The sequence below is a fragment of the Micropterus dolomieu genome, unplaced genomic scaffold (assembly GCF_021292245.1).
Source record: "Micropterus dolomieu isolate WLL.071019.BEF.003 ecotype Adirondacks unplaced genomic scaffold, ASM2129224v1 scaffold_340, whole genome shotgun sequence".
NCBI lineage: Eukaryota > Metazoa > Chordata > Actinopteri > Centrarchiformes > Centrarchidae > Micropterus > Micropterus dolomieu.
The window spans coordinates 1-118,122 of NW_025744327.1; the positions used below are offsets into that span (position 1 = coordinate 1).

Sequence of the window (118,122 nt, forward strand, 5' to 3'; positions counted from 1 at the left end):
CCAACATGGAGCAAATCAATGATGAGTAATCAGACTTGGGGAAGAAAACAAGGATGTGTACGTGTGTGTGTGTGTGTGTGTGTGTGTGTGTGTGTGTGCAAGTCTGTGTGTGTGAGAGAGAAAGTGACAGCGAGACACTGGCGGGTGGTTTTGGGGCGATACAACTGTGAAATCCACCCCTGAATTGATTCAAGGGGAGCTGACTGTTAATTCATAGGGTTAGACTCAGCTCTAGGCTTCCTCACGGACACAAGTTTTACTTCACTGTGAATGATATAGTTGCACAAAAACTGGCTAAGAGCTCTTTCACGTATTTTGCTTGTGATCTCGGTGCTACAGCGGACAAAAACGACTATGAAAATGGATCGAAAAAAGCTTTACCTTGCATTGAAACATATCAATAGTCCCTGACAGCGCTGAGCATATTATCTATGCAATATTATCTAGCTGCAATGTACTATCTCCAAATGAGTGGTTGAGGCTCAAACTGTAGTTGTGTTTTTTTTTTTATAATAAGCTGCTAAAGCTGCAGAAGTCTGAGTAGTGCAGTGGTGCTGGATGTGGAGTGGTATGGGCTTGGATAAAGTATCCACGGCATGCAGTTGTATTTGCCAGCTAATATTTCACAGTTGCCTACCAAAGTGTTTAAGCTCACCAAGACTTGTTATTCTTTGTAAGATGAATAATCATAGATTAAAGAATGTACAAGGATACCTTTCATGGGAACCTACCAGTGATTGTGCTAAATCAATAGTGGGGATATTGCTCTTTTGTTTTAGCAAAAAACTAATCGGAAATGGCGACTTTTCAGCCATTAACAGCAACAGAAAAAGACTTGCTGTTTGCTCTCAACAATGGGTTTTTACATGACAAGAAGGGGAGCTGGTGTGCTCGACTAAAGCAACTCTCGGACTTAGAGAGAAAGAAACCCATCGCAGCAGGCGAAAAGAGTGTGGCATGATTTGTGTGGTTGTGTCCAGTTCTCCAGACTAGAGAAGCTATTTTTGGGCTGATTGAACACCTCTGTAACAGGGACGATCACCAAATTTACGCAACATGCGGCACCACAGAGCTGGTCACTGTGGACTCGGGTACCGTGGGCTATGGATGCAACAGAAAATAAAAGGTGCAGGGATAAAAGAGAAAAAAATGCAAAATATATCTTCGTGGTGACACCTTCTTAACTGTCCCATGAAATCATTGCCAGGGTTCATGCATTAGAGCTATTTATTTTGTTTGGGTGTAGGTTAAATAAATTGTTATTTTATTTATTCACTTATTTATTCAGTATTTATTGTTTATTTATGTACTGATTCTAATTATTTTACTTTACTGGTTTTATTCCATTAGGGTGTATTTTTACTTTCCTACAGTTTATTATTTTATCCAATTGTGATTAGAATTAACATTATTACAGAAATGATGGCCATTTCCATGGTTTCCTGCTCCTGTTGTAGTGTGGTTTCATATGCATATGAAATAAACAAAGTACTTTACCATCCCTGCCATGCTGTGGTGTGTTTTTGTGCACCTTGCACACAGGTTTTAACCTCATCTCTCTTCCATTCACCTATCTGAGCATCTCCCACTTTCAGTCTTCCGCAGGCCTTTTCTCTGCCGCCCCCCACGCCCTGCTCCATCCCTCTCTTTATCTCTGTCCCTCTATAGTGAGGCACTGACCCTGGGTGTGCACTGTTTGGGATGACCTCATCTTCAGCCCTCCCTCCCTCTCTGTGTCTCTCGCTCTCTCTCTCTGGCCTGTATAATAGGAGCAGGATTAGGGCTATAATAGCGCCCTGGCTGCTCACTGCCGGAGTCTATTGTGGCTTTGTGTAGGAGGGACGCACCACCGCTCATGGCCACACTCACATTTTGACAGAAAACATGTCCAAACAGGCTACACTCCTTGGATCGGGGGACTAGAAATGACTTGATTTCATAAAATGGAAATGAGCCGGTCAGTGAAAAGGTCATGCGTGTCTCCAACGGACACAAGGCGGAAAGAGGCAGGTAGGTAGGTTGTCATGCCTCTTTCTATGAAAGGAATCCCCAGATGATACATTATAAACATATATCCCACCCAAGGACACACACACACGCACACACACACACACGCGCAGGCACGCACGCACACACACTCAAATAAACAAAGCCAATTAGTGAGGGAGATGACTGATGTTATGATGCCCCCTAGCGGCCAGTTTCCACATCGCCTCCATCTTCCAGAGGTCAATGTGAGCTTCGTGAGCATCTTTTTACAGTGCGGCTCCCTGCCCGCCTCCCAGCATCACTGCTCCACTTTCATCACTGAGCTGCACGCACCTGCAGCAAACACTCACAGCGCGTCTTGTCGGTAGCTATAGCTCTACCTCTCCCCTGCAGAAAGCCCAAACCTTCTGCGTGTCAAGTCAGTGAGTCATAGTCAGCCCGGTGATGTGTGACGGTGCTGGCTGCAGAACTGGACCTGGGCCCTAACCTGAGGAGAAAGAGTGATAGTGGAGAGAGAGAGAGAGAGAGAGAGAGAGAGAGAGAGAGAGAGAGAGGAGCAGAGAGCGCGCGATCAAGGCAAGAAAGAGAAAGAGACCGTGCTTACTTTGGAGTTGCCGAGAACCGCGTGACAGTGCTGCTTGGGCCGGGCTTCATAAAGTGTGTGGGGTGTGTGCGCGCGCGCGTGTGTGAGGGTGTTCCGTGTCTTTTGGAGTCCTTATTCCCGGTCGCTTGATTTCAGTTTGCAGATGCCGACAGATGTGCCCGAAGACAGGCTCAACATCGAGGAGAAAGCGACGAAGGTAGGATGCACTGGGCTACCCGAGCTCGGAGCACGGCTCCAACATCCAGTAATTAATCAGCCAATCAGGTTAGGGGCAAAGTGGTGGGATGTGGTGTTTGATATTCTGGGGTGTGGGGGTGTTATTGAGCAGTCAGTGTGTGGATGTGTTTTAGAGGTGGTGCAGAGAGGAGGTATCCTGCATTCCATCAACTTCCTCATTTTAATCACCAAATCCAACTTTTGGCTAATTGGGGATTCTTTTTGTTTCTTGTGCGTCATTAAAACGGCCATTGTCATAGTCAATGATTTTGCAGTGACAATTTACCAGTGTCACTATGACACTGTGTCATAGTGACAACCCACAGAGAATTATCACTTGACTCCATAGGCTATACTTTCCCCTTCAAGGTGCCTTTTAACAATTTATTTTGGGGGGGAGGGGGGTTCGACCTAAAACTTTAATGTTTGTGTTAATGGTGGCAGCTGTCTTCTGAGGAAAAGCTCTCAAAACCCACTCAGAACCAAATGGCAGACAAAGTTAGCGACCAACTTGTGAACATAGTGGCGCATTTAGGAGCTCAGATATTTGTCTCTGAAGTTTGTGGAGACCAAAAGCAGAGCTAAAAGGAGAGGGAGTGAGGAGAATGAGATGATTGTCTCATTGAAAGTCCATCAAGTGGACTCCACATGAATAATAATGTTACTCTGTATGTAAAAACCCAATGTTGCTCACAAGTGAGCTTAAAAGGTACATGTTTACTGCTGCCCCCAAGTGGAAAAAATCCCTTATTGGAGGTTTAAAGTGGCAGTCTTGTGAAGAATACTACTTAGCCTGTGTAAAAAAAAAAGTAGCATTATGTATTCTGTGTCTTTGTAGGCACTTTGTCAATTTAATTTGAAAATTACCCTGATGATGTCACATGAGTTATTTTAAATTGGGCTTGAGACATAAGTATTTGACATAAATCCTGTGTTAGAGCCAAACTGGAGGCGTGACGTTTGAAAGGTGGGGGCATTTAAGAGGCAGGGAAAGTAATGAAAGATGAGTTGTGCTATGGGAATTGTAGGAGCCAGTGTTAGTGAAGCTCGACTCATACAAGGGACTAAAAGGCAGATATCTCCGCCGCAGTCCCCTGCCTGACTTTATGGAGGTGCTATAGCAATACTAAATGACTCGATTCTCACACAATTGTGCAAATAGGCTTTGGTTCTGGCTGTTATATGAGAAAGTCCATATCTGAATACAGACTAGCTTTAAGTGTTATGAAATGAAGAGCGTGCCCCTCCATGTTCCTCTCTTCTCCAGTGCGACAGTATGACTCTGTCCAGCACCCCAACTGTGCGCAGAGGAAGCACTCCTCTGCCAATTAAGCACCAGCTGAGACGAGAAGAAGCTGTCCACGATGACTGCGATTGGACATCAGGTGCAGCTGGACCTTCTGCTTCCCCAATCACCTTCAGCCCAGCCTTGGATGACACTCTGACCGTGGCTGTGGAGGGCAGACCTGATGGGCCTTTAAGAATTGCCTTGCTGGGGCAGAACGGTGTGGGGAAGTCTTCTCTGGCCATCGCCCTTGCTGGGGACATGGACAGGACTGCGTCTGTGGACTCTGAAGGTACAAAGCTTTGTGTGTGTGACAGGACTAATGCACAGCAGCATAATGCAGTGGAGAGGCACCTGCAGCACTGTGAGCAGCAGGTAAATAAATCACAGCACCCATCTCCCATCTGAGACCTAACTGCTGCTCTCTCTGTCGATAGGGGAGGGTTATGTGCGCACAGTCACCGTGGATGAAGAGGAGAGCACCATCATTATCTATGACAACTGGAGACAGGTGAGCCAAACAACACTTCCCCGTTCCCACACTCCCTGCTCTCTGCTCCCTCATTAGGCCACTGAGCCCTCTCTGCAGCTGTACACGCTGGGCTCAGCTGGTTTTTGTTATTTCACTGTGGTATATATATATATAAACCCTGTACTCAGGATAAGCGGTTGATATATATATATATATTTACTTTTCCTACAGCCTCATTTTATTTTCTTAATTTGAAGCCCTTTTGTGCTACACATGATAATACAGTGCTTTATCAGGAGATAAGCTGGAAAAATAGTACCTGGCCAAGTGCGTGGAGAGAACTCTTAAAACCTAAACAACATCCATGAAGCCATCCATTCATACATCAATTACAACTTAGCATATCCCAGGGTACAACTTGTGCAGTACAGCTCTGTTAGTACTGGCATGATGAATGGAAATATAAAGTTAAATGACAGAGGTAGAACACCAATAAGGTAAACACTCAAGAAAATGAAATGAACTACAATACACAAATAGCTGCCTACGGCATATGTAGCATATTTTAGATGTGTTCACATATATATATGTATATATATATATATACATATATATATGTATATCTGGAACACGTTGCATTGTACTTGACATTAATATAAGAAACAACATTATGCCATGCTCAGAGAAACACTGTGGCAAAAAGAGGACAATAAATCTGCTGCATCTGCATCTGGTTCACCGAGGAAAGCTTATTATCATGTTGTTTTGCACCCATTTCCCTCTTTTCCCAGGAGTGCTGTTCAGATGCATCTGTGTGTGGATGGGAGAGAGGGGGGGGGGGGGGGGCTGCCCACAGTGCAGATGTGCCAAATGACTGCATGTGATTCTAATGCGTTACTCTTTGTATAAGGAGTAATATTTGTTGTGAGAGACTTTAATGTTCGCCTGATATGGATCCTCCTTATATAATTGTAATATAACCTCTATTTTGGTGCAAAAGTTGCCTTTGGTCTGTGCTCAGTTCTCGACTTAATCAAAATCAAATGTCAATGGACCATGGCAGCTCTAACTAAAGAGGTTTAGTGAGTTTTCTACAGTGTGAAGGATTCCACTAAGGGATATTTTATTCTTTGGGATTTGTGTCTTTCTCTAGCTTGGAGAGGATGAGTGTGTGTCAGCGAGAATTTGAGGTGCACTACAGTTGGTGTTATCTAGTAATTTCTCACTAAACCACAGAGGATTTTAAATAGAGCATTCATTTGTCTGCTGTTTCTCCAATAAGGAGAATAACAGTGGAGAGTCAGGAAAGTCAGACTTTTGTGTTTAATCTCTGTTACTCAGATTTCCTGATTGGTTTTGGTTTGATAGTCAGTCTTCGTGATTCCTGGCAATACTCATGTGTAGTACTTTGTTTCAGTATGTGTTTTAGTCATTAGTTTTCTTAAGAACAATTATCATACTAGTTTCCTGACATTTAAGTGGCAGCTACAGTATTCGGAGCGTCTGTCTGTCCCTCAGGACCTGTCGGCTCTGCTGTGTGAGGTGTGTGTCCTGGTGTTTTCCGTGACTGACAGGCGTAGTTTCCACCGCACTGCTCAACTCCGACTTCTCCTGAGGGAGACTCAGCCCCAAACTCCCATCATCCTCGTCGGTAATAAGAGTGACCTCGTTCGCACACGTGAGGTCACCTGTCAAGGTAAGATGAACCTCCATTTGCATCTTTACTGTGTTGCCCTTTTTCTCACCTGCCTTATTGTTTCCTTCCGTTGTGGCTTTCATCTTCACAGTTGGTGTTGACATTTTCAGCTCTATATTTCTGTCAGCAAACACTAACATAGGGTGAAATATGTGAAAATTTAAATGTCAGTGTCTCAGCTTCATCGTGTGGGAGTACGAAGGGAGTCACAATCACAGTTAAAACAGGAGAGCATTTGTCACACAGGCTGTGCAACACTATACCCTGTGCAGCTTGTATGTGGCGCTCCTCCCAACTTAAAGCCCCTGAAAACTCAGTTTCAAACCTTAAGTATTTAACACAATCAAACAACAATCAAAGATACACTTAAACAGTTTAATGTCCATAGTTGTTCTTTATTAAGATTAGAGAGTTGTGTAATGGAAGGAGTTATTTTGGGTGCCCATGATCTTTCATAAAAGGCCAAATGTACAAGAATGTGAACATAAAAACTTAAGGGAGAAGAAGTTAAGTACGACTCCCAAGGTGCACTTAGGTCAATTCACGATGTCTGGATCAGTTTTGGATGAATTCACCAACTAGGGTGCCACATTTGTTCACAAAGTCTCTTTCCCTAGAGACTCATTTAAGTAAAACTAAGATATCTACCGTTTGTCATAGTGTTTTTGTAGATAAAACCTTCTCTACTAACTTGCTTCAAATGAGGCGTTCTAGTTTAAAGGGTGTATCAGATGGTGTTTTGAAATAATGCATGGAAACTGACTAGTGATTCAGTGAAACTAACATTGCTGCTGTTAACACTGGTCCCATCTCCTCCCAATCTCTCTCCTCAGAGGCCATGTCCAGCGCTGCCCTCTTCAACTGTCTTTATCTGGAGATCTCTGCCTCTCTGGACCACCGCACTCCAGAGCTCCTAGAGTGCGCTGTGCGGCTAGCCCGGGGCCAGCCCCCCTGGCCCCCGGGAACCAGTATGGAGGACATGAGCGGCGGAGGCCAACGTGAGAGCATCACCTCCCGTGCCAAACGTTTCCTCTCCAGCCTGGTGCCCCGGTACCCACGAGAGCGAGAGGTGGGCAAGTTCCTGAGGCAGAAGTCCCGCTCGTGCCACGACCTGGGGGCGCTGTGATCGGGCGCCACAGGAAGTTTAAGGGTTAGATTGTTAACAGAGGTAGCTGGAAGGGATGTAGTGTACCAACAAAGAGAGGAAGAGGGAGTGATACAGCAAAAATGAGGGGAGCAACAGAGGTGGTGTGAAGGTGCCAGAGTGCTGGCAGGACAATGTTGTGAGTGATCATCATGTGCATCCAGCAGAGGAAAACAGGGAGGATGATGTTGATAGGCTGATGGAGAAATGTTGTACACCAGACCAAGAAGCGATGAGAAGGTGGAGGATAAAATGCTGTTGTAGAGCACATGTAAATAAACTATCGTAGTGATACATAACTGCCACCCTCATAGCTTTGACAACTAAATAAATTGTTTTTTTGAGTCTTGAGAAAGTCACTGTATGTTTGCCTTCTTATTAAAACTATTTGTCGCCTTCTGCTGATTACAATGAATAGGGAAGCAGTAATCACATAACATTTCAAGCCCCGGATAAAGTCATGACCACACACATTCAGAACTCATTAGTGACTTTGGTGATGATTCATGTTGTGCTCATTTACTCTCAGCTACTGCCGTATCCATGGGGATGGAAAGCAGTAAAATAGTGAAATGCCAGCAAGGATGGAAGGAAATTAAAGATATAAAAACTGGACCTGGCAGTAAGAGACAGAAAGCCGGATTATTGTATATAGACCGATTGTTGCCATGTTACAGTTGTCAGGGAGACCTTGAATCACAGACATACACATATATCCACGTCAGCACTGCGGCTATACGTCTACTCTTTATGCTGCATATAGATTTCGAGATGGGAAGGCTCATTCCCATGCAGTAAATAGTATTTTTAAACAAATTTAAATGCAGAGGATTTTTGTCAGGTATCTGCTTCTCTGCACTCATCTGTATCACTATCCACCCTCGGCACTTCCATCCTCCCACTCCCCACCCACACGTGAACAAAGATTTACCACATCACAGGTCATTATAACCATCATTTCATATCAAAGGGAGAGAGCTGTGCTATAATAGAAGTAAAAAATAAAATGGTGGCATGATATTCTGACTCATTCCCTTGGCTGCAAACTACTGGAACAGATTGAAAGGTTAAGATTTTGGATCGTACATGAGATACAGGCTCCCTCTTGTGGCTGAGTTGAGGTCCCACAACTGAGCAGATAATGCAGATATGGTTGAAATGGCAAATATAAAAGGAAAAGGAGCTCTGATAGTAGTCCAAATTTCTGAAACAGTGCAGTTGGTGAAGTGTGCGTTGAGAGTATGCATGTAAAATTAAATAGGATGCTATGAATGACATTCCAGCAATAAACATGGGTGCATCAACCCTATAGATGGTAAACACGGTATGCACCAGAGTTTTTAACTTTCTAAAAAAAAACCCTTTGGACCGAGGCAGGCTAGGCTTTTCTTCAGGTCTTTGTGGTAAGCTAATCTAACCAGCAGTAGCTTCAGCTTTTACAGACAAGAAAGAGAGCAGCACAATCTTCTCATCTAACACTCCATCTGAAAGAGAATAAGTATAAATCCCAGTTTCTTTGAAAATGATTTGACTAAAAGCAATAGTTAAAGTTGGTGTGTGGAAACAAACCTCTGTCACATGTCTCATTTTGACTTGCCACAGGAGAAAAAGCAAACGTGAACATTAGCCAAGTTCCATTAAATACAGCCATTTATGTTATTACACCTGTGCTTTTCTTGCTATGACATGTTCAAATGTCTGCTGTGAAGAAGAAGATCTAAAAATGGGATTAAACAACCACAGGCCTTTAATAAAGAATTCTAATGGTTATTTTTAATGGAATGATTTATGTGTGTTAGAAAATACATTGTTATTGGGTTTTCATGGTAAACAAAGACATGGCATTGACAGAGGAGCTCTAAAAGAGCACACTAGGCTCACAGGGGTCTTGAGCCACTTCAGAGGCTGCAGGCCTGTAACTTCTTGTCAGCCAGCTTGAGAGACACCCAGGTGTTGAGCATGGAGGCCCTCAGTTTGCACCACACCAGGTGATCGGTCAACCCAAAGATCTGCGCAGCAAACTGAGCAGAGGCTTCGGGGGAGAGGATTGTGGAGCAGCCAAGACCTGCAGGGAGGAAAACAACAAGCAAGACTAAGTTACTATGATGCATAAACACACACACAATTTCAGACATAATATAGGACGTGTTGGGCTCACCGCTTGGCATACGGAGGGATGACCAGACATCTTGTGCACCCCAGTCTGGAGTGAGAGGTGGGCAGTTGATGACGGGATATGCCGTGTTTCCAGACATCACCGGACCAAGGCCGTTACTTCTGCCAGCTACAGCCACAAACACAGTGGGTACGCCGTCACCTGAGAAGAAGCATTTACATACTTTATGATAGATGACAAAATTCTCGCGGCAAATCAGCTCATGTAAAAAACTAAAACACACCTTCACATTCTGCTTTGATGCGCAACGTCTCATCTGGACCTTTGTGTGCCGAGGTGACTCTCAGGGTGCAGGGAATCCCGTACGAGGCACAGGCCTTCTTGATTTTTTCACAGTGAGCCATGTCCGAGATGGAGCCCATCAAAACCACAACCCTGCCGCTGGCCTTGGGCTCCAGCAGCAGCTTGACACACAACACAGCACTCATTAGGCTCCATGCAAGTCCCAGTTTGGATGTCCACTTAAAGTAACTTTAGCAGTGGCCACGGTGGCTACAAACACTGGATAATGAGAAATGCTAAAACACAACTAAAGAATCTTCAACACAGGGAAATGGCTCAGTAATGTCTGTAACACAGAAAACTTTCACTCAATATTGAGGCTGCAGCAGTAAAACCACTGAGTGTACTGAATTGAGAAAATTGTGTTTAATTGCCCATGAATTCAACTTTCCATTTTGTGAGGGAAAGAATGTCTCATTTCTTCGGTCATGACTTACATAGTCACTTTAAGGTATGTTTGTAGAACCAATCTTTAATGTAAAATTAATTCATAAAAAAATACAAAAGAAAAAAGGCACCTTTTAAACACCTCTTGATTTGAAAGCTCAGATAACTGCTTTATAATAAACTATTGTTTGTCACAGCATGTTGATTAAAAGCAAATGAAAGCCTGTCCTGATAAAGTGCAGACCGAGACGATAGGTTCAGCGTACCTTGACCCTTTCAGAGACCCACTCAAAGTTTCTCTTCACCATCTGCATTGCCTCAGGGGTAACTTCTTTAAGGTCTCGGTACACCTAGAAAGAGAGGAAAACGAGTTATTTCCGCTTTTATCTAAAATCTTAAAAAGCGTCAAAATGAAACAGCACGACCAAAAGAGAAGTCCTGACCTGCTTATCTTTCTGCTGGCTGCGATCTCCCGCCGGCCACAGCCTCCATGAGTCGTTGTCGATCACATCAGCAAGGACGATCTCTTGAGTCTTCACATTCACGCCAAACTCGATCTATAAGCAAAAGGAAGAATAATCCTCCTAAATTGCGAAGCAGCTTCAAGAGTTCAGTGGTCACGCGAGGACAACAGAACATCCAGCAGAGGGCAGCGCTGCGCTGCGTACCTTCATATCCACCAGTGTGCAGTTCTGAGTGGCCCAAGCCTTCTCCAGAATCTCAAAGATGGCAACGGTGCTTCGATTCATGATGTCCACCTCGCACTGGCCGATGGTGAGCCCAGCCAGAGAGAATTTGGCCTCCAGCAGCTGCTCCTCTGACCACTGGGGGTCATTGTTGGCATCATCCTACATCAGAAAGCAACCGATTACATAAAGATGGAGGTGATTTGACATTGGGCTACTTTGAGTCAAGTTACAGCACTTTAAAAAAAAAAGGACTGAAAGGTCTCAGGCTCACTTTAAAGAACATCTCCATCTTCAGGGGGGAGAAGCGGTAGCCTTCTTTAACTCCTGGATTCCTCTTGAGGAATGATCCAGTTGCCACTCTCCGACACACCCACTCAATGGGAATCATCTCACAGTGGGCTGCGATGAACGCTGTGTCAGAGTGCTGCTTCACAAAGGCAGTCTTAATGCCTGGAAGAAAGGGTAGATATTAAAATGACACAGCCCTTTGCGGCTCCAAAACCCCAGACCTCTAGACTCTAAGAAGAGCTGTGAACAAAGTAGAGGAACATCTGAAACTCAGCATTAAAGTTTTATCTGCCCGTGTTCATTTGGATCACAGAAAGAGGATGAAACACACCAGCAGCCGGTTGCGTACATAGCAGTCATAGTTATGACGTAAATTATTACTAAGTTGTGTGTTGTGCACCACGGAGATAAGTTACAACATAACTTCAATTAACAACTAAAAAGTTACACATCCCCCCCCATTTTAAATCATAAAATGTCACAGAATTATACTCACCAATGGTAAAACTGCAGATTTCTGCCCCACAGCATCATTGTAATCACAGTAATCCAGCAGAGAACTAATTTATTGATACGATATTTCAATATCGATCCCGCTTACTATGACAAGTAGCTCATGCCAGCCAGAAAGCTAACCATGTTAGCTTATGGTAACCATGATGATGGAACTCCCATCTTTGATTGTTGATTGGCCCCTTGCCTTAGTTATGACTTAAACTAGTTAACTCCTGCCCCAAGTAATCGTGGCAGGACCAATTTTAGCAGCTTATTTAGTCACAAACTAACTCTAGTGTCTACTTTACATAGCTGGTGCAACCCAGTGTCATACTTTGAATGTGTTCACCTATTTTAAAGATCATACCCCTTAACTGAAGGTTAAGTGAGGGGGATGTGGTGGGTCACGTTCTGGTGAATTATACGCCTCAACATTTCAAGTCACAAGACAGCCATTACCACAGCTCGGCTGACGACGTGCACCACACTCATGAGTGGCGCATGGTTTACAGTTACCCAAATACTTTAAAATTAAAGCAAGGCGGAGAGTCATTTTGGTAATCTGGGCTTCTTTGGACCTAGTGTCAAACATGCATGTGTCATCCCCCTTCACATGTCAACATTACTGGATGCTCTGTCAGTTCTGGACATGCATGCAGGAGATCAGTTCAGAAGTGCTGATATGTGTTCTTTGGGCGGAAGCTGAAATAAAAATAAATTAACAGAAAATTAAATGCCAATGATTTTTATAATCAACTGTTTCAGACGAATTAAAATCACAATTAACCCCAAAATTTCTGCTCCCATTTTTGACTTTGATGTTACTGCTAAATAATGTTTGGGTTTTTAGTTGTTTAACAAAACATGCCATTTGAATGATTCAATTTGGCCTTTAAAGAATTGTGAATTGCATTTTTCTTTTTCACCATTTTCGAATCATGTAAATAAGTGACAAGATGGCTGAGAACTACATCTACAAACCATGTTTTAAAATGCTGAAACTGGTAGGACAATTTCCCAGTAGCTAACAGAGAACGTACAGGTTGTCTTTCTTTTTGACTCCAGTGATCTACCTCACTCACTAAAGCCCACAAATAAACCTAGTGGGGTTCATTTATTCAAAGAAAGTTGTGTGTGAGGGAGTGCTAATAAAAATATACCTTCATTCAACAGTAATTACACCCTTCTTCAGGCTTGAATCAGCTCAAAAACAATATTTCTCAACATGTGGGAAAGTTGCCTCAGAGGGTGTATGACACACATAACCTGGCACCCTTTTTAATCGATCTACTTACTATAACAACTTCACTGGGTCCTCACCTGATTCCTGGAGCAGCTTGAACACACAGCTCGTTGTTTTGTTGGCGATGGCAGCCTTGCCCTCCATCTGGTCCTTCCTCACCGCATTCCCGGCGGTGATCTGGTCTTTGGACTGGACCAGAACCAGTCCGGGCTGGTCCACGAGCTCGAAAATCTGCTTCGTCTTTCCCTCACTTAACTTTTGGCCGATCTTCAACTCTAAAACACGCGCACACAAAAAGGAAAAGCCCCAATGAAACACTGCACATTTAACATTTATAATGCGCTCAAACATGCACTTGTTGCACTGTACCTGGTGGGGAGGCCATGTTGGTGTTCTTAAGCAGCCTGCAGTCCTGAAAGACAAAACACAAAATGGACTAATGTGCTACTCAACTCGGCTAAGTTAGAGGGTAAAGGAGCAGCAGTAGGCGTGCAGGGCAGCAGAAGAGGGAAGTGGAGTCTGTCTTTCGTGCTCCGATAACCAATCACATCTCATAGCTCATTCCCTCAACCAATCACAGCAGCGCATTTGTCACCACCTGATGTTTGCAAGACGACGAACTTTTTGGTGTTTATCCACAAAACTACCTCCATTTTCTCTCTGGCAAGAAGATTGATTTACCTAAACTTTATCAAGAAAAACAACTGGCCGTTTGACCTTGTCGATTCATCTGATTGAGATTAGTTGTTGTCTTCTTTGCACAATACCACGTGTTTTATCAGGATGTTTGATTCCTGTGTCAAAGCTGTGCTCATGTGATAATGTTTTTCTTGTCACAAAGGTGCCTTACTTTTCGTGATTTCACTGCCACTTCATCGATGTCAGCTGAGTTTATGTGTTAAGGAGCCACGTTGTGTGCTGTTAGTCGGCCCTGGCTGCACGTGTTTGGTGAAACTATCAGAGCGCGCACGAGGCACGCGCGCACCTATTGCTCGGGCAACCAGGCACGAGACCTCTAGTCAGGTTACCGGAGGACCGGGACAGACTGCGGAGAGATGGAGTTTGAGGAGTCCGGTATCGGGGAGGAGTGCGGGGTTTTCGGGTGTGTGGCTGCCGGAGAGTGGCCCACACAGCTGGAGGTGGCGCAGGTCTTGAGTCTGGGACTTGTGGCGTTGCAGCACAGGTGAGTAACAAAAAAAGTGTGTGTACACCTGAAACGTGAGTGTAAAAAATCTAAATAACAGATAAAGTTAAACAGAAGCCATGTCTAGAGCTATATTAGGGACAAACTGTGCAACCTAAACCTCCTTTTGGTAAATCACATGGGCTAAAATAGCTTAGCTTAACTCCTGAGTCAAGTTGAAGAGGAAATAGGGGTTTTTAACTCTTCTGCTGAGTATTGCCTGAATTAACGTTAATCAATTAATCGCATTGCCTATGAAATGTCAGAAAATAGAAGGGAATAAAACTCTGATAATTTCCCACAAACCAAGAATATATATATTAACTTGCTTGTTAAATTCAACCAATAGTCCAAAAGATTTTTAACTTATCATAAATGAGTCACATTTAAGATGTTGATTAAAATGATGACTCAGTTAGCAAATGTTCTGTTGATCAACTAACTAATCATTGATCAACTTCTTCATGGACTAGTTGTTGCAGCTTTGACAGTCTCTTCAAAAAGGCAGAAAGAAGCTGTATAGTTTTTGAGTTCACAGCAGCATCATGTCTTTTCTGGACCCTGTGGAAGAATAATTTCTTCCATTTACCTTGGTTGCCTAGTGTTTTGTACAATTTATCACACGGGATTAGTAGATATTACCTGTCTGTCTGGAGATGGACTGGGGGAGGCCATTGACCGGACTGAATTGATCTTTATTATCGGGATGTGTTCCTGCTCTTCTTTATACCGTGCCTTCATGTTATTGGCAAAGGTAGAGCCAGTGTCCAGTTTTTTTACCGGTATCTGGAGTGTGGGGTCTGGAAAAAGGAACAAAGGCAAATTCAGATTATTATGCTTGCATTACCCGAATGCTGTTACTTATAAAAAGTAATGCTAATACAACATTTCATATGAGCAAAGTTTCTTTTTCTCTTGGCCTGATAGTGGACTTCATCATGAGTCGTGCCTTTGGTCAGCAGTTCCAGCCGTACCCTAATCCATAATGTCATTATGAGGCTCCACGGCAGATCATGGGACTGAGTCCGAAATTGCAAAATGCTTCAGTCAATTAATGTGACATACAAAGTGATTACAAAGGAAGACACATTTCAGACCTTGATCTACGGCTTTCCTCTTCATTCTTCTGTTTGCTGAATAGTTTTCTTCTCTTTCTGCCCTAGTTTCTGAGGAGCCTGCAAACAACATAAAACAGTTACAAGACAGCAGGCCTTTCTTTAAATAGCATGTTTTCACATGTTTAAATTGAGTTGGACGGACAGACTTGTGACTCCCTCAAACTAAACAAGAGCTGCCTCGCCGCCAAGGGATAACTTACAGACCTAGAGGCTGTGGCACCGACCAGTTTTTTTTGGGGGGGGTGATAAATCTTAAAAGTTTACCATCAGTGGTTACACTGTTACTTCACTGAATGGAAATGCATCCAAAAATATTTATTATTTTTGAGTATTTTCTTTAATTAAGATTTAAAGGGTCAGTTTGTCCAAATTACAACATATTTGACAGAGATTTCTATTTTCCTCCCAACACAATGGAAGCGAATGGGATTCTCTTTGTGGCTCTCCCTGCATTGGAGAGAAGAAGAAACATTAAATGTTGTCTTTGTGACTCAGGATAATCCACATTGGAACTACTTTCCACTGGAAAAAGTAGTCCCTATAAAAACATTTTCACAGTGGGGAGAACTGACTGACCCTTTTATATGCCCTTATTGGTTGATGTTTGGGAGATCATAAGTTCAATCTAAGTGATGGAACATTTGAATTTTGCATGTGAGTTGATGACAGTCCTTCTGAAGACGTAAGAGATGTTAAGTCAAAACAAAGCTGGGCTGTTTCTGGCTGCTGTGTCTCTGCTTCTGTAGGTTTTCTTAATGCATTTTGTTAATTGATGGTACTGAATTGTTTTCATCAAACACCTGCCCACCAGACATGAATAAATGAAGGCTCACTCGTTAATCTGTGCTGTTGATCCAAGCGAAGCTCCTGGACTATGCGCATTCTCGGTTCTTCTTCATTTGGCATAACATCGAGGCTTATAGACGAGACAGAATCAGGGCTACAAGTTCTTTCCTCCATCGCTCCCGCCATTGTGGTCGCAGTGTTCATCTTTGCCAAATAGACATCTACGCGATCGTTCTCACAGTCCTCCGATGTCCCAAGCCTGCCCGAATTGGCTTGATAGTCTAAAGCTCCTGTGTCATGCGGTGAGCCGTTAGTTGTGCGATTCATAATGGCATCCACCTCATCGTAGAACCTCATCAGGCGTCTTGGGTCGGCTTCATCAGTCTTCCCTCTTTGTAGTGAACGGTAAAGGTACTTAAGGTTTTTGTACTTGGTGTGGCACTGTTTCCAGTCGCGTTCAATGCCTTGCTGCATTAACCTGTTGGAGATCTGGACAAAGATGTCCCTCTTTCTCGTCGAGCTCTCCAACTGTCTGCACACGCGCTCATCGGACCAGACCTGGACCAGCGCTCGCACCTCCTGGTCGCTCCAGTTTCGACCTGTGTCCGACACTGTGACCACGTGGAACTGGTCAGAGCTGGATGGATCTGTGAGTGTTAGATGGGCATCTGGAGGGAATAAAAATAGATTGAGGAAAGAGAAGACGCATACTGTACGCTGCACATGTTATTGATGTGGCTTACCTGTTCCTCTCCATTTTACTTCCATGTCTCCGTCCATATCGTAGTCATCACTGTTGTCATCTGAAAATAAAAAAGGTAGTAGAAAAATGTAGCGTTCTTTAAGCCTTGTACACAAAACTACTAAATGCAATGCAGACTGACAACATACCGTCATCGATTTCAATGACAACCTCGCTTTCTGAGGCTGTTGTCTGTGCTGGGGTTTGTATTCTCCCTGCTCCTATTTCTCCATCATACAGCTTCTTCTGCATCTCCACGGTCCCGTTTTCCAGTCCCCGGTCCAGCAGAATGGCCTCCACCTCATCGAAGAACTTCATGTACTTGCCCGGACCCCCTGCGCTGCTGCCTCCAGCAGCATGAGCACTCTTAGCGGTCTTGTAGTCATATTTCAAGTTCTTGTATTTTGTCCGACATTGTTTCCAGTTGCGTACCACCCCAAAGTTTCTCTGCATCTGACGGGCCATCTCTTGGAAGATGGATTTGTTGCGTAGCGTGCACTTCAAGCGCTCTCGAATCCGCCGGTCAGCCCAGACGCACAACAGTGCTCGCACCTCATCATCTGTCCAGTGGCGGCCCCCCTCTTCAGCCACAGTTGGAGCGTAAGGAAGAGCCCGGTGGATTCGACTCCTGATACCTGCGCACACACAAACACACACTGGGTTTTCTTTGGCTCAGTTTTGATTTAAATAAAATAAGATGGAGCTTGTATCAAAATGCTTTTATCTAATCTGACTTTAGACTGCATTTAAATTGTTTTGAGCAGGCAAAAGTCTTAATTTCTACTCAACTTTGAGGATAAAATTAGTTTGACTGACATGCATGTTTATCTTCTGTCTGTTGAGGAATTACAAAAATGTGCTGAGCGTTGTGATACGTCGTGATCATCAGCACTACATTTGGAGTCGAACCTACATTTACCTTCCTGCATTGGGATAGTGACTGAGGAAGGGTAGATCCCTCTTTGATTACCCACATCTTCCACCTCTTCCTCCCAGCCCTCCACTGGCCTTCCATCCATTCCTGGGCTGTAGTTTGCTGAAGTGCCTGCTGCTGCGTCAGGCTTCCTGCTCTGAAGTCCCAGGCTCCTGCACTTGGCCTGACACTCCCACCAGCTGCGCACAACACTAAGCCTCCTCAGACGCTCTGAGATCAACTCAAATGTGGTTCTGCTCTCAGCTACGTGCTGAGCTCCCACCTCGTCCCACACTGACATGAGAGCCAGCACCTCTGCCTCCCCCCACTGCCTCTCCACCGAGCCTTTTCCCTCTACAACCTCCCTATCACCTCCTCTTTGTCTCTCTGCTCCTCTCTCCATGTTTGAGCTGACCTGGAAACGCTTTCTTTTCCCCAATCCGTCTGTCTGCTGCCCGGTTCCCTAGGCAACCAGGCGGTTAAGCCTGAAAGCAACGCCTCCGTGCAGAAAAGCAGCCTCACCACTGGCTTAAGCTGTGTGCTGAGGGGGCGGGACCAACTGTAATCCGAGAAGCAGCTTGGTAAATAGGCTGAAACTGCAGCAAGACGACTCTCCATATATGGCAGCCGAGAGGCAGACGTTTCTTTCTTTTTCTCCTGCTTTATTTTCCCCGAATCAAACCAGTTTGATTTGCCTCAAGGCTCACATCAAGCTTTTAGGCATTGAACAAGTTTATTCATGTTTAGTCCTGAAGAGACTTGAGAGATCACTCACTCTAAAACTCACCTCCCACTGATTTATTTATACAACTTACGTGTGGTGGTTGTTGTTTGTGTCTACTCAGGGGTCAGGAAAGTGCCGGGATTGTCACAAGTAATGGAGCCAGTCCGCCCACATACACAGCCCACAAGGTAACATCGATCATGACTAGAAGCCACTTGTATAATTATAGAAAGAAGAATAGTTTCACTGATACAGTCAAAACACATTATTCAAATACAGGAAACATTTCAGCTGCTTTTCATTAAAGGTGCACCATAAATAAAAGGTCATCATTAGAGCTACACATATTTACACACAGACCGTTACATTGAGCATTACTATAATTGTTGTTTAGGGCTCTTAGGACTATTTACTTTTATTTTTTGTGCAGACTGAAAACACCCAACTGATTCCTTTTGCCATTTGCTGTCTTTCTTTTTTTAAGGGAATGGGATTAGTGAACACTGCTTTCCCAGCCGAGGCTCTTCTGAAGCTGCGCTATGGTAACCTCGGTATTTGTCACACACGCTATTCAACTACTGGGAACTCTGAGTTGCAGAACTGCCAGCCATTTGTGGTGGATACACTGCATGGCAAGATTGCTGTAGCACACAATGGAGAGCTGGTTAATGCTCATGCCCTACGGAAAAAGGTGAGGATGGCCCCTTAACTCGTTCTCACCGAACTTGTTGCATGTCAGTGGCTCTTCCCAGATAATCTCTGTACAACCACAAAATAAACATAAGACAAACCAGGCCTCTATATCCAGTGTGTATAACAGCTATTTAATTGGGGTGGGTGTGTGTGAGAGAGAGAGAGAGAGAGAGAGAGAGAGAGAGTGATAATCTTTTAAAGTATTCAAGTAAACATGCAAAAACAATGGACATTAACCTGCATGACTGACATTTCTGTGTATTTACTGAATCAATGATTGTGTATGTGCCGTGCAGGTAATGCGCCATGGTGTAGGCCTCTCCACCAGCTCAGACAGCGAGCTCATCACCCAACTGCTGGCATTTACTCCACCTATGGAGGAGCTGGATGCACCAGACTGGGTTGCCAGGTCAGTGTTTGGGCTTGATGCTGTATAAAAATTAATTATTTTCTCTAGACTATTTAAATACCCACTTTTTTTGTTATGCAGAATAAAAAATCTGATGACTGAGACCCCTACATCATACTCATTGTTGGTGATGTTCAAAGATGTTATCTATGCGGTGCGTGATCCATACGGAAATCGTCCCCTCTGCATAGGGCGGCTTGTTCCAATCTCTAAACTGCACAGTTCAGGTATTTTATTTGGCTGAATTGATTTGCCAGCCTTTGATTTGGTCAGAGGTCAGATGTGTAAGCTGGTGGATGATTAACGTCATTCTTTGTCCCTTTGGACAGGAGCTGGAGAGGAGGACACCGAGGGGTGGGTTGTGTCATCAGAGTCCTGCAGTTTCCAGTCAATTGGTGCCAGGTCAGATTTTTACAACATATGTAATGCTTTGGCATTATAATGGAAGTGTGGGTAATGACCATTTCGATGTCTGTCCTGGTTCTCAGGTATTACAGAGAGGTCTTACCAGGAGAGATAGTCCAGATATCCAAGCACGGGGTCAAGTCTCTAAGTGTTGTCCCTCGCCCTGAGGGAGACCTCCCAGCCTTCTGCATATTTGAATATGTTTACTTTGCCAGACCAGACTCAATTTTTGAAGGTTTGAATATTTATTCTGGGTCATCGTTTTACACCATGTTGCATGTTCAGTATTATATTACCTCCTCACTGCAGGGCAGATGGTCTATACTGTCAGGCAGCGCTGTGGTCGGCAATTAGCCATCGAGGCTCCAACAGACGCAGACGTGGTCAGCACTGTGCCTGAGTCTGCAACTCCTGCTGCACTGGGCTACGCTCAGCAGGTCTGTCTACAAACTGTTTGCTCTAAGAAATGCTGTAAAACCTCCTCACCTCCTGATGGACCCGTCCTCACAAGATTTGCTCTTCTGGTTGTTATCTCACAGTCTGGGCTGCCATATATAGAGGTTCTGTGTAAGAACCGCTACGTTGGGAGAACATTTATTCAACCAAATACCCGCTTGAGGCAGTTAGGAGTTGCCAAGAAGTTTGGAGCTTTGACAGACAACTTTGCTGGGAAACGAGTGGTGCTAGTTGATGACTCCATCGTCAGAGGCAACACCATTGCCCCCATTATAAAACTGCTGAAGGAAGCTGGTGCAACTGAGGTTTGTTGACTAAAGATGTTACATACTCTGAAGTATTTGATGACAATGTCTGAATAGTGGTCCCTAATCTGGGGATTGGGACACTCACAAAGGATTGCAAGATCCTTTTCAGGGGTCCCGAGATGGTGAAAAGGACAGGAAAGCAGAAAGTAAAAATGTTTTATTTTTTGAAACTGTGTCTTTGCCGTTTGTTCTCATACAATTTCCCACGTGGACAATAAAGTTCCTAACTAGGTAAAATACTATATTTTGGTTTAGGTCCATATCAGGGTAGCCTCTCCACCAATCAGGTTCCCTTGCTACATGGGGATCAATATTCCAACCAAGGAGGAGCTCATCGCCAACAAGCCAGAGTTTCAGAACATTGCTAGATACATTGGTAAGTACTAATCAACGTATACACTCACCGGCCACTTCCATTTGGTACACTTGTACAATCCATGTGATCCAATACAACACCTCTGCCGTACATTCTGCTATTTAATAATCGGCTTTGATCGATGCTGTCAGAGAATTAATTTAACTATGGTTATTATTGAGGTTGCAGAATGCAGCGGTGTTGAACTGGACTGTATTATTTTGATTGGTGTTTCTAATATTTTGGCTATGCTATTTACATATATGAAAAGAGCCATAATATTAGAAACACCTGTCAATATAATGCACTCCAGTGGACCACCACCACCACCCACTATGACATGGTATATCTCACTGACAATGTTCAAAGTAGTGTCGTTGACAAAACCTATATATCAGAACACAATCGTGTGTCTACTCTTCTCACTCGTTTACTTCATCGTCCATTTGGTGTATCTCAATTGACTTTTGAACTGTCATACAGGTGCAGACAGTGTTCAGTATCTGACTGTGGAGGGCCTGTTATCAGCTGTCCAGGAGGGAATCCCCTCCCTCCAGGACAAGGACAAGATGATCAGCTCCAGTAACAAGTCCAGCAAGAGAGTGGGTCACTGCACAGCCTGTCTGACTGGGAAATATCCAGTAGAGCTGGAGTGGTAACTGGTGTACCAACGCCATGACCAAGCAGCAGAACTGTGGATTTACCGCAAGCTCCCACAGCTGATCCATGTGAATGAAATAGACTGGAAAAGTGGTCGGGGTTCTAAATACTACTAGGTGGGACACTAAGAGACCAATTAAATACACAATGTATGCTTTCTCTTCCGAGGGTCATTATGAAAGTCTGTTTACTATATCCTGATACCACTAAAGTGGGATTACAGGTGCACATGTCTGACCACACAACACTCTACATTTTTATGGTAAAAGAATTTTTTCACAAGTCTTAATTTGTTTTAGTTTTTTTTTTTTCCCATTCCAAGCCTTAACAGGAGCATTAGATATTAACTAGTGACCAAAAAGTGAAACTGTCCTTATTTTCCGTATCAAGTTTACTTTTCTACTTTTACCCTAAATCACTATGCTCTTTTGTCTGGCTGTTGGATATATTTTGGCTTTACTTTGAACATTACATGAATATAATGTAGAAGTTAAATAATAAACTGCAATGAGAACATGCATGTCATCTTTTTCTTCCACCAGAAATATCATTTTCACATTTACACAATTTTATTTTAATAATGAACAGATCGTAAAAATTAAAACATCCAAACAGGAACACAAACTAGGATGGAACACAACTGGACATATAAACACTTGGAGCTTAAACATGTCACAACAGTTCAGTAATAAATTTTCCTGAGCTCACACTGTGCCAGCCAAATGTTTCCAGTGTCGCTGTTTGGTTATCGGGTACTGTACTATCCACTTTTCACCAATATTTGTATGGGAAACCTCACTGCTACACAATACATTCACAGTGACGTTTGTTACATGATAAAAGCACAGCGATACTTGTTAGAGGATTCTTGTGGGCAGGCCTTGCTCACCATTTTCTGTACATGCTGAGGAAGAAGAGAGGGTGATAATGAGAACACAGGAATGCTGGGAGCCAGAAAACAATCTACAACAGGAATTATAGTTACCTGGGGGAGTAACCATTGGCCATTTTGCTCTTGAGTGAACCTCCTGTTGAATGAAACATGATAATGAAAGGAGGAATCAGTCATAACAGGAATGAACACCTACACAAACTGCTTAATTTAACACCAGACAGGACATGAATAAGAACTTCTGGAGCATAATCCAGTGTTTTCAAGAAGAGGCTCACCGAGCGCAGAAAATTCAGCTGCTGATACGTGGCGGCCCTGGCTCATCCAGGTTTCCTGATGTGCACCTGCTGAGCAGTTGTGTGTGCTTTGAAATGTCTCGTGTTTACTGGGGCTGTAGGAGCGGTCATCATGTGACTGCTCGTATTCAGACGGACAGATCCTGCGCCTCAGCATCTCGTTTCCATGGCGTTTGGATCCTGGGGAGGATGTGCTGTACTCGTCCCTGAAGCGTTTGGACTGGGGGTGGCTCTCCCAGCATAACTCCCTGTGGCGTTTCCTGAGGACAGAGCGGTGGGGTGACAAGGCAAGAGCCGCCAGGGCTGAGGAAGAGTGGCCTCTGCTGGCCTCAGAGCTTCTGGCACAGAAACGGCAGGGATGCCCATTAAAAAAAGATGATTTGTTCTGGCAGACAAACTTGTGGTAGAGTTTTATAAAGTCCTCGTCAAGCTTCTTTGGTGAGTAAGAGACACGGATCGATGGCAGGGACGAGTCAAAGGAAAGGTGCCGCCGGAGCCTGTGGCGACCTTCTGCTGCTGCGGCTGACTGAGGTGAATGCAGCTGTGACTGGAAGGAATGATGGGAGTCTCGATGAGGGTTAAGCATCCTCAGCGGCACAGGTCGCTTTTGCAGAGGGGAGGACAGAGAAGTGGACGTTAATCTGGGCCTCATAGGCTCGCTGGAAAAGCTTTCCACAGAATTTGCTTTGGGGCTTCTGGAAAAGGCAAGAGGTGATCTACTGAGGCTGGTCATCATCCTCGCTTTTAAGGGACTCTGCCTGAGTGGGGAGCCGTAGATGTCTGGCATGTCTTTGACGGCAGTGGTTTCCGATGCATACATGGAGCACCCATCACTCTGCGGTGAGCGTACAGCGAGAGAGAACCTTTTAGACCTGAGAGACAGGTCCAAGGATGCCTTCGCAGAGGGATAGCAAGGTCGTGAAGGACTGACAGCGTAAGTGGAGGTCTGTTCTCCCAGCTGGGATACTTCGGGAGGAGACAGTTGAGACACAGTGAAGGTCTCATTCAGTGAGATCTCTTTTTGTTTAGAGGTTTCAGAGAGGTCCATCACAAGGATAGGCTGGTGCTGCTCTCTTCTCACCGAGCCTATTACCCTCCCAGGAGACTGTGGCTGTGCTTGCCAATCCTGCAGATTGTTTACTATCTGCAAGGGAGACCGAGCTGTAGTTTCAGTTCTCATGAAAGGGCTTTTCACGCGGCTGTCGGAGTTCTCCTTGAGCAGCGTCTTGCTGGTCATTTTTCTGGAGTTGCTGCTGGCCTGTCTCGGCATAACAATGAAGGTGTTGTTGAGATAGCTTTTGTTTGACTGCTGTCGCCACCTGCGATACCTCCTCAGCACCGAGTCAGCGGCCTCGGAGACATGCTGCCGATGCCAGGCCCTCCCTATTCGACTGATCATGCTTGGGTAGAGCTCCACCAAAGAGCTGCCGTGACTTCTCAGAGACATTTCCAGCTCCTCGTCTTGGTCCTCGGGCTGGAACTCCGTCTCAGAAAGGCTTCTCTGACTCTGATCCAATGAGCTCACAGTCAGCTGAGTTGTGTCACTTCTAGCCATCCCTGCGGGACACAAGAGTAGAGAAACGTCACTTCAAATTACACCACAGCAGCTTGTCCTGCCATGTTCTGCTTAAAAAAGTGTGCCTGTTGCTTTCTTGCTCTTACCGTCATCCTCCACAGACAACTGGGTAGTGGAAACACTAGAAATACTAGAAACACAAGTCTCATCAGCTCCACTATCTTGATGTGTGATGTCCAACTGTTGAAAATAAACCATAATAAATTTAAGGTATGCTAGATATTTAAGACGGAACTATCTAAACAAATAAAGTACATTTACCTGAGAGTCTCTTGTAATGTCCTGGGCTGTGGTGGAAGAAAAGTAGTCAGATAAAACAAATATGCAATTTATCTCTGTAAATTGATATTCTCGTTTTCTGTTATGGATACTTGCCTCTTAATGAGTCATCTCTCAAGTCTGTCAGGCTCTGAGGAGATGAGAAGTTTTTGATTATACTAGCTGTACATACATTTCATATCTGAATTCAGTTTGGACTGGCAGACCATAAAACAGCTCCCTAAATCAGGTCATATGTGACTGCAGAACATGCTCATAACAAGCCTAACCTTTGATTCCAGCTTGTTGAGCTCCGTTTTTGATAGCTTCATGTAGTGTTCAAGTGCTTCATTGTGCAAGGAGTCAAGAGAGAAAAGACACACAATGAGATTAGGCTGCGCATCTTAAAACCAGTGGCACGACGCTAGGAAATGTCGTTTATCGTTAACTTATATGCAAACAAATTGAGTGATAACGATAACCTGGTTTTAACGTTATTCATCATCAAGTGACCTGTCCACACGGTTTATTTTCTGTATACTATAATGTTACATCTGCATGACTTATTGTAATGTTACAGCGAGTCTCTTGCATTGAACCATCGGCAAAAGCAATGTCTTCATAGCTTTTTAACGTTACTTCACTAACTTACTTTGTGGTTTCATATCGTCGAGGTCCACCTCTATCCCCCCGTCTTGGTATTGAAGCTTTGAATACTGTTGAAAACAATTACATAGTTAAGCAAACTCGTTTTTTCACATCACCATACTTCATCTTTAAAGTTAAGTTAGCTAACGTTACTTCACTTCATGCTAACGGTAACGTTACCGCCGCCCGATAGCGTCATCAACACACCTTGTCTATGATTCGAGCCAGTGACCTTTTGTAGGTCAGGCTGTTGTCACACAGTTGTTTCTTCAAAAACTCGTCCATATTGTATTTAAAAGTAAGTATTGTTGATATTTCTAGGTGGTGAAAGTAGAAGCGCTAACTGAACCAACACAAAAGGCGCTCTTGGGTTCAAAATGTTTCGCCACAAAATAGAGACGGGTGATTGGACAGGGTTGCGCGCGGTGCCTTCACCGCTGCTAGGAAATCGTGGTTTGCAAAGTAGCCCTCTTGAATATTTAAGTAAAAATAGGTCAAAACGTCTTAAAAATACAAATACCAGCGTTACAATTTAGATGGCAAGGTTACACATGCGTGCCAATAAAATTGTGGAGAGAATGTGTCAGCATGGTGTGGTGATGGGAAACATATAGTTGACAGCATTTAGTTGACACAAAATCAGACACATGCCGAAAACACACGACGTCTTCCGGCCAGTATATGTCAACAAATTACCGAAACAAAATAGCCCCAAAAGTCTGTTTTTGGTTGTATACTGATGTTATGACCTGCCACGGTGTCCTGAACTCGGGCTGGAAGAGTATTGACAGAAGCAGTTGAAATGGCCATTGTGTTTTCTGAAACGTCATCTGAATGCGACAAACAGAACCAACTTTCCAACGTGAGTCTACCTCATACATCCATGGTCTGAGCCTCCTTCGTCTGTATTGCACAACAACTTATATGACTTAAAATATGATTTGCACGTTTCTTTCCCAAATCGGCACCCACGGAGAATAAGCCGGCGGTCTGTGAACGGCTCATCAGCATGGATGCTCGGACTCTGCAGGAGCTCGTAGCCGCCGCTGCCTGTCTGTACTCTGACAGGGCAGCTGTGACATATGACGGCGGGTCAGGGAGCCCCGTGTCCCTGCTGTACAGGGATTTGGTTGAACTGGCCGGAGAACTCTCTCATATTATACGAGAGAACTGCTCTCCTAATAACGGCGCGATTGGCTTGTATTGCTGTGATGATTTGTTCATTCCTGTCTGGATCCTGGGGTGAGTTCTCTCAGTCAAAGTTTACTACTCTATGTCAAAACACAGCATCTGACCTGTGTGTGAGCGTGCTGCCTAAACAATTTCTGTGCCATATCAAATGAGTAATGTAGGTGAGTAGCTGATTTTTAACAAATGATAAATAAATCTACCTTGTACCTTGTACTGGAGGATAATAAACTGTCTTGTCTGCCAGGATCCTGCAATCATCTGCTGCCTATGTCCCACTGGACCCAGAAGCTCCAGGACTCCTCTCTGCCAGGGTCATGAACCAGTGTGGCCTCAAGTACTGTGCAGTGAAGACAGACATCCTGCAGGTTGACTATTTCATACTTTATGAATATAAATACAACAATAATTGTGAGGACTAATTGCGCAAAATTTGACAATAATCTTCTCAAGTTTAAACCTGCATTAAAATACAACTAAATGACATATTGTTTCTCTTACGATCAGGGTATAAAACCAACAAATCATCAGACAAAATAATGGGCATATTAACCTGTTGGGGCCCCTGTTGACACCCAATCCACATCCATTATGTCCAGAGCGCACAACAGTCTTATGAACTTTGTCACAGCCCAGATACACAGAGCCTGACCCCTGCTATGCTGGAATATACATGTGTGGTTATTTGAACTTTACTTCAGAATATGCACAATGTGAGCACAACACAAACCCAAATAATAAACATCTTCAAAACAGATTTTTACATAATAAAGCAGGGCCCCAAAATTAGCTAATAATCCAGGAAACACTATAGCTGTTATTACGCTTTAGTCATGCATATTCCCTCACATATATGCAAATGATCAAACTGATATGGGGGTCTTGGACAAAAGATAAAAACCTCTAAAGGGTATGGGTGCAAATCAAAAATCAGTTTGTTCAAAGGAAGTGGAGACAGGAGGAGAATAAACAAGTTAAACTGTTACGCTGTCATATGCAGTTTATTTATCCTTGCATTTGTATTTATGTATCCGCCAAAACAGATACACAGTAGATATAGATACATATACACTACAGTTGACTCTGTTGTATATTAAAATTAATTTGTGATCTGTTGAAGTCTTCCCTCTTTGTCGTTGGTTTGTATGAAGATTTTCATTGATTTATTTCCTCCTCCCATCAAGCGATTGCAGGCAGCTCTTGTCAAACAGACATCCATTGAGGTGTGTGTGGTGCTGCCCAAGTTCAAACTAACCCTGATACGAATCAAGCTGCTGCCGGTTACTGAGCCCAAACAAGGACCAGATCACACCAGAGCTCGGACAGCAGATGGCGCTGGGCTCTGTGAGGCAGCTGCACACAGAGACTTGGCGTATGTGCTCCACACATCTGGTACAACTGGCCTTCCAAAGATAGTGAGGGTTCCACACAAGTGTATTCTGCCTAATATACTGCATCTGAGGTGAGCGTTTATACCTTTAATCGTTATGGATCTCTAAAACTGTGTTATTTGCTGATACATTTTCAGAAGTGCACCTCTCTCGGTTCAGATCTTCGTTTCAGATGAGTGCAGACGATGTGGTTTTCCTTGCCTCGCCCTTAACCTTTGACCCCTCTGTGGTGGATATTTTCCTGGCCTTATCATCTGGGGCTCAGCTCCTCATTATCCCTTCTGTGATCAAGAAAATGCCCAGTCGACTGGCTCGACTGCTGTTCAAGGATCACAAGACGACTGTCCTACAGGCAAGTGTTAAGAAACTGTCGTTTAGTCTGAAGACCTTTTTTTGTCACTACGACGTGGTGTTTTTTTGTTCTCTGCAGGTCACACCGACGCTGCTGGTCCGCTTCGGGCACCGTATCCTAATGCAGGAGGTGCTGTCTTCTGGCTCCTCATTGCGGGTGTTGGCTCTGGGCGGAGAGGCCTGCCCCTCGCCAGCTCTGCTGAGGAGCTGGAGACACCAGAACAACAAAACACACATGTACAATATCTACGGCATCACTGAGGTGTCCTGCTGGGCCTGCTTGTACAAAATACCAGAGTCTCTACTGCAGTCTAGCAACCCGTGAGTGTACTCTGTTAATTAAATCTACATCTTAAACAAGCTGCCGTCAGTACAACTTTATTTAACATGCTTTCAGCACGGTGTCCTTTGTGCCTCTCGGGACTCCTCTTATGGACACGTTGGTGGAAGTGAGAGATGAACACGGCGTCATTGTGACAGAGGGTGAAGGGCAGGTGTTCATTGGTGAGAGAGATCTCATTGACATGCACATACACGCAAAAGTTATTTCGGTGATAAACCATATGATCCTTGGTGCAGGTGGAGAGGACAGAGTTTGTCTCCTGGATGATGAGGAGACTGCAGTCCCTGGGACGATGAGAGCTACTGGAGACTGGGTGACTGTTAAAGACACACAGCTGTGCTACCTGGGACGGAAAGACAGGCTGATTAAACGCCACGGAAAACGGGTGAACTTGGACAGCTTGCAGCACGTAAGATGTTTTTAAGTACTTTGCCAAAAATAAAAGGGTATAGATATATAATTCATGGACAGTGTCATATAATCTTTTGTTAAATAAAGTTGAATAAATCCAACATCACAAATATAGATATCAAAGGCAATAAAAAGTGGTACATCATGACCTACTGAAGGTAGTGCTACTTAAATTTTAGGTATCGCAACACTATGAGTGATGCCTTTCATATTAACCATAGTCCTTTGATCCATTGTTAATATACAAAAATTGATAGCTGCAATGTTTTTCTTTCCAAGAAGTAGATAGTTCTTTTAATATCTGGCTAAGAAATAGTTGTTGTGGGTTGAAGTTAAGAGGTTTTAACTGACAGTGAACATAGCAAGCTTTACATGGCAAAGTATTAATGTTTCAACTCTTCTCCTCCAGCTCATCTTGAGTCTGCCTCAGGTGGAGGCCTGTGCCGTGGGTCTGTATGAAGGCCTTCGGCTGCTCGCCTACGTCGTGGCGACCACATCTGGAGACCAGAAATCAGCTTCCCCGCTTGCGTCTGTGGAACAGACACCGTCAGCCTCGGCTGAGCATCGGGAACACCTCCCCTCTTCTGTAAAGCCCCACCGGGGGGCGACGCACGGTGCAGATGAGAATCTGAGCAGACTCATCCTGAACCAGCTGTCTCTGCTGCTGCCCTCTCACAGCGTTCCTGACACGCTGGTGCTGGTGCCAGCCTTGTGTCTGACTCCTCACGGTGAGCATCGGACACACTCGGTCACCTCTGTGGAGAGATGCATTCATCAAAGGTTTCTGTTATCCTCATGTTTGTTTTATTATAGGCAAAGTAGACATGGAGGCACTTATGAAAATATACCAAAGACAGAGACAGTGCTCTGATTCTTCACGGGGAGACATCACAAAACTAAAGCAAACTCTTATATCCTTGTGGCAGGTATTTGCTTCTTTTGACAACATAACTCCACATTTATAACTTCCTGGTTTAATTTGTTGCCTGAATATGTTTATGCTCAACTACCTATCGACAGGAAACTCTAGGTCTTCCCGAAGATGCGACCATTGACGAAAAATCGAACTTCCTGTTGAGCGGAGGAGATTCCCTGAAGGCACTACACCTCTGTGAGGACATCCTCGCTGGTGTGGGAGTGACCTCACCAGAGCTTTTGGAAGTTATACTTGACGGAACCTTCTCTGACATCCTGTGCCATGTTGCGAGAGTAACACTGATGGTGCCGTCATCGCAGTCTGAGGCCGAGAAACGGAACGCCGATGCTCCCGCTGCAGTGCCAGCGAAGAGAGAACGCAAAGAGGCCACAGCAGCAGAGAGGCTGCAGGGGGAGAAATGGGCTGTTAAAGTTATAAGACGAGCAGGTGAAGTGATAGAAATGAAAATCAGAAATCCAGAGACCAGTACAAACTTCCGGGCTGATGCAAAAGAAAAGGGTTGTAGTAAGAAATGTGCGCAAGATGTTCTGGGCCTCAGTCTGAGCTGGTCCTCAGACACAGGCAGATGTGTGGACGCCTCCCCGGTGCTTCTAGTACAAGATAGAACAGATCCGAGTTCCCACGAAGGTGAAACAGCAGTGTTCATCGGCTCCCACTCTCACAGAATCCAGGCTTTAGAACTGATCACTGGGAGCCTTCTGTGGGAGCGAGTTCTCGGGGACAGAATCGAAGCCTCTGCCGCAGTGTCTCGCTGCGGGAGCCTCGTCGTGATAGGTCAGTACCAACTCCCTGAATGCTGCTTTAAAATATTTGACTCTATGTTGTTGGCCTTTAGGATTTATTTCTGGACTGTCCCAGGTTGCTACGACGGCTGTGTGTATTTCTTATGCACTGCCTCTGGAGAGACACGGTGGATATTTCAGACGGGAGACGCTGTGAAGAGCTGCCCTGCTGTGGATCCCCTCACAGGTCTGGTGATAGTGGGCTCACACGACGGGTATGTTTACGGCCTGAACCCAGAGGTGAGTGCGTTTGATATGAGGCGATTCTACGGCTCTAATGATACAGAAAACTCACAGATGTGTGCATCTGTTGTCACATTCAGTACTGCCAAAACAACAACAAGGTCCTGTTTTCAGTCATGGTCAGCCTTTTATTTAGTCATTGATTGATACTACTACTACTACTGAGCTACACAAATGTCCTCCAGGAATATGAATATGTTTTGCAGTATGTTTTTTTTATGTGTTGCCTGCTGCGACCTGTTTAATCAAGTGAAAGTTACCTAAACTGGTAAACGTGGTAGAGATAAATCAAGAGATATTTATCTGTTTTATGTTTTTAGGTTCAGCAGTGTGTTTGGAGGCGTCAGTGTCGGGGTGGAGCTGTGTTTTCCTCCCCATACCTCCACACCTCACTCAGGCAGCTGTATGTGGCTTCTCTGGGAGGTCACCTACTCTGTCTCAACCCTGTGAGTAAAGAAAAAACAAAACCTCAGTAAACAACTTTGCCATTTTTTTCACAGTGGGACATTTGGACACATTGTGCCCTTTGCTGTGTGATAAGTGTTATTTTTTTCTGTCCCAGGACAGTGGAGAGGTCCTGTGGTCCTACTGTAGAGACATCCCGTTCTTCTCATCACCCAATGGCTCCTCTGGTCACATGGTGATTGGCTCTGTGGATGGAAACATCTGCTGCTTCAGCAACACAGGGAAACTGGTGAGAGGCAGAACTCTGGGGTTTTTCTCCACAGTGTACCGTGTAACTGTTTTACACATGCTTTTGCTCAGTTTTCACAACTGCTTCATAAAGCGAAGAACCAAACTGATGCTATCTTTACTTAAAAAGCATTAATGTTTTATTCTGAGCTTACTGTGTTTCAGATAATACAAATTACATGTGATGAAAATATATTGGTGTATATTGTTGCAGATCCATAACAGAAACTAGTGCAGACACCGTCATCTATTTGCCTTGTAGGAATATAGGATTTACTTTCAAATCAGACTCCTGACCGCACTGTAAATTTGCAATATTATTCAATATTATATATACGATAGAAAATTAAATTTTCCAAAAGCCGCTCAATTTACAATTTTATTAAATTTTTTATGACAACATGAAACATAAGACATAAGGACGATATAAAATAGATAAATAAATAACATTAAAAAACAAAAAAAAAATTTATTTCAAGGATTTTTTTATTTATTTACATTGATTTCAAGATAAATTGGGGAATAGGACAACGGCCCTGATATAGGAAGCAATCAAACCAACAAAAGAAAATAAAAATAACATAGAAACTACAACAAAATAATAATAAAAATAAATATATTATACAAATAAATACATACATACACATATAGTACAAAACTAGACAACAGTAAGGAAAGGATGATGCTGAGTGCTTGGGGGGAGTGAGGAGAAAAAGAGTTGTCTACTCATAATTGTGATGGGAAACGTGGGTAGGAGGGAGAGGAATCCCCAAGCAGGATAAAGATGTAAAAGATTCCAGCTGTCTTGATAATATATAAGTTGTCCTTTCCTTGTTGCTGTGAGTTTTCCAGGGATCAATGTTTGGTGAGAAGGTTGAGCCAGAGTGTTGTTGATATTTTTGTTCTATCTTTCCAGCTAAGAAGAATTACCTTTTTTTTGCAAGTGCTATGGATGTGAGTAGAAAGGGTTTGTGTGTCAAAGATATTTGGATTGTGGTAAGATCTCCTAGCAATGCAATGTGGAGGGGCTATAAGGGATGGTGAGGCCAAGCATTTAAGACAGTGCCCAGGACCACCAACCAGAAGGACTGAATCAGTGGGCATGACCAAATTGAGTGGATGTTATTGTCTGTGGAACAGTGTCTGCATGGGTTGTTGTTTTCGAAGCCCATTTAGAAGAGTTTTTGTGTAGTGATATGTGATCTACGTAGAATCTTGTATCATTGAGAATGTGTTGTTGCCAGTCTATTGTGTCCTGTAGTTTGAGATTGGAGGTCCACTGTCTGTTGGGACTGATCATGAGCTAATAGGATCTTATATACTGAACAAAATTATAAACGCAACACTTTTGTTTTTGCTCCCATTCATCATGAGCTGACCTCAAAGATCTAAGACTTTCTCTATGTACACAAAAAGCCTATTTCTCTCAAATATTGTTCACAAATCTGCCACTGGAAAAATGTATGTAAACTAATATGTCATCGGCATAGAGACTAATTTTGTGGTGGAGTGACTGACTTATGAATCCATCTGTGTTGTTACTTTGTCTGATAGATGCAGCAAGTGCTTCTATGAATAATGCAAATAACAGTGGTGATAATGGCCATCGTGTAGTGCCTCTCTGCAAGTGAAATGATTTAGAGATGTGTCCGTTGATTGCAACTGAGGCAGAGGGTGACTTAGATAATATCCTGACAAAGTTAATGAAGTTTAGACAGAAACCAAAGTGAGAGTGAAGAAAAGAAAGCCCAGTATGCTCTAACAAAGGCCTTTTAGGCATCTGAAGGGTTAAAGTTGTTAGTTGAAAGATAAATAACATTAAATTGTTTAGGTATGTCTCCTTTTAATGAAGCCTGTCTGATCTGTGTGTACTATTGATGAAATTGCTGATTCTTGTCTGATAACTTATGCTTTACCTATAATTTTTACATTGGTTTTAATGAGTGATAATGGTCAATAACTGGAGCATTTTGTAGTGTCTTTGGTTTTAAGAGAAGTGTTATGAAAGCAGTGTTCATATATGCTGGGGTATTACTGAGTCAGAGTTGGAGAGAGAAGATTGTTGTGTTGGTGTAACGATGGGAAATAAAATCTTGCTATTGCTTCCTATTCGTACACAACACACTTCTCTACCTTGTTTTCACCACGTTTCCTGCAACAACTCGCCTCACCAGATCTCAGAGCGAGAATTGTGCTTGAGCGAGACACACTATTGCCCCAAAGGAATATGTAGCAGCCACTGCTGCTGGTTCATGGCGGCTAGCTAAAGCCATCTACTGCACGTTTTGCACCTACTAGTCATATAGCAAATTGAATCTCTTGTGAAAACTGAGCCAAAGTTATTTTAAAACACTGTAATACTTTAGTGTGTGACTCTTGTGTTTCTCTGCAGGTTTGGCAGTTTTTAACAAAAGGACCCGTCTTCTCCTCTCCGTGCGTCACACCAGACCATCAGAGGGTTCTGTGCGGGTCACATGACGGTTGCCTGTACTGTTTAAACTGCGCTGACGGCTCTTTAGTTTGGACTTTCCAGACCACAGGGAAGGTGTACTCCAGTCCTTGTGTGTTTGATGGCTCTGGTATGGGCAAGAGGAGGATTCTGGTGGCCCTGGCCTCCACAGACGGTACAGTGTGGATCCTAGATGGACAAGATGGACAAATGCTGGCCTCATTCACTCTACCTGGGGAGCTGTTTTCTTCCCCAGTGGTGTGGGAAAAGTCTCTCGTAGTTGGGTGCCGCAATGACTTTGTGTATTGTTTAAAGCTGACTGTCAAAGAAGAAACATAGAAGCATAAGACGCATTGCTGCACTTTATATAAACACTGATTGCTTTTTGTCAATGTCAGAGCAGAGAGTGTGCTTTGGGAAATAAACTTTAATTAAAGTTCAGGGAAATAATGAGTCTACGGTCTTTCAGTTCAGACATCAGTATTTAATTTACATTATTCATAACATTTTGTATCTCTTTAAGAATTTTCTCATGAATATCTCTTAAGTGAGACAAAAAAGTGCAAATAATACCAAACATTTTTCTTGTTACATATAACACTGCGTACACTACACTATTGTGCACGACTGACATGAAAAACAAAATGACAAAGTGATTCTTTTTGACCGAAGCTCTGGTAACTTCTATGCAGTACAGTGTATTTCCATACATACTGCTCAGTAAGTGAGTGGCGGGTAATGAGAATGCTGGAGGGGCTTTTTTTTTTCATCGAGGAAATGCTTACATCATTATGTAAGATCATATCACATTGACGAGGAAGTGATGGCGTATGCCCACAAACACAAGTGTGTAACAGGAGGACAGCTACAAAAAAAAAAAATGTATGTTACAGCAAGCAGGCGCTGTGTCGGTCTCCATAGCTCTGAGGATAATGTGCAGTAAATTCCCAGTAACACGTGGTCTTCAGTGCTGTGTTTAGGTGCACCCACTGTGTGATTATTCCGGTTACCTTATAATGGCAAAATTGTACAATAGCCTCTTTGACAGCTATCACAGTCATCACACAGTGAGAATTGTTATGCTAAGAGTATGAGTTAAAAAAAAAAGAGAGAAAAGACTTCTTTTGTACATGACTAACAAGGCTCAGAGAGGAGATACAGTATTGTTTCAACATAGATAAATCCTCTGCTTTACATAAATAATACTAACGAGGGCAGAGAAGACACCTGCACCGCTTCCATCAGCCGTCCAGAAGCAGATTCAACAGGTTGTTACTGGTAGCCCTTAAAACACGATTCAGACAGTTACCCTCTGTTTATTAAACACTGTCAGTCAGACCTTCACCTCTCTAATACAGAAGTGTTTCTCCTATTATTGTGTTGAGCAAATTATTTATTTACAACCACGGTGACACAGTTGGCTACAAAATAAAAAAAGATATTGAGGTTGGCTATTGCAATGGCCAGCCTTGGTTGTGATTGGCTGCTGAGGACTCCCTCGGACTGCGACATGTTTGTTCTGTGTCTTTTTGGGACATATACTTTGTGTGTTCGTATACAGTATGTGCATGCGCGCAACAATTGTTTTATATATATCTCTGTGACTGTATTGGAATATTTGAATGTGAAGCGCACTTTAACATTATAATAGTACCAGCCAGTGTGTGGGGTTACGAGGTGATGGAGGGTTTTACTTGTTTCACAGTCAGAAGGTTTCATGGTGAGTTTTGGGAGCGAAGGAAAAGGTGGTGGTGATTCTCGAGGTGCTTCAGAGTCCATGGGCAGTGTGCAATCCCAAATGCGGGCCAGAGCCCAGTGTGAAGCGAGGGTGAAGTGTTATTTGATGATCTGAGGACAGTCGCTCCAGGCTTTGGCCTTTCGCTTGGCCAGAGCCAACCAGGCTGGCTCTGTGGACACCTGCGGAGAGTCACTGGAGGGGAAGCGCTTTGACACCTCCTTGACAGAAGGTGGCGACGGTGTAGAGTCTGCAATCTCAACTGAAACAACAAATCAAGAACAAAAGCTTGTTACACACACTAGTTTTTAGATTTTTGTTTTTTTTAATATTTATGATCTAAAACTGATGTTTTAGATCATAAATATTAAAGCAGTGAATAATGCCCTTCACAATTTCCTAAAGCCCAAGGTGATGTCATCATATGTCTGTTTTGTCTGACCAACAGTCCTGAACCCCAAAATAATAAATTTACTGTAATGTAAAACAAGGAAAAGCAGCGAATCTCACATTTGAGAACCTGGAATTTTTGTGTTTCTGGTCGAAAAATTGCGTATTAATTATCAAAATAGTAATTAAGTTTCCGTCAGCTGACCAAATGTTTATCAAGTATTTGTTGCAGCTCTATTGTAATTTGAAATGTATTCAAAAAAATAGTTTTAGTTAAAGGCAAATTATTGTGTTTCAACATTAAATTATTTAAATAGGGCTGCAACTGAGTATATCCAATATTTATTAATCTAACTATTTACAATTTATTAAATTACGAGAGAGAGAGAGAAGGAAAAGCAGCTCATCCTCACATTTTAGAAGCTGGAACCAGCAATTTGGGGCATTTTTACTTTGAGTTGTTAAAATCACTCAATCGAACAATCATTTCAGTGATATGTGGCTTTATTATTTGTGCACTCAACGTTGAGGTTCTTACCAGTGACAGAGCTGGGTAAAGTGTTAGCTTTTTTCAGGTGTTCTCGGCGCTCAAATCGTCCCAGGAGGCTTTCGGGTCTCTTGGGCTCCTCTGGTGTCTGAGGTTTAGAAGAAGGACTGGTGCTCCCGCTGCCTTTGCACTCTGTGGGACTCACCAGTGTAACCTGCAGCAGAGAGTTGTGATTGTAAGTGAGGAGGAATACTGGCTGATGAGGTGAATGTCAGAAGAAATAGTAGAAAGAGTGTAAAGAGGCAATCTGGGGCACATACGCTGTCTCTATCTCTAGCTTGTTTTTCTGCCAGTTTGGCCTCTCTCTGGCTCCGTCGATCCTCTCGATTCTGCTGCTGCTCCCTGAAGCCCTTTTGCTTCTGCAAAGCCAGTGTGATCCATAAGGGCCCAGCCTCCTTCTCTTGGACCCTCGCACTGTCCAGGGAGTGCCTGCTCTGTAGTGATGGTTTTTCTGTAGCAGAAGATATCCATAGTGGCATATTACTAGGCCAATATATTCTTCTAAATGTTTGGGTGCTAGTTCCAATAGAATAGATGAAAGTTTCAAAAAGTCTTTCTACAAAACCCTAACAAAAGCCAAAATTAAAGTTTGTAGACGCAAGCCGTTGAACAAGAACTTTACCTTTTTAAGTAAAATAAGGGTATGACAATTTGATTTAAATAGGGAGTTATCAGATCAGCCAGTTTCGGAACTCTGTGCAGATACGGACACATTTTGGTTGGTACCAAAAAAGTATTGTGGTTTGATACCCATCCCAACATAATTCACTCATTGCACTCAAGGCCACATTAAAATAATTTTTAACATTTTGGGAAATATGCTTATTTGCTTTCTTGCCAAAAGTTATATGAGAACCTCTCTCAAGCCTCTCTAAGAAAAGGAACAAGCAGATTGCCCAAAATGACAAACTAATCCTTTAAGCCATGTAGAGGCACCATAGGTTGGAGGAAAGTCAAGATTTTAAAATCCTGATTAGCATTAACAGCATAGTGCTTGATCAAAGTAACACTGACCTCTCCTGATGAGCTCCGTCTTTCTATCTGCCTTCTCTCTCCAGGGGATGTTAATGGAAGGGAAGAAGGATCTCCTCTCCTTCGGCTCCTCTTCCCCTTGGACCAGGCCTTGGCTACTCTGGTGCAACTGGGCCACCGCAGAAGGTTCCTCGTTCCTGCTCTGCAGCTCCTTGCTGGATGACTCTGCGGCCCCTGTCCTCTGGATCATGGCATCACTAGGAGGCCCATGGGCCACTTTAGGTAGAGGAGATGGGGGAGGTGTGGAGACTGCTCCAGTGGGTTTGGGCGACGTTGTTGGTCTGCGGTAGAGCGGTGGCTTGGAAAACACTTTCTCACCATCGCTGTGTGCGGCGGGGCTGGTAGACTTACCTGGTTTAGACCTAGGGACAGCAGGGGAGGCAGATGCATGTAAGTACTTGCCGACCGCGCCTTCTTTCTGAGGCGATTTGGGACTTGATTTGTCGGAAAAGACCGGAGAGGCATCAGAGTCTGGCTCAATGGGGGTTAGAGGTGAAGGGACTCCATCAAAGCTGTCCCCAGCACTGTATCGTTTCTTCCTTTTCTCAGTGGACTCTCCACTGTGGAAGCGGAGGGAGTAGTTGGTCCTCCTCAGCTTTATGCCAAAAGGTGAGGGCTTGTCCTCACTGTCCTGACCTCGGCCTTCTCCCTCCTCTCTACTTTCAGACACCTCCGTCTCACTCTGAGCCCTGCTCTTCAACTCTGGCCCCTCGGGTTTCGCTCCAGGGCTGGGAACCAGGAAAGAGGGGAGGTCTTTGGCAAACATACATTCCTCTGACCCTCTTTCTACGATGCGGACCGTTTTACTCGTCCTGCTCTGAGGTTTACTGGTTGGAGCTGGGGAGACTGCAGTGGGGCTATCATACCGAGTAGCTTCCTCTCCTGCTTCATCTACACCGAACACCTCAGAGTTCCTGTTTGAATCTCCAAACTTCTTCTTCGCAGGGGTGATGGAGAACTTGGCGCTGGCAGACATGGTCTTCCTGAGGTTCGTGTGGGAGAATGCAGGCTGGTCTTCACTGCTGGGTTGAGGCTGGTTCCTGCTTGGCTCTGGGTAGTCTTCGTATTTCCCCTCCTCTACCCCCTTGAATATCTTTGATCTGATGCTAGCCCATTCTGCCAGGATGGCTGCACCGGGCTGGTCTACAGAGGACTCGTTAAGTGATTTCGTCTTGCCAGACTTGCGGTCTGGTGAAGTCTTGCTCTTGGTCGGCGGTGTTCCCTGGGCCTTTTTATCCTCTCCCAAACCCAGCAGAGACTTACAGGCGGTGTCTTTGATCTGGTCTAAATTGACGGCTGTCCCACAGAGCTGGGCGCCTGTCACTAAGATGGCTGTGTGGGGGACATATGGAGACGTTGGCAGGTTTGGGGAGTCTGGTCCTTCAGAAGAGGCCTTGGCGCTCTCTCTTTGTTCGGCTACAGCACCGCTCTGGTGGCTGGAGGCTGGCGTAACAGGCGTCAGGTGGACCTTCTGGAACAAAATCTGTTTTTCACCGGAGGAAACTTTGAAAGAGAAAGGCCTCTGTCTCTCCTCCATCTCCCTCCAGCGCAGCTCCTCAGCCCTCCTCTTCCTCTCCTGTGGATCTGAGAAGCCATCAGCCTCCTCTAATGACAGCCTCCTCTGCTCCTCCTCCTCCTTTCTCATCCTCTCCTCCTCCGCTTCCAATTTTTTCTTTTCTTCAATCTCCTGCAACCTCAGCTTTTCCTCTTCCTCCCTTTTCTTTCTTTCCTCTTCTTCCTCTCTTAGTTTCCTCTTCTTCTCGGCCTCAAGCTCCTGCTGCCTCCTCGCTTCTTCCTGCTCCTCTTCTCGCCTCTTCCTTTCTTCCTCTTCTTTCCTCCTCTGCTCTTCCAGCTGTCTTCTCTCCTCCCGCTGTTGGCGCTCCTGCTCCTCTTGCAACCTCCTTTCCTCCTCCTCCCTCCGCATCCGCTCTTCCTCCTCTCGCCACCTCTTTTCTTCTTCCTCTCTGATCCTTCTCTCCTCTTCCTCCCTCCTCCTTCTCTCTTCCTCCTCTCTAAGCCATCGCTCTTCCTCCTCCTGCTGTTTGCGACACCTCTCCTCCTCTAGTTCACGCAGCCTCAGCTCCTCTGCTGCTCTCTTCCTCTTCTCCTCTTCCTCCTGTTTGACCCTTTGTTCCTCCAGCTCCCTCTTCCTCCTTGTCTCCTGTCTTTCCTCTTCATACAGTCTCTGTTTCTTGAAGCTTTCTAGGGAATCAACAGATGCCCTGCGCTGGTCATCCGTGGAGACACCTGCTACCTCGAGGTCCTCTTGCACCGCACCAGGAATAGATACCTCTAGGAGGTCCTGAGAATGTAGAAATTTGATTAGTCCTATTTTCTTCACCACAACAAAGTTTGAGAAATGTCTCAAAAATAAATCAACAACATGCTAAGACCCATTTGAGGCAACTCATAGCTTGACTTTAGCTCTGGCTCACCTGTGTAAATCGCCGGTGCTTGCGGGAAACCCTCTGGTTTTTCGGTTTGACGGACAGTTTATGCTTGGCAGCGGTGTTGTCTAAGCGAGGAACAGACTGTGGAACAGCATCCAGATTGATGGACTCAATAGTACCAGTGGGTGGAAGAACTCGTCTGGACCTTGGGGACTTCACTGGGGTGCTGTGTTGGGTTTCTGCTTGTTGGGCCCCCTGGACCTGTTTAGTCACAATAACAGAACATTTTTTGATAAACTGAAACACATCTGATCTTAGTCCTAATACCTTAAAAACCTTCTTATTCCTCATCAAAAACAGGGCGCCATTACATTACCCTTAGTCTTGAGAGCCCAGTGTTTTATGTTAGTAGCGGCTAATAGCCTATAATAGTAGCCTCAAGCAGAGATGAGGAGCAGGCTACAGACGTCTGGTAGGCTCACCTTGTAACTCCACAACCCCAGATTTTTCAAACAGACCCGACCAAACACTGACTTAAGTGACATCACTTGAGGTAATTTACCAGACTTTGCCTAGCTCTTCTTTAAAAATAGAACTGTCATCAGAATAAGTTAATAAGTGGTTACCTTTGGCTCTGTGTTTGCTGGTTCAGCTTCTACCTGGGCCAAAACCTTCAGAGGACTCCGGGGAACCTCTTCCTCATCTGAGCTTCCCTCATCTCCTTCACTTTTCCTCAGAGAAGGAGGCCTCTGGCCAAACTTTATACCTTGTGCTATCTGCCTCTGTTTGATAAAATAAAAAGGAAAAAGGTTACACATTATGTATGTAGACAGAAGATAACTGTTCAGCAACTGAGTGTGCATAGCTACAAGGCCCACCTGCAGATTCCTAACTTTATCCGAGACGTTTTCCTGGGACATGCTGTGATCTAGACCGGGCTCAGTCACCGGCTCCTCTGGGATAAAGATGCTGTCGTGTGAGAGAGCTCGAGATCCGATGGGATTCAACTCCCTGCAGGAAAATAAGAGTGTCTTCAGAGTTGCAGCGTGTCATTACTGTCAGTCATTCATTCATTTATCATGAGCAGGATCCAGCGTCGCTCCATAAATCATTTTACACAAAGAAACAAATGACCTCTTAACACACCAGTAGTTTCAGCACATCAATTAAAGGCTTAAATCGTGTTGAGCCTTTCATAAGCTGTTTTTGTGCAGAACCTCACCCTTCTCGCTAGAGATTGCGTAACCACAACTTGCAGTGTTTGTGAGAGTCATTTTTCTGGAAGTGAAAACAAATCTGGCAAGACATTTGCAAACGTCCTTTGAAAACCTCTGATATAGGGTCTATAAAGTGGGTAGTGGGCCTCCAACTTATTCATGGGAGCTCAGCGAAAAAAATTGACACTAGTTATTAATTATCAAAATGGGATATAGAATACCCTAAATGCGTGTGATTTGATAAAGAGATAGTTCAGAGATACAGCAGTTTGGGGGAAATTTACAGTTTTCCCCACATTCCCAGAGATTAATAAATGCCACAGGACAGACCTTTGTTATGCATTTGGTGTAGTCTGTGCTGTTAAACAGTAATATTAGGCTGTCTTGGCTTAATTTTGTCTGTCTATGTGATCATAGAACATAATCACGACTTTAGCAAAATTAACCAAGTAAACTAAGAGGGGTGCACCATTTTCCAAGCTTTGTCTGAGGGGAGGCCCACAGTCTGTCTTTGCAAACCCCTAAATTATTGGTTAGATCTTGGTTATAGCTTTTATCAGCAGTAACATAATGCTAAGCGGAAAAACTCATTATCTCATACAAATGTGAGTAAAAAGGAAACTTTATTACCTCAGATTTTGATTGGACTCCTCATCGTCAGATACAACTCCATTGCACACTTCCCCAGTAGAAAAACTCGCTTTTAGCTCTGCTCCATCAAAGCCCCGCTTCGCCTCCCTCTTCTTCTTCTTCTTCCCAAAGAGTCGTCTAAAGGGCTGGAATTTGCCCTGTCGCCTTCTCTCTGTTGTCAAATGAAAACAAATGACAACCACAGCTATATGCAATCATCAATCTTTATATCTCGCCCTCGGGCTAGATAACGAGCAGGACGGTGCCTATGGGCGGGTTTTTGTACGCATGTATGTATGTGTAGATAGTGAAATGCAATTGACTGAATAAAAAGAAAAAAAATCAAAATAGCACATGGAATGAGAAGAAAACCTTGGCTCTTTGGTTCATACTTAACTTGTATTTACAGGAAGTGGAGAAGATAAACAACACGCATAAAACGGGAGCAACCACTTCCCCATGGCAGCTTTAGAAAAATTTACAAATCCCTGATTTATTGTTTAAAACAGGCAAACGCAAATCCATGGTCCCTGAGAGAAAGGAAAGGAGTGAAAACACACAACGACATCCTGGCTATCCTCAAGAGTTAATGTCAAATGAATGACTCATAACACCCTTGACCTGCATCACTCTCCAAGATTTACATGTGTGCTATCTTATCTTAATGAGACAAATCACAGATAATCACTTTGGATTACCTAATCCATCGGCCAGTGAGGCAATCCCTTAAACCACATTAAAATCAGTATGGAACAATAAAAGGAGCAATGTGCTGCCAAAAAATAAAAATGTGTCGGCAACTGACCTACGTAATAAAACACAGCAGTTAGTACTGGTAAGATCAGTGCTGGTTCATGACTTCCTCAAGTGATGAAACTAATTTTGGATCTTTATGCTCATCATCTTTCATGTCAGGAAGTTACACACTCTTGTGCACAAGATAAACTTTCCCATGTGTAAAGGGAAAAACATCGCTAGGTTCTCTCCTCAGGATCCCAAAGATGAGATGTTGACATTATGTCATTGGAAAATGTAAACAGATATTGTTTAGCATAATTTAAAAATGTAATAAAGAGTGTTTCCGATGGTGTGTTTAGTCTTTGTCTGTGTATCCGTGTGTGTGTGTACTTGTAGAGGTTCACTGGATTAACTAAGTGGGTGAGATTACAGAGCTACTCTACACCACTGTGTAGACAGGCGTTCCCAGGGCTCTGAGGGTATCTCTTTCAGAGCTATAAGTAGCAACTGGTGTGGGATTACACTTCACATGCTGCGCACTATACCAGGCATCATGGGAAATGATGCCTGGTATAGAAAATAGTAAAAACTAGTTTCACCAATTAGATCCTCGACTCAGAAGTGTGTCTTTATTTTTGTGTGGGACAGTTTAAGTGTATGTACAGTATCTTACAAGTCAGTACACCCCTCACATTTTTTATTATTATTATTATTATTTCTTTTCATTTGACAATACTGAAGAAATTAAACTTTGCTACAATGAGTGTACAGCTTGTATAACTCAAAATAACATATCACGCAGCCATTAATGTCTAAACCACTGGCAACAAAAGTGAGTACACCCCTAAGTGAAAATGTCCAAATTGGGCCCAAAGTGTCAATATTGTGTGTAGCCAGCATTATTTTCCAGCACTGCCTTAACCCTCTTGGGCATGGAGCTCACCAGAGCTTCACAGGTTGCCACTGGAGTCCTCTTCATATCACGGAGCCGGTGGATGTTAGAGACCTTGCGTTCCTCCACCTTCCGTTTGAAGATGCCCCACAGATGCTGGTTTAGGTCTGGAGACATGCTTGGCCAGTCCATCACCTTTACCCTCAGCTTCTTTAGCGAGGCAGTGGTCGTCTTGGAGGTGTGTTTGGGGTCGTTATCATGTTGGAATACTGCCCTGTGGCCCAGTCTCTGAAGGGAGGATCACGCTCTGCTTCAGTATGACACAGTACATGTTGACATTCATGGTTCCCTCAATGAACTGTAGCTCCCCAGTGCCGGCTGCACTCATGCAGCCCCAGAACATGACATTCCCACCACCATGCTTATAGGCAAGACATGCTTGTCTTTGGACTGCTCACCTGGTTGCCACCACAGACACTTTGTTCACTTTGTTTATCTTGGTCTCTTCAGACCACAGGACATGGTTCCAGTAATCCATGTCCTTAGTCTGCTTGTCTTCAGCACACTGCGGGCTTTCTTGTGCATCATCTTTAGAAGCAGCTTCCTTCTGGGCCAACAGCCATGCAGACCAATTTGATGCAGTGTGCAGTGTATAGTCTGAACACTGACAGGCTGACCCCCCACCCCTTCAACCTCTGCAGCAATGCTGGCAGCACTCATACATCTATATCCCAAAGACAACCTCTGGATATGACGCTGAGCACGCGCACTCAACTTCTTTGGTCGACCAGGGCGAGGCCTGTTCTGAGAGGAACCTGTCCTGTTGAACCGCTGTATGGTCTTGGCCACCGTGCTGCAGCTCAGGTTTGGCAATCTTCTAGGCCATCTTTATGTAGAGCAACAATTCTTTCTTTCAGATCATCAGACAGTTCTTTGCCATGAGGTGCCGTGTTAAACATCCAGTGACCAGTATGAGGGATTGTGAGAGCGATAACACCAAATTAAACACACCTGCTCTCCACTCACACCTGAGACCTTGTAACGACGAGGTCACGTGACACCAGGGAGGGAAAATGGCTAATTGGGTCCAATTTGGACATTTTCACCTAGTGGCGTACTTAATTTTGTTGACAGCAAATTTACACTGTTATACAAGCTGTACACTCACTCCTTTACCAAAGTATTAACCAAATCTGTGGTATGTGGATTTTGTTAGCTTTGGAGAGAGCCAGGCTTGCTGTTTCCCCGTGTCTAGTCTTTGTGTTTAGCTAAACTAACAAGCTGCTGGTTGTAGCTTCACATTGGACTGAACAGATTTGAGAGTGGTTATTAATCTTCACATCTAGCTCTTGACATGGAAGCGAATAAGTGTATTTTCCAAAATGTGAGAATAGTAGATTGATTTTCTGTCGATTGACTAATCATCTCTACTCCAAGTTCTATCTCCCTTGATTTAATATGTGGTAATAGTGACATATACTACAGAGCGATTATGAGACGACACTTATGCATTTAATCATTGCTTTGTTTGTATTTCTTCCTTTTTTTCCCTCTTGTGTTCTTGTCCCCTTTTCCTTCTTTTTCTTGAATGTCAACTGATATTTAGAACCTTGATGTTTACATCAGGACAGAGATCTTGGTGGGACTGCTCTAAATGTTTTGGGTGGGAAGGACCTGAGACTGAGAAAAATGGGAAAGAAGCGGGGGGGGGGGGGGGGGGGGGGGGGGGGGGGGTGGGTTCTTCTTAAAGTAATATCTATTTATGTAGTTAACTCTATCTCAATAAAAATAAAGTATCAAGGACAGTAGAGTCCTACTGATGAAATTGATTGCTTAATACTCTGTCAGACCCACTCTCTCCTTCTTTGTCTAAGTGCAGCGAGTGATATTATGGTGGTGACACTGATGCTCTGCTTCCCTGCAGCATGCTCTTCCAGCATCAGGGCCAGTCCAGTGTTTCTACTCTGGTTCAAAGCCCATAATGCAGTGCCACAGGCATGCTCACACACTCACGCGTGAAATGAGAATGGACACGTTTTTCTGCACTGTAGACGACTCAGTAGCACTCCATAGAGCAGCATCCAATCTAACTGGAGTTAACTCTTGCTTCCTGTGTCCTTATGATGTGGTGTGTTTTGACCCTGGTCCTCCGAACCTGGACCCCTGCTGGTTTTTCAATCCAGCCATCTGATCAGGGAATATTTCCCATCTGGTGAAGGCAAATTTACTAGTGGGCAGAAGGATAAAAAGCAGCAGAAGGCTATTCCATCTTCTGCAGCCTTATATTTGCAGATATGGGAGCTGTATCAATCTTTGCATCTAACTCCTAGCAAGAAAGAAAATAAGCTTGATCTACTGTACTCTGTCTAATATTTGCTACATGGATTCATGATCTGATTATGTATTAAAACTGCTGGAAGGGATCAAACAAAAGCTAGTAAAAAGGTGATCAAAGAAGTCAGATATGTGGACACAGCACAGCCTCTGTAAAGGCTCAAGTCAAACCATCACCACGCCACACTCTTCTTAAAGAGACAGTGAAAAAAACCCCATTAAACTGCTGCCAACAGAGGTCATTTCATCCTCGTAGTGTGATAACTGAATGGGCTTTAAAACACTGTCTCTTTAAGATGTCGCTAAAAGCACTCATTTTTTTCCTATTTACCTGGGCCTTTGGATTCGGTTACCTCTAAAAGCATGTCATGCTTAGTTTCCGTGGCGTCCGTTGCCATGATCACTGCACACCTTGGCTGTGTTGAGAAAGGAGGGAAGTAAGATGGGGATGCTGTTATCATCTTTACTGCCGGGGAGGGGTAAAAGGAGCAAGTGTGAGCTTTTAAATTGAGGAGAGACACATGAGAGATCAGGAAAGGGGCACTGAACACTTATAGCGCTTGAGCAGAGCTGCAGTTGGACTCTCACTTTTTATTTTGCTCTCTATCGCCTCTAGCGTTATCATCAAAAAGCTCCGCTTTGTTAGCTCTGGCAGAATGGCTCTTGGTGTTTTGCCTGTCTGGGGCTGTTTTAAAAACAAAATAAGCCCTCTGAGGCCTCTCTGTTGGGATTTGTTGGCATAGACATGGTACTAAAACGTCAGCTGTACATCTGAAATGAAAACACACCGCTAAGTGGTTGGGGGCTAAATAGATAGTGCAAAACTACAAATAAAAAAAAATTACTCTTAGAGCAGCTGAACTGAACATGCTCACTTTCAGCAGGATGATCCTTTGCTACGTCTGATTATTAGAGATCCAGAGCAGAAATTATCACACAAACCACAAGAACCACCTCTTATTTGCATCTCATAAACTGACAGGACCTAACTACACACTGAACTCTGAGCCCGGCGTCCTCCAACATCTGTCTGCAGCACGTCGGCTGAGCCAGAGGTTTTCTGATGTACTGCGGAAATGTGTGTTGTGCAAAACCACAAGCACCCTGGTCGGCTGTATAACACGAGAGTGTGAGACAGTACTGAGAGAGCCAGAGTGTGGCATCAGCATACCGTGGGCTTCCTTCCTGAGGGTGACAGAGACGGACAGACTCTCTCAGAAATGTCTTGCCCCAGAAAGGCTCTTTGTCCAGCGCAGAACAAGAAGCGAACAAGCATGTTCGGTAGTGTGAGTGTGTGAGCACAGACACAGACAGAGACAGAGACAGAGAGAGACAGAGAGTGTGTGTATGTGTGTGTGTGTGTGTGTGTGTGTGTGTGTGGTGAGGAGAGAGACTGTACGTGATTGTGTCTGCTGGTGTAAAGAGAGATATTGTGGATTTTTGTTTGTCTGTTTATTTACATGTGTTGACTGGGCTTGGCTGGAAGCCCTAATGTTGAGCAAGTGTCTGTGTGCTAAGTGTTTGTTTGTTGTTGTTTTTTTGTCCCATCACTGCAGAGGACAAACTTGGGAAGCAGCTAGAGATGGGATGAGAGAAGCACGAGGAGCAGCCATGTGCTCTACAGAAGCAGAGAAATGATACACTGCATCATAGTATGGCGTAGGCATAACACGATGCTGCATCTTAGGGATCTCGAACGACCCAAAAGCTCAACACCATTTGATGGTGACACCAGCTCTGCACCAGAGTGGGCTAGACAACTACCCAAGTCCAATAGCATGGCTTAGAGTTGTAGCGGCTAAGTGCCATAACCTTACAGCACAAGTAGCTTGCTGACAAAGCAGACAGACGAACGTGGTGGAGCCGTGTAGCGGTTTACCTATTTCAGCTGCACAGCTCGAGATGGCTGCGCACCACTGCAGTAAAACCTTAGGGAACATCGATCTTCCCTTTTGCACAAAGCTCGTTTTACCCAGATGAACGTCACTGCTGCCTCCGCTGTAGCTTTGGGAGAAAACGATGGAATAAATACAGAACAGAGACAAAACAGCAGGAATCGGTATGTTAGGTCTGTTAGCATCAGGTGCAGTAGGTGAGTGGGTGGGGAAATATGAGCGTTGCATGAAGGGTGACATGGGACGGGGGTGGATGATCGATAAGGATATATGGAGGTGACGATGACAAATCCGATGAATCTATACTGCAAAAAGTACGCTTTCACTATCACTGTTATCACCTTAGGGTCTGGACTTTCACAGCATCTCATCAATGCCAACTCTTTGTACCAATCTCATTCTCTAAACTTTGAGCAGTCTCTGGTTTCCACAGCAACGTGTTAGCAGCAGCACCCAGGGCCCGATGAGACAGACGCAAAACAGAATCAACTCCCACCACAAATCCTTATCAATGCAAACAGACGGAAATAGTTCACTTGCCACAAACACTGCATGTGTTACTCCTGATGTGGCTGTTTCGACAGACTGCCAGGTCATGTGCACAAGGACAATAAGGGAGTGTCCTAGTGCAATTGTTATTTAGCACAAGGGTTGAGTAATTAGAAATGAGGAAAATAAATATCAGAGGTGTGTGGTGATTAATCATTATCTTGCAATTGCAAATGCAATTCTACTTCCTCCGACAATTTGGCAAGAAGGCCTTGATGCCGGCAGCTGCCCCTGTTGAGCCATCATTTTTGGATGAGAATATAAAAACAGCATCTTCTGGAAAGGTTGGTCCTGATGATGTTTACCGGTGTTAAAAGGAGAAAACATTTCTTTATATATGGACACTGTGAATTGTGTGCGTCCATGGCATCTCCAGGAAGTCTCCATCACAACGGAAGATTTAAAATGCCTAAATAAAAACAAATCAAACAGAGAACTATGTGTTGAACAACACTGATATGCAATACACCTCTGCACTAGGGCTGTCCCCGACTAAGGATTTACAGAGTTTCGAATCAGAATTGTCAATGATTGCCTGATGACAGATTGTCAAATCTATGTGTTGGGGGGGGCACATTGCAGCTTTGCTTGAGAAGCTGCAGAGCTTTAGTCTCTATTCATTAGTGACTGTATCTTACACTCTACATATACAGCTAAACTGAGGCTTACTGTTGATCCTTTTCTCTCTGCTCGCCTGCCATTCACTGGTCTTGCGCAGAGTTTTGATGTCCGCCGACTTGCTGACAATTGCATGCAGTTCGCAGTTCCACGCGGTTCTATTCCAAGTACCAATATTCTTTTTGGGGTTTATTAATGGTGATAAATGATCAAAAAATTCACGCACAACTATGTAGATCACAGCTGCAACTGGTGCACCCTACCTTTAGGGTTAGGGTTACAATTTTGGATTTAATCATGCACTTTTAAAAAATTATTTGAAAAATTATTAGCTTCTTATCTTCACATGTTTATTTACAGTGTTATATGTTGACATATCATAATAGTCTGTATAATTACTTATTGGGAGACAACCGGTGGTACCATGTAAAATCAGACGTTAAACACCCCCCTTTTGGCCTAAATGGTATGATCCTTGTTTCCCAAGATTCTGCAAAGATTCGTGAGATTGGGATTCGAATCAATCTCTGTCTATCAAATCACTGACAATTCGGGGACACCCCTACTCTACACTTTCCCTCTTGTGTTGTGATTTCTAATGCAGCATGGAGAATTCATTTCACAGTAAAAAAAAAAGTTAAGTTATTAAAGACAAAAAGCCAAATAATTATCCGTTAACATGTGTTTTTCATTTAATTATAACAGTAAACACATAAAACAAAGGATATACATATACAGTAAGATGTATTGCATTTCACTTTATTTCTGATGGATTAGTTTTTCATTTTTGCATTTAAATCTTCCATATATCAGGTTGATGAGGGCAGAAACATGTATGTTTGTGTGGTAATTTTGCAGCAGCCTGGTGTTCTTGCTATAGTCGCAATAAACCTGTAGTTTGGATACTGACCTAAATGTATTAACTGGTTGCAAAGTATCCAACCGGTGTTCATTCACATTATTTAGCATTATAATATAATGCATTTCACTTGCAGATGGAATCACTAAATATCAACTGAGTGATGTTAAGCTGACAAACAACTTGGTCATTAGATATGTACTTTAAGCCATTTGTCACCATATATCTGCACTTTCTAACCTAATTTTCATGCAACTTCCAACTCCTCCCACATTTGTGCCACACAGACTGAATAGGACACAAATGGGCAAAGCACTATTTTGTGGTGACACTGTTCGTGCTAATGTTCACGCTGCCATGAAAACAGTACGTGTTTGTGAACAAGTACAGTTTTGCATGACAGACCCAAACCCAAGTAAATAGCATATTAACAAGATTAAAGCTGTCAGCATGCTTCTTCAGAGCTTAAATAGCCCTCCCCTACACCTTTCTGATGTCGGAATCGAGAGGGATATGTCCGACCATTTCTGTAACTTTCCAAAAGTGACGAACCGACATTCACACCCACTTTGAGTCGTGAATGGCCTGCTGTGCAAAGGTGAGAGAGCTAAATGCTAACGCCAGCAAGCTAACATTTTTACAATGACCTGCTGGTGGTGCTACATAAAAAGACAGGGGATCACCAAAGTCCCTAGGATTCACCACCTGGGGACCATGATTGTCTGTACAAAATGTGACGGCAATCCATCCAACAGCTGTTGAGATATTTAAGTGTGGACCAAAGTAGTGGGCCAACCCACTGATAGACAAATATATCCCCAGGGCCACATGCTAGCATGGCTAAAAATCTAGTTACAGGTACTATACCAACACTAGTAGTAGCTATTAGTGGACAAAATACAAGCCAGGCCTGCAACAAACACTCGCTTTATGATTTATATATTGTTCAGTTATGTTAAGACATTGTGCTGTAAGGTGTCCTTGGCATTTGTCTACTCCCTAGATATCCACAGGGTGCATGTGGAAAAACAATGGATTTTAGAGTGACACGCACCACGTATCACATGACCATGGTTATGTTTTCCACATTAGCCATCGGTTAACTGACAATTCTCAAGAGTGTGAACACAAAACAACTGAAATGCCTTCTCCTCCTGCCTCAGCATCTCAAGCACAAACACTGTGACTTGTGATATTCACAGTTGACATACACCAAAAAATTCAGTACAGTACTATACACTTCACTCTCTTCGCTGTCCAACATGAGCTGTTCACAATGGTTTTGCACACAGAGAGCCAAAAAACACACAGAAAGAATAAATGGCGTGTTAAAGTTCTACAAACTTTAGCTAACATTTCATCAACTGCTTTTAACTTTCTGCATAAGAACGCCTTCTTACCGTCCTGCAGTCGCTCTGTGTGCGAGGGTATCTATGAGTGTGTGGCCGTTCCACCTGCCTGCTGTCACTTTGGATCTAGGGCATTACCTGGAGTCAGGTGTCAGATGCAGTGAGGGCTTTGTGTGCGCGCGCTTGTGTGGGTGTACAAGAGAGCAACGGAGTAAACATCCCTCGATATCCCCATATTGATGGAAATGTGATTGCTGTTCTAAGGCGCAGTCTCACACTCTGGAATGAAAACTTGCGTTGGCGTGAGATCACGAGTGCAGATGCGTGTTGGAGTGGAGCTCATGCACGGTCTGAGGGGAGGAGGTGTCTCAGCAGGGATCGGGGTAGTGTGAGCTCCGAGCGAGGAGAGATGGGCGTTCTCCTGTGTCTGTTAGTGCTGCTGTGCTGAGGAGGCACAAAGTGACACTTTGTTTCCGCGCCAGATAGCCAGCGCAGGAGAACAGAGCGGCATTCACCATTTCAACTGGCTGATGCACACAAAGGCTTTCATTGTGGGTTAACAGTAACCGCGTATACACATGCGTGATTAGAATGGTTTGTACGGTGCACCACACCTGCTTAATAATGTTACAGTCACACATGGAGCCTTCAGAGCTAACCTCAACACACACACACAGGTGAAGTGCTGAAGCTACTCAGAGGTTACAGCAAATATCATTTTAAGCTTTGTCCGCGTAACTTCAGTCCCCTTAATACCAAATTACTCTATAAGATCCTCATTTATGATCACATTAGTCTCATGTGTAATCATAATGGCTATGTGCAGCAGCATAGTGTTAGCGTGTAATAAGGCCAGCTCCCCCCAATCTCCAGTTTTGGCAGCATCACTGCAGTCTCACAGGGATATGGTAATAATGAGGGCTTTACCAACCTGGATGCCGCCTATGTTACAGCAGCACAGCGCTTCAAAGACAGACTGTTCCCTGACTGACTCTGTGCCCCGCCCCCATTCCCACACACAGATATTCACATCCACATGTATTCACACACACACCTCGATCTGTTGACTAAATTGCATGTTAATGCATGTATTGATGTTTCAACGGCTAATAGATGATTTGGATAGCCAAGGGGGGACAATTTCATAGTCAAATGTGAATTGTGTTCCATTTAAAGTCACAGAAAGTAGACAAACCTTTGTGGTAATCTATGCATCATCACTCTGATGCCGTCTTTGTCTACAGCCTGCCGCTTTTCCTTGTTGCTTTGTTTGAATATTTCCCCCGGTAATTTCTGAAAATGACCTAAATGCTTCAAACATGTCATTACAACAAACCTTAATATCAGCTGCAATTTTGATTGTGTATATGCCGCATAGTATATTATTAAGAGCAGAGATGTGTTACATAAACATGTAAATCCTTCTCTAAGGACCACATTTTGGAAGAGCAGATGATAACTTGCACCACACTCAATAATTAGCACAGACCTCATGAGAAATTGAGGTGTAGGCTGTAATTGCAGTTCTGTGCTTTAGTTAAGGGCAGCTCTGACACTAATACCAATATCTGTATAATAGCATAAACAATACTGTACGTACTATGTATGGGTGATACCTAAGAAATACAATTTTTATAAGAAGACTGTTACATATTACATCTGACTTTACTACGTTTTTTTTACAGTTGTAGTTGCTAGCTCCTTTGTAAAAATACAGCTTTACATGCAAAACATGCAGCAAAGTCATGACATGTGATGCACTACAAACCACACTTGTGCACCTAGCAAGAAAACTCTTTGATTAGGTCAATGCATCACAGAATGAGCACTAATGAACCCTCAAAAGATGTTCATTAGTCATTTCATTTGGGTGGTGATGACATGATAACTTAGTCGAATCCTTGTTCACTGTGCAGTTCAGCAGCACCTGAAAATCCAAACCTTCAGGTTGGATGTGACACTGAACATTGCAGTACTTTATTAAAACACTACTCTTGAATCAGTGAGAGTGACGTAGTCTTTACTATGAGAGCTCTACCCTGTTGCCTCTGCAAAAACACAGACACACAGCTCTCTGTCCTAATATGCCATCATTCAACCATCGGTTCGAACCGATTGCAACTAAGACAACCTACACTTGCCTGTCCATCTGGTGCTGAAACAGCCAACTAAAAAGACAGAGCAGTTTACTCAAACCAGCACCATAAATCCAACACCAGCAGATTGGAAATTAATTTCTGGCGAACTGCCATCTATTCTCCCTGCTTTTATGTCTCAGCACACTGACGGTGACAGTAATGCAGCATTGATTTAAAAGCATTTACACGTGACATGTGGAAAAATAAATCCATAATTTCATATTTTCTTCGCACATGTAGGCCCGCACCATATGGCCTGTGCACGATTTTCCAGCTGACTCAAGCACCCTGACATTTCAATGGCTATCCTGTGTGTCTCGTTTGGTGAGAGAAACGGATCGCTGTGGTGAGAGCCTACATCAACATGGACTAAAAGGCACGGATCAATACACAACCGTTAATGGTAGATTAGCGGATGCTGCCGCACAGGGATTACAGTCTATTAATTGTAGGCTAGAAGGCGCACGGAGAACAAAGAATCTGCCCTTTGCTTTTCTCACATAGGAAATTCAAACAGCCTTGAATTGATTAGCGTTATATTTGATTTTAATAAAATAACACTGATTACAATTTGGCTAGCTGACACCGGCTTTTGCGCATTTCAAGTCGAATCAAATTGCAAGCCCCAGCCCATTTAAAACGCGCACGCACGCACACACACACACAGAGACACACACATCTGCGAAGGATGGAGCAGAAGATCTGAGCAGGTCAATGAGAAGGTGGGATACAGTGACAAGGTCATCAGCGTCGTGAAATTGGAAAACGATCAGCAAAACACAAACAATATGGAAGAAATGAGGAAAAAAAATCCCAACACCTTTTTGTTTGTTCCTCCCTCTGTTCGGCGCTGAGGTAAACCCAGCTCCGGCTGCTCCGACCCTTTTGTGTTGCTGATGCTGCGGGTGCCCGACATGGAGACGCACGCACCGTCAGTCCCGCACAGCTGCACGCGTGCGAGACGGAGATGGGAGGGTGTGGCTGCGAGAGAAAGACGAGAGACGGCGGAGGCACACAGTGCAGCGCCCGTACATGAGCGCGATGCGAGCACGTTATACTGTAACGTAAGCGCGTGCTTATCGGAAGTTGTTTAAGAAACGAGGGACTGAATGGAAACGCTTTAACCGGCCCGAGGGGAAAAAAACAGTGTTGCTTATTCCTGAAGGTGCTATGGGGAGTACTGTGTCTGTGGTTCACTGTAGTGACCCAACCGTAACTAAGGCCTATTTATAGCCTAACCCTCATCCATCATGGTGCGTCTTAGTCATTCTGATCTTTATTTATGATCTACAGTAGATGAGCTTTTTTTGTTTTTACTATTTTTTGACATTTTAACGACCCAAACATTTATCAAGAAAATAGATGGCAGATTAATTGAGAATAAATATAATCGTTAGTCCCCGCGACCCTGTATGCAGGTTAAGCGGTTGACGATGGATGGATGGATATAATCGTTAGTTGCAGTGCTCTAATACAATGTCATCCTAAATATATACATATAGTCATTATTTAAAGATCTCTGCATGAGAGGACAGACACAATGAGCTCCAAAGATCAGACTGTATCCTGCCTACATCAGTATGTTGAGGATAATCTCCAAACCTGAGAGCTTGTGTTAGCTGCTAAATCTCAAAGATTTAATATGTTTTAACCCATTAGCCATATTACGGGCAAGAAAACATAAAATAACCTTTTTAACTCTGAAGAGACCATGATTAACACAGACAGATTACTCCCCAGTGTAGATAATTGTTCCACAAAGTGTGCCAAGGATTACAATCAGAATCTGCCATTTTTTTCCAGGATTATGGTAATAGGCTCCAAAAGGAGTAGGCTAAATACAACCCCCACTGTAGCTCATGTAATTAACTAGCACCAGCTATGCTGTAAAACTGAGATCAAACTAGAGATCGAACATTGGCTTTTAAGAGTTACAAGCCTACTATTTCCATCCATAAGTAATTACGGTAAAACAAAAATGTGTTTCCTCTGTGTTGTCATCTTGAGAGTCTGAACCCTGGCCACATACATTGGTTTTAAAATAAATGTAGAGCTCACCAGGAATAGGTGGGCGAATTAGGTTTTGAATCACAGTACTGTGGCAAAAGGTGATGTGAGCTCATCATTAATTGGATGGATGGGTGGACAGAGTCAAACCCCACACTGAGAGGAGTCCGGTGTGGGGGATATTACAAGAACTGAACAACTGGATTGTTTCTAACAAATCCATTACTCCATTATACATTCATGTGCCTAAAGATTCAATCTTCTTCTGATTTGATGCGAACATAACAGATATGGCAAAAAAAAGGTAAACAAGGGAAGTGTTTGACAATTAAGTGTTCAGTTCAGCCAAAGATGACGTGGGAGGGCTACTGTGCTGACGTAAAGACTTTGCTCCTCAGTGAGTATCAGAGAACAGCAAAGTGCTCTGAAAAGCTTATAAAACGTCCAATCACTGAGGCAAATCCAGAATTATTGAACTACATCTCCCAGCTGGCATGGGGGCACTTCAGGATCCCCCAAGGAAGAGGTGATGCACCTCCTGTTGTAAGCACAGTGCTCACATATAGCCAAAAACCTTTCTCGCGGCAAATATGCCTACATTAAAAGATATTTTGACTAAATGAAATGTTTACTGAATTTACTACATATATATAATATTCTAAACAGTTGCTTAATGTATTTAGTGCCTAGAATGCATCGGGGAGGATTTTACTTTGAAAATCTTAGCCGGGCGTCACTTTATTTTTATTCTTCTCGTTAGTTTGACATTAGTTTCCTCCTCAGTTGAAGACAGTGCCGTGTGAGCAGATATAACGATATATATATGAGCAGACTTCTTTAATGTAAATATTTTCCATTGGTTATTTGTTTTAATAGAATAACTTGATTAAAACAAGTTTTATTTTGACAGTTCAAACAGGAAATTGCTGTATTGACACCAGCCAACTTAACGCACTTTAAGTTAACTATGGGTACGTGGTAGGTAACCCACGGTTTTTTTCTTACGTAGTAAGTAGCGGTAGTTGGCTGTTAAATACGGGTAGCTTTTTAAAGTTAACAGACAAGCCGGACACACACGATGTTTCCTCGTAGGCAGGACTACGGGATGAAAAGGACCGGAGGAGTGCGGAGCGGCTCCTTTATGAACTTTAGGACAACGGTGAACTCGGGCTCCGTGCGCCGCAGCTCCGCGGTGCTGCCGTCGGTGCTAACCTTCCTGGTGATCGTAGCGTCCGGAGGCCTGCTGCTCATGATAGAGAAAGGAATGCTGAGCAGCATGGAGACGCCTCCACCACGGGGAAACAGCAAGCGGCTGGACTTCATCCGCCAGGTTGGGAAACACAACCCGGCCGCTGTGGACGTGGACTCCCAGGTATAGTAATGTCGCGCACCATGAAGCTCTGCTGGAGTCTTAAAGAAAGTTTTTTTGCCAAGCGAACGTCTGCTGAGGACAGCGGAGATTCTGATTTGTCCCGTGATTATGTATATCTCACAATATAACAAGAGTTGTGTCATAAAGTGTGTGCACAGCCATTTCACAAGTGATGCGTGTTAGTGGGTAAAGGATGACTTTCAGTTTGTGTTCAATGGGAAAACCACCACCACCAACCACAAAACTGTTATTAAAAGTTCTGGTTTCTTATAGTTCTCATCAAGAAACCATAAAAAAAATCCCTGCAAAGCTTAAGAGTTGGATCAAATGACAACCCGTTGGTCTGGCACAATCCCTTTCTGTAAATGCATAAGTAAGTTTGCATGTTGTTTATTTCTAACTCTTGGCTTTTTCCCAGACACCGGACCTCTACCGTTAAGTTGGGGGGCTCTCAAAAGACAGATAGGAACGGTAAAAACAGAAACTAAGCTGAAGCAGCAGCAGCAGGGGCTGAATTTTCCTGACTTTTAGTCTTTAATATGAGCCATAATTCAACTTGATAGTCTTTAATAGTTTTAAGTAGATCCTCTCTCCTTGTTAAAAATCATCTCTTTCAAACTCAAACACTCCTGCAGCTTCTATGCAGGGTTTCTGTTCTGAGATTTATCTCCAAACGGAAGTTACTCACGATGAGATAATCAGGGCTGTTTTCTCAGACCTGATGTTACACAGCTGTTTTTACACAGGCTGATTTAATACCAACCATGACTAGTAAACTGGTGTGTATTTGTAAAACCTTTAAGTCACTGATCTGTGTTCACATTTAGATCCTCCAGGAGATCCGTAACCGGACCATCAGGACCATGTGCAGCCAGAAGAACATGCCCCACAGCGTCTGGTCCCTGAGCCCTGCGCAGAGGAAGACGCTGCTGCAGCACATCCTAGTAAATGATCAGTACCACTTCCTCTACTGCTACGTCCCCAAAGTGGCCTGCTCCAACTGGAAGAGGGTTCTGAAGGTTCTGAGCGGAGCGCTGGAGAGCGTGGACGTCAGCATCAAGATGGACCACCGCAGCGACCTGCTATTTTTGTCCTCTCTGAAACCTGAGGAGATCCGGTACCGCCTCAAGCACTACTTCAAGTTCATGTTTGTGCGGGAGCCTATGGAGCGGCTGCTTTCTGCATACAGGAACAAGTTTGGAGAGATTCAGTCCTACCAGAAAAAGTACGGCGTGGAGATAATAAAGCGCTACAGAAAAGGTCTTGCTAAGGACGCGGCTGTAACAGGAGATGATGTGACCTTTGCAGAGTTTGTCCATTACTTGCTGGATGAGGACGTGGAGCGCATGAACGAGCACTGGATGCCGGTTTACAACTTATGCCAACCTTGTGCTGTGAAGTACGACTTCATCGGCTCCTATGAGCACCTTGAAAGCGACGCAGAGTTTGTGCTCCAGCGCATTGGAGCGCCTCCCTATGTTCACTTCCCAGAGAGGCAAACGTGGTACAAGCCGGTCACCACAGAGACGTTACACTATTATCTGTGCAGCTTACCACGGAAGCTACTGAGGGAACTGCTGCCCAAGTACATCTTAGACTTCTCCCTCTTCACTTATCCTCTCCCCAACACAACCACTGAACACTGTCGGCATTAAATGTGCAATGTTTTATAGTTCTGAGATTATTTTTTATAGATTAATTTGTACAAACTGTATTGTGATAGCTGTTACACATTTTTACTTGAGATGTTTGAATATCATTGCAAAATGCTGAGTATTGGAAGAGATGGAGACTCGTCTTCAAAACCACTAAAGCTTGAAATTAGTTGGGGTGGGGGTGGTCCTGTAAATCACTTTGTCCAATCTCAACATGTTCCTGTCATGCACTGTTACAGTAAGCGCACCATTTCAGTATACAATAATAGAAATGGAAATAAGGTTGCAAGACCAAACTTTGTATTTTGCTTGTTTCCTCATCTACACTTTGGAGAAGATAAATCGTACTTGGCTTTAGTGGGCACTCGGTGGTTTAGCAGGCTAAAACACACGCCATGTACTCACAGGTTGGTGGGTTTTAAATCCAGCTCGTGTCGTTTTTGTTGTACGTCACAGCCTCTCCTTCCCGCCCGTCTCCCAACTTTCCTATAACTTTATGGGCTATTTACCTTGTATTAAAACAAAAGTTCAAGTTTTGTGATGCAAGTCACTGCAATTACTGTAATTTTTACATCACTTTATTTTGTGAATAATTTAATAATTTAAACATCATTAAAAAACATGGATATTAAGCATAATACACATAACCACAGGGCTGAACAAATACTTCTATTGCTACATGTGTGAGGTTATAGTTGCTGAGAACCAAATTTACTTCAGAAGCACCAACTCATTCTCAAAGCAGAATCCTAATTTTATCAATGACTGTGTAACGCACTGACAGAGATGAGACATTGCATACAGTCACATAAGTGGAGTCAATGAGAGGTTAAAATGTCTTATGGAGGCCTTCACAATTCATGTCCAGACTCAAGACTAGTGGTTTCTGACTCACTCATCAATGCCTTCATTTGTCTGTCTCTCTAGTCATTAATCCTTGAAGCTCACACTTCTGAAAAGAGAAAGAAAAGAACAAGAGAGAAGTTAGGTAGAAATAAGGAAGAGAACTCATTTTGAGGTTTTATCCAAAAGCTGAAATTCAATGTCCCAATCCTCACCTGTCTGCTGACTTGTCAGTGGAGCTGTTAAGAGCTCGGAGGATGGAGCGTTCTGGGGTGATGTGATGAGGACTGGTGGAGACGCCGAGGGGCGACAAACTCTGCAGGGACGAGAACGACACACCCTGTCTGCGCATCTCCTGGACGGCCCTCTCACTGAGAACAGAGATCAAGATGTATTGTTTGTGCCTCCACTGTGTTGTTACATCCTTGTAACTACAACATGTATTACAGCTGTGAGCACCTCAGAAATCAATGGTCTTATTTGAGAGTAACTTGGATATCTTGAGTTTTGTACTGTCGGTCATCTGAAGACATTGCCTTAGGCTATGATTAGGCTATATAAAGTTTTTATTTTAAATAAAAATGGCCAGAACAGTCTGAACTTAATTTTACCAAACTTCAGATCAAGAAATTGTTCAGGTACATGGAGGACATTCGCAGTACTGTCTCTACATCCTGATTCGTTACTTCAAAGATCAAACGCTATGAACGTCAGTTTTTGCAGCCTAGAAAAACAAGCTTGATGTGGGGAAATAACCTAGTTTGTGAACACTGTTGTTGCATCAAATAGCACCTCAATAACGAGGCCACAGAATAAACAATGTTATACAGATATTAGCTGAGTCATTTCACAAAACTAACATAAAATACCTTTTGTAATAATACTGACTGAGGTAATTTGTGTCAAACTTGCAGCTTTGGTTGAGTCGAGTTAAGTCGTTCCGCTCACCGTTCAAAGCGCTCAGTGGTCAACTGTCTTTTCAGAACGTCCATCTCCGTCTGCAGCTGAGAGACTTTGCCTCGGAGCTGGGACACCTCCCTGGCGTGCTCCGCACTGAGTGTATTTACACACGCAAACAAACCATAATCAACTATTTGGGGGTGGGCATTTTTATTCAAGTCTTAAAGTTCAAGCCAACAGTGGATTTGTTTACGTTCTGCTGTCAGCCAGGGTCAGCCTATCACGCAGGACCTTCAGCTCCGACTCCCTCTCGCTGGCTGTCAGGTGGGTTTGGAACTCCTTGTGCCGATTGGTGGAGAGCAGTGTCTCAAGGTTACGGACGGTCAGCCTCTCACTGGCCAGTTGTTTCTTAAGTAGCTCCGTCTCTGACCGCACATCCTCCAGCTCTCCTGTGACCTAGAAAACATGTAGCTTTTATTTATTTAGTTATCTATTTACCGAGATAGAAAACTACTGCTGCTGCTCCCCTGCACGTGTAACCTCGAGCTGAATGCAACCAGTTCACAGCAATGTTGATGTAAAGGCGGAGCAGGCCTCACCCTCTCTAGATCCATGCTCTTGGAAGTGAGCTGACGTGCAGCGAGCTCCTTGCCGGAGTCCAACTTGACACAGAGCTCCCTGACAGATGCCAGATCCGAGAGGAGAGCGGCCTTCTCCTCCTGTGTTTTGTGTAGCTCTTCCTCTAGTCGGGACATCCCACGAACCAGCGATGATACTTGGGCTTCGTAAGCCTGTAGGGCCTGCGTATGCTGGGGAAACAGCAGGGTGAAAGCTACAGTTTATTCTCTAATTATTGCCATAACTTGGTGTATACTGTATAGAAATACGTATTTCTGCACAATGCAGATGTGTCAGATGTGCTTCTTCCATCCCATGTCTCACCTGCTGGAGTTCTCTCTTCTGGTGGCTGACAGTATCGCGGAGGTGTCTCCGTTCTGAGTCTGAAGACAGCAGCTCCATGCGGATGGAGTTATTGAGGCCTTCAGCCTGCTGCAACTTCTGCTCCCGCTCCTCCACCTCGGAGTGGGCCATCCTGAAACGATCCAGCAGGTCCCTGTTCTCCTGCTCCTGTGGGTCAACACCTAGCAGTCAGCTGGCAGGCAGGAGAGGGTGTATAGGAAGTCCAAGCAACTCATAAGACTGCTAAAAAGACTCTCCCAGGCAAAGCATCAGAAAGACAGTATCTACTTTAAAGAGGCTCAAACAGCTACAGGAGTGCACAGTTTTCTCTTGCCTTTGTGGCCATCAGTTTCTCTATTCTGGACACTTCAGAAATGTAAGAGTGAACCCTCAACTTCAGCTCATCCTTCTCATGCAAAGCCTCCTCCATCTCCACATGTACAGCCTGCACAAACAGACAACAGCAACTGGTGTTATTTCTTCCTCATTTCCTTTGTACATGACACAGAAGAAACATACACAGCCTAAAGACTTCATACATACTTGGTTCTCTCTGGTCATTGTAGCCAGGTCATCTTGCAGCCTCCTGTTCTCCCTGACTGTGATTTCTTTGTCTCTCCTGAGTACAGCCAGCTCCTCCTGACAGGCATCCAGCTGCCTCCTCAGGCTGGTTATCTCCCTCTCACGGCTGTTTAACGCCCCCTGCAGCTGACTGCAAGGATCACATATTAATGTTGCCACAAGCTTGCTGAGAGAAACACATGGTTTTTGAACTTAGACCACATTACTCACGCTAATGAGTTGTCCATGTTTGTGACTGTGAGTCTCACATCTTCTAGAGTCTTTTCCTGTGAAAATACCAAATAATTATGCCTTATTAATACTTTTCAAGCACAACTCATCTTTTCATTAGGTTCACATTTCCTTTGACTAACAAGAACTGCTGAAGCCCCACATTAACTTAGGTTAGTTTGAAGAAAGGATTTTGGCACAGAAAGATCTGGACTTTGGATTTGTCCCCCATCGCTTACCGTACATCGGAATTGCTTTTCCATAGCCGGTATGAACAGGAGGAAAGATTACAGGGGCCAATGATTTTTTAAATGTACATTGGGCTTGAGTATTGTTTTGGGTCCTGATTGAAAAAATGTGCACCAATCCTTAAATAAAAGCTTGTGATGTTGATGAGGTTTCTCGGTCATGGCTACCTTTTTAGATTGTTCCTCCTGGAGAACAACCAGTTTCTCAGTCTTTTGATCCACCTCATCTTGAAGAGCGTCTTTTTCTCTATCCAGGGCGGAGATGGACTTGTGAAGAGCAGCCACTTCCTCCTTGTGCTTGGAGCCCTGCTGACTCAGCTCCCCTGTCAGATGAAACTAAAGTCAGGAAACAGCCACAGAAAATAATACGGAACAATACAACGCTGACTATAGCGGTCCGTCCTGAACAAAATATTCACTTATTCTCTCCTCCAATTTCTCAATCTGCTCATGAGCAGCACGCAGCTCATTCATCTTCACAGACAGCCTGTGTTGGGTATCAGACAGTGACTGCTCCATCTGCTCCTGAAGGAGCCTGTAGAGAGATGGGGAAAACTCCATCAGCTTCAGCATCAACTTGTTAGAGGTAACAAGTTAGCTTTCAGTTTGTCCACAGGAACAAAAGCAAGCACGGGGAAAACAAACGAAAACAGAGGGAAGCGATGACATACTAGACAATTGATAACACAATGCTATTATGAAAAGTAGTGAGAAGAAACTTTTTTTTTGTATATAATGAGCAACATTTCTATAAGAATATGCATTTAACACACATTTCGGGCAGCAGAATTATGGGGCTATTCTTAAGGCAAGCTCAGGCACATCATAGTCATTTTGTTAATTTCCCGCATTTTGTTTTGACAAACCTCAGAGCATTAGACTCAGCCCTCTGCTGGGCGACCTCCTCTGCATTCTGGACCAGAGCAGCAGACCGAACCTTTAGCTCCTCCTCCACAGCCTCTCTGTTCTCCTTCAGCAGACACACCTGTGACCGCAGCTCCAGCCTCTCCCGCTCCAACTACTCACCAAAACACAAAATGTGCCAGGATGAAGTAGGACCAAAGTTACAGTAGTGACCATTACATATTAACTGGGTCCTGGGACTTTGGAATTGTACATTATAAGCACATGATTTATTTAAATAAAAAACAAAAATCATGCTTACACTCCTCATGGCATTCTCCAGGTCAAGAATCCTCCTCTCTTCTGCCTGTCTGTCTGTGAGAGCTGACGTCTGGGCAACCTGCAAACAGTTTGAATATTTGTGTGTGTGTTAGGCTAAAAACATTCCACACTAGTTAAAACTAGTTTACAACATGCCAATGCTGTCTCTGAGCTTAGATGAACAAGCGACAGATTTGAGTAGTGCTTCATCTAATGATTATTTTTATATATATATATCTTTATCAATTTATCCAGATTGTTAACAATTAATGTTAATCATTAAAAATTTGTCATTTAAAATGTCAGAAAATATGGTAAAATTGCCAAGATGAGGACTTCAAATGTGCTGTTTTGACAGGAAACCCATAGATATTCAATTTACTATAATATAAAACAAAGAAAAACAGCAAATATTGATGTTAGAGAAGCTGGAACCCTTGAATTTCTTTGCCATTTTTGCTTAAAGAAATGACTTATCTCTTATCAAAATTGTTGCTAATAAATTTTCTGTCACCCGACTAATTGATTTAGACTAGTTCAAAATATGTTAAACCCTACAGTCTGCAAGCTAACAAAAACTAACAACTTTTTTATTTTACAGCTTACGAGATAACCTGTCTTTGAGACCATTACGCTGGATCATGAAAGGCATTACTCTTAGACTAACCTTTAATCTCTCCATCAGTGTGTCTCTTTCAGTGCTCATCTGCTCGATTCTGATTTCTGCCCGTTTGATGTCCTCCTTCAGTTTCAAGGGGTGAGCTGACACATCTGTGCTACGGGCCAGCTTAAGGTCCTCTTGAGCCTGAGTGAACAAAAACATTTGGTCCATAAAAGTGTCAGATAAATAGGTTCCAACTGGTGGAATAATGTTTCTAAAACCCACTTGCTTAAACAGCGTTTTAAAGTGGTCTCTCTCAGTGCTGAGGGCCTTCACGTCCTTCTGGATGTCCTCCATGTGCTTCTCAAAGTCCAACAGGGCAGCCTTCAGCTCATCTCTTTCCTTTACTAAACGAAGCAGTTCTGTCTCTGAAACACCTCCCTGAAATTTTGAGGCCATTATCTACTTGTTGTATCCGTTTTTATGAGGATCACATGAAACTCTGTTGAACAAAATGTTTTTCTTACCCTCGTTACTTTGGACAAAGGACTCCTACCCCTGCCTGGACTACGGCTGGGGCTTAAATCCAGGCCACCAGCCCCTCTGGCTCGTTTATAGCGCTCGGCCTCGTGGCGATAGTAATCCCTCTCCTCCTCTAGACTCTTGACAAATGCATCCAGCCGCGATGGGGAGCGCTCCCTTCCACAAACACCATGTTTAGCCCGCATGGTCTCCAACTCCAGCACCATGTCTTTGTCTAGGAAACAGCAACAAGTCAGTAATACATGCATGTCAACAATGTAAAGCTGCTATAAGAACCACAGTTGAGGTAAACCAAACTGCTGCTTACCAGCTGCCATCATTTTCTCAATTTTGTCCTGCAGCCTGATTTTCTCCTCCTCCAGGAAATTCACTAGTCCCTCCATTTTCTCATTCTGCTCTTTGAGCTCCACCAGGTGGTCTCTGAGACGGTCTTTTTCAAAGTCACCTTCAGACCGCTCCTGAATTAGATCATTACCAAGAGATTCTGGATTTAGATTGCACAATCAAACATAGGACAGATATTTGGCACGGTACAGTGGTTTATGCTCACTGAAGGATGTCATTTATATACTAAAATTTAGGAGTATTCCAATTAAGGAAAAGAAATATATTAAGTATAGAATATTTACTGTACATACCCTTCTCATTTTTGTGATAATGTCCTCCAAGTCTTCGATGACTCTCTGTTGCCTTTGGATTTCTTTCTGTTGAGAAAAGAGATTTCAGGTTTGAGTGTCTTCACTGTATCCATTCACACTTTCTTACCCACATAACGTCTTTCCACACACACTCCCATGTTCTTACTTTAGTTTCTTGCAGTTCCACATCAGCCGTTTCCAACACGCGCTCCTTGTCCATCTCCAGCCGCTTCGCGAGGTCGTCTATGTGCGTCAGCTCTTCACACAGTTCCAGGTTCTTTAAAGACAGATTGGCCACTTCGGTGGAGGCATCCTTCTTCCTCTGCTGCAGTCCCTCTACCTTCTGCTCCAGTGTCCTGTTGGACTCCTGGAGGTATTCGATCTGTGTAACACAAAGCAGCAGCTCAACAGAGAGGATGGTGGGTACTTGCAACCATGCAGACCACTTCCAGAGGAACTGGGCTCTGTTGTAGGATCTCTGATCATCTCATGCTCCAGAAATATTCTATATGTATTCATACATCAGCGAAAATATACTATTTGACTGCTATGCTTGCCTGAAGGTTCAGATGGGCGATCAGTTTCTCATTGCTGATGTTCTGAGCCTCGAGGGAAATTACATCATGAGGTCGTCCTCCCTGGAGAGCACGATTCAGACGGTCGATCTCTTTGTCCCTCCCATCCACCTGCGCCAACAAAAAAAGAAAAAGCAACATCTCGTCTCCTCTTTACAGACATTTACCATGTCACAGCATAAAATGCTTCTAGTTCATTTATTTCTTACCTGTGTATTCAAGTGTTTTATAAATTCTTGAGCATTTTCCAGGTCAAGTTTGACCTTTATGATGTCTTCCTGTAGCTCGTGAATTCTACAAACACAAATGTCTTAGTCAGTCAGTCGCTGAAGCGAGCTGCAATTAACACAACCATCAACTAGTTCCCACCTCACTCAATAATACAGTTTAGCTGTCACAGATGAAAACAAACCTTCCATCTGCCAGCTGCAGCAGGTCAGCTATATACGGATCATCAGGCTGCGACACAGGATACGCTGAGGTAGAGGAGGAAGGTATGAGCTCATCAATCTGCATTCTCTGACGTCTGAAAGGGATGCTGCGCTTCTTTCCACCTGTGAAAGTGTGAGAGGAAATGAGGCCACAATTCTTCCATTATGATTAACAATTGACTTTCAATATGGTTCAGCTAAAATGTTTTTGACCAAAAATGTACCAAAGTCAAATATCACTTTCAATGTGTTGTCACAGGGCTTAGGTGAGACCCCTGGCATTACCTGGTGTCTGCACCACAGCTTGCATGTTCTTCTCCTGCAGCTGTTGGATACGCTCAGCTTTAGCCTTGCTGTCCTTCTCCAAGCAGCGAACTTTGTGCACATACTGATTATTTAAAAACTTCAGGTCAGATGTCTCATGGTCCAGTTTTCTGATGTGGGTCTTGAGCTCTGAAAGAAGAAATGATCGTGTTGAAAACATCAAACCGGTTTTTTGTGTGTGTGGGTCAAGGATGTGGGAAAATGCTTCAGACTGCACTGGGGAGGGGGACCAAGCTTTACCTCTGGTGACACGGTCCTTCTCCTCCTTCAGCTTGAGAAGCTCGAGGTGCAGCTCATTGTTCTCCCTGACCACTCGAGCATTTTCTGCCCTGTGTGGCTCCAGAAGGGCATCAAGGTTTCGACTTTCTTTTTCAGTTTTCCCTGCTGACAGTTTGGCATTGCGCAGACTTTCAGTTGTGTGGACCAGGTCACTGCAACACAGAGGAAAATATGTCTTTTGTACATCTCATCTGTTCATCAACTGTTACTGACTCGCTGGCATTAAGGAGAGCAGGTGCCGAAGGTTTCACCTGAATAGTTTCTCCACTAGTGGCAGTGACTCTATTGCCAGTGGCTGTCGGTACCCCAGCTGATCCAGACGCTTCCTCAAATTGACGAACTTCCTCTCCGCGCTGTTGTTCATGGCTGTGATGTGACACAATCAGGGTGCAAAATTAGCACCAGGCACATGCTGGTAAAATATTCAAATGGCTGGTAGATTTACTTCTCTCAGCAAGATATGATGATATGAATGATAATCTAATGAGTGGCTGGTACACTTCGGAGCATTCACTAGCCATTGGCTGGTGAACATTTGCACCCTGGACACCATAAAGCAACGATTAGCGTTACAGTTGATACTTAAATTAACGTAAATCGATCAGACCCGCATTGGTTAGGGGGGTAACATCAACCTACATTGGCTGATAAACTTGCTAGTTAGCCAGTTATTTGATGTTGGCTAATGTTATGCAGCTAACTTAGCTTACAGGCTAATAATCCAATATTAGCATTAGCGTTATGTGTGGATAGCCACTGAGCTAGTATTACCTGCTTCTGAGATAACAAATATAACGTTAGCATTAGACTAATCAGCACCGTTCAGCTAAAGTTACCGTTAATCAATTAGCAAGCGTTAAATCTCAGGAGTTTGCGTCACCATACCTTTCTTGGAAGGACACCGCTTTCCTGACAGCTAGCCTGACTAACGTCAACTTACGGCATAAATGTCTCGCTTGGACTAAGTATAATATAATTACATGTTTATTAATAGCATTCCACTTTGTTCTGTTAAGGTTTAATAACCAACAACTGTTGCGTTAACATGTTTCCGCGGTAGAAGGGTTTGAAAAGAGCGCCGATGATCTCTGGTTTGGATTCGTCACCATGGAAGTGGCTGTGGATCATCTGTGGCGGCGCGTTTAGTGAGCCGGCGTTGTCCGCCGCCCAGGGCGGGGTCGGTACAGAGATTGAACCCAAGCATAAAAAGAAATATCTAATGTCATGTGTTTAACAATAAAATAAAATATTGATACAGCACTGAATGGGTCGGCAACTGCAAATTTATTATGTACATATGGCATGAAGACATAACAAAAATATAACATAATCAATTCAGTATTTAGAGCAGAGAGGTGTTGAACCTCAAATGAACAGGCGCACACACACAATGCAGAGATATCTGCATGACCACTGTCCAGTGTACAAATCCCTTTCATTAAAATACACAGGCGCACACAGAGAAGAAATGCTCATTGTCCAAAACAACAATAGAGGGTAGTTTGTGAGTAGCTAGTGTATCTCTTGCCTGTGTGAGGCAGTAGTGAATCATAGTGCATAGCAGTTAGACTAATGAGACTGAGCAATGCTGGAAAAGTACTCCAACATGTCCTGGATGGTAAAGTCCATGGTGATTCCAGATCCAGGGTAGCATCTGCCGATCAAATCTTCAAAGTGCTTGTACTGACGGATGAACTCGTCTTGCATGGAGTGCCACACCACCTGGTGGAGAAAAACAGGAAGGGCAACAGAGAGGAGATGAAGAGACGTGACGCCACTTATCAGCTGAGCAGTTCGACCCCTTAAAATGTTTCATTTCTCACCTGTAGCAGACTCTCTTCTTCACACAGATGTTTGTCCACCTTCTTGTAGAGGTTGTCAAGTCCCTTTTTCACCTCTTTGCCAGGATACTCTTTGATAACTTTACGCAGCTCTTGTTTGTTGAAGGCCAGCTGGTAGCTCACCTCCTCCTCGCGAACGCCCTGGGCTACACGTGCCTCAACTCCTTCAAAGAAATGCTGCAGGAGAAAGTTAAGAGTTTACCACCGCTGAGTAAATGCTCACATCCTGCATATCACCACTCATGTCCAGGAACACGCCAAATGTTTGTGATAACTCTTAAAATACACTATGACTTACATTTAGTTTTTCCAGAGGCTGGCCCAGAGAGTTGATCACATAAGACTGCAGATGGTCTGTGTATTTGTGCTTGGCCTCTCGCCTCTCAGCCTCCAGGCATGAGATCTTTAGACGTGACAGTGTGGAAAAGATGTGGTGGAAGTTCTCCATCATCACAACGTCCCGCGGCGTCTTCTGGCTTTCATTGGCCACCTTCTCCACTAAAAAAACAAACTATATTCAGAACTTTGTTTACCAGACATCACATAAACACCACATCATCTATAGCCAAGAAGCAGGTGCTTTTGGTTGACCAGCGGTCTCACCATTCATGAAGACAGCCCTGATAAGTTTGACATAAGCTTTATCCAGGTCCCCTCTGCGCTCTGCGTTACGGAAGATTGTTTCAGCCAGCTCGGCAAACTCCTCAAAGCCAGTAACAAAAAGCAGGATCCCAACTTTGCTTTTCTTAGAAATCTTCACTTCCTCCATCTGTCTGATCTGTCCAGACTGTGAGAAAAAATAGATTGTGTTGGCACGATATCTCCATTTTCAAAAGACGAGAATATTCCTCATCTTTTGGACTCTACTCACAATGCATTTGTCAAAGTTCCTCTTGACAGTGACCAGCACATTTCCCAAAGTAGTGCTGAGGTAAGACGCCGGGTCAACGTTCTCAGCTGTCCACACATGGTGACTCATCTTCACCAGCATGTACAGAGAGTTGAAGCTGTCTATCTTGTCGCCCAGAGCAATGAGACTGTTGAGCTCCGTCTCGATGCTCTGGAAGATTTTGTTCATCATCAGCCGCACCATGTCTTTCCTTGAGTCACGGGGAGGGAAACGAGTGAACGAAACAGAAAGTTGAGGGGGAAAAAAGCAGTGACAAGTGAAACAAGGATAAGGGAGCGATTCATAGAAAATATAAATAATGTTTCTGGCAGAGAAGATGACTTATATACTTATACTGCCACTGCTGTGCCACTACTCACTCTGATGACATGGAGTATCTGTGTTCAGCCTGGGCAGGCACTCTTGACAGCATGCCTCCATCTGATTCCTCTGTTTCAGGCTGACAAGAAAAGAGACATAAAACATGACAAATCTAAACAAACATCTGCTGACATATATGAATGATGCTGTAACTACAAACAAGCCGTGCCTGTTATTGCTCTATTATATCACGCTTTCAGGCAAGAAAAATGTTCCAATTTCAGATGCCACCACACATGAGTACAGCTTCTAACAACAACGACAACTCATCAGCAGGTGGTGTACCGTAAGATCCTCCTGTCACCTATTTCAGATACCTGGTCATATTTACCTGAGCAAGAGGGGGTGTAACTGTCGGGTGCTGCTGCAGCTTGAAGAACTTGCTAATGAAGTCTTGTTCTGCAAGACACAGAGGCTCCAGCTCACTGAGGACCTGCTCAAATATCTGCAAATAAGAAATACCCACAATTTAATCTCTCAGCACAGAGCAACATGTGGACACAACATGTTTTATTTCCATTCCACATTTAATGTAGGGCTGGGCGATATGTCGAAATATATTCTATATATTTAAATATTAATTAATGTGCGATACAGCAGATGACCATATTTTCATTGTCAACTGCTGTGAAGCCGTAGTAACTTTACATAAACAGGGACTTTTTAACTTATTTTCTGTGGCAGCAAACACAACACACAGACTTTCAGTAACTATTATACCGTGACCTGAGCTCATCTACACACTTTGTGGCTGACTAAAGAAACATAACTGCCCCCAACACACCGGGAATGACTCGCTTTCACAAGAAACCTGCTCGACTCTATCACACACACAGGTTACCCACAAAGCCAGCAATAGGGGAGGGCTCGGCTGTGACACATAAGTGCAGTTAGGCTGTGGGTGTGCTACCCAGAGGTGGAAGAAGTCCATTACTTAAGCAAAACTACTAATACCAACCTCGCTGTGAAAATACGAGTAAATTTTATGCAAAACTGACTTAGTCATTGTGCAGCAAAATGGTCCCCAGTCGGCGTTTTCGTATTATATATGATGTTTTCGGATTAATATTACTGCTTTAATGCGCATGCTGCATTTTACTGCTGTGGATGTTAAAGGTTGAGCTAATTTGAACAAATTTATATATTGTTCGGTGGTTTATATTACATCAATGCATCATATTCTGCAAGGTTAACATGTTTGCATTTCTATTTGAGAATGTACGGTATGTTATTTTAGACAAAATGTGTATATCGAGAACTATATTGTGTATTGCGATATAGCCTAAAAATATCACAGTATTATTTATAAGCCATATCCCCCAGCCCTAATTTAATGGTTTGAGTAAATATTTGTATCACTGGCTGTGTCACCTTGTCAAACTTGGTCCTGTCGGCCACGTCCAGGTCGGAGGCGGACATGTTGCCCATGTCCAGCAGCGAGGAAGACTGGGACCGCCGGCTGTTGGAGCCCTGCACTGTCAGCTTGTTCAGGCTTGAGGTGGAGCCTGTCAGCTTCCCAGAGCTGCCATGAAGGCCTAACACAGCACAACAAATACAGTGTGATCCAATGGCAAGCGTTTAATCAGAATGACTCCAAGTCCAAGTGAAGACTTAGAGAAGTCTATTATGACACTTTTAAAATAAATTGTGTAGTAAAATCAACAAAAATAACATGCATATCAATGGTTAGCTTTATTTTAGGCATTTATCATAGAATCAGAATATGTGGTGATGCATTCAGTCGCGCTGTGAAGATTTTGCACAAACCAACCAGGTACATGGCGAGGTAATGGTTGGCAGGGCTTGAGGTGATATGTATCAAGGTGGCGAAGGGCTTTGAGCAAAGGGTTTCTCTTAGTGCAGCTACATAAGGCACAGTGGTAAGAAGCACAGTGGGTAATTAACAGTGGAACAGCTCTGTCTGAATGTCATACTTACTTTCTGTTTCCTGTTTGAGTGCACTCTCTTTCCGCGGAAGCGTGGCTGCAGCCAGTTAGAAAGGCAGGCATCAAAGACAGAGACAGGTTAGGCTTACAACATGCAGCATGGGAGGGGTGAGGCTAGATGTTAGATGTACGAGGTTACACATAAGCTGACGTGCACTGCAGTGGCTTGGATGGGCTTGTAGCTTGTCGGACAAACCTTAGGAAAACAAATTCTTTCTTTCTTTTTTTTGTTTTCAACAGGAAAAGCTAATACAGAATGCAGAAAGCAGATTACTATAATTCTGCCAAAACCAAAGCTCAACCAAGAGTCTTTTTCAGAATTTAAATAGTAAGAAGAATAGATAATTTAATTTCTACAGTCCTGTTGCAAAGGGAAAAAAGAGACAACATCACAAGGTAAAACAAGAGGCAGGACTTGAGTACTTGGAAACACATTCGGTGGGAAGATATGATTTTGGTGTGATGCAGAAAAGGCTATAAAAGAATGAGGCCTTGTTTCGTTATTTATACATGAATATTCCATTAATTTCTGTGTGATAGTGTAATACAAATACTGGAAAAAATAATGCAGAAATGCAATGAAATTCTCACTGCCTTTGAGTGAACTACATGTTATAGAAAAGGGAGAAAAAGACAAAAACTATAAAAACCTAATCACACATCACAACATGCTTCATGTCTGTGTCGACAGGGCTGTGAATAGCAGCTCTTACCAAACTTGCCCTTGGCCTCCTTGGTTGTACCCGCCATCTTTATCTTGGCAACCTCAAAGAACTCTTTGATTTCTCGTTCATACAATCTACTCATATAGTCAACATAGGTCTAAAAAAGAAGAGGAGATGATATTTGTTTAGATGCTAAACACCACATTAGGAGGACTCAGTATTAAAGGAATAATTCAACATTTTAAAAATATACTTATTTGTTTTCTGGCTGAGAGTTACATGAGGAGCTCAATACTGCACGCATCTGTATGCTAAATATGAAGCTACAGTCACTAGACAGTTAGCTTAGCATAAACAGTGGAAACCGGGAAAAACAGCTAGTCTGGCTCTGTCCAAAGCTAATAAAATCAGCCTACGAACACCTCTATAGCTCACTAATGAAAATGTTATATCTAGTTTGTGTAATCCTTAAAATAAACAAAATGTGAAAACAACAATGACATTGCCAGGCAAGCTGTTTACCCCAATTTCCAGTCTTTATGCCAAGCTGACCAATCCCCTTCTGGTTAAAGTATAATATTGAAGTCATAATCCTAAAGATTTTCATCAAATCAACCCCCCTTTTTAAAACTATTTAAGGTTTGCATTTTTTCTGCAATAGCCATTTATTCTATTTACTTATGGCGGTATCCGCCATTTCCGAGCCTGATTTAAAGTGCCTTCCCAGACATGAGGCAGTCATAAGAAATGGTGCAAGCATGTAATCCAGTGTCATTTTCAAAGTATCAGCCTCAGTTTATTGTTTACTCTTCATTACAGAGCTGTTTATATTTACTGCTAAGTAGTTCTACCATTTTATTCTGTCGCTGCTTCACATTAAAAGCATTAAACTCTATTATTGCCATTTAACACGTTTGTGTCGCCAAATCAGCCAAGACTGAAATCTTAGGGAATACGCCTTTAACTGACAAACATGAGAGTGTTATAAATCTTGTCATATGACTCTCAGCAAGGAAGTGAATAAGAGCATTACTCCTGTCCCTTTAAGTATTGTGTCAAATATCAGCACTGACCCTGGACAGGCCCTCGTACTTCTCCCTGTGGGTATTCTTCAGCCACTCCATGAGCTTGGCATAGCGCAGCAGGTCCCTGTGGAGGGGGCTGTGTTTGGGCAGAGTCAGCTCAACTGTGTGCTGTGACAGGGTGGAGCTCTGGTCATGGCCCTGAATGACAGATTGAGGGGAGACACAATTAGCAACACATTCAATAAATGACTTAGTATAGACAAACCTAATATTAAGTCCCATTCCATGTTTCTGTATACATACAAACACACGGCAATATTTATCTTGCTTCCTATCACAAACATCAGTGGATAAGATATATTACCGCAAATTATCATGACACCGGGTGTTTACAAGGTAAAAAACACATTGTTCAACAAGTCCACCATTTCTTCAGCTCAGCTTATTGACAAGCTTATTGAAAAGTGCAACTCTTACTGCCATACCGATGTTCCCCTCACTTACCCTCACTTTCATCTTCAGTATCAGTATAGTTCAGTATCTACTGCTTGGACATGCACGCAGGGCAGACAGGCAGATTTTATGATATAAGACCTTTTGCAACAAAGCCAAGTTAGCACCCAAACACAAAAAGAAGCTCTTAGCTGAGTGCAGACAGTTGGTGAAGGAGAAAGATGAACGATGCCTCTTCAGCTTTGAGATCAAATGACAAATGTTAAGTTGTAAGAAACATATCCCATGCAGTAACTAATGGGCAATGGATGGCCTCGTGTCTCTGAGGTAATGACATGTAAGTTGGAGTGAGGTTTCAAACATTAGCAAAGAGGGGGCAAGTGGGGGTTGCTGTGAGGGTACTCACTGGAAGCGACAGACAGGAGGACCTATAGAACTGAGGGATGGTCATTTTGAAGTGACTGAAGTGGTTGAACTGACACAGAGACAGAGAGCAGAGTGGGATGATTCAAAGTGAGCAACACAGAGAGTCAAGAATAGGAGGGACACAACTAGAAGGAAAGGACACAAGGAAGTCCAGTCACAGCTAAACAGGAAGTCCATGGGGGGGGGGGCTGGAAAAGAAGAGAAGAGACTGCAGACCTCCCTGGCGCAGCAGTCTTACACCGGCAACATGTGAGGACAACACCTCACATAAGTATTAGCAAAATGTACTTATGGTATCAAAAGTAAAAGTACTCATTCTGTAGTAAAAGTACCTGTGTAATAGTTATATTATTACATATTATAAGAATTGAATATTACTGCAACAATGTGTAAGCAGAATGTTACTGTTTCAGCTGGTCGAGGTGGAGTTAGTCCCCCCCTCCAAAAGGGTCACCAGATTAATCTGAGGGGTTGTGATATGATTAATGGGAGAGGAAATCGGTTTTCTTTCTTTTGACTTTTCTCTAATCTTTGCTTTTTTTATATACTGGATAATGTGTCTTAAACATTTACTGAAATGAGAAGTTTAAAGGGGAAATAGCTCCTTGGTGGGAATGCTCACAACTCATACACATCGGGCTCCAACAACACACAGCTTTTTCGGTGGTCACAAGCCAAAAAGGTTAGGAACCACTGGTTTAATCTTAACAATGTGTTGTATTTTATAAAATTATCATGCGTTTCTTTTTAAGTTAAAAACCTTAATCTGAAAAGTAACTATTAAACTACAGCTGTCACATAAATGCAGTGGAGTAAACGTAGATGCTGCAACTTAGAAAGTAGAGCAATGCTATACTAAATGTTAAACATTGTAGCCCTTGTAATCATAGCGTGACTCTTACCTGGTGAACAAATACATTGTTGAGGTGATTGGTGAGGCGGCGAGCAAAGGTGTCTCTCAGCTCGGCAAACAGGAGCTGCTGCTGAGTCACTGCCATCAGCTTGTCGTGGCCTTTGGAAGAAAAATGACGACACTTTGATAGCCAAGTTCAGTATTAACAGGCTGGGAAAATCAGCATTTATAAGCAATCGGCATCCACATCAATTGTATAAATCTGCTTGTAACCACACCAAAGGTAACTTTTTTTTTTCAAAATGCGTTAAGTTTTGCAGCTTCTGAGAGTCGCACACCAACACCGTAAGAAACAACTGATTTAGCCAATCAACAAGTAAATGTGTAGACTAACCTGGTCGGAGGGCCACGTTCATGCACTGCAGAAGAGCTTCAGAGGCATTGATGCAGGCTTCGATACCTTTAGGGGAGGTCAGGTCCCCCTCCTGCAAGGCTCTGATGTGTCCCTTTGACAAGTCCATGTAGTTCTACATGAGGAAAGACATGCCCTCAGTTGTCAAGCAAAGTCTAACAATCTTGCAAATAAATTATTATAGGTTTAAGGCTTCACAACTTGTTAAGGAGTTTTATATACATTTTAAAAAAGGATCTCAAATATCTACATTTTCATATTCCAAATATGAAATTCCATGTTAATATTTTCACACATCCAACAGATCTCTGCTAATTGTCTTAACATCAGCTGATGCCTTAAGTGTGCTACTTGATTTAGTAATACGAGAATTCAAATGTGTTCCTAACCACTAAGAACTGGATCTCATCCAGCAGTTTGCCGTTGTTGGTGTTGCTGATCTGGATGAGGCGGTTGCTCTGTGAGATCTGGTCCATCTGATCCTTCACGCTCTGGAGCATCTCCTCATAGCTGCTCAGCTTTCCCTCAATGGTGTCCACCTCACCCAGCGCCTCATCCAGCAGTTGCATCAGGATATTGACCTGCTTCTCTGATGCCATGATGGACTGGATATTGGCCTTAAAGTAGAAAACAATGAAGAGGGTATTAATAGGTTTCTTTTAATGTTTCCATCCAAACTCACAGGCAAAAAAAAAAAAAAATCCCACTGAAGAACAATACTTCTTATGCTTTTCATTCTGGTTTTACTTTGCTTCACTCACCCCATCTAGAACATGCAGCTCCCTGGAGAGCTGCTCTGTGAAAGCCTCAGCATTGGAGATGGCGTACTCGCACATCTCCATCATGCTCTCAATGTCCTGCTCTTCGCGGGTGCTCAGCTCCTGGTAGTCGTCCAGAGCGTCCTCATCGCCGCCGGCAACACTCTGACTCTCACCGCTCGGCACCGACTCTAATCCCACAAACAGAGATGGTAATGTATGTTAAAAACACTAGTGTCAAGACACCTCCCGGTATCTTCGACAGACCGGGTTTTAGACGCCTCTTGTAAGAACAACTAAAGCCAAAAGTACCTTCGGCAATAGGGAACCGTCTTTAAACACATTTTGAATAAGTTTTAAAAAATTGTACTTGTTTACCACCAGTTACTCATTTTCTACCAGTCATGTGAAGTAACCTACAATCTGAAACGGCCAAATTTACACCTCTATATTTGTTCTGGCTGATAGACCTCTGTAAAATAAATTGAAGTACAACAACTGCATTTATTCTAACAATTATGGGCTATAAGTTTCGGTCAAATTAGATGCAGAGTACATTACATGAACACATGTCAGTGAATAATCCTATGATGAGGTAAATGTGTGTTATATGATGACCAAATGAATCATGCCCACCCGTAGTGTCAAACAATTCAAACAGAAGGAGCTTTAAGGAGGTGAGAGTGTCTAATGAGAATGGTAGTTTGAGGTCATGAGATAACGATGGAGAGGAGTGAGGAGGGGAAAGTTAAGTCCTACCAACCTTCCGCTTTAGGAAGTTCTGGCCAGAGAAAGTTTAAGAGAGAAAAGTGAGAATAAAGAAGAATTTAACACAGAAAGCCATACCACAAACCAAGATACAAAGAAGAGGTTGAATACTTAAAAACATGCTATTAATAAATAAAATAAACAAAAATCCATCAGATTCTCACTTCTGGGATAAATTAAAATATCCTCAAACATGACCAACACACACTTCGATCAACACTTTTTGGTTTAAAGAGGTGCTATTATGCTTTTGGGCTTTTCCTCTCTCCTTTATGGAGTTATATATCTTTTTTGTGTATGTAATAGGTTTACAAAGTGAAAAAGCCCAAAGTCCAGCCCAAAGGGAGTTCCCATCTCCCACAGAAAACTCTGCTCTGAACTGCCTGAAAACAGCTTGTTTGTAGTCCAGCCGCTTCCCTTTCATACAGGGATGAAAGCTAAATGCACCTCATATAACGCTTGCTAAGCGACTACTCCGACACGCCCTCAAAAACACCAGTGAAAAAAAACACTGAGCTGCAGCACACACCTCTCCTCTCCCTTCCAAACACTAGCTACCCTCCAGGCAGTCGATGGACATGAAGTTGTTACTGTGATGTAGAGACAGAGCTCAGTTACAACTTCATGGATGAAAGATCCATTTGTTACAGATTAATAACTCATCACTCTGAAACTCTTGCTCCAGTCCATGTTGCCAAGCTGGTCAGCAACATGCAGGCTAAAGCTGAATCGAAGCGGTTTACGAGCTTCTCGCTGACCCCACCCTTCTCTGCTTCTGATTGGCTAGTAGTCCTTAACTAGGAACTGCGCATGTGCAACTCCCAACAAAGATCATTTAGAGACAAGATGCATCACTCCATAGCTAAAACTAAGCCTTGAACACAGGGTGAAAAGAGGAGCTGCAGCAATGTGCAGTATGAAAAAAAAAAAAGGTGTTTTTTGAAAATTAAACCATATAAACCTGTTCTGGTACAACCCCTAAATAGGATTTTGAACCTGAAAATTAGCATAATACCACCTCTTTAAGAGAAGGAGACCGGTCTTTAAACAAATATAATCAAATCATGAAAAGAGGCATGCGCTCACAGCGGGTGGTTAGAGTAAGGACAGAGCGTTTCCACACCTTCCAGCAGCTGAGAACTGACATTCACAAACTCCACCTTCTTCCTCAGGTATCGCTGGTTCAGCTTCCAAATGCAGGAGATAAAAGAGTTTTTTTCAGCTGTGCTGCTGGCCACCCAGCGGTACACCTTCTCAAAGTGAAGGTCAAATTCAGGATTTTCCTAAACCATAGGAGTATATATATATGAGCACTGAATGAAGGAGAAAAGGGACACTTATAACAACTGAACAAGGTAATGGGTGATAAATGAATTATCTGACCTTGCTTGCATCTTTGGCATCTACTTCAGTCAGATCTCGGAGCTCCCATGTCTGCTGCCGTTTGTAGAAGTCCCCTTTATCGGACTTCTTCACCTTAACCACTTTAACCTGCACAGGCCTCTCTGTGGTAACTGGAAGAGAAAAGCCCATTGCTATAGAAACATTTACTTGATCTTTAACAGTTATTTACTGTCGTTTCTGTGGTTATAATGCACTTACCTGTCGCGCACAAGAAGCAGTTCTTCTTTTTCTTTCCTGCCTTACAGACGTTAACAATGCCGAGGAGACGCTCATCGTTGGGTGTGAAGATGTCCCTCTGGAGTGCATGCTTGATGGCTGTCATGGTGGACGCTATCATGCAGAACATAGCAGGTACTTATTATTATGACTGCAAGGGACACTCATGCATCATTCTGTACATATATAAACACAAATGCTCTGATTCCAGTTTCTTCCATGTAAATATTTTCCGACTTCTTTACTCATCTATGACAGTAAACTGAATATCTATATCCATCTACAGAAATGTATCAAAAATATGATCAATGTTAACTTTTAAGGACACAGACCATTTTACATGCCTTTATATCATCATGCCTGGATTACTGCAACAGCCTTTTTACTTGATTGACACAAAAAACTATTGATCGACTCCAGAATGTGCAGAACTCAGCTGCCAGGCTTTTAACCAGAATAAAGAAATATGATCACATCACCCCTGTTTTAGCTTCATTACACTGGCTCCCAGTATATTTTAGAATAGATGTTAAAATGTTTTAGATTACTTTTAAAGCTTTTCATGGCCGTTCTCCCTGTTAAAATTCAGACCTTTTAGTCCAATCCACACCAACATGTACCTTGAGATCCTCAAGCAGAGGTGTTTTGTCTGCTCCAGAGTTTCTGACAACTAAAAGGTACAAAGCGTTTGCAGTCAGCAACAGCCTGCCTGAGGAAATCAGGGCAGCTGAGTCAGTGAACTCTTTTAAATCCCTTCTTAAAACATACTTTTATAGGAGAACCTTTCCCGATTTTAGTTGATTTTATTAATTTATTTTGTGTATTTTTATTTAAGTTTACCGTGTATCTTGTTATTTGTTTGAAATGTTTTATTGTCTTGTAAAAAGCACTTTGTAACAGGCTTTGAAAAGTGTTCTATAATTAAATTTCATGATTATTATTATCGTTATTATTATCTTTGGGTTGTGGACCAAACAAGACATTTGAGGATGTCATCCTGGACTATGGGAAACACAGACCAACATTTTTCACCATATTCTGACATTTTATAGACCAAACAACTAATCGATTAATTGAGAAAATAATCTACAGATTAATCCACAGTGAAAATAATCGTAAATTGCAGCTCTAAAACATCAAGTTTTACACGCCATCTATGCTAAGTTAGCCTTAAGTCAAGAGCATGTAACGTTACTTCCACAGTATCGGGTAGCGAAAGCCATTTAAAGACAAAATATACATTAGTTTGCTGTCATTTTGATACGCACATATACCATAAATGTACTTAATTGTTTTGTAACTCATTATTTCAGATGTCACCTTAACGTTTTGTGTCTCTCACTTCAAACACTCATCTAAGTTAACGGTATTAATTGGCGTTATCAGGTTTGCTAACAGGATAACAGAGGACGCTGACATTAACGTTAACTCCACAATAGTGACTCGAAAACACCACAGCCAGGTGTTTTTAAAGTCAGCTAACGGTACTGGTGTTGGCGACTGAGAGTGATGAAGCACCCAGAGGCCCTTCCCAAAGATAAAGCACCGAAGTCCTTTCAAGCTAATCCGTCATTAGCTTGCTGGCTAATGACGTTTCTGCTAGCTTGAGAGAGCTAGCCACTGTTAGCATCAATTACGCTACTTGCACTTTACAGGCAAAGGTTGTGACTACATCAGCGAAATAAGCAACGAAACCACTGTGCGTTTTAATTGAAAGCAGAGGTATATATCGCAAGAAGCCGTTACCTTGTTTATCAGCCCACCAGCACTTCGCAAAGCCCCGCCCTCTCACTTCCTGGTTCACAGACGGTGTCAAGTGACAGCGACAACGTCAACATCCACCCAGATCCACCCACAGAGGCAGTAACAGTTACAGTGATGCTCCATCCTGTTTCCCCAGCTCTCTTGATCCTAGATTTTAAACGATCAAACACGTATTTTAAAAGTATCATTATTTTACTGAGTAAAATAAATTACTCTACTTTTTAAAAACCTAATCTTGCGGCCAAGTGTCCTCTTTGTGCATACTTTGTATACATATTCTAAAATTCATTGCTATGTAATCATATTACCACACAGCCAATCTGTGACTATGAAGTATTCATATAAAAACTATATTATATTATACATTGTATATTATTATATAATTCTTCAAAACATCTCCATACATTCCTCATACATACTGTAATTATTTCAAAAGATCCTAAATAAATGTGTACACCCAAAGTGAATATTTTATATATATACAAAATATAGGATAATTAATGGACTATCCTCTTTATGTGTTCTACTGAGGGACCATTTCAGAAGTTGAGGTGGGTCAAAAGCACAGAGGGACAAAAGGCAGGTTAAATTAAGGCCTCAAATTATGACTTGCATTTTTCACACATTTGAATGGATGGAAATCCAAGCAGACAATCGACTATAATATTTTACAGGCCTTGTGCTACAAATAGTATATAGTCATTTACAGACATTAGATGGAGGAAAGTCAGTTGCCTTTATCAGTGCTGGACAGTAACTAAGTAAATTTACTCCAGTATTTAGTGCTAACCACTGCACCACCGTGCTGCCCCACAGAAGAATTCATAATGAAAATAATTATAAGTTGCTGTCCGGTAGCTCCAGCAGTAAAATCCTGCTTTTACATGCAGGAGTAATAATAATCTACGCTTTTATAACAGTCATGCTATGATTTTATGGTAAATTTAGACTTACTTCAAACTACAACGTAGTTACAGGGACATTTTACTGGTAAAACTGTGTAACAATAACTTTTTAGCCTTAAAATAAGTCAGTCTTTATTTTTTCTGAAAGTAGCATCAGACTAACCTATGGGCAAACTTAAGCCTAACACTACAGACAGAAAATGGTCCTGTATTTATTTTTGAATAAGGTACAGATAAACACGCCTTTTAAACAAGAACATTTTCTTTGGATGAAGAAGAAACAACAACAAATAATTTGTTTTATATAAGCATTTACTTATCAGATTAATACATGCATATTGGACTTTGAATTTTGGATGGATTAAAAATGGATACAAATTTGCAGTGCAACCAATAATTACTACATAAAAGCAAGAAAACTGCCAACTGTTAACAGTATACAAATGTGTTTTACCAAAGAAGATACAACCGCTGTAATCTCGGTTGTAAGATACATCCATCAGGGGCACATTTGTGGTGTCTCATTATTGTAATCAGAGGTTTTCATCATGATGACACATATATCTTTTAGAGTTTTTTATTTGGTAGGTTTTACATTTTTGGCCTCTAACGTGCCATTTGGCGTCATGGTGGTACAGTTGTTAGCACTGCACAAGAACGTCGTGAGTTCAAACCCCGGTTGCCCCGGCCTTTCTGTGTGGAGTTTGCATGTTCTCCCCGATGTCAGCTGAGATTGGCTCCAGCCCCCCCGCGACCCTGTACGCAGGATAAGCGGTTGACGATGGATGGATGGATGGATGGATGGATGGACGTGCCATTTGAGATTATGATTGCAAAGACGCATACATGTTCTTCTTAGGACACCAGGTGGCATTGTTAAACCACAGTTTCTGTAAATACCATGTTTCTGTGCTTATGTGTTGTATTCTTCCACTTGATCTGTTGTTGTCAGTGTTTTGTCTGTGTTGTAGTGTAGTCATGTTTTTGTAGCAATAAAAGTAATTAACCATCTGTAGCAAAAGCTCTTTGAGGCCATTGAGACTGAATGACAACAGAGTCAACGCAGTGAGTCAGACATGTGATGGAAAAGAAAGTCACAGATTAGCAAGTGATCTGCAGACTTAGCCCCGAGGTACACTGACTGTGTTGAAGTTATTGTGCAGAGACAGCGCTGGATTTCCCAGCTGGTGAATGCTGTCATCAACAGTTAAATTCATGCTTTACTGCTACCTGTGACGTAAGCTTCCAAAAATGTCGTATGTTCTCATTTCTCCAGTTTCATCAGCCATCATGCAGCATAAACAATGCCTTATGTGTCCAGGTTAACAACGCAGTAATATTTTCTTTAGAGAATTATCTCGTACAAGTATTATTCAGGGAAAGAACACAGTATTACTGTGGAGTGTGGAACATCATTTTGCAGACTTTTCGCATGCTGCAAACATGTTCATGTTTGTGTTGACATGAATATCCCTGGAAATTACTGTCTTTCCTCTGGTAGTGAGAAAAGATCATCATTGTGATTACAGCTCATGACTATTATATGTTGTGTAGACATATCATTTGACAAAGTTATTGTTTTAATATGGAAATAAAAAACACTACTATTATACTTAATATAATTCATAGAAAATGGTGGAGTTACAGTGAGTCCATCCAGTACTGGTCTTTTTGAACGGACATTTTGATAGATTAAAATAGATTCTTTACAGACCTTTAAAATAAATATTCACTGAAAGACTTTAAGAACTCCCATCACTCTCATCATTATCATCAAGAGGTCATAAATGGGACTGATATTTATTCTGTTAGACCTACCTACACCTCATGAGGTCACATTTATCATTTTATGTTCGCAGTTTAATGAAAATATTGTATAATATACACTCTTTTCTTCATGTTATTTTATTCACAAGTGATGAAATATTCTTGTTTTACAGCCCAACATGTGTAACATACATCTAAACACCACACATATCCCATATACACACATTAAAAAACAGACAGACACGCAGACACACACACACACACACACACACACACAGACATACACACACACACAGAGCCATTACCTTTATTCAACATTTCTATTTTGCCACATGTTGTGCTTTCCTATAGTCATGATTCACCCATGGTTTCTGCCATTCTGGCACTTACTGACTATATGTTTTGTTAATGCCAAAGGTCTGGAGGCAGTGCTGACGTTGATGCTCCTACAACAGATTGACGTCGGCACAAAAACAATGACCTCAAGCGTGGTAGATTGGACTGCAGAAAACCCTGTTGGCTTTTGTGGGAATGTAACATTATGATACAGAACTTATTAAGTCAGTTTAGAGGAGGAACATAAACTTGTTGCGGTGGACTCTGCAGGTGAGAGGCGCTCCCACTAAATTAATTTGTTGTGTCAGGAAGGCACTACGCTGATGGGGGAGCCCCAGTGACATGCACAACGGATGACTTACAAACAAAAGGGCTTTTTATGCCTGTGGTGCAGCGTCAGGGGAAGGTGATTACATCTGTGTAATCTACATTTGACATTCACACACTGGTGATTAAAGGCTAATAGCATTTTCTATTTCTGTTTGGAATCAGAAACGTATGAGTTGCTATCTGGATGGCATTTAGTGCAGCCCTTTACTGTGCTTGAAGGAGGCATCATCACTATTGTTTTAGATGCATATTTGTTGTATTGTCAGAAATTATTAAATCTACAGACTGACTAATAATACACTACTTTGAGTGACTTCACTTGTAGTTGAGGTCATATCTTTTACAGATTGGACATCAAACAGCAACCTAAAATAAACACAAAACCTCTTCAGTTACTTATTGAATCAAGTGTCCTTCTGCCACAGTTATGGTATTTTCTCCCATGATGTGGCTTTCACAGTTGAATCCTGGAAGAAGCACATAATAGTAGCACCTGAATCTAACAGTATACACAAACACCCTATCGGTTCACTTTGGTAACCCCATCCCAAGGTGAGGTCTTCGCTCATCACTGCTGAATTTCATAGAGAGGAACATGCCGGTCTTCCAAACTGAAGTAAGCATGAGAGCAGCTATTACATGAGCAATGCTCCGTGTAAAGCTCTTTGCCTGTTAGGAGGGTCGATCACATGTGCGATTTTGTTTTAAAGTAATCATGTAATTTAAAGTGTGCGTGCGTGTGTGTGTGTGTACATGTGTGCTCTTGCAAGAGTGCTCTCCTGTGTGTTTGTGTGGGGTCAGAGATATAGGTGAGGGGGAGAGAGAGAGAGAGAGAGAGAGCACGCACATGCGAGAGTGACGAAATAAAGAGAGAGGATTATAATGAATGAATACAGTATGAAGACAAAAAGGAATTCAAAATGCTGACGTCTGTACAGAAAATAATACATGAGAATAAATCAGATTTGAGAAAGAATAACTGTGAAAGAAGATTTTATCTTGTTTGGGACCTTTACATTTATTTTTCGGTCTGTTAACCCATTTTCTCTGCATGCATGTCATTCTTTTTAACTCTCTATAGTCATATGACAGTGTCACTATAAACAAAGTTTGGTTAGGTTTAGTGGATAAATTAGTGGATCAATGTAGCTTTTATGCATATGATTTTGTGATGTTAATCAACAGCTGGCTAGTGGGAACAACAGCTGAGGTGTTGTTTACTTTGCACGTTATCTCAAGCAAGATACCTGAAATGGTACTGATGAGCTTTAGTCAGTGGCTTTTAAAGTAAATTCTGTATATCTTTTGTAATTTTTGTTTTTGATATTATGAGAGTATTGAAACATTTGATATTCATTTTGCATAGGTGAAACATCGCACTTACATTTCGGTGTGACCAATTTTAAATAGCCTGTCAACATATTCTGGACATAAAATTCTGCTTCAAAAAGTTCTTAGACTGACAAAAAGTAGATCATTTATGAACCTCTGGTTTGGTTATTGATGCTCATGGGTCACCCACACCGGTGTTTTCACCTCTCAGGACTGTGTGGGTTTTTACCATAAGCTCGATTAACATCATCTGACTCCCTCCCTTCAGTGCTGCACGTGCGCGCAAGGGATAAACCCAGTAGCGATTGCCTTAGAGGGCGAAACTTATAGGAAATAGAACATCAGGTTCCACTTTCTAAAAAGATACACTTTATCATTTGCCCTATCCCTCTTTAAAAAGTTGTACCAAACAGTGACATAATAAAATCTGGAATGTGATTATACAGATGGCACATACACCGATCAGCCATAACATTATGACCAGTGGGTGGGATATATTAGGTTTTCAGGATTGAGGTTCATACTTTTATTTTGGATGTATTCTAGAAAATGTTTACATGCTTTAACGTTTAATTTAATTGCTTTTCTCATCCAGCACCCTCAGTTTGATTATATTGGAAAAACATAACTACTGCCAACATAGCTGCCGCAGCTAGTTCGCTTGTTGGCCCCTCCACTAGAATAGCTTTGCATGATTCACAGTTTTTAAAAAAAGTGTTTATCGAATTGGCCCTTAATGCAGCCCCTCTGTTCATCCTCTGCCTAAAACCGTTATAGCTCCTGTCTCTTTAAGGCCCCCTTCCCTTAAAGCTCACTTTATTCTGATTGGCCAACTTTCCGGAAGCCTGCAGAGGGGCTTGTGAAACTGAATGTATAAAAGGCCTTTCTCATTTCACAGTGTGTACCTCCTTGATTCCTCTCCTTCCCTCCCGCCTAGCCAGAGGAGTTGAGGCAGCAACGTTTAATGATATGAGATGTCCATACTTAATATGTCCACTGCTTTTTTATAGCCTCCCACTGTATTTTAGTTTAAGATCTGATGTCAGCTTGGCACAAAAGCAGAAAAAGCCATTGGAAAGCTAGTGTTCAGAGCAGTCTGAAGCAGGAAGCTTTTTGCTCACAGGGATTACTTTCCATAGGGTGGCACGGTGGTGCAGTGGTTAGCACTGTCGCCTCACTGCAAGAAGGTTGTGGGTTTAAACCCCGGTTGCCCCGGCCTTTCTGTGTGGAGTTTGCATGTTCTCCCCGTGTCTGCGTGGGTTCTCTCCGACTTCCTCCCACCGTCCAAAGACATGCGGATTAGGTTAATTGGTGACCCTAAATTGTCCTTAGGTGAGTGGTTATTTGTCTATGTGTGGCCCTGTGATGGACTGGCGACCTGTCCAGGTTGTACCCTGCCTTTTGCCCAATGCCAGCTGGGATTGGCTCCAGCCCCCCGCGACCCTTTACGCAGGATAAGCGTTTGATGATGGATGGATTACTTTCCATATTTTTACCTCATTTTACTCACTTTAGCCACATTTAAAATGACCATCCAACATTTTAACATTACATATATGACAGAAAATAAGGGAAAGCATAATAGGTCCCCTTGAGAACAACAACAAAAAAAGGTTTACTGTGGTTCCGGGTGGGCCTTCCCGGGGCATGGCTGAGGGCGGTATAATTATTATAATTTATTATCAAAAAAGATATGGAAATCTCACTTTCTACAATATGGAACCTTTAAAGGGACAATGTGTAATTCCTGGCCACATGCTCCAAACAAATAGCAGGCAGCATTTCACCTCCTCCTCCCCCTCAGCCAGGCTACTCTACAGGCTACTGCTCCTCTGTTCTTTTCTAATTACATGTAAAGTAAGAGCTTATCTTTATACTAACCTAATAAATTAAATTTTTTATGTCTTCCTGAATTAGTGGGCGTCGCTTCTTCTGCAACAATGACGCTAAAAGGACCATCGCCTTGTGTGTGTGTGTCTGCTCCTCTCCTGTTTAGACACAACTGACAAATATGTGGACGAACGTTATAAAAACAAGGAATAACAAGGCACAAGTGGTACAACACAGGACGGGCCTAGCAGGTTAGCTTGCTAATTTAGGGTGACATATTTTGGTTTTCCAAAAAGAGGATAGTAGGGGCAGCAGGCAGATGGACAACCACAGTGGGTAGAGGGTTGGGTCTGGGTGGGATTCAAGTAATTGGTGGCACGTTAAAACAATAATTTTAGTAAAACAGAACAAGGGGAACGTGTTGCTCTCAAGAAGAGAGGCTGAAAGCAGCACACATTTGCACAATGGCATCCTGGATCTGGCTAAATCTACATCTGTCCACTGCAAAGACTCTATCTACCCGAAGGAGTAACTAGTTTTAGTGTATTAGTACAATATCATAACAAATCAAATGTTAGTATAATTGCTTAGAAAGATCAAAAACGCACACAATGAATGCTGACTGTAGAAATCAAAAGCAGACTTCCTGTCCAAGTAAAAGAGGACCTATGGTCATCCTAGCTAATTGCAGTATATCTCTCTATATACATATACATACATATCTCTATATACATAAATGTCTTTGACAGACGTCAGAGCTGTTACTTCTTCATATTCTGTTGATCATGCTCAGTTTTTGAATGTTTTAAACTGAAATGTTGGCGAAATCTTACACATTGTAGAAGACTGGAAACAGGGGGAAACAGCTAGCCTGGCTCTGTCTGAATCTAACTTGCCTACCAGTGTCTCTTGGACTATTTCCAAACTTTATGCTGAGATAAATTACTAGCATAGCAGCTGTCTATGGCAAAATATTTAATGCTAAATATTGCTGAGGTGAGGTGGGTTCTCTCCGGGTGTTTTCCAGCTTCCTCCCACCATCAAAAGACATGCGGACTAGGTTGATTGGTGACCCTAAATTATCCTTAGGTGTGTGTGTGAGTGTGAGTGGTTGTTCGTCTATGTGTGGCCCTGCGATGGACTGGCGAACTGTCCAGGGTGTACCCCGTCTTTTGCCCGATGCCAGCTGGGATTGGCTCCAGCCCCCCGCGACCCTGTACGCAGAATAAGCGGTTGACGATGGATGGATGGACTTCTGCATTAGTTCTGCATTACTGCATTTGTATAATTTAGATAAGCTGTGCTGTATTATTTACTTATTAATGATTTTAATATTATTAAAGAAATTACTTTATTAATGGAAGCTGAAGTGGATTTAACTGCATACAAGGAAAACAAGGATTTGAATGAAAGATCTTTTAGCATGGCTCTGACTGCACAGGAAATTGTAAATCTGCTGGGAGTGAATGTGAAACTCTGTGTAATGATAAAATATTAAAATATGATGATACCTGTGAACAGTGTGAACACAATATGCCATAATTGCACAACTCATGTAATGTAAGTGAATTTCTGTTACTTTATACAATCTGCAGAAGTAACATATTATGAGTTAGAGATTTAAAGCTGATTCTAAAGAGAAAATGATCTGATTTGAGACAAGGATCTTTACATTTAGGTTCCTCAAGGTTATTAATCCCTTATTATTAACATGTAATATTAAACCATCAAATTCTGGTTTGGTTTGCAACCCAATCTAAGCAGCATGGTGTTAATGGAGAATATTCTTAACTACTTTAAAGAGAATGTTTTCATATTTATATTTCCAGCCTTTTAAGATATATAAGATTATTTGGATTCAAACCAAATTATAATAAATACAGAGTCACTGAACATTAGTCTTTGGCCAAGGCAGCAACTTTCATTTCATTCACAGGATGGAATGAAATTAAAAACTAAAACTAAAATTCACTGCAGTTTGCTGGGTGTTGCTATATGGGCTGAATGCAGCTGTTTACAACGACTGGTTTTCATGATTCCAACAATTTGGAAATACAATAAACTCGAGGCTTGTCTTATTTTTAAGGTTGACTAATGGACTTTGTAGGAGGATGTGACTTGTTAATAGGTTACTCTTCCTGCTCATTTTCCTCTTCTTTCCAATGATGAACAATCTTCCGTGTAAGAGATGGATGTGCTTTGGTGGGTCTGATTCTGTACTTTAATTCATTACACTGGGCCCAGTGCTCAAAGCATAAGTGTATTTGCTTTCTAGCGGAGAGTTTAATGAGAAAATTCACACCACTCTCGTGTCAGTACGGTAAATATGAATTTACAGCCAGCAGCCACTTTAAATATTGTTACATTTGTACACAGCCATGTTAGCTGTTTCTAGTCTTTATGCTAAGCTAAGTTAGCTGGCTGCTAGAGGTAGCTTCATATTTACTTGATCTAGGAGTGGTATCGATTTCTAATCTAATTTTTTAAAGAATTATTTAAAATGCATCACATTTGTCGGGAAGCAAGTGGATTGTCTATATGTAAATTAAATAAATAATGGAGTGACTTCAACTTCAGAATTAGAGCACAGTCAAGAGTGTAACCTGCGTTGTGGCTTTAAGGTGCGACATTGTGTGAATCATAGACAATAACCTACCCTCAATACCTTTGGGTTTTCACTCAAACAAACAAATTAGACCAGTGCATGCAAATGCCATTCAACTTCATAATATAAGAAAGCTCTTTAAAGGTCGCAACATTTCAGGACTTCTCCAGAGCTTTCAGGAGGCAAGAAACACACCAGGTCTAGTTGCTGAAGCAACACTGATGGTGACAAACGGTGTCATTTCACCTTGAAGGGTCTTCAGAAGTAATGCTCCTATGATAAAGCTGCAAGAACAAAATATCTTTTTGTGCTGTTGCTATGCTTGCCCGCTGACCTCCACTGATTAAAGAGAACAGGGAGATTAGTGTAGGAGGATGACAAGGGTGGGGATGAGTATGATGACTCCCTGGAATTGCTCAATTACCAATGCACTCCATTTGTTGCTACACATGCTCTCAAACAAAGTCACATCTGACTTCAAAAGACAAAGCTGTGATGAGGGCAGGGCTGTTGTTTTAGGCATCTGCCAAGTCTGTCTCTTGTTTTCCCAGCAATCTGCCTTATAAATTATCCTTCATTTGTACAGTGGTAAAATAAAAACGCTTTGCTTTCGTGACAGGTAATGAAGGAGATGAATCAAAATATTATATTATCTTTTCCACAAGATTTGTTTGTGCATATATATGACAAAAGTGCCAATCTGGGACTACAATGCAAAATGCATAACATATTTTTCTGTGTACAAAATCCTCATGCAATATACATGAATCCAGTAAACTTCCCCCTTATTTCTCATCCTGCCTGCGTCAGTTTTTCTCTTCTTTGTAATAAAACTCTCTTCATGTAACACTAAAGCCAATTACAACCAAAGGAAACCCTCCTTCCTTTGTAATAGCGTAATAATTCATCTTATATTTATTGAGTCTGTGCTGAAGGAAACATGACAGTTGTTGTTTTTTATTATATCGTGTGGTTTATTGTGACAGATCAAAATGAATTAAAGTGCTGTAGAGTATTTGTGCCTTTTTGCGCACTGCTTCACACAAAGACCAAAGACATTATCTGAATTTGATGAGAAAAGGTAATTTAGAAATTATCCATAATGAGTCTCTCAAATAACGAAGACGATTTAAATTCACGTAACAGAGTGAATGCATGAAAGGTTGAACAAAAGTTGAAAATGAAGACATGTTTGCTACAATTATAGATATTATTTTTTTACACTTAGAAGCATGATAACGGCCTCTACTTAAGATGAACACATACATACAAAAAATAAAGAAAGAGCTTTAAAATACATGTAAATGTAATCTCCTGGATGGATCATGTTAAATTCACCATGGCTGTTGATGTGTAGTAACTTGAGATCGAGTCTTCATTTGGCAAGAAAGTTTTATGCAAACAACAAATAGGCCACTGTAGTGGATGACAATATAAGAAGTGTTTGTAAAGTAATGAATTTGATAAGTATGGTGTCTCTAAAATGCCACATGGTATTACAACATACCACTTACAATGTGGCTCAACCGTGAAATAACATTTTCACACAGGTGATGTGAAAACAAAAGGTTATGCAGAAATATTTTCCTAATGAACACATAAAAAGAAAATCAGAGGGTATTCAAGCTCTGATTAAAAAAAAAATATATAGTCCTCACTAAGACCACAAAAGTGGATCACATAAGCCAAGTTCTCAGATCTTTGCACTGGCCTTGTGTATGCCAAATAATAGATTTTTACTGAAGGGTTTCTGATCTGCTGCTATGTTATGAACCGTCCAACCTCTAAAATCATCTGGGGACAGGCTTGCTTACTGTCCCCAGAGTCAAAACTCGACATGGACACAAACATTCAGTCATAATGCGCCACACATCTGAAAATAAACAGCTGTCAGACAATTTGAGACCGCACTGCAATTCTGTTTTATTACATTTTAGCTTATTTTTAATCTGTTTTATTCTGCTCTTTTAAACCCCTGTCTTTTTTATCAGGGTAAAAACTTGGATGTCTGCTTTTGAAAATATATAAGTTAGAATCTAAAGGTCTGCTTGTGACTGGTGTATGTGTGCATGACTCCTCACATTTTTGCTTCCAACTTTCACCTTAATAGTAAAAGCAATGATACACACAGGGTGACATCTCCATTGATGGAATGTAAAGAAATGTTGATTCTGAGTAAGTTTAGGCTACTTACAGGATGTTACATCTTGTAGTGTGGTGTAGCTTTTTTTCTGACATGAAGTAGTTAAAAAAAACTGGCCCACTAAATCCACAGTCTGGTGAAATTTTTCTCCAAGGAAATTGCCCTTAAATTTCATCCAAACACAAAAATATCACAGGCTTGGCCTACATATAAGACACAGAGGCAGACTGAACAGTGTAACATTCAGTAGTGTATTTGTGTTCTACTAAGCTAACAAGTGCAATAAGAGTAACAAGTGTTAAAAGTGAACAAAAGTTTATGACATTGCTTGATAAGTTAATAAACAGTCACCAGCTGGAGTTCTGGCTTTACCTTTAGTTCGTCGACCCCCCCCCATTCAACCAACCTGTTGCTCAAACGCAATAACTTTTCACGCACGCGGGCTTTAGTGACGCAGCCAAGTGTCAGCGCGCGAGGTGGGTGTGAGACACGAGCCTTCATATTTGTCTGACGTGAGGTAGAAACTCTCAGAAGAGCAAGAAGTCAAGAGAACGGAACCAAAGCAGACAAGAAAGGCCAGCGAGAGAGGGAGATGAGGACCTTCCAGAGCCAAAGCCAGCCTGCGCAGCGCGGAGCCGCCAGCAGCCTGCACTGCCTCGGCAGCAGCCCCGTGAGTCCGCTCAGCACGGCCAGCATCACCCTCGCAGCCCTACTCATCCTCACCATCCCAGTCTGCAAAAGTAAGTCAGCCACTATTTTATTTAATTTTAATTTTTAATTATTTAATTTATTTGATCCTCAGCTTTTGACAGATAAAACTCTTTAAGTTTTGCAAGTGTAGGCCTACTGAAATAGCTTTTTCATCAAACTTTTTGCCTCTGTGTTAACTAGGAATCTATCTATCTATCTATCTATCTATCTATCTATCTAAACCAAAACAAGGATTTTTATTATCTATCCATTTGTATTCACATTTAAGATGTGAACTGATGAATATATGGAAGTATACATATTAAATACAAAAACTTGAAATTGAATTGAAAATATTTTATTTCCATGGACATTTACTGTACATCAGTTTGATGCTGACTCAAATGCAAATTCTGAATATCTGTCATGATTCATGTTAAAAGGATTTTTATCCATCCATTCATCACTGTCATTCCTGCTCCCAAACTGTGATGACAAACCGTCAGAGACAGATTACAGCCAGAAACCCAATTCTGGTCTTGCAGCCTCTGACTCCATGCGTCTTCTATCTGACACGAAGTCACAAATGATTGAGATGTGTTAGATGGAGACTGATTGTCACTTCTTCTCATTATATCAAAGTGGCTCACAGGCTTTTGGTGCAGTTGCAGTGTACTATATGATCAGACAGATTATAAAAAGTAGAAGGTTTGATGAAATCTATTTTTTTTAAAATCATGAATATTTTCAAAAGCAGACATCCAAGTTTTTACCCTGATAAAAGACATTTATAGGACATTTTAAGCTTTGCCAATATTGTTCTTTGACATTCATGCCAATAAAGCAAAAGTGAATTGGACTGACATCCACTGCAACCTTGTTGAAGCAGGGCGTCAACAGTCATACAGGAGATGCTGAGAACTGTTGTTGTCACACGTCAATTTTGTGAGGATGATATTAAAACAGCAGCTTTAATGGCATTATATTAACTGTGTAATTATGTGTTGTATGACACAAAAGGTGCTCCAGCAGAACTTCAGCAAACCACAACAGATCAGAAGCAGCTACTCAACCAGGTATGCAGCTCTGTTTCATTATTTCTTTATCCTTCCTGTCCATGTGCCTGTCCTTCATCCTCTGTGATGCTCCACAGATAGACGCTGTGTGCTCATCCTACCTCTCTGGTGACCTGACGTTTTGGGTGAGTGAGGTGTGATTCTGTCTGGCTTGTCCTTCTTTTTTTTTTTAAACACACATATTACAAGTTTATACTTTATACTTTTTTTAACACCCGCTCTTCTTTCTGGTAATTTTCCCAGGCATCGGATGTCTTAGGAGAACTCTGTGTCTTGATGCTATTTCAGAAGTCAAAGGTAACTCACACTTCATAATCTCTTATTGAACGTTTGTGTATGTCACCATACTAGAAAAAATGTATTTCTTTCTCACTAGATTTTACATAAAAGGGGACAGCAAAACATCGATTGTCAATCATATTTGAGTAGAGCTAAGTGCAGTTTCACACAGTGACCTGAACTACAAAGACACGTGTTATTGTCTTCTCAGGAGCTGAAAGTGAGAGAAAATAGTAAAAGGGTAAGTGCGGCTTATTTTTCTCTTATTATTTTTCCCTAAAATGGTCAGACCAGACCCACAGAGACATGTCATAAGATTAAACCTAATCTCAAATTTGTGTGGGCTTGTTTGTGTGTGTCTGTGTGTACCTGCTTGTGTTTGTGTATGTGTGTGTGGTTGTTATTTGTTATTATATGTCATGCACTATATGTGCAGTTTTTATTTCATTACTCTAGACCACAAGGTTGTGGCTTGTCACGGGGGGCGGTAAGTAAGTTAAAAAATAAATCTGCACTGTGACACAGTATGTTGCTTGACCTAAGGAAGGCACCTCTAATTGTTTTACAACTATATGTGACCTGCACTTTTTGTGTGAGTGTGGTACTTCACTTGAAACAACTGAGTCTAGTGCACTAACTATTGTTAGGCAGTAGCACCAGCTGTGTAATTATCACACTTCAGGCTAATATATAGGTACACATGCAGACAAATACTACGACAGTGCTCATATAAAAAAATATAAATGAAATCTTATCCTAGCACTCGTCTCCCTTGTTCTGTGCTCTGCATTTCAGATGCTTATTCTCTTAACCTGGCAAGATTTTGTGTAGGATGGCAACAGCATGGCTCCGCAGCCGGCTTTATTTCTTGATTGCATGAGATCTTGGGTTATGTTTGCTCCCTCTGTCTGTTGTTAAATGTTTATCAAGACACAAGTATAGCATGATATCAATACTGCAAACTTTGTCTGCAGTTCTTAATATCGCTACTTAACAAAGAGGGAATTTGGATATTAAAGTACATTTTGATGAATGAATATGATCCTTTCTGTTTTTATGTGTGAGTTAAAACTGCAAAAGATTATATGGTCATGTAGCAGAAAACAAATTCAACACAAATGGAGCAGAGAGCTTTTTCTTTGAAGCTGTAATAAAAGTAGACTTTAATGTTTACATTGTCTTGTGTCAGTGTGAAACCAGATGCCGTTATTGTATTTATTTTCCTTTATGTGCATTTATGCTTATTGAAACCTATATCCCTATAAAAACATTCCAGGATGCCCATTCACTTGCAACAATAAACCATATTTCTTATATGAAATATGAAGTTATTTTGTGTCTCTGCTACTCCATCACTGGTATGTGAATACAGCAGAATAAGATGTGTTTATCAAAACACTGATGCTAAGGCTGCCCTGAGGACGCCTTTGTATTATTTTTGCATTTCTGCATTGCATGGTCTTATGTTTATGAGAGTGAAACAGATCTCTTTGCTTCTGAAGAGTCAATATTCTGTACTTTCCTTCTCGCTGGAGCAGTTATTCATGTTTGTGTGTCTGGCTCTATCTGTGTGTGTGTGTGTGTGTGTGTGTGTTTGTCAGACCCCTCTGTTGCATCCCCTCCTGCATCTAGTTTCTCAGCTCCATACCAGAAGAGAGAGAGGACTGTCAATGCGCGTATGTACCACCCACGTCAGTTTTCCTTTCACTCTCCATTTTTGTTCTTGCTTTACTAAAGCCACTGATTGATAAAACAAAGATATTGGAATAAAAATACTTTGTTTTTTAAGCATACAAAAAATGTTATGCAATCAATGGTGCCAACTGACATGCAATCTTTTCACAGTGTATTGTGTAGATGTCTCAACTGCAATAGGATCTTTGGTGGAAAATATAGAAAATAAAGAAAGCTTATTAATGGAAAATTATACAATTGCAGCATGCACAACACAAGTAATGCACTGTAATTTTGTATGTTTTTAGCAAATGCTGATATTGAAAAGTGTTTGCTACATTCTGTAGTTGATCTCAACGTATGTTTTCTTCTTCCTGAGCTTAGATATCAATAATGCTTTTTCATATGGGGCAGCTCGCCTCAGTCTCTGTATGAGTTCAGTCTACATTAGTTGTTCTTTCCCAAGCTGCAAGTAATTATGGTCTAAAATTAGTTCAGTTAACAGGTGAACTTTGCTTCAAGCGCTGACATTTGCAAAGTGGACAGTGTTTGTTTTGGAAAATCCATATGTGAAGGTTTGTGTGAGTGCTATCGGCTCCTGCTGCAAGAGGAGAGTTGTAGTGACCCTGAGAAAACGGCAAATAAGACGGGGACACTCCAATTCAAGTTCAATTCTGTGGTTTTTGTGTCAATACAGGCTGAACTCCAGGGACCTGGGGGAATCCAGAGCAGGGGTTACTTCCTCTATCGGGTATGAACAAGTTTATCTCAGGAAATAAAAAGATTTTTAAAAATTCCACTGGATAATATGATGAAAATTAAAAAAAAAAACTTCTTTTGCACTTCCAGCCACGAAATGGAAGACGATCCTTAGAATATGAGTAAATTAAAGGTAATACTCTAATTTTACTTTTTGGCAACTCAACATCCATGGATGTAGTCTTAAATACACATGTTACAATGACATTTGAAAGCTTAAGGGACTGTGTAAAAATTATTAGGAGTGGAGGCGTTTTGGAAAATGGGAGAGTATTGAAAAGGCCAGTTTGAGTTATTTTAGAGAACAGGGGAGGGTTGTTTTTTTTTTACCTCAGCTTTTTGTTTCAGGCTTCCCCTTCCTGGTAGAGCGCTTACAAGACATTAGGGCTGAGTCCTCACTGTAGCTTTGCTGAATATCATCCCATCTCTTTCCCCTGCCTTTCCTGTCTCTGTCTGCTCTCACTATTTTCTAAAGCAGAAATGCCCCCAAAAACCACAAAAGGTTTACACCCCACACCTCAGTAATTTTCATACAGTCCCTAATTGCCATTGAAATTCTGTCATTATCCTAATGGCAGCTGTGATTGAACTATAAGGAACTATCGGCTGCTAGCGCCATGTTTATACATGGGGTTACAATATCATCTAATCATCATCTAATCATGTGTATTGTGTGGTAGAGTCTCCACCACTGAAGCTTAGTGTACAGAGACAACAAAGACCCCGAGACCCGATCTGCTACACCACACCTGAGTGATCCAGACTTCAACCACAGCCCACCTCCACTGCTGTATAGTGATGTCTGAATGTACACAAAGAATATGATTAAAGTACTATTAATTTGTCCAGATTTTATTTTGTGTTATATGTTTGTCATTTACATTTCAACTGCTATAATGTGGTGTGGTGTAGTTGTGTAAGTTTGACTTGCTATGTATTATAATTAAGACTCTTTCACACCATTTGAAAAAAAAGTGTAAAATATGTAATGTATACATGAATGAATGCAGATACATACAACCTCAAATGTATTTGAAAGAAAAAAAACTTTACAGTACAGCTTTAAATTGTCATAATTAAGATAAAATAAGAACAGCACCTTTTGAATTTGTGTCCTGTCATTCAAAGCCATATACTCATGGTAGAATATTAAGATTGATCATATTTTTGACACTATTAGTTGGTTTCTCTACATTTTTGCATTTACAGATTAATTTTCATTTTTCTTTCTTCCTTCAATTTTATATTTTCTCCCCTGAATATGCAATTACTGTTAACAACAGTAGATGTCACCATCATCCTCCAGATAAAGTAGAAATTTCTTTCTGCCATTAAACATCTGTGATTTCAGTTGAATTTATAAATAAAACAAGATGGGACGAGGCAAGGTTTTTTACCGTGGCTTATAGTTGGTAAAACTATGTTTTCATTTTCAGCATGGATCACCTTTACAGGCATAATAAGATAAATCCTAAAATGAGTAGTGAGATTCTTCAGCTGATTGTATGATAATTCTGACATCAACCTGACAAGCTAATAAAACCGTGACATATGTATTTTGCTTGCAAATGTGACAGAATAAAAAGCTCCAAACAGATACAGAAAGGTTCAACAGAGTTGAATAATTAGTATTCTGTGTGTTGCTCTCAGTATCAACATGGCCGGAGCTCTTTAATGGTTCAGCTGCACCACACACACACACACACACACACACACACACACACACACACACACACACACACACACACACACACACACACACACACACACTGAAGAAATGTGAATATTTTACAGAACTGAATACTTGGCTGTGTCTCAGTGTCCTCAAGATGGATCCACGATGTAGTGCTTGCATCCAGCCATAAAGAGTGATTTCACCACAAACAATAGCCTACATTTATAAAAGCTGTTTTCACAGTAAAGTTTTAATTAGTTTGGGAGCCTTTAGATCTTAGAACAGAACAAGCTACTGTGTAAAATACTACAGAACCTCTGGCTAATTCATTAAAATAAAACACCACTGCAACACTTCATGTTGGACTTGAATAAATAAATGAGGCTAACTTTGGGGTTAACTCAAATTGTGACTCACATTACCTGAGAACACAATTTAAAGGATATTGTGTCACAACTGGAGTAAAATATTTCCGACCATTTTGGCCATTTGGCACCCCGCTGAGGAGATACGAACATGTGAGCATAAAATCATATAATCATCATTTGCAGGTCTCATATTTTAGGACAGTTTTTATTACTGTACTGAAAAAAACAAGTGGATTAGGCCTGTTTGGTAATTTTCTCTTTGCTGCCTCAGGATTGCCTCTGGTGATTTGCTGCCGCTTAAATCCATGACATAAAATCAACATTTTAAGGTGGCTTGCAGGGGAAGCACCGGATGCTTCCAAACCTTCACACATTGTCAGTGAATAAAGTTGTGGTAAGCATAACCTGGCAGTAGATATTTAACATTACCTTCTGTCCCTGACTCTTCCTTATGGAAAGAATAAATGGACAAAATAAGGATAATGTAATCCTAACATATAAGGGCACTGTATTTGCATATTAGGCTAGATGACACTTTTTCCACAATTGACAGTCAGATTCGTCCTTTTGATCGCTCCCTTGCCTAAATGCTGAAACAGCGCCACTCGCCTATTGACTCCATCAATGTGGCCGAAAAACGACACTGCAGCTTTCTTTACTATGGCTGTTGCCATGGCGATGAGTACCAAGCCAGAGATGTGGGGAAATGGTAAAACAATCTGATGGCCAATTAAATCACTGACAGGATAAATACTCTGTTAAACAACACAGTAGTCTGTTTCGCTATTCAGAATTCATTTGCGTTCCCTTTGAAAATAAATTAAACAATAAAAAAGACTAGTTCATGCAAAATCCACCAGCATACTATACCTGTCTGTCTGGTACATTAAATGAAATGATAACTATAAAAGAAGTAGTATGACAAACATATAAAGCTATTGAAAAATAGCATTATATGTTTATTGTTGTTGTAAAAATGTCTGGGATTCACTATGGACCTTTATATATAGTCTATGTTATGGCCAGATCTTAGAAAGAATACAAAATTTTACTCAGGTATTTGGTCTACATAATTTTAAAAAACTGTTCAAACAAAAAAACCCCCAGCACTTTTGAAGAGTACTCTAAGCAACTGTATTTACAGTAATGGACCCAATCTGGCATCCAGACCACAAAATGTAGTGTGTTATATATACAGTGTATATATATATTAATGTGACAGATTTCAGCTGGACTGTAACAACAACAAAACTCCCCAGTACAGTAAAGTAGATAACAGATACCTGCGTGTGACTGTCCAATCCAGGTAATCTAACTCAGCCTAGATGTGGATCACCTCCCTCTAACCAGGCATATGTGCTATCTGAAGTAATAGCGGCCCTTTTGGCTCCAGTTCCAGCTCCAGTCAGCCTGCCTCAGCCCTGCGCAGTCAACCGTCAGCTGCAGCGCCACTGGGTGCGGGGATATCCCGAAGAAAAGGGAAGACAGTTCGGGGTAAGTGTGACATCTCTATCGGCGAACTCTGTTGCGTGTTTATATCACGTATATCTGCAGCCTCTCCGTGTACTATTGGCACAAGTAAAGCTGCACACGGAACAGTTTTGTTTTGTTTTGTGACAGAGACTGGCCAGAGGCCCGGTGACCCACATTCTTATCTAACGCTGCACGTTAGGCTAGCTAGCGCCAGCTAAAAGTGGGTTGACACACATACTGTAACGTTACAGACGAGTTGAACGCCCGCTACAGTACACTATAGAGTCGCTAGCGAGCGGTGAAAAACGGCTGTCTAATTTGTGACGGATAAGGGTGCCTTGGCAGTGTCTGTCATATGTCGCAGTAAGTGTGGCAAACTATTAAGCTGTTGTTTTGTTGCTGTAATTGACGCTAGCAAGCGAGCTAGGTGGCGTTAGCCATCTAGCAATCACTGCCCGGTTTGCCGGCCGGTATCATCGGCAGCAGGGAGATCGACAGATAAATGTGCTGTACCTGTTTGTCACTTAAAGGCTGGCTTTAGTTCAGGGGCTTAACATAGCTGACAGCCGTACACATCTCACCGGTCTTTTCCACACCTATTGCCTCTATTTAAGGGTATGTCTGTTCCCCCGGTGTTAACTTAATTAACAGCTGCGTTTCTCTCCAGGCTTGTTTGTCGCGTGTCTATATTCTGCTGCTCCCCATTCAACAGATGTGAAGTCGATCACTTATCACTTGATCTATTCGTTTGCAGCTCTACCTGTTAGACTTCTTCAGAGGTGTTTAAACCACGATGTGTCTTGTCTGAGAGGTGGTTTGTACCTGGATCATGCCTATTAAGATTACATGATTAGGTATGCAGTCTGTCAAGGGGCAATCTCTGAATCAGGTTCATGTTTCAAAGCTTGGATGACAACTCAGATATTATGTTTTTCTAAGAGCCATCAGACATGAACATGCTTTCTATGAGTAAATTAGGGGTAGTTAGGGACAACCTTCTCATACTACTTCGATACACATTTGAATGTAGATTAAATGCCCTCAAAATACACTTTAAGCAGCTTATGATTCTGTGCAATTTGATTCAGACATGTTGCAACATGATGGGACTATAACATTTACTGTTAGTTTGATGTATGAGGTGATAATGAAATATTTTCCTTCACATTTTGCAGGCTATGGTAACATCCATTTTGAGTGTCATGTGATGATAATAGAGATAAGCAATACATATAGACATATTCTAAAAAAGTCATCTGAAAATGACAATTACTGTTTTAATTCCCATTACATACGTATTTGCAGAATTACTAAGCAACTGCCAATGGCATATTCCAGTTTCATAGCAAAAAATATATAATATAAGTATTTTACAGTATTTCAAAGAGGCCATTGTTAAATAATAATACATTGCATGCATGTTTACACACAATAGGTGTTGAAGTTGTTAGTGGAACATGGAAAAATACTTGGACATCTTTTTTGTTGCTGGCACTATACAGCTGGCTGCAGGTGAGGAGAGATAACGGGGACGCTCTCTGCGAGTTCATGCTTTCTCTGACAGACGATCTACTGTCTCTTGTGTTTCACTGTTGCTTGGCCTCTTTTACACACTGCAACACGTTTATCAAGTTTTACAAGTTTATTAGGAAACCTAAATTGCATATGCATTTACAATTTATATACTGTAGTTCTGAGGAAACAGCGGACAAACTTGGCAGCAGAACACTGACAAGTTTGTTTTCTTTAAACAGAGGAGGGGGTGGGACTGACAACGCTGTAAGTCTAGGGGAGAGAGAAACACATTCAGATTACATTATTACGTGCTACGCTTAATAATGTAATTACTATACGCCTGTCATATCAGGCTTTTTCAATTTACAGAGGACCCTGTGTGTCATATTTGATTTTCTCTAGTTATGGATTAATGCAGGCAGCTTGACTCATACAGTGCACTGATAGGAAGTGATGGTACTACCAGTACTCTTGAAGAATTGATACTGATAGTCAGTATTTAGACACCTGTTAATGATGAAGTGTATGTATGTATGTATGTATGTATATTATAGAGCCTATATTGAAGATTATGTGTTTTGCCTCTGGAGCTTGGATGGAATCAAAAGTTGACTCACTGGCTGTGTAATTGTCAAGTCCTTGGGCTTAGTGCAGTGGCTTTGTATGTGAACTGTACATTCTCAGTGTCTAAAGGTTGACTGACTCCTATATAGCGTCATTACCTCAGGGTTATCTTCCTACTGACATCAATGAGAAATCTCACATGCTGCAGCAACCAAAGTGGTACACTTTTTTTTTTTTTTTAAAGTACAGGAGTTACAAACAGAAGGTTTTCGTGTTTCCCAATCCTTAAAACATATATAACTAATTTCATTAGTCAAGGCCAACCATGTGTTTACTACAGTCTGCTGTACCTGCTCTCATTAGGTTAAAGACTTGCTTTTCCAGAGGTGACATCAAAGTCGGTGCAGTTGAATCACGGTGACTTATCACTTTTAAAGGTAAAGATATAGTAGAGGGTTTTTATCTTGATTAGAGGATCTGACTGATGATGGGTCGTACACTTGCGGTTGTTATTGGAACCAGGTTTTGATAAGTTGCATCTCATCTGTGACCGTCTTTACTTTATGCCTTCATCTTGTAATTTGTAATATAAGCTGAAATGGTTAAAGAGTAACTTTTTTGTTGTCCCAGCCTTTGTGTAGAAAATCAGATCAACTATCCTTTTTATGTTATCGCCTGCAGATTTAGGAGACGGTGTGTGACTTTGTCATGACAGCCATTTAATATGCTGACTTTACCAGCAGAGCCTTGTTATGTCTGCAGAGTGACGTTTCCTGCTCACGGCCCTGCAGCAGATAGTTTGGTGCTACCACCAATATTTGGTCTACAGTCCGCGACACACAATACTTAAAGCTGTTTGTTGAGCCTGTTGAGATGCATGAGTTGTTGTTGTTAGTCTGTTGTAGCTTGTTTTGATAGACAGCTATGTACTTTAATTCTTGTCTTTAAACACTGCTGCAGAATTTTAAATGATCTGATGATGTACAATAAAATTTGTATTTACTTTGAAAGCCAGGCATCGCAGAGATGATTTGTTGCAGACTTGACTTGTAACACACCTCCACAGAATAACACCAGTAATTACACTGACCGTGTTTGTTGTAATGAAGGAATATGTCACCTAGTGCACCTGCATGACCCTTTTATGTGTTTTTAATGTGTTTTTGGACAATGTATGGCATAAGCTATAATAAAAATAATAGTGGTATAAGCATTATCCTTGGAATCCATCCATGAGTGATATTGGCCAGACATAATAATGAACATTTCTAAACTATTAAACGTATGACTGTGTAAAAGTAAATAACATTTTTGAATGAGCTCATTTTATAAATAAATACACAGACCAGACGTTCACAAGGGATTAATGATACATTTTAGTATATTTTTTTTTAGTGTTTGGCTACTTTGAGCTCTATAAAAAGAGAACATCCACTGACAGCAACGTTAGCTGCAGAGAAATCCTTTTACCACACAGGATGGTTTCTGTCAGATTGACCTTTCTCTGAGAGCTGAGGGGATTCTTCCTATCAAAGACATGGATTGGATTCACAGATTCACCATTTCTTGGCATGGTCTAAACATACTTCATCACAAACCAAATCCTTAAGACAATGTTCCTTTACACGTGATGTAAAAGAAAACGTGATTCATCAGACCAGGCCAGTGTAGGTCACAGTGTTAATAAAAGTCTGTCCGTTATTTCCCCAACTGCTGGAAAGTGAAGTCGGTTAGCTCTGGCTAACAGCTCCCTGTGCTTCAGACTCTGGTCTGGAAGCTAAGCATGAAGAGGTGGAGTCACGTTACTACACACACTGTTGTATGTTTTCAAAGGGAAAGTACGAAAGTACATGAACACACACACTGGGGAAAATATTAATGGGATTAAATAACCGAAATAACAGACATGGGAAAATGACGTCAGTTAGAGGTTCTGAATTTCGTTTTCCAGCCCTACGTTCATGTGCCCATTGGCGCTTTCAGCAGTGGACTGGGGTCAGCATGGGCACCCTGACTGGTCTGCGGCTGCACAGCCCAATTTGTAACAAACTGTGACGCACTGTGTTGTTAGACACCTTTCTATCAGAAGCAGCATTTACCTTTTCAGTAATTTGACCTTCAGTTGTATGTCTGTTGGATCGGACCACACCGGCCAGCCTTAGCTTCCCACGTGCATCAGTGAACCTTGGCCTTCCATGACCGTGTCGTTGGTTCACTGCTTTTCCTTTGTTGGACCACTTTTGATAGGTACTGACCACTGCAGACCGGCAACAACCCCACCAGAGCTGCAGTTTTGGAGATGCTCTAACCCAGTCATCCATCCATCACAATTTGGCCCTTGTCAAAGTTGCTCAGATCCTTACGCTTGCCCATTTTTCCTGCTACTATAACACATCAACCTTGAGGACAAACTGTTCACTTGCTGCTTAATGTATCCCACCCACTGACAGGTGCCATGGTAACGAGATAATCAGTATTATTCACTTCCTGTCAGTAGTGATAATGTTGTGGCTGATTGGTGTATTTGGATGCATAGCATACACAGACACACACATGATTTCCCAACACGATCACAGGCAGGCAGTGCTGTTAAAAAGGAAAACATATGAAAATTTAAGAGATTTAAACAGACTTGTGCAACAAAAATTTTTGCATTGCTGTTGAAAGTCACTGAATGGTCATAAGATGGAGCAAGTAAGGCTGACTGGGATTGGCCTTGCTTCATCTCCATTAATACTGACTTTTGACTCAAAACCACGCAACAACCTGTGGGTAGGTAAAACTCATAGTACGCTAATAGGGAACAGTGTGTGGTATCTTGTTTTTTTACAATATTATCATCATCATTTAGGTGAAATAAATATAAACAAGATATGTGTTGCCTTTTTAAATATACATAAGAAAACAAAAGCAACACTTGCTCAGTGTTTTTCAGAGCGCAGTTATTTCTTGTAAAATAAAATAAAAAGTTGCCCTACATGGAGGTCGGGGCAGTAGAAATCGGATTTCACTTTGATCAAGAAAAAATGGGTCAAGTCTATTGGGTTTTCCCTAAAAAGTGATGGGGGTAGAGGTGCATCAGTGTCGTCGTTGGTAGCTCCACACTACTCAAATTCCTTTTTAACAGAAAATTAATCTAATACTCTTAATCTTAACACTTCTGAGAATCAATAAGAAAATTGTTTATCAAGAAGAAAATGAGAAACGGTTCAGCCTGTAATATTTAAGGATTAGGATTTTCTGCTAACAATGTCTGTTTTTTTTTTCTTCTTTTTTTCTGTAAATAATTAGATTAAAAAATGATGGAAAGATTCATTGACAAAGAACATAATAGGTAGAAAGTAGCAGCTCGACATCAGTTTAAATGCTTGATTTTATGGGGTTAACAAGACTGACTAATAGACTGCTATTGAGGAGATTAGTTATTACACTTAAAATGGTCATATTATGCTCATTTTTCTCACCTCTACAAGATCTTTGTTGGGAGTTGCACATGCGCAGTTCCTTGTTAAGGACTACTAGCCAATCAAAAGCAGAGAAGGGCGAGTCGTGAGAAGCCGGTAAACACGGCTTCGGTTCAGCTGTATGTCCCCTTACCAGCTTAGCAACATCGACTGGAGCAAGAGTTTCAGAGTGGTGAGTTATTAATCTGTAACACATGTATCTTTCATCCATCAAGTTTTAACTGAGCTCTGTCTCTACATCACAGTAACAACTGTCTGTCCTTCGACTGCCTGGAGGGTAGCTAGTGTTTAGAAGGGAGAGGGGAGGCAGCAGGCGGACGTCTCGTCACTATGTGCTGCAGCTCAGTGTGTTTTTCCACTGGTGTTTTTGAGGGCGTGTCCGACTAGCTGCTGGCGAGCATTATGATGCGCATTTTACTGTGATGTCACAGAGAACAGAGAAGGGAAGTGGTTGGACTACAAACGAGCTGTTTTCAGGCATTTCAGAGCAGAGTTTTCTGTGGGAGATGGGAACTCTCTTTGGGGTGGACTTTGGGCTTTTTCACTTTGCAAACCTATTACATGCACAAAAAAGGTACATAACTTATTAAAGGAGAGGGGAAAAAGCCAAAAAGCATAATATGACCGCTTTAATCAAGGTCTTGGTTTGGAGAAATCAGTATGAGAATTTCTCTATGTTGATATTTGAGGAATATGTACAGTATTTTGTAATAATGTGGCATGACACATAAAAATAAATGGTGCAGTATGAGGCCAGTATATCAGTAGCATATTAACACCATTTTATGTACACTGTAAGTATGATTAAATCCTTTTATCATAAAAAGGTTTATAAATATAGACTGTATAAAAGAAGTGGACGTAGTCACTGTGACGTCACCCATTGGTTTATTGGCTACTGCTTTGAAGCCTCCAATTTGGCATTTTGACCCCAACATATTTTTTTGGGGGGAGGGGGGGGTTCCCAGAAGTGATGGAGCTAGTTAGCTTGGTTAGCATGGTGCGGTTAGCACGTAATTAATATTAACTTCGATATTATTCCGCATGCTTATTTTAGCTAGCGAAAAACAGGTTTACCTGGAAAGAATTAACTGCCAAATCTTTTGAGTGTCTTTTAGTACAACCAACTGCTGAAAAATACTTTTTTAGGTGACCCAAACGTTACATTTAACTTTCATGAACTGAAAACACACTTGTGCTCAAGTTCTTAGACGAAACAACAGATGGCTCATAAAAACAAGTTCATGGCTAATTAAATGCAGTTCCACTAACATTTACACAGTGCAGTGGCTACAATTCACCACTCTCCTGATTGACAGGTTGCTGTGGTAGCGACTTGTCAATCACAAGGTAGCCACGCCCTAAAACATACCTGCTTTGTCATCTATTTTACTCTAAATGGGACTATAATTAACAAAATGAACACCATGCTGTATTGAAGAAGACTTGAAACTAGCGATTGAGACCATAAACTAGGGCTGGGAAATAAAACAATAATGATACAATACAATTTTCCTCAATATCAATATAATAAATGTTCAATATATCTTCAGTAAATATTTGGTTTAATTAATTTGAATCACAAACAAATTAGCACATAAATTTTCTATTAAAATATTTGTTTTGTTTAGGAAAAGGGATGGAAAAAATTTAACTGATCATATTTGTTAAATGTTTTTTATCATAATAGTTTTGAATGTTCTCCCTCAGATTTGTTGAGTGATCCGCTGTTTGGTATCAAGTGTTTGTCCCATTCTGACCATAAAGAAAAGTTGAACCACAGAATTATCCATCTGGTTTCTTAAATTTTCAGTCAGGAGCAAAAATCAGCCTGTAAACTTGAAAGAACTAATGATTTGACATTTATCGTGATAATTATCGATCGAATGATATGAATTTTTATCGCCCAGCCCTACCATAAACCGATTAGTAAATTGTTTGCTTAGGTAATAAATCAAGTGGAAAGTAGGGTCATTTTGTCATTGACTACAATGCTCTCAGACTCCTTTTTGCAACCAGTAGAGCTGGCCATTAGAAAGAATGCAGGTTTAAGGCACTTCCGCATTGGTTTCACTTTTTAACTCTGATTATAAAGTATCCAAACACACTCACTTGCACACTCAAACACGGCACCAGTTTTTTACAATAATGACACAAAGTAACACGTTACACAAAAACAGTTTAAATGAATGCACTACTAAGAGAAAATGCTTATGTTTACATTGCCTGGAAGTAAACCACCTTCCCAGTTGATGGCCAGGATCTCGTGTTGTGAATGAATCCAGAGATGTGTGTGTGTGTTCAGAGCGGTCTCTTATTTCTGCAGTGCTGTGGGAGGCTCACGATGACCCAGATGTTTTAGTTCTGATTCAGTAATGTGAGTTTATTAGTTCCAAGCTCCTTATTTGTAAATGTTGCTTTTCTCTTCCTGTTCAACAGGTGAAGAAGAGAGTGAAGACAAGAGTTTACTACGGAGTCATCCATCATGAAGTGAAGCGATTACTTAATTAACCATCAATGGTAAGACATCATGGACTTCACCTGCTGGATTTTGATCTTGGTTGCTGCAGTGGACTGTGTTAGATTGGGAGATGGGCAGTCTTGGCTAATTAGGTCTTTTGAAGCCTAATTCATTAGGAGCTATTAGGGGGACATTATTCATCCATGTTTCACTAATGTTCTATTTTGCAGTTGTTTCTCCTAAATATAATACATAAATAATGCATATGGAATTGAAATGGTGTGAAATGCAAAAAAATGAAGTTCAGTATTTTTTGACTGCATTGTATATATTGCTGTGTCTTTGCTAGCTGTGTGTGCGTGTGTGTGTGTGTGTGTGTGTGTTGGGGGGGGGGGGGGGGGGGGGGGGGGGGGGTGCTTGTTTGCATTTATCTTTGCTTTTATATTACTGTATATTGTCTGCTACGTAGCAGAAGGGAGTTACAAACTCCGTTTCACTGTACAACCAGTTGTAATGTGAGAAAAAAATCTACCTTGTATCTAAGTCCAAAGGTTTAGCTAAAAAAAGGCTAGCCCTGGATCACTTAAGATGTTTATCTTTTTCTAGCCAAAACCTAAACTAAACTTATTTTTTTCATAATCTTGACATGGGAGTTAAACATGCCTCTTGTTGATTCTTGTTAAAACATGGTGTCTACATTACCCACAATGCACCGTGACTGCTGACAATTCAGTTTGTAGCTTGGGTTTGTATGCTAGTGGCGGCTAATGTAACCTTTTGAGGTGCTAGCCTCAAGTAGAGAGGAGGAGTGGCATACAGAGGAGCTCATTTCTTTCTAACTCCACACCCTCATGATCTTTTTAGTAATCTTCAGCCCGAACTTATGCTGATACAAGTGACATCACTCGAGGCAATTTATCAGACTTTCTAAAGCTCCCTTTGGAGGACAAAAGACTTTATACACCAGTAATACTCCCTTAGACCTGTAAACAAGCTTTTATGTGTAAAATGGGTGGAGTTCCCATTTAAAATAATGGATTTATGGCTTACACACATGTCTCTGTAATGAAAAGGTTTTGTTGAACCATGACAGGACCATTGTAGTGAGAGCCGCAGTCCTCGGAAAATACTCAGCCTCTGGCACGCAAGACTAGGCTTTGCATATGTGTTGAGTGACTGTTTACTGCAACATGTTGCTAGTGTCTTGTTATCTTACCTTTGGTGTGAAAGGACAGGTCATTTAAACGTCAAACCAATTTCCAGCTATTCTTACAAAGGAGTCTTTCATGAGTCGTACTTGCAGCTTGAAAATTATTTTAAAGTACAGCATTCAAAGCTGTATTTTGCCATGACAAAGAAGAGAGAGTTGTTCAACAGACAATGCTGCAGTGAAACGCCAGACTGAAGATAATGCATGATATTTCATGAAAAGTAATTTGGGGTTCTTTTCAAACATAATGCTATTACTTTGGGTGTAACTAACAAAGGTTTTCGTTATTGTTTTACAACAATAACATGTTTAGTCTGCAAAACGTCAACACTGACGATTGGCCATCACGGTTTCTCAGAACCCAAGGGGACGTCTTACAATGAAGACAAAGCATCAAATCCTTACATGTAAGAAGCTAGAATCAGCGGCTTTAAATGATTTATCAGTTAGTAAAATTGTTTGTTTTCTGTCAATTGACTAATTGATTAATTGACTCATTGTTTTAGCAATAATACCAACAGGTAAAAGCATTTACTACATTGCATGTCTAAATGTGAGCCTATCAGATCCTGTATCCTGGAATTCTGCGTGATGAATCATGTTTAATTTAAGATCGTGCTGCGGCAGACTATGGAGGGGCTCTCTTTATCTGAGATTAACTGTACTCAATAAAGTGTGATTTTGGCCAGGACAAAGTAGGCTGGGCGTGCCTTGACACATTAATCTGTAGAGTATCATATAATGTGGTGCAAAGTCTTCTGGGAAAGGACAGGGCCATATGATCACATAGAGCAAAGTCATCAGTTATTTATGTGTCTAATGGTTTAACTTGGATAGAGCACTGCTTCAGTATATTGTGGGACCTAAATGTTGATTCTTGTTTGAGTGGTTAGCTGGTTAGCATATTTTAGCGTTCATATAGCAGATAAAGTGTTGGCGACCGCATGTCGGTTGCATATTTTGATTAGGGCTATAGGTCCATAGTCATGATTGCTTCTCTTTTGCTGCCAGTCGTCCTTCTGAACTTCGGTGACCCACTTGGCATAGGCATGAGGCCCCTGGCTGAGTTCCTGCTCCGCTGGGATGGGAGGCCAGCAGCAGTTAAGGGGCCCCTGCCAACCACTGCTGCTTGCCTCTCAAACATTCCTGTCTGTGGGCTGTGGAGAGAAAATGCAAAACAAAGACTCTTTTTGTGCAGCAGGGCCTGTGGATGTGTGTGCACTGAGTGGAAACACAGCTGGCTGCCCAGCGTTGAGGGTTTGTGCAGCAGTATGGTGGGTAGTGTTGATAAGCTTGTGTTGAGGATTTTACTGCTTACAGGCCAAATGACCATGACATTATTAAAACCGTCACGAGGGTCTTTGCCTGTAAACTGAGGGAAGAACATATTTGATTGCTATGTGGATGCCACCAGGGTGTGCAGGCCTTGATGCTGCCTCTGACAGGATGTGTGACTGAGTAAAGTATTCGTTGATGTGTTTCTGTTGATTTGTGTGACCTCCTTGGCAATGAGTCTTGCTTGCCGGCTGTTAAAACTGCATAACATTATCCTATATATTTCCCAACATGTGGAGCACAATAAGAAAGAACACCCACCTCCTTGTTACTGCTGCTAACCTGAGTACCATGTCTGATTTGTTGTGGACTGTACAGTATACAGAGGGATGGCTTCCAGTGAGATTTACATTTTAAATGGTGTTTCTACAAATCTTGTTAAAGCTGTGGTGTGTGTTGTGACACCTGGGATCGCTGAGGGTTCATAAATCCCCTGCTCTCGGGTGTCAGGATGTGACGTGGATGATGAAGAAAACACAAGGGTTGCTATGGTACCGGAGTTTACCTAGTCATGTGATACAAGACCTACTAGACAGTACTGTCTGCAGACAGGGTTTAAAGTTCCAGAAAAATGTCCCTTTTTGAAAGATTTAACAATAATTTGAAGTCTTTTAGGGAATTTTAAACAGCAGAGATAAAAATGATCACTTGATCAATATCAATTTTATTTATATAGCACACTTAAAACAACCAAGGTTGACCAAGGTGCTTCACAGATTAAAATACAACAACAAGACACTACTTACACAGTAAAAGTAAAACATTTTATATACAGTATACGATATATAGTGATATTAAAATTGCCAGGAATTTTTACAGACTTAACTTGAAGAAAATGCCAAAGAAAAGAGATATGTTTTTAACAGTGATTTAAAACGTTCGAGAGTTGGGGCGGTTCTGATATGGACTGGTAGGTTGTTCCACAGGTTAGGGGCAGCTACACTAAAGGCTCGATCGCCTCTGGTTTTAAATCTGCTTCTGGGTACATCCACGAGGAGGAGATGGGTGGATCTCAGCACTCTAGCTGCAGTATGAACGTGAAGAAGCTCCTAGAAGTACAATGGAGCCAATTCATTAAGGCATTTAAAAGTTAAAAGTAAGATTTTAAAATCAATCCTGTAATGAACAGGAAGCCAGTGGAGGGAGCGCAACACAGGTGTGATGTGGTCCCTCTTCTTCTTTCCTGTCAGGAGGTGGGCAGCAGCATTTTGGACTAACTGCAGGCGCTGAATAGATGACTTGTCTAAGACCACAGATAAGGAGTTGCAATAGTCAAGGTGGAAAGTTAAAAAGGCAGTAATCATCCTCTCCAAATCTTTAGAAAGGAGATTTTAGAGAGCCTTTACCTTGGCTATAGTTCTCAACTGGAAAAAGCAGGATCTAACAGCGGCGGATATCTGTTCAACACCAAGACTCCTCACAGTTGAGCGGTTATTTGAAGTTAAAGGGCCAAGAGAATCTACATCAAACAGTTCAGGGTGTCCAAACACTATGATCTCTGTTTTGTCTCCATTTAGGTTGAGGAAGTTTAGGTTCATCCACCACTTGATGACTAGTTTTATTAGGTTTATTTCTAGTTCTAGTAGTTATTAGTTATTTCTTATTTCCCCATTTTAATTCTACTTCATTCTCCACCTTAATTTTGTGTTTACTCACTACTTGAATCTGCTCCGTCAATGTCCGCTAAAGTTCTTGTTTTTGCTGCTGACAAGCTCAGATTGTTATGGACCTTTTCTGAAAGAGTAAAATTCTTTTTGTTTAACCAACAGTCAAAAACAGTTGGCTAATTTCTGTAGAATAATCCGTACAAACTTTAATCCCGGCCCTAACGACAAGTAGAATTTGAGGTTGTTTGCCTTTGAAGTCTTATTTCCATCAATGTTTTTTATTTGCGTTTTTGTATCGCTTTAGAAAAGGTTGAGCAAATTTGAAAAAAAATCCTCTATTTTGCAAAAATCTGATCTAACTACGCTTTGTGTAGCCCGCTGTAAACCAGTTGATGGAAACTAATTCGCATTTTTATTTTTGTTTTATTTTTTTGCAACATTTCAAAAGTTTGTTTAAGATTTGCTTGGCAATCAGATGGAAACATAGCTAGAGACTAACTAACTAATGAAACTTGGTCAACTAAGACCACTCACATCTAACGGTTTAGTCGACTATTAGGGTGCAGCCTAGGTAAGGAACTGAACGTTTATATATTAGTCAGTAGCATTTTTTCCCCCCAGGAAGATTAGTGAAAGATACCTGGATATTTCCCCCGATGCTTGTTGCAGTCCTAATCACACTACCACATAATATTACAACTGAAAAGAAATGTACTGTTGAATTATGTGTCAGTCGTATAGTAATGTTTGGTACGCAGGTGACCAATAGTGCAAATCTCATTTCAAACAATGAATCATATTCATATGTTTGTGTTAGCAAAGCTTGATTTGGTAGCATTTTGGATAAAAAGGATGCATCCTGATATAGAAATGACTAAATATGTAAAAACAAGCTGTTTGAGGCTTTAGCATGCCTCTGGGTTGAGGACTACTGCTTCAGCCTTTGCATATCAACAAGTAGTTTCTGCCCTTATTAAAGCCATATTCTGTGCAGTGATATTATCCTGTCTGGTGGAGCATAAAAGTACAAAAGCTGTATCTCTGGTGGATATTGATTACTGCTATTTGGTTTTACATCTGGGTTTTCATCATGGGGTACATTTAATATGTCACCTCTTATTTGAATTTCTGAGCTTACTTATTCACAAGGGAAAGCTATTTAGCTCTGCTGTGTCTCTTTCATTCCTTTTGTTACCATATCTTTTTTCTGTTCAGTTAGCCGTGTCCCCTAATTAAATGGTAAAAGCACTCTGCTTGATGGAGAGAGTCTGCTTCATAACACAAGAAGGATGGGAAGGATTGCTTGTGATTGGTTTCCTCTGGGTGATGCAGAATGATGGCCACTGCATGAAAGAACATCACAGTGTTTACATGACACATGTGTTACTGCAGTGCTGCACAGGTCGACCTCTCGCAGTGTTTTACATCCTGGGATCAAGTGCTCTCTATAATCTCATAATTCTCCGTGTATGATGGAGGGAGTATCTGCTGTGGAGGAATTCAGCCAGGGCTATTTTCACTCCACACCGTGAGACCGGTTGCTATGGTGTTGCCTGTTGGCACCGTTGCTGTGCTGGCATCTCAATGCGGGGTGTGGCGGGATGCGTGACGAGTGGCACCATAGATCCACTTCAGAGTGACTCATATCCTCAGAGCTCTGCCCTACATCTAAGTATGCGTGCTCACACCCACACATACACACACACACAAACTCTCAACAGACGTCCCACAATGCTGTGTGAGCAATAGAAACATGATGATAAGAGTGTTTTCAGTCTGTGACTTGATGTTTTTCAGGGTGAAAAATCCCATCTGCATGTGTCAGGTGTGTTAATTTAATTACGTCTGTTAGTCTACATTGTTGACATTACTAGAAACTTACAATTGTTTTTCCCTTAACATCTGTGCCCGCTGAGGCTGAGGGGACACCAAGACGCCTGCATATCATTTGATTAAATGAGGAAATGTGATATGCAGACAGTTTGATTCCCTGCTCGCACCTTTTGTGAACGTACTGTGCAAAATGGTCTGCTTTTTAAGGATTTGTGTTGACAGGGAGTGTGGTGTTATTAGTAAGAACAGGAAGGTGTTGCCTGTGGAGCTGTGATTAAGTTAGATCGGAGGAGGAGGAAGAAAGTAGGTCATTGGGCCAGCAGGTCAGTGAAGCACAGATGACATCACAGTTATACAACCTCTGCTCTCCTGCTTACACAACGCTCGCTCTGCGATGCAGCTACTGCTGCTGATACACTGGTGTCAGTGGTAAACATTTTCTTTGCTCCTCTTACTTTGCTCTCATATCACTCGTCTTTTTTGAATTTTATGTCATCCAGTGTTTCTGTTTGCCTTTTGTTCAGTCTTTGTCAGTATTCTAGTTAGCTTTAATGATACTGTAGAGCAGAAATGCAAATGCTCTCTGCTTCTATAGTTGGCCGCTTGTGTTAACAAAACGGTAATCTTTCAGGCACCCATTCTCTGCGACTTATTTTTGTCAAAAGAGTCACGTGCAGTGAGCAGTAAAATAACACTGCATGGCTGAAAGGCAACAGGCCATAATAAAACCTTCTCTTCCTCTTACTGTCATTTTCCCCGTGCTTGTCTTAACACAAAGGTTTAAATACTGACAGTGCCGGCTTCCTTTACTTGTTGATGAATCCTGCAGTAAGTTCATTAAGTTAATTTAAGTGCTGACTTTTTAATTGTTTCTACAATTGGAACAGTATTCTGCTATTAAATAATAAAAAATGTAACAAAATGGAATTATTCAAATCAAGAAACAGAGCTCCATTTTTGTGACGTGTGTGGTGGCTTGGTTTGATATTTCGGGGACTTACCTTGGATATGAATGAGTGATTATGCCAGATCAATAAGTGCAAGCGTGTTTTATGCTGTTGGTCTTAACCAAATGCTCCTCAATTTAACTTTTTGTGTGTGTATATATTAGCTAATAGGTCTTTAAGTATAAATCCCTCAAATATGAAAAACTAAAACATTTGCTGGTTTGAATGGAAATGTCACATGTACCATGGTACATGGAGAGTAACACTGAAGGGATTTTCTCACCAACACAAGTAGGCCATTATGGTGAGAAAACCTCCCACACAGGTTCTGACGGTAACTGGTTCATGAAATAAATGGGTCAAATATTTAGGCTAGAGACCCAGCAGGCTTTCTCATTTTAACTTGACAATCTATTGTAGGCCTACCTGCGTAAGGAGAATGGTGGAGTCGGGCGATAGGAAGAATACATCGGCTGTCAGTGATGTATGAATGTAGATGTTTTTGTTTTTTAAATCAGGATAGGTGCTTTTATGTATCTGCTACATTCAGCATTCAGAGTATGAAACATACATGAGGCAGTAATTTACCTTTTTGAAGGCATTATGTGCACCGTCAGTAGTTTCAATTAAATCCACAAAATGGGGCTTCATTCATTGCTTCACTGACTTTTGCCAGTTGAGGTGGGTGACGGTGATGGCCTTTGGGAAATTTTTGCTATATCGCACAGCTGTACAAAATTGTGGATATCAGTGTATGATACCTTTTTTAATATGATACCAGATTGTGTCCTGGATGTGAAGGCAAATAATTGACTGTTGTTAAACTCTTAGTCTCATATCAGATCAAACTATTGAATTGAAAGCCAGTGTCCACCGCCTCTTGTGTTCCTCAATACTGATCCCCTCTACCCAGCACAGGCACTTTTACTTTCTTGTTTGTTTTTCTAGTGCATTCATGGGATAAAGATGAATAATTGAACCGACAGACCAAAAAATGACATGTGCCATTTTAGGATGCAGTTACAAAAACTTTAGTTGGGTTGTTTAAGCAGTACAGCATATCAGGGGTCAGCTGGCCATGTGGAGTTGTTGGAGAGCACCCATGGGCTGTCTCTGATATTACACTGGCCAGACAGCTCTATATGTATTGCAGTGGGTATAATTTATCACTTCTCATGTGTCCAGATTTTCTCCTTAGCCAACCTCACTTTGGTACGCTGCAGTCTGCATTTTATATGCTGAGCTGACAGACATTATGATTGTGTTGTGTGGAATTTGCAACCAAGTTGACTTAACAAATACATTTGATGATGCCTTCAGTACCTGTCAGAAATGTCAAAATTACAAGTTGAAATGTAAAGAAGAATTAATTATGTTGGGACCACTGTTGTCTTAAATGAGATGTGATATAATGATTCAAGCAGTATTTAGGCACAGCCGTGCTTTGAGCTAAATGCTACGGTCAGCATGCTAACATGCTCACAATGACAATGCTATGTGTATGTGTTCACCTTCTTAGTTTAGCTTGTTCTGTACTTTGTAGCACTAAACACAAGTACAGGACGGATTAAGATTTTGATCTAATGATGGCACTAGAGGAAAAGTTAGGAGATTACCGAAGGGATTAAAATTCATCCGGATGAGACCACAATGTCTTTGGGTCAGTAACAAATAAGGGTTGGTAAAATTAGCAGTTCATAAATTTTGTGTTAAAAGCATGCATCTGATTTGTTCAAATGTACACTTTATTTATTTTGTTTTCATGTAACTTGTTTTTACAAAAGGTAAGACTGAATGTGTCTGAAAATGTCAAGCGGTGTAATTACAAAAGAATGAGAAATCTTGACAATTTTATCCACCTAGAGTACTCATAAAAAGAATTACTTATCACACAAAATTGATTTATTAGGATAATCTCTATATTTAAATTGTTTGCAATATTGTGCTGAAAACACTATTTTCTAAATAAAATTTTTGATATTAATTATGTAACAGACATTAATTTTAATTCATTATGAAAAATGCCAATTGACACAAACCAGTTACACCACCTGACCCTGCTGCTTCTACAGTGAAAGGGTAATATTAAGAAATTGACATTGAAAATTAAACATGATGGTCAACAAGGTCAGCTGAACTTGGTATTTTAATATGGGAAACACATCTGCAGTAGGATGAGCGTTCACGCCTTTTCCTTGCTTAAAAGTGCCATCTGTTGGGGGAGGGAGGCTATATTGTAATTATGAAATAGAAGAAATTCAATACATTGTATTTTACAGATGTAGCCTAAATTTTAATCTTCGAGTAACATTTCTCTTATCACTGAATTATGGGACAGTAGGGGTCACTGTTCACCCACTTCATTATGCTACATTATGAATTTCCATACTTAGATTACTTTCTTATTGCTTAAAATTGTACATGAATAGAATACAAATATGCATTAAAACAAAATGTTTCTAAAACACCAACAAAATGATTTTATCTGATCTTTATACCTCCAAATACCTCCATGTTGTAAGTTAGTTCATATTATCATATTATTCATATTAGCATCAAAACTATTGATATTTGACAAAATTGGCCTCTGACAGAAAGACTTGTAATGAGAGTGTAGCCGGTTACACCATTTTGACATTTGAATTCAAAATCACATTTGACAGAAATTATCATGGACAATTATGTAAGCACATGGCCTTGGTGTGAAAATTTCAAACATACATTTTAAAGTAAATTCAAAGTTTTATTATTATTGATGAATTATCAGTGTTTTCCTGGGGTCATACCATTTGACACAACCTAAGCATACCTGGCCCATACCCTAAAAATGTCAAATTATATTTTAAATAGATTTACTAACCTTGGCATGCAGCAAGTAGTGTCTTCAGGGATCCTGTGATATATTTTTAGGGCCCGAGCACGACCGTGCGAGGTCCCTATTGAATCTGCTCGGATTATATTTTTTTTTTTTTTTTTTTTAGGGCCCGAGCACGACCGTGCGAGGTCCCTATTGAATCTGCTCGGATTATATTTTTTTTTTTTTTTTTTTTTTTTTTTTTTTTTTTTTTTTTTTTTTTTCTGCAAAGTAGGCCCAAATGACATGGCCTAAACATACTCGAAAACTCACCAAAATTTGCAAACATGTCAGAACCGGTGAAAAATTTCGTATTCTACAAGTTTCGCACATGGGCGTGGCAAAATGACTCGCTAGCGCCACCTTGAAAATTGGAAATGATTAGCCCCTCGTTCACGTTCAACCTACATGTACGAAATTTTCTGGGGACATGTATCGTATCAAGACGCACAAAAAAGCCTCAAGAAC

The 118,122-nt window shown here is 41.8% G+C and overlaps 10 protein-coding genes across 17 annotated transcripts; 5 read left to right on the plus strand and 5 right to left on the minus strand.

Annotated features, from left to right (window-relative positions):
• The first annotated feature begins 1,972 nt into the window (after nt 1-1,972).
• On the plus strand, nt 1,973-7,755 carry LOC123967385 (GTP-binding protein REM 2-like). Its single transcript, XM_046043469.1, has 6 exons — nt 1,973-2,010; nt 2,729-2,789; nt 4,077-4,386; nt 4,532-4,605; nt 6,085-6,262; nt 7,096-7,755. Exons 1-6 carry the CDS (start codon nt 1,973-1,975, stop codon nt 7,386-7,388), a joined length of 954 nt encoding a protein of 317 aa, XP_045899425.1. The 3' UTR covers nt 7,389-7,755.
• Nucleotides 7,756-9,157: 1,402 nt separating this feature from the next.
• On the minus strand, nt 9,158-18,126 carry paics (phosphoribosylaminoimidazole carboxylase, phosphoribosylaminoimidazole succinocarboxamide synthetase). 3 transcript variants are annotated; one of them, XM_046043473.1, is made up of 15 exons: nt 17,715-18,126; nt 16,945-17,430; nt 16,797-16,856; nt 16,101-16,721; nt 15,247-15,324; nt 14,792-14,949; nt 13,336-13,378; nt 13,044-13,241; nt 11,212-11,390; nt 10,920-11,099; nt 10,695-10,808; nt 10,518-10,601; nt 9,806-9,986; nt 9,565-9,723; nt 9,158-9,471 (listed from the first exon to the last, which is right to left on the minus strand). In XM_046043473.1, the coding sequence occupies exons 1-15, from the start codon at nt 18,109-18,111 to the stop codon at nt 9,305-9,307; spliced, it is 3,105 nt and encodes a 1,034-aa protein (XP_045899429.1). In that variant the 5' UTR covers nt 18,112-18,126; the 3' UTR covers nt 9,158-9,304. The 3 variants fall into 3 exon arrangements, with proteins under 3 accessions (XP_045899429.1, XP_045899430.1, XP_045899431.1); XM_046043474.1 differs by lacking the exons at nt 14,792-14,949; nt 15,247-15,324; nt 16,101-16,721; ... (1 more) ...; nt 16,945-17,430; nt 17,715-18,126 and adding an exon at nt 13,817-13,950; XM_046043475.1 differs by lacking the exons at nt 14,792-14,949; nt 15,247-15,324; nt 16,101-16,721; ... (1 more) ...; nt 16,945-17,430; nt 17,715-18,126 and adding an exon at nt 13,648-13,666.
• On the plus strand, nt 13,552-22,236 carry ppat (phosphoribosyl pyrophosphate amidotransferase). The gene is made up of 11 exons (XM_046043479.1): nt 13,552-14,149; nt 18,554-18,620; nt 18,917-19,123; nt 19,422-19,534; nt 19,616-19,761; nt 19,864-19,936; nt 20,023-20,174; nt 20,249-20,376; nt 20,479-20,700; nt 20,959-21,079; nt 21,542-22,236. Exons 1-11 carry the CDS (start codon nt 14,022-14,024, stop codon nt 21,715-21,717), a joined length of 1,533 nt encoding a protein of 510 aa, XP_045899435.1. The 5' UTR covers nt 13,552-14,021; the 3' UTR covers nt 21,718-22,236.
• A 29-nt stretch (nt 22,237-22,265) lies between these two features.
• si:dkeyp-117h8.4 (uncharacterized protein LOC572032 homolog) lies at nt 22,266-26,024 on the minus strand. Of its 2 annotated transcripts, none has more exons than XM_046043476.1 (9): nt 25,596-26,024; nt 25,393-25,456; nt 25,031-25,086; nt 24,858-24,891; nt 24,744-24,769; nt 24,569-24,662; nt 22,889-24,463; nt 22,704-22,746; nt 22,266-22,622 (listed from the first exon to the last, which is right to left on the minus strand). In XM_046043476.1, the coding sequence occupies exons 1-9, from the start codon at nt 25,671-25,673 to the stop codon at nt 22,604-22,606; spliced, it is 1,989 nt and encodes a 662-aa protein (XP_045899432.1). In that variant the 5' UTR covers nt 25,674-26,024; the 3' UTR covers nt 22,266-22,603. The 2 variants fall into 2 exon arrangements, with proteins under 2 accessions (XP_045899432.1, XP_045899433.1); XM_046043477.1 differs by lacking the exon at nt 25,596-26,024 and adding an exon at nt 25,547-25,570.
• Nucleotides 26,025-26,104: 80 nt separating this feature from the next.
• On the plus strand, nt 26,105-34,626 carry aasdh (aminoadipate-semialdehyde dehydrogenase). The gene is made up of 14 exons (XM_046043470.1): nt 26,105-26,630; nt 26,824-26,944; nt 27,761-28,038; nt 28,127-28,319; nt 28,398-28,639; nt 28,716-28,822; nt 28,898-29,070; nt 29,482-29,800; nt 29,886-29,998; nt 30,093-30,783; nt 30,868-31,031; nt 31,355-31,480; nt 31,597-31,728; nt 34,120-34,626. The coding sequence occupies exons 1-14, from the start codon at nt 26,398-26,400 to the stop codon at nt 34,513-34,515; spliced, it is 3,288 nt and encodes a 1,095-aa protein (XP_045899426.1). The 5' UTR covers nt 26,105-26,397; the 3' UTR covers nt 34,516-34,626.
• On the minus strand, nt 32,196-51,754 carry cracd (capping protein inhibiting regulator of actin dynamics). Of its 2 annotated transcripts, none has more exons than XM_046043471.1 (9): nt 51,403-51,754; nt 42,118-42,289; nt 41,149-41,281; nt 40,897-41,052; nt 40,316-40,531; nt 37,863-40,182; nt 37,109-37,299; nt 36,840-37,002; nt 32,196-36,173 (listed from the first exon to the last, which is right to left on the minus strand). In XM_046043471.1, the coding sequence occupies exons 3-9, from the start codon at nt 41,188-41,190 to the stop codon at nt 36,013-36,015; spliced, it is 3,249 nt and encodes a 1,082-aa protein (XP_045899427.1). In that variant the 5' UTR covers nt 41,191-41,281; nt 42,118-42,289; nt 51,403-51,754; the 3' UTR covers nt 32,196-36,012. The 2 variants fall into 2 exon arrangements, with proteins under 2 accessions (XP_045899427.1, XP_045899428.1); XM_046043472.1 differs by lacking the exon at nt 51,403-51,754 and adding an exon at nt 43,799-43,805.
• A 4,801-nt stretch (nt 51,755-56,555) lies between these two features.
• Nucleotides 56,556-59,059, plus strand: chst14 (carbohydrate (N-acetylgalactosamine 4-0) sulfotransferase 14). Its single transcript, XM_046043467.1, has 2 exons — nt 56,556-56,868; nt 57,696-59,059. Exons 1-2 carry the CDS (start codon nt 56,575-56,577, stop codon nt 58,521-58,523), a joined length of 1,122 nt encoding a protein of 373 aa, XP_045899423.1. The 5' UTR covers nt 56,556-56,574; the 3' UTR covers nt 58,524-59,059.
• Nucleotides 59,060-59,084: 25 nt separating this feature from the next.
• Nucleotides 59,085-67,941, minus strand: cep135 (centrosomal protein 135). Of its 3 annotated transcripts, none has more exons than XM_046043461.1 (26): nt 67,707-67,941; nt 67,073-67,187; nt 66,783-66,973; nt 66,504-66,671; nt 66,200-66,341; nt 65,997-66,081; nt 65,770-65,898; nt 65,379-65,594; nt 65,213-65,278; nt 64,882-65,032; nt 64,559-64,788; nt 64,317-64,472; nt 64,098-64,235; nt 63,432-63,509; nt 63,133-63,284; nt 62,686-62,801; nt 62,435-62,589; nt 62,019-62,074; nt 61,770-61,938; nt 61,561-61,671; nt 61,209-61,394; nt 60,866-61,075; nt 60,520-60,722; nt 60,315-60,419; nt 59,582-59,737; nt 59,085-59,475 (listed from the first exon to the last, which is right to left on the minus strand). In XM_046043461.1, exons 2-26 carry the CDS (start codon nt 67,183-67,185, stop codon nt 59,454-59,456), a joined length of 3,504 nt encoding a protein of 1,167 aa, XP_045899417.1. In that variant the 5' UTR covers nt 67,186-67,187; nt 67,707-67,941; the 3' UTR covers nt 59,085-59,453. The 3 variants fall into 3 exon arrangements, with proteins under 3 accessions (XP_045899417.1, XP_045899418.1, XP_045899419.1); XM_046043462.1 differs by having other exon boundaries at nt 67,802-67,933; XM_046043463.1 differs by lacking the exon at nt 59,085-59,475 and having other exon boundaries at nt 59,578-59,737.
• Nucleotides 67,942-68,086: 145 nt separating this feature from the next.
• On the minus strand, nt 68,087-80,733 carry exoc1 (exocyst complex component 1). Of its 2 annotated transcripts, XM_046043464.1 has the most exons (19): nt 80,605-80,733; nt 78,841-78,972; nt 78,622-78,752; nt 78,362-78,521; nt 76,474-76,661; nt 76,102-76,329; nt 75,695-75,827; nt 75,350-75,459; nt 73,617-73,766; nt 72,592-72,700; nt 71,871-71,915; nt 71,304-71,467; nt 70,264-70,377; nt 69,932-70,011; nt 69,534-69,762; nt 69,266-69,449; nt 68,961-69,160; nt 68,645-68,839; nt 68,087-68,543 (listed from the first exon to the last, which is right to left on the minus strand). In XM_046043464.1, the coding sequence occupies exons 2-19, from the start codon at nt 78,962-78,964 to the stop codon at nt 68,391-68,393; spliced, it is 2,697 nt and encodes an 898-aa protein (XP_045899420.1). In that variant the 5' UTR covers nt 78,965-78,972; nt 80,605-80,733; the 3' UTR covers nt 68,087-68,390. The 2 variants fall into 2 exon arrangements, with proteins under 2 accessions (XP_045899420.1, XP_045899421.1); XM_046043465.1 differs by lacking the exons at nt 71,871-71,915; nt 80,605-80,733.
• An 11,729-nt stretch (nt 80,734-92,462) lies between these two features.
• Nucleotides 92,463-97,119, plus strand: nmu (neuromedin U). Its single transcript, XM_046043468.1, has 9 exons — nt 92,463-92,610; nt 93,581-93,636; nt 93,714-93,761; nt 93,880-93,933; nt 94,127-94,156; nt 95,517-95,591; nt 96,287-96,340; nt 96,439-96,481; nt 97,029-97,119. The coding sequence occupies exons 1-8, from the start codon at nt 92,463-92,465 to the stop codon at nt 96,472-96,474; spliced, it is 501 nt and encodes a 166-aa protein (XP_045899424.1). The 3' UTR covers nt 96,475-96,481; nt 97,029-97,119.
• The last annotated feature ends 21,003 nt before the right edge of the window (nt 97,120-118,122 follow it).

Excerpts from the sequence above, each read along its gene's own strand:
- exoc1 (XM_046043464.1), bottom strand. The coding sequence starts at position 78,964 with ATGACAGCCATCAAGCATGCACTCCAGAGGGACATCTTCACACCCAAC. Across the intron at positions 78,522-78,621 it reads ATGCCAAAGATGCAAGCAAG|GAAAATCCTGAATTTGACCT; the intron begins GTCAGATAATTC and ends CCTATGGTTTAG. Across the intron at positions 73,767-75,349 it reads ACAATGTATTTGTTCACCAG|GGCCATGACCAGAGCTCCAC; the intron begins GTAAGAGTCACG and ends TCTGTCATTCAG.
- chst14 (XM_046043467.1), top strand. The coding sequence starts at position 56,575 with ATGTTTCCTCGTAGGCAGGACTACGGGATGAAAAGGACCGGAGGAGTG. Across the intron at positions 56,869-57,695 it reads CTGTGGACGTGGACTCCCAG|ATCCTCCAGGAGATCCGTAA; the intron begins GTATAGTAATGT and ends GTTCACATTTAG.
- si:dkeyp-117h8.4 (XM_046043476.1), bottom strand. The coding sequence starts at position 25,673 with ATGGACGAGTTTTTGAAGAAACAACTGTGTGACAACAGCCTGACCTAC. Across the intron at positions 25,087-25,392 it reads CGACGATATGAAACCACAAA|CACTTGAACACTACATGAAG; the intron begins GTAAGTTAGTGA and ends TGCACAATGAAG. Across the intron at positions 24,770-24,857 it reads GAGAGATGACTCATTAAGAG|CCCAGGACATTACAAGAGAC; the intron begins GCAAGTATCCAT and ends CTTCCACCACAG.
- nmu (XM_046043468.1), top strand. The coding sequence starts at position 92,463 with ATGAGGACCTTCCAGAGCCAAAGCCAGCCTGCGCAGCGCGGAGCCGCC. Across the intron at positions 93,637-93,713 it reads AGAAGCAGCTACTCAACCAG|ATAGACGCTGTGTGCTCATC; the intron begins GTATGCAGCTCT and ends GATGCTCCACAG. Across the intron at positions 94,157-95,516 it reads TGAGAGAAAATAGTAAAAGG|ACCCCTCTGTTGCATCCCCT; the intron begins GTAAGTGCGGCT and ends TGTGTTTGTCAG.
- cep135 (XM_046043461.1), bottom strand. The coding sequence starts at position 67,185 with ATGAACAACAGCGCGGAGAGGAAGTTCGTCAATTTGAGGAAGCGTCTG. Across the intron at positions 66,342-66,503 it reads AGCTGTGGTGCAGACACCAG|GTGGAAAGAAGCGCAGCATC; the intron begins GTAATGCCAGGG and ends ACACTTTCACAG. Across the intron at positions 62,590-62,685 it reads GAAATTGGAGGAGAGAATAA|GGGAGCTGAGTCAGCAGGGC; the intron begins GTGAATATTTTG and ends TTCATCTGACAG.
- cracd (XM_046043471.1), bottom strand. The coding sequence starts at position 41,190 with ATGTCCCAGGAAAACGTCTCGGATAAAGTTAGGAATCTGCAG. Across the intron at positions 40,532-40,896 it reads CAGCAAACACAGAGCCAAAG|GTCCAGGGGGCCCAACAAGC; the intron begins GTAACCACTTAT and ends GTGACTAAACAG. Across the intron at positions 40,183-40,315 it reads AGCACCGGCGATTTACACAG|GACCTCCTAGAGGTATCTAT; the intron begins GTGAGCCAGAGC and ends CTACATTCTCAG.
- paics (XM_046043473.1), bottom strand. The coding sequence starts at position 18,111 with ATGGAGAGAGGAGCAGAGAGACAAAGAGGAGGTGATAGGGAGGTTGTA. Across the intron at positions 16,857-16,944 it reads TGTCATTGAAATCGATGACG|ATGACAACAGTGATGACTAC; the intron begins GTATGTTGTCAG and ends TTTTATTTTCAG. Across the intron at positions 9,987-10,517 it reads GGGTCTCTGAAAGGGTCAAG|CTGCTGCTGGAGCCCAAGGC; the intron begins GTACGCTGAACC and ends TTGTGTGTCAAG.
- ppat (XM_046043479.1), top strand. The coding sequence starts at position 14,022 with ATGGAGTTTGAGGAGTCCGGTATCGGGGAGGAGTGCGGGGTTTTCGGG. Across the intron at positions 19,762-19,863 it reads CTCTAAACTGCACAGTTCAG|GAGCTGGAGAGGAGGACACC; the intron begins GTATTTTATTTG and ends CCCTTTGGACAG. Across the intron at positions 19,937-20,022 it reads TTCCAGTCAATTGGTGCCAG|GTATTACAGAGAGGTCTTAC; the intron begins GTCAGATTTTTA and ends CCTGGTTCTCAG.
- LOC123967385 (XM_046043469.1), top strand. The coding sequence starts at position 1,973 with ATGCGTGTCTCCAACGGACACAAGGCGGAAAGAGGCAG. Across the intron at positions 4,387-4,531 it reads TGCGTCTGTGGACTCTGAAG|GGGAGGGTTATGTGCGCACA; the intron begins GTACAAAGCTTT and ends CTCTGTCGATAG. Across the intron at positions 6,263-7,095 it reads ACGTGAGGTCACCTGTCAAG|AGGCCATGTCCAGCGCTGCC; the intron begins GTAAGATGAACC and ends CTCTCTCCTCAG.
- aasdh (XM_046043470.1), top strand. The coding sequence starts at position 26,398 with ATGGATGCTCGGACTCTGCAGGAGCTCGTAGCCGCCGCTGCCTGTCTG. Across the intron at positions 28,320-28,397 it reads ACAAGACGACTGTCCTACAG|GTCACACCGACGCTGCTGGT; the intron begins GCAAGTGTTAAG and ends TGTTCTCTGCAG. Across the intron at positions 29,071-29,481 it reads ACTTGGACAGCTTGCAGCAC|CTCATCTTGAGTCTGCCTCA; the intron begins GTAAGATGTTTT and ends CTTCTCCTCCAG.